Source organism: Bombina bombina, chromosome 11, assembly GCF_027579735.1.
Source record: "Bombina bombina isolate aBomBom1 chromosome 11, aBomBom1.pri, whole genome shotgun sequence".
In the NCBI taxonomy this organism is placed as follows: domain Eukaryota; kingdom Metazoa; phylum Chordata; class Amphibia; order Anura; family Bombinatoridae; genus Bombina; species Bombina bombina.
In genome coordinates, this window is record NC_069509.1 from 18,026,543 (window position 1) to 18,170,721 (window position 144,179).

General features: G+C 38.7%; 2 protein-coding genes across 4 annotated transcripts in view; one reads left to right on the forward strand and one right to left on the reverse strand.

Annotated features, from left to right (window-relative positions):
- Positions 1 to 9,239: 9,239 nt before the first annotated feature.
- LOC128642519 (guanylate-binding protein 3) lies at positions 9,240 to 82,965 on the reverse strand. Of its 2 annotated transcripts, XM_053695301.1 has the most exons (14): positions 82,763 to 82,829; positions 82,258 to 82,690; positions 76,084 to 76,309; positions 63,553 to 63,683; positions 63,361 to 63,470; positions 49,251 to 49,453; positions 42,860 to 43,102; positions 37,608 to 37,882; positions 36,330 to 36,539; positions 20,392 to 20,473; positions 17,708 to 18,034; positions 14,774 to 14,891; positions 12,751 to 12,824; positions 9,240 to 11,053 (listed from the first exon to the last, which is right to left on the reverse strand). In XM_053695301.1, exons 3-14 carry the CDS (start codon positions 76,274 to 76,276, stop codon positions 10,782 to 10,784), a joined length of 2,238 nt encoding a protein of 745 aa, XP_053551276.1. In that variant the 5' UTR covers positions 76,277 to 76,309; positions 82,258 to 82,690; positions 82,763 to 82,829; the 3' UTR covers positions 9,240 to 10,781. The 2 variants fall into 2 exon arrangements, with proteins under 2 accessions (XP_053551276.1, XP_053551275.1); XM_053695300.1 differs by having other exon boundaries at positions 82,258 to 82,965.
- Positions 82,966 to 122,364: 39,399 nt separating this feature from the next.
- Positions 122,365 to 144,179, forward strand: part of LOC128641783 (IgA FC receptor) — an 84,803-nt gene continuing 62,988 nt past the window's right edge. For both annotated transcript variants that reach the window (XM_053694316.1, XM_053694315.1), the window contains exon 1: positions 122,365 to 122,520. In XM_053694316.1, coding sequence (XP_053550291.1) covers positions 122,498 to 122,520 — 23 coding nt within the window. In that variant the 5' untranslated portion in view covers positions 122,365 to 122,497. The remainder of the gene's footprint in view (positions 122,521 to 144,179) is intronic.

Below are 144,179 nucleotides of genomic sequence, written 5' to 3' on the forward strand. Positions count from 1 at the left end.
TATTTTGTTGGATGAAGAGTAAATGCAGTGAGAGCTGTGAGAATGTGTTAAACCTGAGCGTCTTTATTCAGCTCTGACACCATCGGACACATTGTCCGATACAATTGATAGTTTTATATTTTTAAAAACCCATTCCTTTTAAAAACAAAATTCAGAAGTCTGAGGAGGCCACATCACACAACCCATAAAGATCTATAATGACCTACATTTGTTTCTTCATCATATCCAAAATGTTTAAAGCTCCCTCATTTGTAATGTGTAATGTATTGGAAATCTAATGCATCATTTAATTCAGTGACTACCTCTCGCCCTCTGTCTGATCTCACAGAACCAGAAGTCTTCAGAGAATATGAGCAACTCAACATCAGACCCTAGAGAGTGGCCAAAAAAGGACCCTTGATGATCAATATCATAAAGCCAGCATCTTTTTTATGGTTAATCAAATTCAGCTCCAGCTTCACTAACCTCTCCAACTCCATCATCCTCACTAACTCTCTGCAACTTTACTAGTTCCTTTCATATTCTATGCAGCATATTTACTAAAGAATGAAGAGAGGTGTTTGAGCTTTAGTGAATCAGTTTCACATAATAACAAAGGAACTGGTGACGTTGGAGAGGCTGAATAATTGTTCCAAGTGCCATTTGGTGGTAGAATTACAATATGTAAAATTGTACTTTCTCTGATGTTTTAAAGAGAGTTTAATTTTACCAGATTCTTCTTCAGAAGATTCTAATTTACAGAATGTATTGGCGTTTGAAAAAGAGGATCTGCAAATATATAACTCTCGCTCAGTTTTGAAAATTTACTTTTGAAAATAATTTCTGTATAACAAGTTAATACAAATAAAAAAAAATCTAAAAATATTGTGCTCATTTCATTATTTTATATAATTTAATTTGTAAAAAACCTCTACAGTTTTACATTAAATTAACACATAATATTCCTTGTATTTAACGCTAAACAGATGTTTATTTAGGCTGAAACACTATAAGGATGAGATCAGGCACACAGAGTAAGACAAGAAGTCCAAAGAACTAGTGCTATGTGAGAAAAAATCCTGTAGCCCTTAGTGAATATTGTTTCTACCAGAGCAGGGTGGAAATGTGTGAATGAGGCTCACAATGCACCTGATATAAAGTGCTCATATGAGATGATATAAAATGATCAGCACTGTAAGAGCTCTCCCAAGGCACATTTTACTTTACTTCTCCAGTATGGTATGCCCTGCATTTCTGTATGTGAAGGAGAGACAAGCACAGTACAATATAGCACTGCATTGCATGACAGTTCTGCTACATGTACACTTTGTGCTTTGCATTTTATTTCACTTTAGATGTCAGATTGAGTTTTATTACATTTAAACTTTGCGTTTTTTAATTTTAATTTTAAAGCATATAGATTCTGTATATAGCAGTGCATTTAGGATTGTGATTTTACAAATTCTGGTTATGCTTTGACAGCTTCTGTGTAACTTTAATAAATTATTCTCATACTTTGTATATTAATCTGTATATTTTACAAATTACTTTGCACTTTGTATATCTTCTTTTTAAAATAAAACTGAAAACTTCAGTTTCCCAGGGATCGTCATTACTTTCTACGGGCCCAATAATCAAAGATTCTCTAGATTGGTCAGGAATTATAGCGCAGTCTTAACAGAGACTGAACTCACTGAATTATTTAAGAAAAAGGGAAAAACTTAAAAATCCCAGAGAAATGAGAGAAGCATTTTATAGAAAGAAATTAGGCTCTCTGGGATACAGAATTTCACAGGACAGAATGAAGTTAACAGGAGAACACCTGGGACTGATATAAAGTATCGCTTTGTAGAAAATACAAATTAAACTGAAATGTTTTCACTTCATTTTAACTTGATTTTACCTCTAGTTTAAATTACCTTTACTAACTTTTTTTATCAGTTTAAAGGGACACTGAACCCAAATTTGTTCATTTGTAATTCAGAAAGAGCATGCAATTTTAAGCAACTTTCTAATTTACTCCTATTATCAATTTTCCTTCGTTCTCTTGCTATCATTATTTAAAAAAGAAGGCATCTAAGCTTTTATTTGTTTCAGTACTCTGGACAGCACTTTTTTATTGGTGGATGAATTTATCCACCAATCAGCAAGGACAACCCAGGCTGTTCACCAAAAATGGGCCGGCATCTAAACTTACATTCTTGCATTTCAAATAAAGATACCAAGAGAATGAAGAAAATTTGATAATAGGAGTAAATTAGAAATTTGCTTAAAATGTCATGCTCAATCTGAATCACAAAATTACATTTTTGGGTACAGTGTCCCTTTAAGTGTATTTTGAATTTTGAGCAAGCGTCACCTGCATATAGCTAGTAACATAATTCAGTGAGACCAGCTTGTGTAAAATGCTTACAGCATTTAATGAGAATTGTGAGAGAGCTTCAGATATACTCTAGAATTTCCACTGTTCAGCTCAGAGAACTCTGTCCCTTCCACTATCTGAAGCAGTGTTTTATTTTACACTAGAGCAAACAAGAAGTGCAATGAAATTTGTAAAACATACACAGTACAAAGTATGATCCTAGTTTGTTACAGTTACACAGACACTTTAAAACATAATCAAATTATGTAAAATTACTGCTGTATCTAAATATATTAAAATGCAAAATAGAAAAAGCAAAGCTTAAAGGGAAACTTGTTCTCCCCTTTAAATTGTTCCCAATGATCCATTTCACCTGTTGAAGTGAATGAAATTTTTTACAAGTAGTTCCTTTACCCCTATTTTGGCATTTGAAATAGCTGAATTAACCTGTGGAATCCCATCCTACACTGAAAGTTTCTATACTGGAGTCTAGGCTGACAAGTCTAAATAAACACAGCCAGCAGAAGAAATGTCACTTCTAGTGAGGTGCAGGATAGTTAAGTATTAAAATGTTAATTTTCCAACGTTCTCTCTAAGGGCTCGATTTATCAAGCTACGGCGGACAGGGGCATAAATAGCCCCCCTGTCTGCTGCAGCTCGACTCTGGCGGATAGAATTCTGTTGGCGCAATTCAGCATTGCACAAAAGCGCTATTTTGCTCTCTTGTGCAACGCCGCCCCCTGGCTGCGCATAACCAATCACGCATGGGCAGGAGCTGTCAATCTCCCCGGACGGATGAGACCGGGGAGATTAAAATTCTCCTCTAAAGAGGTGGAGAAGAGTTAGGGAAGCAGTGGTCTGATGACCGCTGCTTCATAAATACGGACTGCAGGTTCTCTTGTGAGAAGGAAGGAGAAGGCAGGCGAAGCCTTTGATAAATCGACCCCTAATTATTAGAGGGACAATTATTAGAGTCAAATTTCTTTCATGATTCAGATAGAGCAGCAATTTTAAACAACTTTCCAATTTACGCTGATTAAAAAGATTTGCGCAGTCTTTTTATATTTAAAGGGACACTAAACACAAATGTTTTCATTAAAGGGACACTAAACACAAATGTTTTCATTAATGATTCAGAGCATGTAGTTTTAAGCAACTTTCTAATTTATTTCTATTACCAATTTTCTTCGTTCTCTTGCTATCTTTATTTAAAAAGCAGGAATGTAAAGCTTAAGAGCCGGCCCATTTTTTGTTCAGAACCTGGGTTATTCTTGCTTATTGGTTTGCTAAATGTAGCCACCAATAAGCAAGCGCTATCCAGGCTGCTGAACCTAAAATGGGCCAGCTATTAAAGGAATAGTCAAATCAAAATTAAACTTTCATGATTGAGGTAGAGCACGGAGGTTTAAGCAACTTTCTAATTTACTCCTATTATCAATTTTTATTTGTTCTCTTGGTATCTTTATTTGAAAAAGCAAGAATGTAAGCATAGGAGCCAGCCCATTTTTGGTTCAGCACCTAAATAGCACTTGCTGATTGGTGTCTACATGTAGCCGCCAATCAGCAAGCGCTACCGAGGTGCTGAACCAAAATTGGACCGGATCCTAACCTTACATTCAAATAAAAATACAAAGAGAATAAAGAATAATTGATATTAGGAGGAGTAAATTAGACATTTGCTTAATTTTGACTTGACTATTCTTTTAAGCTTTAGATTTCAGCTTTTTAAATAAAGCAATTTACTCCTAATTTAAATTTTTCTTTGTTCCTTTGCTATCTTTATTTAAAAAGCAGAAATTTAAAGCATAAAGATAGCAAGGGAACAAAGAAATATTGTTAATAGGATACGTTGCTTACAATTGCTACTCTATCTGAATCATGAAAAAAATAAATTGGGTTTAGTATCCCTTTAACCTTTTTGAGTCACCAGCTCCTACTGAGCATGTGCAAGAATTTACAGAATATACTTATATCTAACCCTCATCTCAACCCCCACTATCCCTCATCTCAACCCCCACTATCCCTCATCTCAACCCCCCTCTAACCCTCACCACAACCCCACTCTAAACCTCACTTCACCCACCTTTTAATCCTCACCTCAACCCCCCATCTAACCCTCAACTCAAACTACCACTTACCATCATCTCAAACCCTCTCTAACCCTTATATAAACCCCCCTTCAACCCGTCCCTCACCTCTAACTCTCACCTAAACCCCCTCTAACCCTCAACTCCCCTCTAACCCTCACCTCAACATCCCTCTTACCATCATCTCAAACCCCCTCTAACCCTCTTCAACCCTCACCTCTAACTCTCACCTGAACCCCTCTAACACTCAATCTCCCTCTAACCCTCACAACACCCTCTCTCTAACCCTCACCTCAACCTTCACCTCTAACCCTCACCTCAACTTATCCTGAACCTCCCTTTAACCCTCACCACAACCCCCCTCTAACCCTCACCTCAACCTCCCTTTTACCATCATCTCAACCCCCCATCTCAACTCCCCTTCAACCCTCACCACATTCTCCCTCTAACCCTCATCTCAACCCCCCTTCAACCTTCACCTCTAACCCTCACCACACCCTCTGTCTAACCCTCATCTAAACCCCCCTTCAAGCTTCACCTCTAAACCTCACCCCATCCCCTCTAACCCTGAACCTTCTTCTCACCCTATCTCTAACCCTCACCTCAACCACCCTCTAACTCTCACCTCAACCTCTCTTTTACCATCATCTCCACCCCCTCTTACCCTCATCTCAGCCCCCCTCTAACCCTCACCTCAACCTCTGTTTTACCATCGTCTCAACCCCCCTCTAACCCTCATCTCAGCCCCCTTCAACCCTTACCTTCCCTCTAACCCTCACCTCATCCTCCCTCACCTCAACCCCCTCTAACCCTAAACCTTCATCTAACCCTCACCACACCCTCCCACTAACCCCCACCTCAACCCCCCTTCAACCCTCACCTCAACTTTCTATTAACTCTCACCTCAAACCCCTTCTAACCCTCACCTCCCTCTAACCCTCACCTAAACCCCCTCTAACCCTCAACCTCCATCTAACTCTCACCTCAACCCCCCACCTCACCCTCCATCTAACTAACATCTCAACCCCCTTATAACTCTCTCCTCAACCCTCACTCTAACCCTAACCTCAACCCCCCCTCTAACACTCACCTCACCTTCCCTTCACCTCACCCTTCCTCTAACCCTCACCTCATCCTCCCTCTAACACTCATCCTCCCTCTAACCCTCACCTTAACACCCCTCTAATCCTCTCCTCACCCTCCCTCTAACACTCACCTCAACCCTCTGTAAGCCTCACCTTAACCCCCCACTCTGACCCTCACCTCCCTCTCCCTCTAACCTTCTCACATTTTTATATAAATAGATATGCATAATCAGAATCAGTTGCAAATCTCACAGCTGATACCAGAGGTCAGTTACTAATCTGATCCTTTTTTACTTTTCTTTATTCAGTACAATCACACTATACACACTTGTTATTTTCTCTAAGTAGATTAGATTGCTTATTGCTCATTTATTATGCAAGCTCATAGGCAGGAGCAATACAGTAACGTTTGACAGACTAGATAATAAGCTCATAGGCATGAACAATACGGTACAGAGTAGACAATAAGCTCATGGGACAAGCTAGTGAGCTCACAAAGACCTCCACTTTATTTTGTATCAGTATGATTTTTATTTAGTTTTTATTTGAGTTTGTTTTAAAATGCTATTTTATTTTCCCATATTGTTTTTTTTTTTTACAATAGAAAATATATTGTGCGTATTATGTGTAATAGAATTTTACTAATAGAAATATATGTGCCAGTCAGAAGTGATCTATATCTGTATATAAGGTGTTTATTTGTGAGTAGTTTTACATCTGACCATTAGATGGCGTTGCTATATAAAATATAAAATGAGCAAACTTGATGCGCAACTCGCAAGAAAGCAACCAGTACAGGGCGAGAAATGCATGGAAGCTGCTTGCTGTTCCTCAAACAGTAAGCAACCCAAAAAATTGTAAAAAGCCCTGGATTCTCAGGGACAGTCTAATCATACTGCTCACATAATCACGATCCAGTGCCACTCAGTGTTCTCCCCTGGGATTATTTAATGGCAAACCCCCCAGCTGTTCTTATTGACCACCCAGCTGTTCTTATTGACCACCCAGCTGTTCTTACTGACCACCCAGCTGTTCTTACTGGCCACCCAGCTGTTCTTATTGACCACCCAGCTGTTCTTACTGACCACCCAGCTGTTCTTATTGCCCACCCAGCTGTTCTTCCTGGCCACCCAGCTGTTCTTACTGACCACCCAGCTGTTCTTACTGATCACCACCCAGCTGTTCTTATTGCCCACCCAGCTGCTCTTATTGCCCACCCAGCTGTTCTTACTGATCACCACCCAGCTGTTCTTACTGATCACCCAGCTGTTCTTATTGACCACCCAGCTGTTCTTATTGACCACCCAGCTGTTCTTACTGACCACCCAGCTGTTCTTACTGGCCACCCAGCTGTTCTTACTGACCACCCAGCTGTTCTCACTGATCACCACCCAGCTGTTCTTACTGGCCACCCAGCTGTTCTTATGTCCACCCAGCTGTTCTTACTGATCACCACCCAGCTGTTCTTACTGATCACCACCCAGCTGTTCTTATTGACCACCCAGCTGTTCTTATTGACCACCCAGCTGTTCTTACTGACCACCCAGCTGTTCTTGCCCACCCAGCTGTACTTATTGACCACCCAGCTGTTATTACTGACCACCCAGCTGTTATTACTGACCACCCAGCTAAAATATATGGCAATATTAAGCTAAAATTAGCCAGTATCGGGCCAGATGACAAGTGGATCATTATTTAATGCTTTTTTGTTTTGCAAAACAGTTAACCAGAGCTCTGAGGTTACGCTAAGCCAACGGGCATTAACTTCAATTGCACTCAAGTGATTGCATTTACTTTCAACTTGTAATATGAGCGAAAAACCTGATGAGCACAAACAGACATAATAAACCCCTTTTTACTAGCACACACTAATAATCTAGCGTAATACTTTTTTAATGTTTGATGCACAAATGAAAATTAAATCAGTTTATGCTACATTAAGCAATTTCATGTGCTTTCCATAGTTTAAGTAATATTTATAAATAACAGAAAATGTTACAATATTACAAAGTATTACAAAGTCAGCATAATGCCACCACAGCCACCCACTCCAACATGAATTGTGCAGTGTGATGTAGCTCCTGAACAGGTCTTTAGCTATGCGCTTAACTTCTTTGCAGGGGTTAAACACATATTTAACTAGGGACATATTTTCCCATATTGTTTTTTTTTTACAATAGAAAATATATTGTGCGTATTATGTGTAATAGAATTTTACTTATAGAAATATATGTGCCAGTCAGAAGTGATCTATATCTGTATATAAGGTGTTTATTTGTGAGTAGTTTTACATCTGACCATTAGATGGCGTTGTTATATAAAATATAAAATGAGCGAACTTGATGCGCAACTCGCAAGAAAGCGACCAGTACAGGGCGAGAAATGCATGGAAGCTGCTTGCTGTTCCTCAAACAGCAAGCAACCCAAAAAATTGTAAAAAGCCCTGGATTCTCAGGGACAGTCTAATCATACTGCTCACATAATCACGATCCAGTGCCACTCAGTGTTCTCCCCTGGGATTATTTAATGGCAAACCCCCCAGCTGTTCTTATTGACCACCCAGCTGTTCTTATTGACCACCCAGCTGTTCTTACTGACCACCCAGCTGTTCTTACTGGCCACCCAGCTGTTCTTACTGACCACCCAGCTGTTCTTATTGACCACCCAGCTGTTCTTACTGACCACCCAGCTGTTCTTACTGACCACCCAGCTGTTCTTCCTGGCCACCCAGCTGTTCTTCCTGGCCACCCAGCTGTTCTTACTGACCACCACCCAGCTGTTCTTATTGCCCACCCAGCTGTTCTTATTGCCCACCCAGCTGTTCTTACTGATCACCACCCAGCTGTTCTTACTGATCACCCAGCTGTTCTTATTGACCACCCAGCTGTTCTTACTGACCACCCAGCTGTTCTTACTGACCACCCAGCTGTTCTTACTGGCCACCCAGCTGTTCTTACTGATCACCACCCAGCTGTTCTTACTGATCACCACCCAGCTGTTCTTATTGCCCACCCAGCTGTACTTATTGCCCACCCAGCTGTTATTACTGACCACCCAGCTGTTATTACTGACCACCCAGCTGTTATTACTGACCACCCAGCTGTTCTTATTGCCCACCCAGCTGTACTTATTGACCACCCAGCTGTTATTACTGACCACCCAGCTGTTATAACTGACCACCCAGCTAAAATATATGGCAATATTAAGCTAAAATTAGCCAGTATCGGGCCAGGTGACAAGTGGAACATTATTTAATGCTTTTTTGTTTTGCAAAACAGTTAACCAGAGCTCTGAGGTTACGCTAAGCCAACGGGCATTAACTTCAATTGCACTCAAGTGATTGCATTTACTTTCAACTTGTAATATGAGCGAAAAACCTGATGAGCACAAACAGACATGATAAACCCCTTTTTACTAGCACACACTAATAATCTAGCGTAATACTTTATTAATGTTTGATGCACAAATGAAAATTAAATCAGTTTATGCTACATTAAGCAATTTCATGTGCTCTCCATAGTTTAAGTAACATTTATAAATAACAGAAAATGTTACAATATTACAAAGTATTACAAAGTCAGCATAATGCCACCACAGCCACCCACTCCAACATGAATTGTGCAGTGTGATGTAGCTCCTGAACAGGTCTTTAGCTATGCGCTTAACTTCTTTGCAGGGGTTAAACACATATTTAACTAGGGACATAAGTGCAAAAATAACATAATGTAATTGATCAAAGTATTTTATTATTGCATTACATTGTGCCTTTAATTTGCCAAATATTTATTGCTTCATTTGATTACAATTTGCACTATAATTTACACATACGCACATACACTCACACATACACACGCACAAAAACACTTACATACACTCACAAAAACACACATACACACACACATACAAAAACACACATACACACAAAAACACACATACACTCATGCATACACACTTCACAAAAACACACATACACACACAAAAACACACATACACACACACATACAAAAACACACATACACTCATGCATACACACGCAGAAAAACAATTACATACACACACAAAATCCACATACACACACAAAAACACACATACACATACAAAAACACACATACACACACAAAAACACACATACACACACAAAAACACACATACATACACACACACATACAAAAACACATATACACACACAAACTCACATACACACACACATACAAAAACACACATACACACACACATACAAAAACACACATACACACAAAAACACACATACACACACAAAAACACACATACACTCATGCATACACACGCAGAAAAACAATTACATACACACACAAAACCCACATACACACACAAAAACACACATACACATACAAAAACACACATACACTCATGCATACACACGCACGAAAACAATTACATACACACACAAAAACACATACACTCACACATACACTCACAAAAACACTTACATACACAAACAAAAACACACATACACATACAAAAACACACATACACATACAAAAACACACATACACACAAGCACACACACACACAAACACACATACACTTATGCATACACACGCACAAAAACAATTACATACACACACATGCACACACACACAAAAACATCCACACACACATACACACACATACAAAAACACACACACACACACAAAAACACACATACACACACAAAAACACACACATACACACACAAAAACACACACAAAAACACACACACACAAAAACACACACATACACACACAAAAACACACACACAAAAACACATACACACACAAAAACACACATACACAAAAACACACACATACAAACACATACAAAAACACACACACAAAAACACATACACACACAAATGCACGCACATACACAAATGCACGCACATACATCCATACACTCACACAAATATACACACAAACGTACACACACAAATGTTAACATATATAATTGTGATATTTTTATTTAAATAACTATATTCCATGTACAATAAAAGTCTAGTTATTTAGTTTACTAATTACAATTACTTAATCAGTGAGGGATTATATATAAGTGTGTTGGCACAATTTGATGACATTTAATATATATTTTTATTGTTAAATGTGATATAAAAAAGCATTTTTTAAGCACAATAATGTGACACTACAATAGAGATACATTTAATGAAATAATAACACTTTGTTTATGCGTCTTCGTTACACTTGCTCCTTGCCGACATATTGGTGGCGCATTCAGTAATTATGTGCCCTATTACTACTTAAATGCCATGTATCTAAGAAACTCTTTTCTTTCCAGTATTTTCTGTTTTGAGGGTTCTGCACCTTTATAAAGAAAATCAACATATTCCAGGACATCTGCAAAAAAATTCAGAATTTCTGTGTGTTTTCCTCGTACTGCAACGTGATCAGACATCGTGTAGTTCTCTAAAGCATATACTTTTTCCATTCCCATCTGCTTAAACTTTTTATCCAGAACTTGTGGATTTCCGCTTAATTTCTTAGTTAGTATGATGAAGGGCAAAATACCTGAGGAGAAAACAGAAGACAGAATAACTGAAGGTATATGCGGGTATGCACACGAGTGCACGTCTGGTTAATAAACTATCACTATGGCTGCCCTATCTTTGTAACAGGGGTGTATGTGTATATGTATTTATTTATTTATTTATATATATATATATATATATATATATATATACCCTGCCATCTAAATGTCGCAGCTGAAATCGAAACTCATCAGACCAGGCAACGTTTTTCCAATCTTTTATTGTCAAATTTTGGTGAGCCTGTGCGAATTGTAGACTCAGTTTCTGCTGCTGTAGCCCATCTGTTTCAAGGTTCGACGTGTTGTGCATTCAGTGATGGTATCCTGCATACCTTGGTTATAACGAGTGGTTATTTGAGATACTGTTGCCTTTCTATCACCTTAAATCAGTCTGCCCATTCTCCTCTGACCTCTGACATCAACAAGGCATTTTCGTCCACACAACTGCTACTCACTGGATATTTTCTCTTTTTTTGGACCATTCTCTGTAAACCCTAGAGATGGTTGTGCGTGAAAATCCCAGTAGATCCCCTTTCTTCACCATTCTGATGCTCGGTTTGAACTTCATCAAGTCATCTTGCTGAGGTGCTGATATGTGATTGGCTGATTAGCAATTTGTGTTACCAAGCAATTGAACATGTGTACCTAATAAAGTGGCCGGTGAGTGTGTACGTGTATGTATGTATGTATGTATATATATATATATATATATATATATATATATATATATATATATACCGTATATAGATTTGGTGCTACCTTAGGGACTAATAAATCTGCTGACTCAGGACTCTGTAATGTGCTCAGCTTTGTTTGTATGGGGTGGAACTTATAGCATGTGATTGGCTCTATCACCCACCAACAGTAAGAACATAAAAAAACAGATGGTAGCCTAGATATAGGGTTTACAGGAACACATGAGGCGCACCACCTATGAGGAGGGTGCTGAGTTAGGGGATGGATACAGATTTAAAAAAATATATCAAGTGTATTGTTATTTTAAAGGCAAATTGCTCATTTATTTCTAACAACAAAAACTACATCTCTATTGGTGAGCAGGGACAGCTCCTCAAACATAAAATCATTGTTTTATTAAACAAAATTATAAACTAGATTTTTTTTTAATAAATGTTTTGTAGAGGATCCATTTATAAAGCCCATCTGGGAGTGTTTTTGTAACAATGTATAGCTTTGCTTATTTTTAAATAACATTGTGCTGATTTTCAGACTCCTAACCAAGCTTCAATGTTTTAGATGTATACGGATGTCTACAGACTCCAGCTTGATTCTGTTTGTGTAAAGAGTCTTTTCATATGCAGGGAAGGGGGAGGGATGTCTGCTCTTTTTGCTATACAGCCACTTTCATTGGGTGCTCCAGCTAATCTTTTCAACAGAGCTAAACTAAGGTTTTAGACTTGATTTTTAGATCAGTATCTGTGCATATTCTTCTTTATAGTAGTGTCTATTACACGCTGTTATATGAAATTGGGTGTACACTGTCCCTTTAAGCTTAGAAACATCCATAAAAGCAAACAAAATATAAACTACTAATTTTAAAATATTTATTCTAGATACAAAGAGGAATTAAAAGCATTTGATAACAATTTGTTATTACTAAAGGAAGATACAAATTACAATTATTACTTAATAAGCTGCTACTACACATCACTGTACTAACCTGTAAGCTTCTGAGCATTTTTTAGGAATTCTTTGATCTTCTCAGATTCCTCTGTATTGAGATCTTGTTCTGAGCTAGACAAGGAGACAACCAAAAGGAATATTTACTAATTATATGTATAAATATATGTACACAAAAGGAATATTTACTAATTAGATGTATAAATATATATGTAAATAAAAGGAATATTTACTAATTAGATGTATAAATATATATGTAAATAAAAGGAATATTTACTAATTATATGTATAAATATATGTAAAGATAAGGAATATTTACTAATTATATGTATAAATATATGTAAAGAAAAGGAATATTTACTAATTAGATGTATAAATATATATGTAAACAAAAGGAATATTTACTAATTAGATGTATAAATATATATGTAAATAAAAGGAATATTTACTAATTATATGTATAAATATATGTAAAGATAAGGAATATTTACTAATTATATGTATAAATATATGTAAAGAAAAGGAATATTTACTAATTAGATGTATAAATATATGTAAAGAAAATGAATATTTACTAATTAGATGTATAAATATATATGTAAATAAAAGGAATATTTACTAATTATATGTATAAATATATGTAAAGATAAGGAATATTTACTAATTAGATGTATAAATATATGTAAAGAAAAGGAATATTTACTAATTAGATGTATAAATATATATGTAAACAAAAGGAATATTTACTAATTATATGTATAAATATATGTAAAGATAAGGAATATTTACTAATTATATGTATAAATATATGTAAAGAAAAGGAATATTTACTAATTAGATGTATAAATATATGTAAAGAAAAGGAATATTTACTCATTAGATGTATAAATATATGTAAAGAAAAGGAATATTTACTCATTAGATGTATAAATATATGTAAAGATAAGGAATATTTACTAATTATATGTATAAATATATGTAAAGAAAATGAAAATTTACTAATTAGATGTATAAATATATGTAAAGAAAAGGAATATTTAATAATTAGATGTATAAATATATTTAAACAAAAGGAATATGTACTAATTAGATGTATAAATATATGTAAAGAAAAGGAATATTTACTAATTAGATGTATAAATATATATAAAGAAAAGGAATATTTACTCATTAGATGTATAAATATATGTAAAGAAAAGGACTATTTACTAATTAGATGTATAAATATATATAAAGATAAGGAATATTTACTCATTCGGTGTATAAATATATGTAAACAAAAGGAATATTTACTCATTAGATGTATAAACATATGTAAACAAAAGGAATATTTACTCATTAGATGTATAAATATATGTAAACAAAAGGAATATTTACTAAATAGATGTATAAATATATGTAAAGAAAAGGAATATTTACTAAATAGATGTATAAATATATGTAAAGAAAAGGAATATTTACTAATTATATGTATAAATATATGTAAACAAAAGGAATATTTACTCATTAGATGTATATGTAAAGAAAATGAATATTTACTAATTAGATGTATAAATATATGTAAACAAAAGGAATATTTACTCATTAGATGTATAAATATATGTAAACAAAAGGAATATTTACTCATTAGATGTATAAATATATGTAAAGATAAGGAATATTTACTCTTTAGATGTATAAATATTTGTAAACAAAAGGAATATTTACTAATTAGATGTATAAATATATGTAAATAAATTGAATATTTACTCATTAGATGTATAAATATATGTAAAGATAAGGAATATTTACTAATTAGATGTATAAATATATGTAAAGAAAAGGAATATGTACTAATTAGATGTATAAATATATGTAAAGATAAGGAATATTTACTAATTAGATGTCTAAATATATGTAAAGATAAGGAATATTTACTCATTAGATGTCTAAATATATGTAAACAAAAGGAATATTTACTCTTTAGAGGTATAAATATATGTAAAGATAAGGAATATTTACTCATTAGATGTATAAATATATGTAAACAAAAGGAATATGAAATCCCCCTGACACTAAGGTACCTGTACACAAAGACTGGCACCATCAGATCAGGCAGTGTCTCCTCGTTAGTTAGTTGTTTAAGTCTTTCATCAGGATTCCTGTCCCATATCACATACTGATTTAATGGCACACAGTTACCTGTAACATGAAAGGAAAAAATACTGATAAAAAATAAATGATTATCTATCTATGTACATCTATCCATCTATCTATTTATATCTATCTATCAATTATCTATCTACTATCTATATTTATCTATCCACCTATCTATCACTTATCTTTTTCTTATCTATCTATCTATCTATCACTTTATCCATATATATATATATATATATATATATATATATATATATATATATATATATATATATCATCTATCTATAAGCTATCTACATCTGATCTATCCATCTATCTATATCTATCTATCTATCTATCTATATCTATCCATTTATATCTATCTATCTATCTATCAATCACTTATCTATATAATTCTAAAAATGAGTTGGGTTTGCTTGTTTGGTTGGCATATTATACACAGTTTAAATAGTCACATTATTAAATCTTAATTAAATGTATTATTTTATAGTTGCTGCAACCAAAACACCCTCCCCTCGTTCCATATCCTCCCACCCTCCCTACATTGATATGGACTTTAAAACCTGTTTTAAATTACAATCGCAAAAGAAATCCCCAGGAAAAATGTGTACAAGACCAGAATTATTCTAACATTTCAGTTTATGTTGTGCTGACTCCTAAATCCCTCTAGCGCTGGTCTTTATCCAATCCCTATCTAAACACAGACAAATGACTAAATACACATGAAGTACAGAGCACGTCGCCACTCATAAAAAAAACATAGTGAACATAGATTCCGTTTATTTAATGTATTTTGTTTAAAGAAGTCATTTTCTTTTCCCGTATATCCTATATTATAAAAGGCCAAGTGTGTTTGTCCGAAGCTGTCATGCGCAGTAGAGACAGTACAAGGAGAAACACACCTGGCCTTACCTAACATAATGTTTCTGTTCGCGGCGGTGGGGCGCAAGTGGGAGTGGCCGGGGGGAGCATGAGTGTGGCCGGGTGTGAGCATGAAAGGGGTGTGGTCGGGCACGGTCAACACAAGAGAGAGGGGAGAGAAATAGAAAGAGAGGGAGAGAGACAAAAAGATATAGGAAAGAGCTTAAGAGAGGGGGGAGAACAGAAGAGAGGTGGGAGAGAGAGCAAAATAGAGGAGAAAGAGCAAAATAGAGGAAAGAGAGAGAAAAAGAGAAGGGAGAGAGAGAGCAAAAGAGAGAGGGAGAGAGAAAATAAGAGGGGGAAAGAGAGAGAGCAAAAGAGAGAGAGCAATAGAGAGGGGGGAGAGAGAGCAAAAGAAGAGAGGGGAAGAGAGAGGGGGAGAGAGAGCAAAAGAGAGGGGGGAGAAAGAGCAATAGAGAGGGGAAGAGAGAGAGCAAAAGAAAGGGATAGAGAGAGAGCAAAAGAGAGGGGAAAGAGCAAAACATAGGGTGGAGAGAGAGCAAAAGAGAGGGGGGAGAGAGAGCAAAAGAGAGGGAAGAGAGAGAAAAAGCGAAGGGGGAGAAAGAGCAAAAGAGAGGGGGTGAGAGAGCAATAGAGAGGGGAAGAGAGAGAGCAATAGAGAGGGGGAGAGAGAGAAAAAGAGAGGGGGAGAGAGAGCAATAGAAAGGGGAGAGAGAGCAAAAGAGAGGGATGGTGAGAGAGAGAAAAAGAGAGGGGAGAGAGACAGAGTAAAAGAGAGGGGGAGAGAGAGCAAAATAGAGGGGGAAGAGAGAGAGCAAAAGAGAGGGATGGGGAGAGAGAGAGCAAAAAAAAGGGATAGAGACAGAGCAAAAGAGAAGGGGGAGAGAGGGCAAAAGAGAGGGGGAGAGAGAGTGCAAAAGAGAGGGGGAGAGAGAGAGCACAATAGAGAGGAGAAGAGAGAAAGCAAAATAAAGGGATTGAGAGAGAGCAAAAGAGAGGGGAAAGAGCAAAAGAGAGGGGGGAGTGAGAGCAAAACAGAGGGGGAAAGAGAGCAAAAGAGGGAAGAGAGAGAAAAAGAGAGGGGGGAGAGAGAACAAAAGAGAGGGGGAGAAAACAAAAGAGAGGGGGAGAGAGTGCAAAAGAGAGGGGGAGAGAGAGAAAAAGAGAGGGGGAGAGAGCAATAGAGAGGGGAGAGAGAGAGCAAAAGAGAGGGTTGGAAAGAGAGAGCAAAAGAGAGGGGAGAGAGACAGAGCAAAATAGAGGGGGGAGAGAGAGAGAGCAAAATAGAGAGATGAAGAGAGAGAGCAAAAAAGGGGAGAGAGAGCAAAAGAGAGGCAGGAGAGAGAGCGCAAAAGAGAGGGGGAGAGAGAGCGCAAAAGAAAGAGGGAGAGAGAGAGCGCAAAACAGAGGGGGAGAGAGAACGCGCAAAAGAGGGTGGGGGAGAACGCAAAAGAGAGGGGTAGAGAGAGAGCATAATACAGAGGGGGAGAGAGAGCGCAAAAGAGAGGGGGGGAGAAAGCAAAAGAGAGGGGGAGAGAGGGAGCAAAAGAGAGGGGGAGAGAGAGAGCGCAAAAGAGAGGTGGAGCGAGAGAGAGAGCAAAAGAGAGGGGGAGAGAGAGCAAAAGAGAGGGGGGGGAGAGAGAGGGCAAAAGAGAGGGGGGGAGAGAGAGAGCGCAAAAGAGGGGGGAGAGAGAGAGAGAGCAAAAGAGAGGTGGAGCGAGAGAGAGCGCAAAAGAGAGGGGGAGAGAGCACAAAAGAGAGGGGGAGAGAGCACAAAAGAGAGGGGGAGAGAGAGAGCAAGTAGTGGGACCGCTATACTGCAAACAATGGCCCATGTAAAATCAATAATTTGCCATTTTATGAAATCTGCTATTGAGTTTCATTTTTTGATTGTTTAATACGTCTGTAAGTCAACCAAGAACATATTTTCTTTATTAGTGAATTCATATTGTGACTTTTACGGTAAAAAAACTCACACAGCTGTGCGTAAACTTCCCAGGACTCTGATGAGTTCATTCTCACAAAGCCACGGTTGTCTACTATGGTGATATATTTTGTCAGGTTGTATCCTCTTCGATCTATGGTTTTTCCTCCATCAGTTTTGGCTTCACCAGCGAGGTTCCCGTAAGGTTCATTTTTTATAACAAAGGAGCAGGAATTGACAAAAGATGACTTCCCATGTCCGGCAAACCCAAAGAGCTGTATGAGGACGCGGTGATAACCTTTACTTTCTAGTCTGTAACTACAAATGTACTTCGCTAGTCCGTTAAAGTCAGAACGATCACGCGGTCTCTTTGGTTTCTCTGAAAGACAATAATGGATATGAACAATATTACAGACTTATATGTCCGGAAAGCTGGGCCCTGCTATTGTCTGGTAGCTAAAGAGCTCCCGGAGATCATACATTATTCAAAATTGCGATTGTTTTAAAGGGACGCACAATAAATCTTTAGCGTTGTTGCATCTTTAAAGGGACATGAAACCCAATTTTTTTCTTTCATGATTCAGATAGAGAATACAATTTTAAACAACTTTCTAATTTACTTCTATTATCTAATTTGTTTCATTCTCTTGGTATCATTTCTTGAAGGAGCAGCAATGCACTAATGGTTTCTAACTGAACACATGGGTGAGCCAATCACAGTCGGTGTATATATGCAGCCACTAATCAGCAGCTAGAACCTAGGTTCTCTGCTGCTCCTGAGCTTGCCTAGATAAACCTTTCAGCAAAGGATAACAAGGTGGCACTTTAACATGTATTTATTTATTTATGTTTTATTAGATGTTCCTGTACTGAGAAAAAAATATGCTTTTGTTTTTATTTATTAAAGGAATGTCCCTCTCGGCTAACAAATCATTGTTGTTCTGTTTAATCCACCAGCTGCACTTCCTGTTAAAGGGACATTCCAGTCAAAGTATAAATGTACATAGATTTATTGCATCTTTGAATAGAAACATATCTGGAATATAAATGTATTGGCAAAATGCTTCTATTAAGAGTTATCGCTTTTTAGTGTTAACATTTTTCTCTGCACGTGCATGTGAAGCATAGCTTGATATTTTCACTGCACCCACATTTTAAATAATGCAGCTGCTCGGATCATCACTGGGGCTTGTATTATGTCAGCAATTAACAAATTGAGTCATTACCAGATGGTACAAGCACCTTAGGCTCTCTGAACAAGTGTTGTGTATAAAATGCTGGTGCACGGTGCATACTTAAATACACTTCTGAAACAGCTATAGCTTTTATTAGAAGCCTTTTTGCTAATGCATGTGTATTACAAAATTGCTTCTGTTCAATACAGAAATGCACCCATGTGGTTTCCAATTTTTGTTGGAATATCCCTTTAACTTAAAAAAAAAAGAACATTACCTTAAAGGGACAGTAAATGTGAATTTTTTAGATACTTTTTTTTCTGTATTATGGCTTTAAATGCTTCCTGGATGTTTCATTTATATGCAGAGCTACCTTATGATATTTTCCCTCTAGCAGGGTTCTATTTACATGAGTGTGTCGGCTGGATGTCTGCAGCTTGGCGCGAGCGAGCACTCTTGTAAATGAATGGAGCGATTGAGAATCATTTCATTGGCTGAACTGCCCCGGCACAGAATAAAAAAATGCTGCGGGCACAGGGATAGTCAGAGAGTCTGCTATGAGGCACATTCTAAGGTGAGTTTTTTCTATTAAATTGAAGATCTGCATAATTAATAAATAAACATAACGGACGCATTTAAAGCCAGACACTGTAAAAAAAAAAAAAAGAGAGAATTATAAAATAATGTTTACTGTCCCTTTAAGATTTTCTTACACAAAACAGATTTTTACCTAGGGCTGTATTATTTGCATGGTGATAGATTTAGAGGTTTTTGCTGTCCATTTAATGGCTGTTTCTGCTAAAGGACCAGTCAACACAGTAGATTTGCATAATCAACAAATGCAAGATAACAAGACAATGCAACAGCACTTAGTCTGAACTTCAAATAAATAGCAGATTTTTTTTCTGACAATTTTAAAAGTTATGTCTATTTCCACTCCCTTGTACCATGTGATAGCAATCAGCCAATCACAAATGCATATACGTACCATGTGACTGGCATCAGCCATTTACAAATGCATACACGTACCATGTGACAGCCATCAGCCAATCACAAATGCATATACACTTATTCTGTGAATTCTTGCACATGCTCAGTAGGAGCTGGTGGCTAAAAAGTTTAAATATAAAAAGACTGCACATTTTTTTAATGGAAGTAAATTGGAGCGTTGTTTAAAGTTGCTGCTCTATCTGAATAATGAAAGTTTAATATTGACTTGAGTGTCCCTTTAACGTCAGCCATCCCTTCACTTTTATCTGTTCCTATGTAAGCAACATTAGTCTGTGTGTAAACAGGAAGTCATCATATGTGGGATTTAAATCATAAATACAAAAGCACAAAATGTAACAAGCTGTAACCTTTGCTCTATTAAATAAAGAGAATTTGTCAAATCAGTAGCATATTTAGGTTTTGTGCTGCCCAGGCAACTGAGTAATAGTTTTACCTTATTTACTGTATATTTATGTCACATGAGCGCACGCACCAGTATACGTCTTGTGTATTCAATTTAACCAGCATTTACATTAATAACACAAGTGACAAATGTTAGACATTAACTAACCTGATTTTGCTTTATCACATTGAATAATCATCATTTCCACATCCTCCAATGACTTCACAAACTGCTGTAGAACCTCTTCAGCCTACAGCAGATGCACAGAGCAAATAAATGAGAAGTTATTTAACAAGATTACGATAGGTGTCCTTCTGCCGACTGTTTTTATCATGTGAGTATGTTTAAAGGCCGTTAGTGATACAATTAAATGCTTGTATTGGTTGCAGCATCTTGTTTTATCACTAGCGACTAGGGATGGGCGAAAGCGCCTAGATCAAAATTAAAATTTTAGAAAGAATATTCCTTTGTATATTCATTTTACAAAACTTCAGACCGTGTTAACTTCTACTCACCATAGACTTTAATGGAGTGCGCTGAAGGGAAAAAAACACTCTACCCTGACTGCCTTTAACCAAGTGCGCTATATCCGACATGAATTATAAATATTTTATATTCCAATGTTCTTCAAATAAAAGAAAATCTTGTATTTATTTGTAGATATGCATTTTATATATATATATTTATATATATATATATATATATATATATATATATATATATATATATATATATATATATAAAATAAGTTCAAAGGGAATTGCACTCTCACCGTGTATATAATGTACCAGGGTGTCAGGAGCATAGATATAGAGTAGGGTTGGGTGTGTGGGTGGTGGGTTTTAATGTTGGGGGGGTATTGTATTTTTTTTTTACAGGTAAAAGAGCTGATTACTTTGGGGCAATGCCCCGCAAAAGCCCTTTTAAGGGCTATTTGTAATTTAGTATAGGGTAGGGAATTTTTTTTTATTTTGGGGGGCTTTTTTATTTTATTAGGGGGCTTAGATTAGGTGTAATTAGTTTAAAATTCTTGTACTTATTTTTTTATTTTCTGTAATTTAGTGTTTGTTTCTTTTTGTACCTTAGTTAATTTTATTTAATTGTATTTAATTGTAGGTAATTGTAGGTAATTTATTTAATTTATTTAATTGTAGTATAGTGTTAGGTATAATTGTAACTTAGGTTAAGATTTATTTTACAGGTAATTTTGTCTTTATTTTAGCTAGGTAGTTATTAAATAGTTAATAACTATTTAATAACTATTGTACCTAGTTAAAATAAATAGAAAGTTGCCTGTAAAATAAAAATAAATCCTAAAATAGCTACAATGTAATTATTAGTTATATTGTAGCTATCTTATGGTTTATTTTATAGGTAAGTATTTAGTTTTAAATAGGAATAATTTATTTAATTGTAGTTATTTTATTAAGATTTATTTAAATAATATTTAAGTTAGGGGGTTGTTAGGGTTAGGCTTAGATTTAGGGGTTAATACATTTAATATAGTGTCGGCGACGTTGTGGGCGGCAGATTAGGGGTTAATAAATGTAGGTAGTTGGCGGCGATGTTAGGGATGGCAGATTAGGGGTTAATATAATTTAACTAGTGTTTGTGAGGCGGGAGAGCTGCAGTTTAGGGGTTAATACATTTATTAAAGTGGCGGCGATGTCCGGTCGGCAGATTAGGGGTTAAATAATTTTATTATAGTGTTTGCGATGTGGGGGGGCCTCGGTTTAGGGGTTAATAGGTAGTTTATGGCTGTTAGTGTACTTTTTAGCACATCAGTTAAGAGTTTTATGTTACGGTGTTAGCCCATAAAACTCTTAACTACTGACTTTTAAATGCGGTAGGAGTCTTGACAGGAGAGGGTGTACCGCTCACTTTCTCCAAGACTCATAATACCGGCATTAGGCAAATCCCATAGAAAAGATAGGATACGCAATTGACGTAAGCGGATTTGCGGTATGCTCGAGTTGCGGAAAAAAGTGAGCAGTACACCTGTACCTGCCAGACTCGTAATACCAGCGGGCTTTAAAAAGCAGCTTTGGAACCTCTCAACGCTGCTTTTTAAGGCTAACGCAGAACTCGTAATCTAGCCGAATGTGTTTAAATAGCATATAACCCCGCCCCCAGGAAGTGACACAATTATCAGTATCCATAGGAACCATCATAATCATGAATGAATATGGAAAAGCAATTAGACCAATATCAAGATATAGTAAGTGGAACTGTGCAATGCAGTTATGTTACTATTATTATTTCAAGCATATTTATTTGTTCACTATATGGTAAGAGTCTAACTATACACCTACTGTTTTAGAGATAGAAGGATCAGGTTTAGTGTATAACATTACATACGGCCGACTACTGATTCATTTCAACCTGTAACAAACACTTACTATATCTTGATATCGGTCTAATTGCTTTTCCATATTCATTCATTGTGCCCTAATATAACACTATAATAGCACTTCATATGAATATCAATGCAATTTCACTTTTGATGAATGTATATACAATACACTGCTTTTTATGTATATCTCATGATTATGATGGTTCCTATGGATACTGCTAATTGTGTCACTTCCTGGGGGCGGGGTTATATGCTATTTAAACACATTGTTTGATTCACTGTTTGGTCTGATGAAGGGGACGGTTGGCTCCCCGAAACGTCACTGCACAAAATACATTTTTGTTTGCTACAGGTCCAGAGAGTGCAGTCCTATAACTTAGAAGTGTATATATATATATAATGTTTTTGTTTTATAAAATATATATATATGTATATATATATATAGGCATAGGTATATACAGATATATATATATATATATATATATATATATATATATATATATATATATATATATATCAATTTAAAAATACTTAGAACAGTTTCCTCAATGTAAAGAACACTGGAATGTAAAATATGTAGATACACAGTAAAAAATTTTATTAAATAATAATATTGGCTACAAATGATTTTTCTTGTTATTGTCAGGTATACAACTGTAAAGGGCTCAAATGTGTTTTTATATTTATATATATATATATATATATATATATATATATATATATATATATATATATATTAACACAGATCTTTGCAAATCACTGATTTTATATGGGTTTATATGCAGTAGAGGACAATATAGTTTTAGTTTTCAAAACTATTTTCTTCCAAACACCAAGGTGACTTTAACAGTAGCATACAGTTTGTTCACAGGTAAGGCAAAAGGAACAGGGTTATTGTCTGCAGAAGCTTCCAAAACAACAAGTCTCTGCCTCTGTCTGCAGCAACACAAATGCCCTTTACAGAACTGTATCAGCAAACCTTTAACTATATAATATTTTAACCACACAACACATCAGGCCTCCTGGCTGTAATCTACTGTACTTAGCTAGTGAAGTGTAATTTATTAAACTTGCACTAGACCTATCCCTTTCCTTGCTAACTCATGTCACTAACTGTATTTCTAATATTTTATCTTGGATGTCCTCTCACTACCCTAAGCTAACTCTCACTAAAACTTTTTTCCTTTATTTCCCCTCTTTTTCCAAAATCATGAACCCGTAACTTTCTATAACAGTCAATAATAACATTGATACCCAAACCCTTTATATCCAGTACCTTAGGGTTACACGCTCATGTCATTCATTCACTTCTCACATCCAGTCTTTGACCAATTCCTGCCATTTCCACATTAAAAATGTGCCACTTCCTCAACAAGATACAAAGATTTAATGTACTCTCTCATCATTTACCACCTTGACAATTGCAACTCCATCATCTCTAGTGTCCCTGGCTGCCATCTATCTACTTACAAACCATAATGAATGTCACTGTTTGGTTGATCTTCTTAACATATCACTCCTCATCTTCTTCACCTCTCTGACAATCCTTTCACTGGCTTCCTCTGGCCTCCAGAATAAAACACAAAATCCTTACCCTAACATTCAAGGCCCTCAATAACACTACTCCCCCCTATATCTCTGACCTTATCTCGAGATACTCTCCCTCCCAACCCCTACACTCTGCTCATCATCTCCTTTTCTCATCTCTTGTTACCTCCTCACATTCTCATCTACAGGACTTCTCCAGAATGGCATCTACCTTGTTAAAGTCTTTGCCTTGCTCCACAAGAATTTCCTCTATTTTTAAAAGATTCAAGTGCTCCTTAAAGACTCTATTGTTCAGGGATGTATATATACAGTCATGGCCAAAAATATTGGCATCCCTGCATTTCTGTCAGATAATGCACCACTTCGTCAAGAAAATTGTTGCAATTACAAATGTTTAGGCATTCTCATGTTTATTTATTTTGTTTGTATTGGTATGATGCAAAAAAGTGAGAAAAAAAAAGCCAAACCTGACATATTCCACGCAAAACTCCAAAAATGGACTGGACAAAATTATTGGCACCTTCTCAAAATTGTAAGAAATAATTGCATCAATTGTGTGATGCTCCTGCAATTTGTAACTAAACTCACCTGTATCAATTAACAGGTGCTGACAATATAGAAATCACACCGGCAACCAGTTAAAATAGTGAAAAATGGATTCAACCTTTCGGTTGTGTGTCTCTTTGTGCCACACTGAGCAGGGAGAAGAGAAAGAGCAGCAAAGAATTGTCTGAGGATTTGAGAACACAAATTATGGAAAAGCATGGACAATCTCAAGGTTACAAGTCCATCTCTATAGATCTTTTTTTGATAAAAAAAAATCAAACCGATGGTCACTCAGGACCCACGAGAAACAAATAAAAGATTAAATGCAAGATAAGATCACAATTCTCTGTTATTGCATTTTACTATTTTACCTAAAAAGGAAGACAAATAATCACATAAAACAAAAAGAAAAAGGGAAAACAATCAAACCACTTCCCCCCAATCTCCCCTCCCCCATCACCCCTCCACGATCTATCAGGCATTGCCGAGCCATGTGCTGGGTAAATGTAGTTGAACATATGCAGTTTTCATTAATGGTTTAACTAAGGTAATTTGAGCAGAGACTGGGAGAAATAAAATAAACACTTTCCAGTGCTTAAAAAATAGTTCTAGTCGGGCATCAGTCGGATTTTGTAGATTATATTGTTCTAGCAGACATTGAGAAACCAAGGCATTCTTAAGTTCTTTCAAGTTAGGTGCTGATTGGGACTTCCATGATCTCAAAATTAGATTTCGGCCAAGGAATATAATTGTATTAATTAACTTTAAATTTCAAAAAGATCCTTGAAATTTAACTAAAAAAATATTTCCATCAGCTGAATATAATAATCTAACTGTAGAGTTGCATTCATCCAATACATTACTTTAGCCCAGAACTGTCTGATTTTTGGGCAGGCCCAGAAGCAATGTAAGAGATCTGCAGTGGGAGCACAGCATCTAGAGCATAAAATACTTGTCTTATACCAACTAGATAATCTCGCCGGGGTCAAGTATGTCATTGAAGTTATTTTAATCTGCGATTTTCTCCACGCCTTCAGAACCCAGCTTTTCTCTGTTAATTTAAAGGTATCCATTATTACCTGTCTATCTATATCTGGGAAGAATTTAATCCATTTAGAAACTATATATTCTACTAGCTCTGCAGAGGGCCGTTGATTGAGGAGTGAATAAAGAGGAGAAATGGAATATAGACCCATTTGATAAACATTAATCCTGGTCTGTAAGTCTCGAAGTGACCAATACACACCATACCTTTGTTTTAATTCAAAGGCGAAATGTCTTATCTGTAAATAGGCGTAAAAATATGTATCTGGGAGCCCAATTTGGTTACGTAGCTCAGCAAAAGTTAAAGGGGCTAAATCTGAGTCTAGCATTTGTATAAAGGCTGTGACACACTGCAAGCGCATGCGGTGCGAGGCAAAGCAGCTGCTTCGCTTCGCGTCGCATCACTTCTGAAGTTCAGGTATTTCATCTCTGATCGCTCAGCTACGCGACCTGATGCAGCAGATTGCTCAGAGATGAAAAGGCAGGACACACTGAGCGCGCACAGCCGCATCTACACACTGCGCACCGCTCCGCTTGCAGTGTGTCACAGCCTTAATGTAATTCAGGCCTTTAAAAGACCATTGTCTGAAAATCCAATCTGTTAAACCTGGCATAAAGATTGGATTACCTGTAATAGATAAAAATTTAGAGACATAGGGAGAACATCCCGTTTCAACGCAAAGCTTTTGCCAAGCTGTAGGGATCGGGATGTTCTGTATTAAATAGAATCATTTCAGAAAAAGTATCATTTTTATTAACATGACCCGGGCTGTTAAGGAAATGGGAAGATTTACCCAATCCTCCATCTTTTTCTTACATTCCACTCATCTGGGTTAGGACTTAATGCCAAGATAGGTAATCTGCAAGGTTTCAATAAATGGATGCTTGATACTGTGATCCTTTTTTTTTTTATATTTTTTATTTGGATTTTCAAGTTTAGTAAACAACAAAACAACAATGTACTTTGCAAATGTCTTACAACTTACACAGCAATAATAAAAAAAGTACATAGTCGTAGAAACAAACAAATTGAATATGGGGCCTATTTAACAAAGGTCTTGCGGACCTGATCCGACAATGCAGATCAGGTCCGCAAAACCTCGCTAAATGCAGAGAGCAATATGCTCTCCATATTCAGCATTGCACCAGCAGCTCACAAGAGCTGCTGGTGCAACGCTGCCCCCTGCAGACTCACGGCCAATGGGGCGCCAGCAGGGGGGTGTCAATCAACCCAATTGTACTCAATCAGGTTGATTTCTGGCGATGTCTGTCCGCCTGCTCAGAGCAGGCGGAAAGCGTTATGGAACAGAGGTCTTTGTGACCGCTGCTTCATAACTGCTGTTTCTGGCGAGTCTGAAGTCTGAGTCAACATATGTTCAAGATACTGAGCATGTAGCAATGATTTACATTAATCTAGGTGAATGCCTGGAAAATGAATGCCACTTGGAAGGGAGCATATTGACATAGAAGATATAAAGTCTGTGAGCTCCATTAACACCTTGCGGGAGGAACGGGTCAGCTCTACCAAATCTTCAAACTTCTGTGCATTCTGCTTTAGGGTTACAATAGAGACGCAAGACGCAAGAACTTATATTGACTGCACTGTCAAGAGGTTGATTGCCATTTTCAGAGCGGACTGGATTTCTATCTGCGCTAAAGCACCCATCGATCCGATCTCTCAGCCGCAAAAAATGATGAGGATGGAAGTTCCGGGTCTTTATTTTTTGGGGGGATTAAAGAAATATTTGCGGCTGCAAAATATATTGAGCATTTATTGTTTTTAATAAAATTAAAATTAAATAGTTTCTTAAGGGATGGAGCGATTTGCGATTGCAGGATCCTATAGAATTCAATAGGAAGGCAATCTGACCCAGCAGCCTTATTGCTCTTGGCTATTTTTTTTTTTTTTTTGAGAAACATTTTTTATTGAGGTTGGTAAATATGGTAACAGCAAGTGACCAGTTTACATAAGATAAGTACATAGTCTCATCAGTCATTGAGAAGTGACAACAGTAGATATTGATTTTTCGTGTGGCATTCAATGTTATCTAACGAGAGAGCTATAAGTAAAACACAAACATATAAACTGTATGAAAATATTTAGAACCTCTTTTTCTGTGAACCAAATTCTAATTAGCATTATAGATCATAATATGTTGTAGATGCCAATATTTGAAGAGCCTGGTAGTGGTAAATGTGACATATACGGGGTTCAGAAGTTTGTTAGTCAATCACCTTTAGTGAGTGGGAAGCAAAGGATTAATTAGATGGCGAGCGCATCTACAGGTATGAATGGGTAGTAATATGGTTTGGGTGGGAGTTGGACGCTATATGTCGTAAGGTGTTAAGGAGGTTTTCCTTAATTAGAAGTTAAGTGGATAAATAGGAGGCTGCAACTTGAGGCAATATGGAACTTTTGTGTTAATATCAACATTGTCACATAGGTCAAGCTATAGTAGGTTAGATGTTAATTAGGAAATGGCTTCCATGAGACTATACTTTAGGTAGTATTGAACTATAGTAGCTGATAACTTAGCTTAAGGTTATCTTCTTATTGAAACATAACAGCCTAAACATCTACATTTTGTGTCACATTTAACGAACATTATAAACCATGAGCTGGTAAACAAATGACATTATATAGAGAAACCATATTTGATGTGAAAGACTCAGGAAAGCTTTAACAATGACATTTTTACTCTGTGACATTAGGCTGCTGTAAGAGTCCCAGCTGTTAAATGAAGTCCTCTAAGGATTACCGTAGTGGGACGTGCATGATACCAAATCAGATTAATAGAGTAGTAGTATGTATGTAGAGAGCCCCATAAACACCTAACACAGGTATCAGTCAGCACAGATGTCTAATATATCCATTATGAGAGAGTGCCACATCAATGGTATAGTTGATAACCATAAGCATAATAAACATTGCCCCTGCCGTAGCAGAATCTGTGAACAACACTAACTATGATGAAGGGCCCTACCGCACAGCCAGGTCATAAGAACTACATTTGCATGCTGAAATGAGATGCAGTGTGTGCAGTATCTACTAGGTGCTCCTAGTTATGGATTTCTAACGATTTATATGTACTTATTATGGGGACCTTAATTGCTAAAATTTGAAGAGAGCTGTAGGGGGAATAGGTTAAATCATTTGGTGTCACTATATGCAGTGTGATTGGTTCCTATGTGCAAGTTCAACTCTGTTAGTTATCTATATTATCTATTGTGTGTTATAGGAATATAAGAAACAGCATAACCATACGAAAGAAGGCCTGACTAGGAGTTCCAATATGATAAGTTGAGTGAACATGCATATGCCTATTACAAATAATAGCATGGTAAGAAAATATGTCCTATGGTCTTGGCTATCTTAAAGGGACACTGAACCCAAATTTTTTCTTTCATGATTCAGATAGCATGCAAATTTAAGCAACTTTCTAATTTACTCCTATTATCATTTTTTCTTCGTTCTCTTGCTTTCTTTATTTGAAAAAGAAGGCATCTAAGCTATTTTTTTGGTTCAGGACCATGGAAAGCACTTGTTTATTGGTGGGTGAATTTATCCACCAATCAGCAAGAACAACGCAGTCAGGCCCATTTATCAAGCTCCGTACGGAGCTTGAAGGGCCGTGTTTCTGAGAAACAGAACTTATGAAGCAGCGGTCTAAAGACCGTAGCTCCATAACCCTGTATACGATCGGGTTGATTGACACCTCCCTGCTGGCGGCCGATGGGCCGCGAGTCAGCAGGGGGTGGCGTTTCATCAGCAGCTCTTGTGAGCTGCTGGTGCAATGTTAAATGCGGAGAGCGTATTGCTCTCCGCATTTAGCGAGGTCTTGCAGACCTGATCCGCAGTGTCGGATCAGGTCCGCAAGACCTTTGATAAATTGGGGCCAGTGTGTTCACCAAAAATGGGCCTGCATCTAAACTTACATTCTTGCATTTCAAATAAAGATACCAAGAGAATGAAGATAATTTGATAATAGGAGTAAATTAGAAAGTTGCTTAAAATTGCATGCTCTATCTGAATCACAAAAGAAAAAATTTGGGTTCAGTGTCCCTTTAATTGCTGCTAAAATCTCATCTTCTGAAATAGGAATGTTAATCTCTACTTCGTGCTCCTCATGTCTATATAACTATCTGAAATATATATATAGAACACTCTGCTAATGTCCACATCATTAGTGAATCTTTCAGTACCACTTCTAATGGCCGCTATACTCTTCCTATTGATTGATTTCGTCATCCTGTCCAAAAATTTGCATAGTTTTTTTACTAATAAATACATCGCGGGCAGTCTTGGCATTTATATAGTTAAGCCAACTAAAATTGGAGTGGTCCCCCAAATATGCTCTGTAGGCATTTTGACTTGGCTAGACATCTGAATCTCTTGTTTAAGTTTTTTTTAAGATGGCACATATATGCCTTAATCTTCCCTCTTAATACAGCTTTAGCTGATTCCCAAAACACATCAGGTCTGTCTTTATGTGAGATATTATAACTGACAAATTCTCTCCATTGCATATTCAACCAATTTTGAAAGTTGATATTGTTCAACAGGTATTTTGGGGAAAAAATGGTCTGATTGGAGGACAGGTGTAATAGGAATGCATTGAGCGTTAACGTAATAATAGCATGATCCGAAATTACTATATCTCCAATATCCGCTCTCCATTCCAAACCAATCAAGGGCTCTGCAATCAAAAACAGGTCAATCCTGGACAGAGATTGATGTCCTTTTGACATACATGTATATGATCTTAAATCTGGGTTCTGCGAGCGCCAAATATCTAATAGCCTCAGCTGTGAACAAAATTTCTGCAGGATACGCACTTTCCTATCCTGTGTAATCAGAGGGGTTTTGTTAGCTCTGTCTAGTATGGGTTCCGCAACTGGATTAAAATCTCTTGCCACTATGAGATTTTGCCCTATATACATATGCAAATGTAATGTCATATTATTCCAAAAATCTTTGCAAACCTTATTAGGGCCATAAATATTACAAAGAACAAATCGTGTTCTATTATGGAGCATCTCTATAATTTGAAAACGACCTTCCAGATCTATAACGGAAGATTCCATTTTATATTCTAAGGTTTTTTTAAAAAGAATTGCCACTCCTCTCTTACGGGAGTTGTAAGGGGCAGCAATGACTTCACCCACCCAGTTAGTCTGAAGCTTAGGGATTTCAGATGATTTAAAATGGATCTCCTGTAAGAAGGCAATCTCTGGTTTTGATTTGGCGAGATGTTTGATTATTGATTTCCTTTTTATTGGGGAAGTTATGCCCCCTACATTCCAGGAAACTATTTTGTTGATGCCATTAGCCTTAGTTAGAAGTGAACGTATGAGATCAGATCTAAGGAGAGAATAGAGAGGAAGGGGAGGAGGTGGAACACACAACGTAAAAGAAGGGGGGACAACGAGCAACAGGAAGGAGGAAGAGGAAAAAAAAAAGGACCTCCTCAAGTCTACATATAGTATCTTAATCCACAATTCTGAGCACATTTTTGAAAGATAATAAATTGAATAATGTTCATACGTATATACATGATACATCTTGAACCACAAATCTGCAGATACATTTGAGACCCATCACTAAGTTGTATAGCCGTCATAGTATGCTCTAGAGAATTAATACCACCCATTGCTAGATCATGTGATAGCCTAGATAAGGGGGAGAGAGAAGAAGAAGAAAAAAGGAAGGCGAGCCCCCTTATATCTACGTATGATACATCCAAATCCATGAATCTAAACACACATTTAGAAATAATACATTGACTATTCTGCATAAATGAATGTGTAATACACCTTAAACTATAATTCTACAGATACGATTGGAACTCAACAATACATTTTATATTCTTTAAAATTTGACCTAAGGAGCTAATACCAAACATTGATATTTTGTGAGGTAGCATTAGAGGAAGAAAAGAAAATATAAACACAGGCACACCTGGGAAAAAACTAAATATAAAACTGAGTCCCAGTCCTGTGTACAAAATCTAAATACCAAAAAATACATTAAAACAAACTCCATTCTTTGAACTAAACAATCAATAGCTCACGGTGTATAGAACATAATTATGGTATTCCCATCTCTTTGCACAGAGAAATAGCTTCATTGGTATTATTTCATGTGTATGAAATTCCTGCCTTAGCTACTAAGAGTTTAGCTGGGTAGACCAGTCTGACGCTACACTCTGCTTTCATAAATTTAGAGAAAAAGGGAGACATTTCTCTTCTTTTAGTAAGGGTCTCGGAAGAAAAGTCTTGGAAAATCTAAATCTTGTGAGTATCAATATGAAGGGCAATACGTTTCCTATGGTATTTCAGGTATAACAGTTTGTCTTGGTAATTAAAGTGCCAGTAAACCTAAAAAATAATGTTATATAATTCTGCATATAGTGCAGAATTATATAACATTATATTAGTGCTAGTTTTTTATTACATAATATATCCGGTATTCTTTATAAAAAGAAAAGGGTTTTCCAGACCCGCCCTCTGTGCTCTACTGAGTGGGTCTGGTTTTCCCTCAGAGTGCATCGGGCCAGCTGTCTAGTCACAGCCCGGCCCAACCACGCCATTACATTCAATGCAGCTCGCTCCTGAAAACCCTCTTCTTTTTATAAAGAATACAGGATATATTATGTAATAAAAAACTAGCACTAATATAATGTTATATAATTCTGCACTATATGCAGAATTATATAACATTATTTTTTAGGTTTACTGGCACTTTAACAAATTTAAAAATAATGGGTCTTGGTTTAGAATCACTGTTATTCTCTCTGAGCTGCCCAATTCTATGGGCCCTTTCTATCAAAAAAGGAGTGGGGGGTGGGATCAAGAGTGACTGAGGTAGAGTGACAGAGGCAAAGATCAACTGATCTTGAAACTCTACAGATTCAGGGAGGCCAATAACCCTCAAATTATTTCGCCTTGACTGATCTTCGAGGTCTTCAATCCGAGATTGCAATAAAGAAATGGCCTTGCCTTGAGTTTAGTTTGTCCTTTAAGTCAGACACCCTTGTCTCCACCTCCTCCATTCTAGTCGTGAATTGTCTAATTTCACATGTCAGATTAGATATCTCTGATTTAATTTCTTGTTTGATTATATCTAAATGAGGTGCAATCATTTTGGCAACTTCAGAGGCCAATTCTGACATGTCATTAAAGCAGATGTTGGATGCCCCTCGTTCTTGAGAAGTATCAAGGGCTGCCTCTGAGTTTTTAGTATTACCTTTCTTGTTCTTATATTTAGGGGGCATAATGGGAGAGGAACCTTCTGGTGGGAGATAAACCTGTCCATTCACTTCTGTGAATACCTGTGAGTTATGGTGTCTAAGCTGATATAAAAAAAAAGAGAAAATACCAGCAGAATCAGCCGAAGCTGAAGTTGTCGCCGCTAGGTGACTAGGGACTTGTGAATTGTGTGTGTGGAACAAAGCAAACAGTGTGAAAAAAAACATGCAAAAACCTTAAATATGGGCTGAATACAACCAAAATACAATACAGTACAATACACTTTTATATGTGTAGGCAAAACTGGGCCTTGCTTATACCCAGTATATCAAGTGCACTAAGTGGGTGCCTAATTAGGAGGTTGTAACCACCTAATACGTAGATATCTTTATTGACAAACACAGTGAAGAAAGCAAAAGTATGCAATATTCTTAATGTGGTGTGGTTGACAATTAGGGTTCCTCCTAGCAGAACCTTGATAAGGGAAGTTTAAATTTAATAGCTAGCCCTAGACTGACAACTATAGGTCTTAAAGCAGTATTTTAATACTTTCAGTACACAGTTCACTAGGGGCAGAAATCTGAACAGAATAACCAAAGTATATCTAAATCTTAACAAATGAATTAGTAGTCACTTATATCCTTTTAAATTCTACCAATAAAGCATTTATATTGATTATATGCCCTCTTCCTTCTCCATACAAAAGACAAAAAGAGTTTAGGGATTAAGACCAGGGCTTATTGTTAACAGTACAATTGTTAAATGGTGTGCAGACTCAACAAATGTATACACCGAACAAGTCCAGGTTTTTAAAGTGACCCTGCCTGTATAGCGGGCTATGTCCATATAAGCATGTATGTTTTACAAAACACTTTACAGTTTCTCAGGACACTGAGACCCAATAACATCAGGATACATAGGGCTATGCTCCATATATATAGTACTTTCCCCAGGGTGAATTGCCCGCCATATGGCCAACAGTCGTCCCAGAGATACAGTGCCCAACTCCAGGTACTGAGGCCGAGAGAATATTCAGCTACCGCTTGGATGCTGTGTTTCTCCTGTAGTCGGCAGGCAGCCAAAATGATATCAACACAGTCAATGATTAATTAAACCTCGCATGAGGTAAACTTACGGCACAGTTTGGTCTGGACTGCGGGATTGTCAGGAATCGCTGGTTAGATCTTATGTCCAGCAGCCGGGAGATAGATCTGTCAAAGACAAAGCGCTGCCGCCACAGCTAACAGCCATCCAGGCCACGCTGCAAACATCAAGAGGTGTGTTTGCATGGCGTAATATGATTGGCTCAGACCTCCGATGCCGGGCACATGCCTTCTTTTTGGAAAACAAGGATTTAGCGTTGTATCCGTCTCCATCCTGCAGGGAGAAGCTGATCACTCAAGCGAAGAGGGCTTAGCTTTACGGAGGGCTGTGGGATTTGCCCATCCCTCCGTTTGCGAGCTGTTGGTCCGACCCGGATTCTTGTTTATCACAATCCCCGGGTCCTGTGTAGATATAGAGAGAGCAAATACCATGGAGTCAGTCCACCGGTTGGATGTGTATCTTATAAATCCATGTAAGGGCCACGCTGTCTGCCGGCTTATTCTTCTTCTGTAGTAGCCGCACAGTCATACGGTCAAGCGCAATTTCAGACTTGCTTACCAGGCTTAGAGTAGCTGCACTTTCAATAGTAGGTATGGTTAACACGGTTTTTTAAGCCTTTAAACACAACAAATGTTCACCCCATGAGCGAGGGAACTGAAAGGAGTGCTTTAGCAAAAAAGCAATGTTATGCCTTGTTAAAACTTCCACTTCCGGGATCCAAAGCCTGCACCGGACCTAACTAGTTAGATTGGGTCAAGGTGTGCTTCAGTAGGCTGGAGAATAACTTTGTTCCCAAAATAGAGAAGCATAGCAGACGGCAGCTATCTGCAAGTTACCTATTCACTCCGTCCCCAGCCGGAAGTTTGAGAGCATCTCTATAGTTCTTAATGTTCCTGTGTCCACTGTGAGCAACATTGTCAAGAAGTTTTCAGCCCATGGCACTGTAGCTAATCTCCATGGAAAATGGACGAAAGAGAAAAATGAATCAAAGATTGCAACAAAGGATTGTTCGAATGGTGGATAAAGAACCTCGATCAACTTCCAGACAAATTCAAGCTGATCTTCAGGCACATGGTACAAATGTGTCAGCTCGCACTATACATCGCCATCTGAATGAAAAGGGACACTATGGTATGAGACCCAGAAGGACCCCACTGCCGATACAGAAACATAAAAAAGCCAGATTGGAATTTGCCAAAACTTACCTGAGGAAGCCAAAATCCTTTTGGGAGAATGTGCTGTGGACAGATGAAACAAAATTACAGCTTTTTGGTAAAGCCCATCATTCTAATGTTTTCAGAAAAAGAAACAAGACTTTTAAAGAAAAGAATACAGTCCCTACAGTCAAACATGTTGGAGGTTCACTGATGTTTTGGGGTTGCTGTGCATGGCATTATGAAATCTGAAGACTATCAAAGAATTATGTGGTGCAATGTAGGGCCCAGTGTCCAAAAATTGGCTCTCCGTCAGAGGTCTTACAGAAGGACAATGACCCAAAGCACACATCAAAAAGCACATAGAAATAGTGTAAGACAAAGCACTGGAGAGTACTGAACTGGCCAGCAATGATTCCAGATCTCAATCCCATAGAGCACCTGTGGAGAGATCTCAAAACAGCAGTTGGGAAAAGGAACCCTTCCAATCCGAGAGACCTGGAGCAGTTGGCGAAAGAAGAGTTGTCCAAAATTCCAGTAGAGAGGTGTAAGAAACTCATTGATGGTTACAGGAAGCGATTGATTTCCGTTATTTTTTCCAAGGGGTGTGCTATCAACTATTAAATTGAGGGTGGTAATAATTTTGTCCAGTCCATTTTTGGAGTTTTGCCTGGAATGTGTCAGATTTGGCTTTTTTTGTCTTCACTTTTCTGTGTCATACCAATAAAAACAAAATCAATAAACATGAGAATGCCTAAACATTTGTAGCTGCAACAATTTTCTGGGCAAAGTGGTGCATTATCTGACATAAATGCAGGAGTGCCAATATTTTTGGCCATGACTGTATACAGTATATATACAGTATACAATATACAGTAGCCTTTTCTTTCCACAGTTCCTCATCTCTTCTGTCATCCCCTTCAACCCCCTTAGCATGTAAGCCAACAAGCCCAGATATTCTGTAGGCCACTTTCATATAATGTGATTTACAAGACTGCAACTCTTGTTAGGGCCTTCTACACATTTGCTCCTAATAAAGTCTTTATTATACGTATGGTTATAGTGATGCTGAATCTAGCATTACATTATAATAATTCCCTATCTCATACCTTTACACCTTTCTGAGGTTTCATGTTGTATTTCTTTATTAGATCCTCTTTGTCTTGGACAAATTTTTTATGTCCTCCAGCAACATGGTACTTTTTTTCTTCTATCGCTTTTGTCAGTTCTTCAGACAAACATCTGATAAGATCTTTACATTTCTTATGGGAAGAAGCTTCACGGTCCTTCCAAATCTCATCTCCATGGTTTTTAATTGTCTAAAAAAAGATATAAAACGTTTTCTCCTGGATGTTATTTATTAGCAGTCGCTATTATTATAGCTGAAATGTATAACTATATAATACAGAGGAGCATTGCTGAAGAACACCGATCAGATCATTTAAGCCTTTTAAAACGATTATTAATAAAAGCTTTTTTATTTTGATCTCATTCTTTAGATGAGGTTGATAAAAGAGACACACGTAGCTCAATGTCTGATACATCACCCCACTTCATAACATACAAAAAGGAATATTTCATTTGAAATCTGTAAAATGTTTATATTTGATAACATAAGTATCCAGAATATTAACTCTCTGGGGCCCATCTATCAAGCTCCTAAGCTTGAGGCCCCGTGTTTCTGGAGAGTCTTCAGACTCGCCAGAAGCACAAGTTATGGAGCAGCGGTCTAAAGACCGCTGCTCCATAACCCTGTCCGCCTGCTCTGATGAGGCGGACAGGAATCGCCGGAATTCAACCTGATTGAGTACGATCAGGTTGATTGACACCCCCTGCTGGCGGCCCATTGGCCGCGAGTCTGCAGGGGGCAGCGTTGCACCAGCATCTCACAAGAGCTGCTGGTGCAATGCTGAATACGGAGAGCGTATTGCTCTCCGCATTTAGCGATGTCTGTCCGACCTGATCCGCACTGTCAGATCAGGTCCGACAGACATTTAATAAATAGGCCTCTTTGACTGTATGTAAAGAATATTGTGGTTCAGTTATAAATCGTCTAATTAGCTGTGGAAAATAACACTTGAGCTGTGATCCACTTCCTCATTTTACAGGGATCATTAAAGGGACAAGAACCTGAAAATGAAATGTTCACAGATCGGATAGAGAATACATTTTTATATTCACTTTAATGCTATTGTCTATTTCTCTTGGTACCCTTTATTGAAATGTGTCTCCTTTCCATGAGAGCATACCGAGGTATGCTCAAGGGCGTGCATGTATCTGGAGCACTATATGTCAACAGCGCGCTCATGTTACGTGAACACTTCTGAGCCTATATAAATATGCTCTATATAAATCATGAAAGTTTCATTTGAATCTCTAGCAGGTACCTTAAGAAGCTCATCAGTCCCACTGGTCTCCTTGGAGGTGAACGGATTCTCTTTATAAAGCCGGAGAGCCTTTTCTTTGGAGATTTCATGCAAATGCTGAAATTCCTTTTTACTGTCCACAAACTTTGATTTCATCTCCTCTAGATACACATTAATAGCTGATTGCAAAGTAGATTTATTGTGTTCTATGAAGATGTTATTCATTTCATTTTCCAAAACAGAAACATTGTGACTGGTTACAACTCTGATATAAGAGTCCACCAGATGTCCAAGAACTGTAAATAAGAGTAAAACAGAACAATACTAAGAGAACATTTATTAGTTCTTAGAAGGCTTCATTGCTAGATTAAAGGGACGTTAAACACTTGTCATTAGGGTTTTGTGTTTTTTTATTCATAATGTTTTTTTTCAGTTTTTAAAATGCAAATCCCTTTTTTTTTATTATAGGTGTTCTATTTTTTTTTATTTTTTTTTACATTTATGTGACTTTCTGACCGCTCTGTGCAGATATGGGTGAAAGTGATGTTGCCAAAACCGGAAGTCTGCTTATTGCTGTGAGCGTGCACACATATAGACATCGCGCTCACAGCATAACTAAAAAACTACTGCTGCTATAAAGTTTGCAGCTATTACCTTCACTGCTAAAGCATATCTTTTGAACCGGCCTCAGGGATCCTCCAACACGCTGTTACAGCTCAGCTCAGCGACTGCTGTCTCATAAATATATTCTGTTATCTTCAACACTAAGCTGTGTCACCTTTCTACCCCTCCCCTTCCTATCCAAGCTCCCGGAGTCCAGCTCAAGCCATACATTTTTTTCTTTCCTATGTCTTTCAGAGTTTGTTTAGATCGGACCCTATTTTCAAAGGGTTGAAGATAACAGAATATATTTATGAGACAGCAGTCGCTGAGCTGAGCTGTAACAGCGTGTTGGGGGATCCCTGAGGCCGGTTCAAAAGATATGCTTTAGCAGTGAAGGTAATAGCTGCAAACTTTATAGCAGCAGTAGTTTTTTAGTTATGCTGTGAGCACAATGTCTATATGTGTGCACGCTCACAGCAATAAGCAGACTTCCGGTTTTTGGAAAAAAAAAATGGAACACCTATAATAAAAACAAAAAGGATTTGCATTTTAAAAAATTAAAAAACATTATGAATAAAAAAAACACAAAACCCTGGCTAACAATCACTGACAAGCCGGTCGTCTCACAGAGCTGTCAGCATTCAGTGAAATCGGCTGCCTGTAAAACAACTAAATCTATGAAGCTCGTTCACAAAGTTAATGAGAACTAGCTTCATAGAAGCGGCAAAGATGTTAATTTCTTTGTATGTGCATCGAGTCTGTATGTTAAAACCATACAACGTGCGTTACAACATGGCGGCTAGCACCGCATTCAGTAGGCGGTGGTTTAGTGGTAACATTCACAATAAAAGATAATTGAGCAGAGGCTAGATAAAAATAACGTTTAAAACTAAAAAAAAATGATTAAAAAAAAAAATAATTACATGAAAACAAAAGGTGTTTAGGGTCCCTTTCAGCTCATAAACTAAGGATGTTTTTTCACATGGAATACATAACAATGCCTTATGTCATAATGATAAAATATCACTGTGTACATCTGGGTGTCTAGAGGGGTAGGCGGGGGGAACCCCCCTGGAATTTTTCTTTATAGCGTCACTATTTTAACACCAAGGATGACACTTAATGCATGAGACTGCAGGATATGGGTTACTAACACGTGAGTATGTGTGAGCAGCGAAGAAATGGGCTTGAAATAGGAGAAGAAGGGATTTAAACCAATTCTGGTCAAAACAATCAGTGAAAAGGGTGGTAGAAAAAAGGTTTCCTGTCGGGATGAATCCTGGTGTTAAACCGTCCCCTTGTCAGGCGCCACAAGAGTATTTGAAAAACTTGTCAGATATGGGTTATCATGGGGTTTTCAAACTGTTTGGAAAGGGCTTACATTTGTAGCAGGAGAGAAGAAAATCTAATGGAGTAGAATGGGCCCCTAAGTGGCTATGATGGCAATTACTGTGGAGGTACAGCAGACAACTGTGCCCCATATACTGGTACTATAAGTCATATACATAAGAGGGTGAACACAGATGTACCCAGATGATGTTCATTATTTAGACTTCTAAAGAACAGAGCCAGGGCCGGATGGGTCTACCAGGAGATTTCCCGGTGGGCAGCAGCAGCTGGGGCTGGAAAGCTACAATTTAAAGGGGTGATAAATGGATGCAATTGGGTTGTATTGTGTCTATATCACTACAATCTGGCACTTTTATTTAATACAATGTAATATAATTTAATTCTGAAAAACATATTGGGGAATGAGTATCCAAGTAATCCCCTTTAGTAAAAATGGGGCATGTGCATTCTACTGACTCAACAGAAAATAGGGCTGGTAGTCTTCATATTTTCCAGGGCTGCTTTTTTCCCCCAGTCCGGCACTGAACAAAGCTCTGGGATATTGCGATACAGACTCTACATGGGTATTTGTGTACACACATGCATTGATACACACAAACAGACACACACATGCATTGACCCACACACACAGACACACACATGCATTGACCCACACACACACAGACACACACATGCTTTGATACACACAGACACACACATGCATTGACACACAGACACACACATGCATTGATACACACAAACAGACACACATATGCATTGACACACACACACAGACACACACATGCATTGACATACACACACATGCATTGACACACACACATATACACATGCATTGACACACATAAACAGACACACACATGCATTGACAAACAAACAGACACACATGCATTGACACACACAAATAGACACACACATGCATTGACACACACAAATAGACACACAAATGCACTGATATACACACACATGCATTGACATACACATATGCATTAGCACACCTACACACACACATGCATAGACACACACACATGCATTGACACACAAAAACAGACACACACATGCTTTGACACACACACACACACACATATAGGTACACACATGAATTGATACACACACATGCATTGACACAAACTAACAGACACACACATGCACTAATACACATAAACATAAACAGGCACACACATGCATTGACACACACAGACAGACACACACATGCATTGACACACACACAGATACACACATGCATTGACACACACACATGCATTGACACACACAGACACACATGCATTGGCACAAACACAGACACACACATGCATTGATACACTCATGCATTGACACACAGACACGCACATGCATTGATACACACAAACATGCATTGACACACAAACAGACACAGACATGCATTGACACACACAGACACACACATGCATTGACACATACAGACACACACATGCATTGACACACTCACAGAAACAGACACACACATGCATTAACACACACACACAGACACGCTCAGGACCTGATGATAAAAAACTTGCCTGCATGGAGAGAAATCACACAAAATCTTTGGAATTTATTTTTAGACCTTACATTGCAATATATGAGCCAACACATAAAGAACACTACATAGCAAAATAAACATGCACATGCACGCACATGCACACACATACAAAACACATGCACATAAAGACGCACACATACACACACAAGCACACACTGACACAGACATACACACACACATGCACACACTAACACACATACACAAAACACATGCACACACTAACACACATATACACACACTGACACAGACATGCACACACATATGCAAAACACAAGCACACACTAACACACATATACAAAACACATGCACACACTAATACAGACATACAGACACATATACAAAACACAAGCACACACTAATACAGACATAGAGACATACAGACATATTCAAAACACATGCACACACTGACACACAATTACATACACTGACACAGACATGCACACATTTACAAAACACATGCACACACAGATGACACACATACACACATGCACACACTGACACACAATTACATACACTGACACAGACATGCACACATTTACAAAACACATGCACACACAGATGACACACATACACACATGCACACACTGACACAGACATATAGGCCTCTAGTTATCATGGTCTGTCGGCCGCCAGCAGGGAGGTGTCAATCAACCCGATGGTACTCGATCGGGTTGATTTCCGGCGATGTCTGTCCGCCTGCTCAGAGCAGGCGGACAGGTTATGGAGCAGCGGTCTTTGTGACCGCTGCTTTATAACTGCTGTTTAGGCTCGCCAGAAACACGGGGCATCAAGCTCCATTCGGAGCTTGATACATATGCCCCATACACACATGCACACACTGACACACATAGACAAAACGCTTGCAAACACTGATGCACACACTGACACAGACATACACACACATGCACATACTACACACACACACATACAAAACACTTGCAGACACTAACCCACATGCACACACTGACACAGACATACATACACATGTAAACACTACACACACATACAAACACTTGCAGACAATGACACACACATGCACACACTAACACACACATACAAAACACACGTGCATTTGCAAACATGTACAAACACACACAACACAACATGTGTGATCTCTATAATATTTGTGGTACAGCTTGAGAAATTTGTAACAATGCATAAAACTACCTATGCTTTAGTCATAAAACTGAAGTCACACAATATGGTCACACTGTGCCCTGCCACCAACTTCCACAGATCCATTGTCGAGAGAGTCCCCAACCTTAAATTCCCAAGTTTGGATTCCCCATCTGTATTCTCTTCATAATAGAAGGGGGCACTGTGGTTAATGTACACTGTCTCTAGAACTGAATAAACAGCACCTAACGTCTGTGGGCTGCTGGAACTTATAGAAGCCAATCTGCCATTAAAATCATAAGTACAAACCCAGATCTTACATGACAAAATGTGTTCCAAATGAATACTTAGGATAACTGCTAATGTGACCAAATATCCTCAGAAACCAAGGGTATAAGTTCCCAACCACACACGTACATGTGACACTGTTTGTGTAGGTAACATCAGTATACAGCAGATATTCCATGGCTGTGTCCAGTCTAGTGATGCTCTTTGAGTTCATCAAAAACAGTGTAAAACAGCAAACTCACAGTTCTGGTGCACGGAATCACAGACCGACCAAGTCTTCATCAATACTTTAAATCAACATAGATTCCAGGTTATTTTATTTTATTTATTTAATATAACAAACTATCTAATGACTCACGGACTCCTGTTAAGACATGACCTCCGCTCAGCGTTTTAGCCTCTGAGTTCTCGAATATGAATTGACAGAAGGATCTCGTCTTCGCTACAAACCCCGGCTGAAGCTTTTTCTGTAAACCTTGCTCCATTGCATCCGATTCTTTCTTAAAGGGATTCTCAAAAAGGAAACATTTTCTTTTAGGGAATCGCTTCCTGAGTGTCTCTCTTTTATTGTTCTTCTGTTCTGTCTTCATGCTTTTTACAGCTACATAGAAAGGAACAAGACAGATAAGTAACACACTGAGATATTAACTTATCTATCTGGGTACCTGTCTTTTTAATGATCAATATACAGCTTTACTCTTAGATCTGGGATAGACAATAGCAATCAAGGGCAACTAAATGACTATAACAAATATTTCTTGCTGCTTTGATAAAGCATATATGCCAAATATACAGATTTTCCTGGGACAGTCCCAGTTTTCGACCTTCTGTTCCACGGTAGAACTGTCCCACGAGTGTGACCCACATTGTAAAAATCTGCCTGGGGTGTGGGCTTAGAATGATATGACTGCTGGAATCAGATGACATGAGGTTTTTGTTGTTCTTATGTATATATTTGTTTGTATCTGAGACTCAGGTATGTTATATAAGAACAGCAGATTAAAAAACTAATATATCTAATTTGCTGTACTGACGTGAATCTCCTGCGGTTCACAGAGTAGTCTGAATAATAAAATATTTTAGGCACTAATTAATGCTCCTGTTCTAGAGTTAATTGCATTAGAAGTAAACTTTTTATCGAGTTGAAAGTAAAAAGTCATCACACTTACCGGACGTGCGCAAAAAGCCTAACTTACAATGTTGTGTGTGCCATAACATATTACCCCATAGAAGTCAATAGAGAAAAAAAAGTGGAAAAAACTAACACCCAACTTGCACGCAAACCAGATTGTATATTCTCAGGTGTGCCAACCTGACATGTAAATAGGAATATTTCACATTCCAATATTCTGCACATAGCAGAAAATGTTCTATTTATTCATAAATACACATATATATATATATATATATATATTGTATTTTGGTACAATATATATATATATATATATATATATATATAGAGATGATTATATATAGCATAGGTATATATATATATATATATATATATATATATATATATATATATAAGAATATCAATTTAGAAATACTTAAAACATATTCTGCTATGTGCAGAACATTAGAATGTGAAATATTTACAGTAAATACATTTTATTATTATTTTTCTTATACTTTATTTATGAAGCGCCAACATATTCCGCAGCACTGTCCATGGGTACAATTCTTTTAAATTAAACAATGATATAAAACTTGTAAGAGACAATATTCTCAAAAGTTCTAGGTGCCCTCCTATCTGTAATCAGAGAGCAGGGTATTGCAATGTTTCCTTATTTGGACAATATCTTGGGACTAGCTCAATATTTTCATTTAACAGAATCTCACACGAAACAACTTCTGTTATTTCTTCAAAGACATTGTTGGAAGATCAATTTACCAAAGAGTATCTTGATTCCTCAGACAAAGGTCACCGTTTTAGGTTTCCAGATTCAGTGTTCATGACTCTATCCCTAACAGAAAAGAGATTATTGAGATTGGTTTGAACTTGTCTAAACCTTCAGTCTCTATAATTCCCTTCAGTGGCTATGTGCATGGAAGTTTTAGGTCTCATGATTGCAGGACCTTTTGCTTCTTTTCATATGAGACCTCTACAGCTTTGCATGTTGCACCAGTGGTGCAGGGATTATACTCAGATATCACAGTTGATAAACTTAAATCCCAACACATTGCTAAAGGGGCCTCCTTTGTTCATCCTACCTGGACTGTGAACACAACAGATGCAAGTCTCACAGGTTGGGGAGCTGTCTGGGGGTCTCTGACAGCACAAGGAGTATGAAATTCTCAAGAGGCGAGGTTATCAATCAATATTAGAACTCTTTGCTATTTTCAGAGCTCTTCTGGCTTGGCCTCTATTAAAGAGAGAATCGTATATTCGGTTTCAAACAGACAATGTCACAACAGTGGCATATCTCAATCATAAAGGGGGGACTTGCAGTCCCCTAGCAATGAAATAAGTATCTCTAATACTTTCTTGAGCAGAATCCAACTCTTGTCTAATCACTGAGATTCATATACCAGGTGTAGACAATTGGGAAGCGGATATTCTCAGCCGTCAAACTCTACACCCGGGGGAGTGGTTTCTTCATCCAGATGTGTTCTATCAGATTGTGCAGGTGTGGGGTATTCCATACATAGATCTGATGGCCTCTCTTCTAAACAAGAAACCTCTCCAGGTCCAGGGATCCTCAGGTGTAATTGATGGATTCTAGCGGTTCCATGGTTTTACCAACCTGCTTACATTTTTCCACCACTGGTTCTACTTCCAAGAGTGATCTCAAAAGATCATAATGGCACAATCTTTTGTGTTTCTGATAGCACCAGCATGGCCTCACAGGTTCTGGTATGCAGACTTTGTCTGAATGTCCAGTTGCCAACCTTGGTCACTTCCTCTAAGACCAGACCTTCTGTCTCAAAGGCCCATTTTTCCGTCTGAATCTCAAATCTCTAAATTTGAAGGCATGTAAATAGAAATCTTAGTCCTCTTAGTTTCTCTGACTAAGTTTAACACTATGATACAGACTTGTAAGCCATTTCAAGGAAAATAAATCACAAGGTTTGGAAAACCTATATTTCATGGTGTTCCACTCATTAATATTTTTGGCATTCTTTTAGAATTCCTAGAATTCTTCAGTTTCTTCAGGATGGTTTGGATAAAGGTTTGTCTGCCAATACTTTGAAAGGACAAATCTCTGCTCTTTCTGTTTTATTTCACAGAAAGATTGCTAATCTTCCTGATGTTCACTGTTTTGTACATGCTTTGACTCATATCAAACCTGTTGTTAAATCTATCTCTTCTCCTTGGAGTCTAAATTTGGTATTAAAGACATTGCAGGCTCCTCCTTTTGAGCCTACGCATTCTTTGGACATTAAACTACTTTCTTGGAAAGTGTTATTTATCTTGGCTATCTCTTCTGCTAGAAGAGTTTCTGAATTGTCTGCTCTCTCTTGCGAGTCTCCGTATCTGATTTTACATCAAGATAAAGCTGTCTTGCAGACTTTGTTTAAATGTTTGCCTAAAGTTGTGAATTCTGACAACATTAATAGGGAAATTATTGTTCCCTTCCCTGTGTCCTAACCCTAAGAATACTCTTGAAAGATCTTTACATTCTTTGGATGTGGTAAGAGCTTTGAAATATTATATTGATGCTACTAAATATTTCATAAAGACTTCTAGTCTATGGGGCATATTTATCAAGCTCCGCACGAGTTGGGTTGATGCCCCATGTTTCTGGTGAGCCTTCAGGCTCTCCGGAAACAGAAGTTATGAAGCAGTGGTCTAAAGACTGCTGCTCCATAACCTGTCCTCCTACTCTGAGGCGGCGGACAGAAATCCCCAGAAATCAACCCGCTCAAATACGATCGGGTTGATTGACACCCCCTGCTAGCGGCCGCATGGCTTTGAATCTGCAGGGGGCAGCATTGCATTCACAAGAACTGCTGGTGCAATGATAAATACCGAGAGCATATGCTGTCAACATTTATCAATGTGAAGCGGACATGATCCGCTATATCGGAACGTGTACGGTTGCACAATCATAAAAATGCCTCTATTTGTTATTTTTTCTGGTTCCGGAAAAGGTCAGAAAGCCTCTGCCATTTCTTTGGCATCTTGATTGGAACTTCTGATTCATAAAGCTTATTTGGAGGCGGAAAAGCTCCGCCTCAGAGAACAACAGCTCATTCTACAAGATCAGTTGCCACATCTTGTGCTTTCAATAATGAAGCTTCAGTTTATCAAAACTGCAAAGCAGCCACTTGGGGGTATATTTATTAATGTGTGAGCGGACATGATACAAAGTAGCGTATCATGTCCGCTGCACATCGCCGCACATCGATAAATGCCGATAGCATACGCTGTCGGCATTTATCATTGCACCAGCAGTTCTAGTGAACTGCTGGTGCAATGCCGCCCCCTGCAGATTTGCGGGCAATCGGCCGGTAGCAGGAGATGTCAATGAACCCAATCGGGTTGATTTCTGTGCGCAGCCTCAGAGCAGGCGGACAAGTTATGGAGCAGCGGTCTTTAGGCCACTGCTTCATAACCTCTTTTTCCGGCGAGCCTTCAAACACGTGGCATCAAGCTCCATACGGAGCTAGATAAATATGCCCCTTGGTCTTCTTTGCATACCCTTACTAAATTTTACCATTTTGATGTTTTTGCTTTTTCAGAAGCAGCTTTTGGTAGAAAGGCTCTTCAGGAAGCTGTTTCAGTTTGATTCTAGTGCCTATGATTTAATTTTTTTTAATTTTTAAGAAAACAATATTTTTTTGGATTTAATTTCTCAGCGGAAATAGCTATTTTTATTTTATATCTCCCTCTATAGTTACTCGTGGACTTCCACATCTTGTATATTATATCCCATCAGTAACTAGCTTGTGGACTCTCGCCACCTATATGATAGAAAACATAATTTATTAATTTATAAGGTAAGTTCTTACATTTCCTGACAAGGTCCAGTCCATTACACATATACTGATATATACAGGAATATCTATTTAAAAATACTTAGAACATATTCCCCTATGTGAATAACACTGGAATGTGAAATATTTACAGTCATATGAATATTGCATTAAATATGATTTTACATGTTTTTATCTAATTGACTGCAAAGGGTTCCAATGCACTTATATATACACATATAAACACACATATATATATATACATACACATATAAACACACATATATATTCACATATAAACACATATACAATATATATACACATATAAATGCATATATATACACACATATAAATGCATATATATACACATATAAACACATATATATACACACATATAAACACACATATATATATACACATATAAACATATATATATATATATATATATATATATATATATACACACATATAAACATATATATATATATATATATACACACATATAAACACACATATATATATATACACATATAAACACATATACAATATATATACACATATAAATATATATATATATATATATATATATATATATATACACACATATAAAGAGATATATATATATATATATATATATATATATATATATATATATATATATATATATATACACATATAAACACATATATATATATACACATATAAACATATATATTTATACACACATATAAACACACATATATATATATACACATATAAACACATATATATATCCACATATAAATACATATATATACACATATAAACACATATATACACATATAAATACATATGTATACAGATATAAACACATATATATATATATATATATACACATATAAATACATATGTATACACATAAACACATATATATACACATATAAATACATATGAATACACATATAAACACACACATATATATATATATATATATATATACATAAATATATATACACATATAAACACATATATACACATATAAATACATATGTATACACATATAAACACACATATATATATATACACATATAAATACATATGTATACACATAAACACATATATATACACATATAAATACATATGAATACACATATAAACACACACATATATATATATATATACACATATAAACACATATATACACATATAAATACATATGTATACACATATAAACACATATACTGTATATACACATATAAATACATATGAATACACATATAAACACACATATATATATATATATATAGATATATATATATACACAGAAAAAATACATATATATACACATATAAACATATATATAAATATATATATATATATATATATATATATATAAAAGTGCATATTTAGACAAGTGTATGTATGCATCTCTGTTTGAAAGCCCTGTGCATGTCTTTTTTATTGACAACTGAGACCTCATATCTATAAGCCCTTATAACTTTTTTATGCAATTTTTTATTATATGGTTTTATTATGAGTGTAACTTTATGTTAAAAGTATTTTTGATGTGTTTTGTGCCACTTTTTTTGTATCACGTAACAGTTAACCAGGGCTCTGAAGCAACGCTATCCCAATGCACGTTAAGTTCAATTGGGCTCAAGCAAACGATTTTATTTTCAACTTGTAATACACGCGCTTCTTCTTAAGTACAATGAACCAAAATAAACCCCTTACTGCTCATGCGTAATAGTTGGCGCACCACTGTTGTCGCACCACAATCTCGCCCAAAGTGTACAGATTTTGTTAATACTCTAATTAGTTAATTGAAACAAAAAGGTTGTTATGACACATACGTGTGATACTCTTCAGAGATTCTTCCAAGTAGTCATCTTCAGAAACAGACCGGCCGTTCATTTCCACCTTGAGAAAGAAGTCACGCACCGCCCAGACAAAGAGAGGAACTAATTCCCCATCTCCCAGGTCCTTTACGCCATCAGGTTCATCAGTTTGGTTGGATGCTCTGTCTACAATATACTCACATAACTCAGCTGTACAGCTGGGACAGGACTTAAGGAATTAAACTTATCAGTCGTTATAATGAACAACGCATTTCACCTCTCGCATTACTCTCTATAATTTATTTATAATTATTATGCTATTATTATTATTACTATTGAGTGCTGATTGGCTCACAGGTCACTAAGACCATTTACATGTATGACCCCAAACAGGACACGTCATTATTATTTAATTTGTTACAGTATTAGTGAAGGAGAATAAAAAAACTAAAAAAACAAAGCTGTGTTATAACTATATATATCTCATTTGATCAATGTGCAATCTTTAGTTGTAATTTGCAGACTCAAACTGATACACACTACAGTAATTACACTGACAAATGTACAAACACACACACATACTGAGGTACGTGTAAAGATAACTACACAAACACTGATACACACTACAGTAATTACACTGACATATGTACAAACACACACATACTGAGGCACGTGTACATATAACTACACACAAACACTGATACACACTACAGTAATTACACTGACATATGTACAAACACACACACATACTGAGGCACGTGTACAGATAACTACACACAAACACTGATACACACTACAGTAATTACACTGACATATGTACAAACACACACATACTGAGGCACGTGTACATATAACTACACACAATAACACTGATACACAATACAGTAATTACACTGACATATGTACAAACACACATACTGAGGCACGTGTACAGATAACTACACACAAACACTGATACACACTAGAGTAATTACACTGACATATGTACAAACACACACACATACTGAGGTACGTGTAAAGATAACTACACAAACACTGATGATACACACTAGAGTAATTACACTGACATATGTACAAACACACACACATACTGAGGCACATGTACATATAACTACACACAAACACTAATACACACTACAGTAATTACACTGACATATGTACAAACACACACACATACTGAGGCACGTGTACATATAACTACACACAAACACTGATACACACTACAGTAATTACACTGACATATGTACAAACACACACACATACTGAGGCACGTGTACAGATAACTACACACAATAACACTGATACACACTACAGTAATTACACTGACATATGTACAAACACACACATACTGAGGCACGTGTACAGATAACTACACACAATAACACCGATACACACTACAGTAATTACACTGACATATGTACAAACACACATACTGAGGCACGTGTACATATAACTACACACAATAACACTAATACACACTACAGTAATTACATTGACATATGTACAAACACACATACTGAGGCACGTGTACAGATAACTACACTCAATAACACTGATACACACTACAGTAATTACATTGACATATGTACAAACACACATACTGAGGCACGTGTACATATAACTACACTCAATAACACTGATACACACTACAGTAATTACATTGACATATGTACAAACACACATACTGAGGCACGTGTACAGATAACTACACACAATAACACTGATACACACTACAGTAATTACACTGACATATGTACAAACACACACACACATACTGAGGCACGTGTACAGATAACTACACACAATAACACTGATACACACTACAGTAATTACACTGACATATGTACAAACACACACACATACTGAGGCACGTGTACAGATAACTACACACAAACACTGATACACACTACAGTAATTACACTGACATATGTACAAACACACATACTGAGGCACGTTTACAGATAACTACACACAAACACTGATACACACTACAGTAATTACACTGACATATGTACAAACACACACATACTGAGGCACGTGTACAGATAACTACACACAAACACTGATACACACTACAGTAATTACACTGACATATGTACAAACACACACATACTGAGGCACGTGTACATATAACTACACACAATAACACCGATACACACTACAGTAATTACACTGACATATGTACAAACACACACACATACTGAGGCACATGTACAGATAACTACACACAAACACTGATACACACTACAGTAATTACACTGACATATGTACAAACACACACACATACTGAGGCACGTGTACAGATAACTACACACAAACACTGATACACACTACAGTAATTACACTGACATATGTACAAACACACACACATACTGAGGCACGTGTACAGATAACTACACACAAACACTGATACACACTACAGTAATTACACTGATATATGTACAAACACACACAGAAACTGAGGCACGTGTACAGATAACTACACACAAACACTGATACACACTACAGTAATTACACTGACATTTGTACAAATACACAAATACTGAGGCACGTGTACATATAACTACACACAAACACTGATACACACTACAGTAATTACACTGACATATGTACAAACACACACACATACTGAGGCACGTGTACAGATAACTACACACAAACACTGATACACACTACAGTAATTACACTGACATATGTACAAACACACACACATACTGATGCACGTGTACAGATAACTACACACAAACACTGATACACACTACAGTAATTACACTGACATATGTACAAACACACAGACATACTGAGGCACGTGTACAGATAACTACACACAAACACTAATACACACTACAGTAATTACACTGATATATGTACAAACACACACAGAAACTGAGGCACGTGTACAGATAACTACACACAAACACTGATACACACTACAGTAATTACACTGACATTTGTACAAATACACAAATACTGAGGCACGTGTACAGATAACTACACACAATAACACTGATACACACTACAGTAATTACACTGACATTTGTACAAATACACAAATACTGAGGCACGTGTACAAATAACTACACACAATAACACTGATACACACTACAGTAATTACACTGACATATGTACAAACACACACACATACTGAGGCACGTGTACAGATAACTACACACAAACACTGATACACACTACAGTAATTACACTGACATATGTACAAACACACACACATACTGAGGCACGTGTACAGATAACTACACACAAACACTGATACACACTACAGTAATTACACTGACATATGTACAAACACACACACATACTGAGGCACGTGTACATATAACTACACACAAACACTGATACACACTACAGTAATTACACTGACATATGTACAAACACACACACATACTGAGGCACGTGTACAGATAACTACACACAAACACTGATACACACTACAGTAATTACACTGACATATGTACAAACACACACACATACTGAGGCACGTGTACAGATAACTACACACAAACACTGATACACACTACAGTAATTACATTGACATATGTACAAACACACACACATACTGAGGCACGTGTACAGATAACTACACACAATAACACCGATACACACTACAGTAATTACACTGACATATGTACAAACACACATACTGAGGCACGTGTACAGATAACTACACACAAACACTGATACACACTACAGTAATTACACTGACATATGTACAAACACACACATACTGAGGCACGTGTACAGATAACTACACACAAACACTGATACACACTACAGTAATTACATTGACATATGTACAAACACACACACATACTGAGGCACGTGTACAGATAACTACACACAATAACACTGAAACACACTACAGTAATTACACTGACATATGTACAAACACACACACATACTGAGGCACGTGTACATATAACTACACACAATAACACCGATACACACTACAGTAATTACACTGACATATGTACAAACACACATACTGAGGCACGTGTACAGATAACTACACACAAACACTGATACACACTACAGTAATTACACTGACATATGTACAAACACACATACATAATGAGGCACGTGTACAGATAACTACACACAAACACTGATACACACTACAGTAATTACACTGACATATGTACAACCACTCACACACACATACTGAGGCACGTGTACAGATAACTACACACAAACACTGATACACACTACAGTAATTACACTGACATATGTACAAACACACACACATACTGAGGCACGTGTACAGATAACTACACACAAACACTGATACACACTACAGTAATTACACTGACATATGTACAAACACACACACATACTGATGCACGTGTACAGATAACTACACACAAACACTGATACACACTACAGTAATTACACTGACATATGTACAAACACACAGACATACTGAGGCACGTGTACAGATAACTACACACAAACACTGATACACACTACAGTAATTACACTGACATATGTACAAACACACACACATACTGAGGCACGTGTACAGATAACTACACACAAACACTAATACACACTACAGTAATTACACTGTATATGTACAAACACACACAGAAACTGAGGCACGTGTACAGATAACTACACACAAACACTGATACACACTACAGTAATTACACTGACATATGTACAAATACACAAATACTGAGGCACGTGTACAGATAACTACACACAATAACACTGATACACACTACAGTAATTACACTGACATTTGTACAAATACACAAATACTGAGGCACGTGTACAGATAACTACACACAAACACTGATACACACTACAGTAATTACACTGACATATGTACAAACACACACACATACTGAGGCACGTGTACAGATAACTACACACAAACACTGATACACACTACAGTAATTACACTGACATATGTACAAACACACACACATACTGAGGCACGTGTACAGATAACTACACACAAACACTGATACACACTACAGTAATTACACTGACATATGTACAAACACACACACATACTGAGGCACGTGTACAGATAACTACACACAAACACTGATACACACTACAGTAATTACACTGACATATGTACAAACACACACACATACTGAGGCACGTGTACAGATAACTACACACAATAACACTGATACACACTACAGTAATTACACTGACATAGGTACAAACACACACACACATACTGATGCACGTGTACAGATAACTACACACAAACACTGATACACACTACATTAATTACACTGACATATGTACAAATACACACATACTGAGGCACGTGTACATATAACTACACACAAACACTGATACACACTACAGTAATTACATTGACATATGTACAAACACACACACATACTGAGGCACGTGTACAGATAACTACACACAAACACTGATACACACTACAGTAATTACACTGACATATGTACAAACACACACACATACTGAGGCACGTGTACAGATAACTACACACAAACACTGATACACACTACAGTAATTACACTGACATATGTACAAACACACACACATACTGATGCAGGTGTACAGATAACTACACACAAACACTGATACACACTACAGTAATTACACTGACATATGTACAAACACACAGACATACTGAGGCACGTGTACAGATAACTACACACAAACACTAATACACACTACAGTAATTACACTGATATATGTACAAACACACGCAGAAACTGAGGCAAGTGTACAGATAACTACACACAAACACTGATACACACTACAGTAATTACACTGACATTTGTACAAATACACAAATACTGAGGCACGTGTACAGATAACTACACACAATAACACTGATACACACTACAGTAATTACACTGACATTTGTACAAATACACAAATACTGAGGCACGTGTACAGATAACTACACACAATAACACTGATACACACTACAGTAATTACACTGACATATGTACAAACACACACACATACTGAGGCACGTGTACAGATAACTACACACAATCACTGAAACACACTACAGTAATTACACTGACATATGTACAAACACACACACATACTGAGGCACGTGTACATATAACTACACACAATAACACCGATACACACTACAGTAATTACACTGACATATGTACAAACACACATACTGAGGCACGTGTACAGATAACTACACACAAACACTGATACACACTACAGTAATTACACTGACATATGTACAAACACACATACATACTGAGGCACGTGTACAGATAACTACACACAAACACTGATACACACTACAGTAATTACACTGACATATGTACAACCACTCACACACACATACTGAGGCACGTGTACAGATAACTACACACAATAACACTGAAACACACTACAGTAATTACACTGACATATGTACAAACACACACACATACTGAGGCACGTGTACATATAACTACACACAATAACACCGATACACACTACAGTAATTACACTGACATATGTACAAACACACATACTGAGGCACCTGTACAGATAACTACACACAAACACTGATACACACTACAGTAATTACACTGACATATGTACAAACACACACACATACTGAGGCACGTGTACAGATAACTACACACAAACACTGATACACACTACAGTAATTACACTGACATATGTACAAACACACACACATACTGATGCACGTGTACAGATAACTACACACAAACACTGATACACACTACAGTAATTACACTGACATATGTACAAACACACAGACATACTGAGGCACGTGTACAGATAACTACACACAAACACTAATACACACTACAGTAATTACACTGATATATGTACAAACACACACAGAAACTGAGGCACGTGTACAGATAACTACACACAAACACTGATACACACTACAGTAATTACACTGACATTTGTACAAACACACAAATACTGAGGCACGTGTACAGATAACTACACACAATAACACTGATACACACTACAGTAATTACACTGACATTTGTACAAATACACAAATACTGAGGCACGTGTACAGATAACTACACACAAACACTGATACACACTACAGTAATTACACTGACATATGTACAAACACACACACATACTGAGGCACGTGTACAGATAACTACACACAAACACTGATACACACTACAGTAATTACACTGACATATGTACAAACACACACACATACTGAGGCACGTGTACAGATAACTACACACAAACACTGATACACACTACAGTAATTACACTGACATATGTACAAACACACACACATACTGAGGCACGTGTACAGATAACTACACACAATAACACTGATACACACTACAGTAATTACACTGACATATGTACAAACACACACACATACTGAGGCACGTGTACAGATAACTACACACAAACACTGATACACACTACAGTAATTACACTGACATATGTACAAACACACACACATACTGAGGCACGTGTACAGATAACTACACACAAACACTGATACACACTACAGTAATTACACTGACATATGTACAAACACACACACATACTGAGGCACGTGTACATATAACTACACACACACAGTGATACACACTACAGTAATTACACTGACATATGTACAAACACACACACATACTGAGGCACGTGTACAGATAACTACACACAAACACTGATACACACTACAGTAATTACACTGACATATGTACAAACACACACACATACTAAGGCACGTGTACAGATAACTACACACAAACACTGATACACACTACAGTAATTACATTGACATATGTACAAACACACACACATACTGAGGCACGTGTACAGATAACTACACACAATAACACCGATACACACTACAGTAATTACACTGACATATGTACAAACACACATACTGAGGCACGTGTACAGATAACTACACACAAACACTGATACACACTACAGTAATTACATTGACATATGTACAAACACACATACATACTGAGGCACGTGTACAGATAACTACACACAAACACTGATACACACTACAGTAATTACACTGACATATGTACAAACACACATACTGAGGCACATGTACAGATAACTACACACAAACACTGATACACACTACAGTAATTACACTGACATATGTACAAACACACATACTGAGGCACGTGTACAGATAACTACACACAAACACTGATACACACTACAGTAATTACACTGACATATGTACAAACACACACACATACTGAGGCACGTGTACAGATAACTACACACAATAACACTGATACACACTACAGTAATTACACTGACATATGTACAAACACACATACTGAGGCACGTGTACAGATAACTACACACAAACACTGATACATTAAACAGTAATTACACTGACATATGTACAAACACACATACTGAGGCACGTGTACATATAACTACACACAATAACACTGATACACACTACAGTAATTACACTGACATATGTACAAACACACATACATACTGAGGCACGTGTACAGATAACTACACACAAACACTGATATACACTAAAGTAATTACACTGACATAAGTACAAACACACACACATACTGAGGCACGTGTACAGATAACTACACACAAACACTGATACACACTACAGTAATTACACTGACATATGTACAAACACACACACATACTGAGGCACGTGTACATATGACTACACACAATAACACTGATACACACTACAGTAATTACACTGACATATACAAACACACACACATACTGAGGCACGTGTACAGATAACTACACACAAACACTGATACACACTACAGTAATTACACTGACATAAGTACAAACACACACACATACTGAGGCACTTGTACAGATAACTACACACAAACACTGATACACACTAAAGTAATTACACTGACATATGTACAAACACACACACATACTGAGGCACGTGTACAGATAACTACACACAAACACTGATACACACTAAAGTAATTACACTGACATATGTACAAAAACACATACTGAGGCACGTGTACAGATAACTACACACAAACACTGATACACACTAAAGTAATTACACTGACATCTGTACAAACACACACTCATACTGAGGCACGTGTACAGATAACTACACACAAAGACTGATACACACTACAGTAATTACACTGACATATGTACAAACACACATACATACTGAGGCACGTGTACAGATAACTACACACAAACACTGATACACACTACAGTAATTACACTGACATATGTACAAACACACACACATACTGAGGCACGTGTACAGATAACTACACACAAACACTGATACACACTACAGTAATTACACTGACATATGTACAAACACACACACATACTGAGGCACGTGTACATATAACTACACACAAACACTGATACACACTACAGTAATTAGACTGACATATGTACAAACACACACACATACTGAGGCACGTGTACAGATAACTACACACAAACACTGATATACACTAAAGTAATTACACTGACATAAGTACAAACACACACATACTGAGGCACGTGTACAGATAACTACACACAAACACTGATACACACTAAAGTAATTACACTGACATATGTACAAATACACAAATACTGAGGCACGTGTACAGATAACTACACACAAACACTGATACACACTACAGTAATTACACTGACATATGTACAACCACTCACACACACATACTGAGGCACGTGTACAGATAACTACACACAAACACTGATACACACTACAGTAATTACACTGACATATGTACAAACACACACTCATACTGAGGCACGTGTACAGATAACTACACACAAACACTGATACACACTACAGTAATTACACTGACATATGTACAAACACACACACATACTGAGGCACGTGTACAGATAACTACACACAAACACTGATACACACTACAGTAATTACACTGACATATGTACAAACACACACACATACTAAGGCACGTGTACAGATAACTACACACAAACACTGATACACACTACAGTAATTACATTGACATATGTACAAACACACACACATACTGAGGCACGTGTACAGATAACTACACACAATAACACCGATACACACTACAGTAATTACACTGACATATGTACAAACACACATACTGAGGCACGTGTACAGATAACTACACACAAACACTGATACACACTACAGTAATTACATTGACATATGTACAAACACACATACATACTGAGGCACGTGTACAGATAACTACACACAAACACTGATACACACTACAGTAATTACACTGACATATGTACAAACACACATACTGAGGCACATGTACAGATAACTACACACAAACACTGATACACACTACAGTAATTACACTGACATATGTACAAACACACATACTGAGGCACGTGTACAGATAACTACACACAAACACTGATACACACTACAGTAATTACACTGACATATGTACAAACACACACACATACTGAGGCACGTGTACAGATAACTACACACAATAACACTGATACACACTACAGTAATTACACTGACATATGTACAAACACACATACTGAGGCACGTGTACAGATAACTACACACAAACACTGATACATTAAACAGTAATTACACTGACATATGTACAAACACACATACTGAGGCACGTGTACATATAACTACACACAATAACACTGATACACACTACAGTAATTACACTGACATATGTACAAACACACATACATACTGAGGCACGTGTACAGATAACTACACACAAACACTGATATACACTAAAGTAATTACACTGACATAAGTACAAACACACACACATACTGAGGCACGTGTACAGATAACTACACACAAACACTGATACACACTACAGTAATTACACTGACATATGTACAAACACACACACATACTGAGGCACGTGTACATATAACTACACACAATAACACTGATACACACTACAGTAATTACACTGACATATACAAACACACACACATACTGAGGCACGTGTACAGATAACTACACACAAACACTGATACACACTACAGTAATTACACTGACATAAGTACAAACACACACACATACTGAGGCACTTGTACAGATAACTACACACAAACACTGATACACACTAAAGTAATTACACTGACATATGTACAAACACACACACATACTGAGGCACGTGTACAGATAACTACACACAAACACTGATACACACTAAAGTAATTACACTGACATATGTACAAAAACACATACTGAGGCACGTGTACAGATAACTACACACAAACACTGATACACACTAAAGTAATTACACTGACATCTGTACAAACACACACTCATACTGAGGCACGTGTACAGATAACTACACACAAAGACTGATACACACTACAGTAATTACACTGACATATGTACAAACACACATACATACTGAGGCACGTGTACAGATAACTACACACAAACACTGATACACACTACAGTAATTACACTGACATATGTACAAACACACACACATACTGAGGCACGTGTACAGATAACTACACACAAACACTGATACACACTACAGTAATTACACTGACATATGTACAAACACACACACATACTGAGGCACGTGTACATATAACTACACACAAACACTGATACACACTACAGTAATTAGACTGACATATGTACAAACACACACACATACTGAGGCACGTGTACAGATAACTACACACAAACACTGATATACACTAAAGTAATTACACTGACATAAGTACAAACACACACATACTGAGGCACGTGTACAGATAACTACACACAAACACTGATACACACTAAAGTAATTACACTGACATATGTACAAATACACAAATACTGAGGCACGTGTACAGATAACTACACACAAACACTGATACACACTACAGTAATTACACTGACATATGTACAACCACTCACACACACATACTGAGGCACGTGTACAGATAACTACACACAAACACTGATACACACTACAGTAATTACACTGACATATGTACAAACACACACTCATACTGAGGCACGTGTACAGATAACTACACACAAACACTGATACACACTACAGTAATTACACTGACATATGTACAAACACACACACATACTGAGGCACGTGTACAGATAACTACACACAAACACTGATATACACTAAAGTAATTACACTGACATAAGTACAAACACACACACACACATACTGAGGCACGTGTACAGATAACTACACACAAACACTGATACACACTACAGTAATTACACTGACATATGTACAAACACACACACATACTGAGGCACGTGTACAGATAACTACACAAACACTAATACACACTACAGTAATTACACTGACATATGTACAAACACACATACATACTGAGGCACGTGTACAGATAACTACACACAAACACTGATACACACTACAGTAATTACACTGACATATGTACAACCACTCACACACACATACTGAGGCACGTGTACAGATAACTACACACAAACACTGATACACACTACAGTAATTACACTGACATATGTACAAATACACAAATACTGAGGCACGTGTACAGATAACTACACACAAACACTGATATACACTAAAGTAATTACACTGACATATGTACAAATACACAAATACTGAGGCACGTGTACAGATAACTACACACAAACACTGATACACACTACAGTAATTACACTGACATATGTACAAACACACACACACATACTGAGGCACGTGTACAGATAACTAAACACAATAACACTGAAACACACTACAGTAATTACACTGACAATATGTTCAAATACACAAATACTGAGGCACGTGTACAGATAACCTACACACAAACACTGATACACACTACAGTATGCCTGTAAAATAAAAAATAAACCCTAAGCTAGCTACAATGTAACTATTAGTTATATTGTAGCTAGTTTATGGTTTATTTTATAGGTAAGTATTTAGTTTTAAATAGGAATTATTTAGTTAATTGTAGTAATTTTATTTAGATTTATTTTAATTATATTTAAGTTAGGGCGTGTTAGGGTTAGGGTTAGACTTAGGTTTAGGGGTTAATAAAACACGTATACACACTACAGTAATTACACTGACATATGTACAAACACACACACACATACTGAGGCACGTGTACAGATAACTACACACAAACACTGATACACACTACAGTAATTACACTGACATATGTACAAACACACACACATACTGAGGCACGTGTACAGATAACTACGCACAAACACTGATACACACTACAGTTATTACACTGACATATGTACAAACACACACACATACTGAGGCACGTGTACAGATAACTACACACAAACACTAATACACACTACAGTAATTACACTGACATAGGTACAAACACACACACACATACTGATGCACGTGTACAGATAACTACACACAAACACTGATACACACTACAGTAATTACACTGACATATGTACAAATACACACATACTGAGGCACGTGTACAGATAACTACACACAAACACTGATACACACTACAGTAATTACATTGACATATGTACAAACACACACACATACTGAGGCACGTGTACAGATAACTACACACAAACACTGATACACACTACAGTAATTACACTGACATATGTACAAACACACACACATACTGAGGCACGTGTACAGATAACTACACACAAACACTGATACACACTACAGTAATTACACTGACATATGTACAAACACACACACATACTGAGGCACGTGTACAGATAACTACACACAAACACTGATACACACTACAGTAATTACACTGACATATGTACAACCACTCACACACACATACTGAGGCACGTGTACAGATAACTACACACAAACACTAATACACACTACAGTAATTACACTGACATATGTACAAACACACACACATACTGAGGCACGTGTACAGATAACTACACACAAACACTGATACATTCAACAGTAATTACACTGACATACTGTATGTACAAACACACACACATACTGAGGCACGTGTACAGATAATTACACACACACTGATACACACTACAGTAATTACACTGACATATGTACAAACACACATACATACTGAGGCACGTGCACAGATAGCTACACACAAACACTGATACACACTACAGTAAATACACTGACACTTAAGTAACTCATATTCACAAACACTATGTAAAGGATACTACAGCTTGTCCATTGCATCCTGGTCTATGGTCCCCGTGCTGTTATAGACTAACACGCTGCTCAGTAGAACAGACAGGGAGAACAGCTGTTCATCATTACGTTTGTCCCCCTATGAAGACATTTGTGTGATTGTTACTTAAGACAAAACTGGAAGAAAATTAACAATATAGCCATATGTTGGTCTAATGTACCTTTCCCACATCTGCAAGGCCTTCTGTGTCCAACAAAACCAGCATATGATCTTTTCTCGTAGGGTGAGGGACACACCACATCCATATACCCTTTGTCTTTGCTTCTACTGTGTGACCCAAAGCAAAGCCACCTAAAATTAAACACCTTATTTACAAACATTATAATTATATTCATTTTATGGTAATGCCAAACCATGCCTAGAACAGTATTTGCTAAGGAAATGTGATTTTATTACAAGACCAGAGACTCATATTTTGCATACTTTCTTTACTACTCAGAATGCTGCACTTTAAAGAAATAACAAAACATAATCAATTACAATGATATTAAAACAGAACAGATAATAAAGAATAACAATAAGTAGCTAAGGTGTGAGCTAGCTTATAACTACAGGAAAAAAGTTACCAAGCAGAATAAGAGTAGTGCCCATAAACTGACCAATATGCAGTCAATCCTCCTCTTTCTTTTGCTTCTCAGCATTGAGATACGTAGTGCAAATAATTTCTCTCTAATTTATACAGTTTTGTGTTTGACCCTCTCTCCATCTTGTGTGTCGTTGCGCGCTTTCACCCGCTGCCATTTTATGGGCCGTCTTCTGCTTCTTTCCCTTCCACTCGCTCTGACGCAGTAGTGTAGCCCAGATAGACATCGCAAGAATCCAGTTGCTGTTTAGTAATTTTGTTGCCGTTGCAGGTCTATTTCATTTCAGTAATTTTAAAAAACACTTTTATAATTTAGGGATTATTTAACCTATATTTCCATCTTGTGGTTTATTATTTTAAACCATTTTTTCTCCTCAATCTTTCATAAAAAAAATTCTGTCAGAGAAATTTTTGGTATTTTAGTTTAGTTTAATAATAATAAGTACTATAAGATTGTTTGGTTTTCTCTCATATATTTTACCTTCATTGTGTAATAAATATATATATTTTTTGTAAATATGACTAAATCAACAGAATGTACAGCACCTTTGACTGCTCAAACGGTGCAGTCTATGATTGATTCTACCATGAACAATCTTTTTAATAAAATGTCCTCATTAATTGGTATTAAAGAAACTAAAAAATCTTTAAATAGGAAAAATCCTTCTATTTCTGTTAAAGCGAGTAAAAAATTAGTGTCAAAGTCTCGGCAACTACTTTTGACACATCTTTTCCTCACAGCAAAGGAACTAAAACCGCTGTTAAAAGAATCCTGCATCCCAAGTGTAACCAAATGGGAGAGTCTAAAGTATTGTTAAAATCTAAATCTAAAGTTCTTGCTAAGTCTGTTGCTCAATCTTCCTCAGAGTCCAACAGTTCTGAGGAAAATGATTATACTGATATTAATTTAGATTCTTTTGATAATGACTCTGATGAATCTGATTATTCCACTTCTGCTAAAAAGCATAAAAAAATGTCTAAAAAAATCTAAAGATTTAGATGAGGAATTATTGAATTAACTGATTGCCTTGGTAACCCCAGGTTTAATCCAGATGAATTACATCATCCCCGCTCTGCAGAATGGTACCCATCTATTGACATTGCCAAATGCATTGATTTCCAACTCAGAAAACCGCTTAAAAAGCAAACGCATAACAAAATGAGAGCCTAGTGTCCCTGTCCATTACTTCCCAAAAATGCTTCTATTACTTCTGAAGTAGACCCCAAAATGTAAACATTTATTGGTGCCCCAGGCTATAAGTTAAAGAAAGGCATTGACAGATCGTGGAAGATCTGCCAGGATAAATTACTGGATTCACTGGGGTCCATCACAAAACTTTTTGAGATGTCAGAACAAGCTGTGGCAGAGAATGCCCTTTTGGACCCCTACATTGTCCGAGAATGGGTTCAAAGACTTCTCTGCTTTGTAGGAAACACTAACACAGCTATGTCTTTGGGGAGAAGACGTAATATTTTAAGAAAAATAGATAAAAAAAATCAGATTTCTCCTCTAACGACCTTGCTTCTGATAATAATGGTCTACTTTTTGGTGATTCTTATCTCAAGGAATTGAATCAATATGTCAATACCTTTTCCAATTTAAACACTTAAAGAAGATTTTTTACCCTAACCAGAATTTCTCTGACACAGCCGGGAGAGGCAGAGGCCGCTTTCCCGGCTGTCACCCATACTTATCTAGGTCTCAATATTTCCAATCCCATCAAAACCAATATCATTCCCAATATCAATCCCAATTCCAAAGAAGTTGTCAAGAACCTTCAACCTCTTCCTTTTGTCCATCATGAGCCCGACCATGGAATCAAAGAAGTTTCAGAGGCAGAGCAAGATCAAGACAAGCTCCAGGAAAATATGTTATTTCCTTCCCATGTTCTTTCTTCCCCAGACAGAATTGGTGGCAGAATCGCTTTGTTTGCTCAAAATTGGGCTTCAATTACTGCAGATCCTTGGGTTCTTCAGGTAGTAACATGCATTCACATAGAATTAATTTTCCTTCCAGTTAAATTAAAGTTTCCTCATCCCATTCAATTTTCCCAAGAAGACAAAATTCTGGTCCAAAATGAAATTTCAAACTTTTTTTCCAAACAAGCAATTCTCCCCGTACTTCAGCCTCACAAAATTTATTTAAGCAACCTATTTCTAGTAAAAAAAGAAAAACAATCAGTTCAGACCAGTTATAAATCTAAAATACCTAAATGCTTCAGTTGCATACCACCATTTCAAAATGGAAGGTATTCATCTGTTGAGAGAATTTTTAAAAGAAAACGATTGCTTAGTTTGTCTAGATCTCACAGATGCTTATTTAACTGTGCCCATTGCCCAAGAACATTGGAAGTTTTTGATGTTTTTTTACGTTTTTGATGTTCCGTTGGGAGGATCAATTTAGGAATTTCACCTGCCTCCCCTTTGGTCTGTCCTCTGCCCCTTGGATTTTCACCAAATTACTCAAACCTGTGGTGGCTTGGTAAAGACTTCGGGGTGTTCGTCTTATAATTTATTTGGATGACATTCTTATCATGGACCAGAATTTTCTCTCCCTTCAGAATCATTTTTTTTCCACAACAACCTTATTGGAGTCCTTAGGTTTTATTGTGAACAAGCAGAAATCTGTACTTTCTCCAACCAAATCTCAAATTTTCTTGGGTTTTCAAGTAGATAATGCTCTTTATACCTTGAGTCTTCCTTCAGACAAAGTGAAGAATATCAAGAAGGAAATTTCAGGTTCCTATCAGGACTATAGCCAGAATAGTAGGTTTACTATCATCCTCCATTCAGGCTATATTCCCTGCCCCTCTACATTATCGCGAGCTTCAGAGATTAAAGATTCTTCATTTGAGGAAAGGTTTTTCTTATTCTCATCTGAATTCTTTATCTCCAGAAGCCAAAGAAGAACTTTCTTGGTGGCTTTCCCATTTAGAAACTTGAAATAGGAGAGCCATTTTCGGCAAGACTCCACATTTTATTATAGAATCCGACGCTTGTCGTTCAGGCTGGGGAGATCGTTACAGTTCCTACATTACTGGTGGCAAATGGACTCTGGAAGAGAAACGTTTTCATATCAATTGTTTAGAATTATTGGCTGGCTCATTTGCAGTCAAAAGTTTTGCCAAATGTTCCTCTCCAGTTTCCATTCTTCTACATATGGACAATATTTCTGTGGTGCAGTATCACAATCATTTGGGAGGCACCAAATCCAGGGATCTGTCCAATATCACCAAAGAGTTTATTTATCTTTGTTTGGACAGGAATATCTTGGACAAGGCAGAATATATTCTAGGACAATCAAATTCAGCAGCTGATTGGGGCTCTCGACACTTGACAGATGTCAGTGACTGGAAATTAGACCGGAGCCTTTTTCTCTCTCTTCAATCTCTAAGGGGTCCCTTTTGTCTGGATCTTTTCGCATCCAGGACCAATTTTCAGATTCATCCTTATTTCAGCTGGCGTCCAGATCCGGATGCAGCAGCCATAAATGCCTTTCTCCATCCATGACCACTTCAGGCAGTCTACGCGTTCCCTCCTTTTTCAATGGCAATTTTAACTCTTCGCAGGGATCTTCTTTCCTTAACGATAGTGACCCCTTTTTGTCTGACTCAGTCGTGGTATCAGTCCCTATTGGAGATGTCCATCAATATTCTAATTCTGTTTCCTCTTCTTCCTCATCTTCTCACAGATACAGAAGGCAATTGTCACAATTTAGTTAACCAAGGCTCTCTCTATCTAGTGGCATGAACGATTTCAGGGGACCCTGGACTTTCCGAGGTCTTTTGGATGGAGCTAAATCGCTCATGCAAGAGTATTGGGCCCCAGGTACTCATAAATGTTACTTTGCCACTTGGTCTAAATGGACTAGCTGGTGCTTGCGGAGAGACTTGGATCCCTTTTCTTCAGATTTGACAGATATTATTAACTACCTGTCACATCTTTTTGATTCAGGTCTAACTTATAGATCCATTAACGTTCATCGTTCTGCCATTTCTGCTAGACATAATCTGATTAATAACCTTTCTGTAGGTAAACATCCTTTTGTTTGTAGGGTGCTCAAGGCTATTAGATTAAAACGACCCCCAGTCCCTAAACATGAATTTTTCTGGGATGTGAATTTAATTTTTTCCCTTTTCAAATCAACAGATTCTGAATGCCTCAGATTGGTCTTCAGATTCTATTTTTAAACAGTTTTATTTCAGACACATTCAACATGCCTCGATTAATTTATTTTCTTTTTTTTTGTGTAAAATAATTTTTATTGAGGTTATAAATGCACAATACAGCTTATGCATTTCAAAATGATTTTACATTACAGATACATAGCGTTGCATGCAGAAACATAGAAACTTTATGAAAATAGAATGGAATGTACCCCTTCTCTTAGCACCTCATTTTTTACATAGGTCACCTTTTGTTTTCTTCCTTGCTTATTTATTTGACTGCACTATAGGAAACATTAAAGGTGTGACCATCAAAGTAACAATTCAGTCTTCCAAGGCTTCTCGCCAACTCAAAATGTTGGACTCTAGTAGGGGGGAGGCAAATCTCCCCTCTGCTTATAGATATTAACTAAGTGAGACTGTCTGTTTGCCTCTGCTCCTGGCTCAATGGGGGGGGGGGGGGGTTTGAGGGGTGTATAAGGGAAATCATCTGGGTTGAGAATCAATAGGAGAAGATCGGGGGAGAGGGAGTCTCACCTGTAAGCTGCTACCCTAGTCTAATAGGTCAGTCAGATTATGTTATTCTGCTGGTCCAAAGGGATTCCCAAGGTTCCCATATGAGACAGTAATCATTCAGTTGTCTTCTTTCTCTGAAGACATAGTTTTCCATGTTTTTAATATAGTTTACACAGTCTACTACTCCCTGCAATCTGGGGGGTTGGTCTTTTTTCCAGTTCCTTGCAATAAGCAATTTAGTTGAGGTGAGGATATATATGAGTAAGCACTGCTTGGTTTTGGGAAGTCTGTCTATTCCTAAGTGTAATATTGCAAGGGCTGGATTTAGCGCTTCCAGTAGGCCTAAGTTTTTGCAGGTCTTTTCAACCTTGAACCATTAGCTTTCCAGTTTTGGGCACGTCCACCAAACATGGAGGGGGGTTCCCAGTTCTCCGCATTCCCTCCAACACATAGGGGAGTGTTCAGGGAAGATTTTCTGCAATTTTGCTGGCACCAGGTGCCATCTTGTGATGATTTTGAAATACAATTCGTAGAAGGTAACACAGTGAGTTGTTTTTTTTGTGAGACTAATCGCGCCATTCCAGTCCTGGTGTGTATGTCAGTTGTAGGTCCCTCTCCCAAGCCTCCATGTGTACCCTTTTAGAGGGGATCAGTTCCTCAATTAAGCATTTATAGTGCATGGAGAGGGGTTTATATATTTGGAGGTTTGTTTCCCATCTTGTTTCCCAGGGGGTAGGGTCTCACAATCTATCCTCTAAGAAGCCCCAGGACTTCATTAAAGATCTCAGTCTCAGTAAATCAAATTGAAATCTGGGGGTCAGCATCGGTAGAGTCAGCATATCTGAGTGAGGTCTTAATTGATTGTTACGGTAAAAGTCCTTCAGGGAGACAATGTCTGTCTGGGCCCATGTGTTGAGGTGAGTGTCAGGTAGTCCCTGTAGCAATCCCCTTATAGAGTGTATGGGTGAGGGGCAATAAGCTTATTGTGTCGCAATTCGAACCAGGTTCCCTGACATCCCTTGATTATACCGTTGGCAATGTGGATTTTAGATTGCCAATGTGGGGGGAGCCAGAGCAGGTACTCTAAAGCGACATATGCTGGCAGCGAGGCCTGCTCCAGGTCTCTCCATCTAGTTGGAGGGAGGTCACTCCCCCATGCCGTTACATGGGATATCATTGCTGCCTCGTAGTATGCCTTTACGTTAGGAAGGCCTATACCTCCTCTCTCATTTGGGGTTTGAAGTATGTGTGCGGCTATGCAAGGTCTTTTGTTATGCCAGGCATAAGAGTTAAATAGTGCTTGAAATTTATGAATTAGGGTTGCTGGGATCGGAAAAATAGGGATGCAGCGAAATAAATAGGTAAGTTTGGGGAGAATCATCATCTTGAGGGCAGCTACCCTTCCCATCCAAGATATTTCTCTGTATCTCCTGGAATTAAGTTCAGAGTTAATTTCAGCCAGAAGGACCTCATAGTTCTCTTTGATAGTTATAGATTTTGTATGGGAGAGAAAGACACCTAGGTGGTGCACTCCTCTAGTAGACCATTTGAAAAAATATAGATGCTGAATAGCTCCTTGCTCATCCGGCAGAATTTTGACGGAGTATGCCTCCGTTTTACCTACATTGATCTTGTAATAGGAGATTTCACCAAATAGCTTCAGCAGCGACATCAGTTGGGGAAGGGAGTCCAGGGGCTCTGTGAGAAAGACAGTGAGGTCGTCTGCGAACAGCGCAAGTTTCTGCTCAGTATCGTTTAATTTATTTTCTTAATTGCTTTAAACTTGAAAAATAGGAGTCTCTGGTCTTGTAATAAAATTGTCTTCCTTCCAGTAGACCATGGACAAAGTTTCATTCTTCAAGAAAGTTCTTCATTTCCAAGATGTTTTCCAACCAGATCTTCAGTTTTTTCTTCACATGTTTTGTGTTATGCTGTTTGGGATTGTTTGGACTTTTTATTGTTCTCTCAAATTCATCCATCGTGAGCATCAGACAAGAAAGAGAAGGGTTGGCTGTATATTGGTCAGTTTATGGGCACTACTCCTATTCTGATTGGTCACTTTTTTCCTGGAGTTATAAGCTAGCTCACACCGTAGCTACTTATTGTTATTCTTTATTATCTGTTCTGTTTTAATATCTTTGTAATTGATGATGCTTTGTTATTTCTTTAAAGTGCTGCATTCTGAGGAGTAAAAGAAAGTATGCAAAATACTCGTCTCTGTGTCTTTAATAAAATCTAGATTATACCTTCTCAAGCTAGGATAATTGGAATTTCATGACAATAATAGATTATCGGCTAGATTACGAGTTGTGCGTTATGAGTGAAAAAACAGCGTTATGGCTCTTTTTCACTACCGCTGCTATTACTAGTCTTGCAGGTATAGCTGTACCGCACACTTTTTTATTGCCGTCACGCAATGTAACTACCGCAGCTTTCAAAAAGTCCTTTTTCAATGGCGCCGGTATTAGGAGTTTGCCTATCCGGCCAAAAAGTGAGCGGTACAGCCTATACCGCCAAGATCCATAACGTAAACTGAAAGTTAGTAGTTATGGTTTTTATGTTACAAAGCCGTAACATAAAACTCATAACTAAAGTGCTAAAAAGTACACTAACACCATAAACTACCTATTAACCCCTAAACTGAGGCCCTTCTGCATAGCAAACACTAAAATAAAATTATTAACCCCTAATCTGCCGCTCCGGACGTCGCCGCCACTATAAAAAACATATTAACCCCTAAACCACCACAATTCCACATCGCAAACACTAGTTAAATATTATTAACCCCTAATCTGCCGCCCCCAACGTCACCGCCGCCACTATACTACAGTTATTAACCCCTACACCTAACTCTAAGTCTAACCCTAACCCTAACATAACCCTAACACCCACTAACTTTAATATAATTAAAATTAATCTAAATAAAAATTACAATTAATACCTAAATAATACCTATTTAAGACTAAATACTTACCTGTAAAATAAACCTAAGCTAGCTACAATATAACTAATAGTTACATTGTAGCTATCTTAGGTGTTATTTTTATTTTACAGGTAAGTTTGTATTTATTTTAACTAGGTAGATTAATTAGTAAATAGTTATTAACTATTTACTACTTACCTAGCTAAAATAAATACACATTTACCTGTAAAATAAAACCTAACCTGAGTTACACTAAGACCTAACATTACAATAAAATTAACTCAATTACATTAATTAAATACAATTATCTAAATTTAAAAAAAATAATCAATTCTAAATAACAAAAAAATAAACACTAAATTACAGAAAATAAAAAAGAAATGATCAAATATTTAAACTAATTACACCTAATCTAATAGCCCTATCAAAATAAAAAAGCCCCCCCCCAAAATAAAAGAAAACCCTAACCTAAACTAAACTGCCAATGTCCCTTAAAAGGGCCTTTTGCTGGGCATTGCCCCAAAGAAATCAGCTCTTTTACCTGTAAAAAAAAAAATACAAACAACCCCCCAACAGTAAAACCCACCACCCACACAACCAACCCCCCCAAATAAAATCCTATCTAAAAAACCTAAGCTCCCCATTGCCCTGTAAAGGGCATTTGGATGGGCATTGCCCTTAAAAGGTCATTTAGCTCTTTTACTGCCCAAATACCCTAATCTAAAAATAAAACCCACCCAATAAACCCTTAAAAAATCCTAATACTAACTCCCGAAGATCCACTTACAGTTTTTGAAGACCCGACATCCATCCTCATCCAAGCGGCAGAAGTCTTCATCAAAGCCGGCAGAAGTCTTCATCCAAGCAGGCCGAAGTCTTCATCCAAGCGGCAAGAAGTGGTCCTCCAGGAGGGCAGAAGTCTTCTTCCAGACGGCATCTTCTATCTTCATCCCTCCAACGTGGAGCGGCTCCATCTTCAAGACATCCGGTGCGGAGCATCCTCTTCTCCCGACGGCTACAGACGAATGAAGGTTCCTTTAAGGGACGTCATCCAAGATTGCGCCCCTTGAATGCCGATTGGCTGATAGAATTCTATCAGCCAATCGGAATTAAAGTTGAAAAAATCCTATTGGCTGATACAATCAGCCAATAGGATTGAGCTTCAATCCTTTTGACTGATCCAATCAGCCAATAGGATTGAGCTTGCATTCTATTGGCTGTTCCAATCAGCCAATAGAATGCGAGCTCAATCCCATTGGTTGATTGGATCAGTCAATAGGATTGAAGCTCAATCCTATTGACTGATTGCATCAGCCAATATGATGTTTTCAACTTTAATTCCGATTGGCTGAAAGAATTCTATCAGCTAATCGGAATTCAAGGGATGCCATCATGGATGACGTCCCTTAAAGGAACCTTCATTCGTCTGTAGCCGTCGGAAGAAGAGGATGCTCTGCGCTGGATGTCTTGAAGATGGAGCCGCTTCGGAAGGATGAAGATAGAAGATGCCGTCTGGAAGAAGACTTCTTCCCGCCTGGAGGACCACTTCTTGGATGAAGACTTCGGCCCGCTTGAAGACTTCTGCCGGCTTCGATGAGGACTTCTGCCGCTTGGATGAGGATGGATGGGTTTTATTTTTTGATTAGGGTCTTTGGGCAGTAAAAGAGCTAAATGCCGTTTTAAGGGCAATGCCCATCCAAATGCCTTTTTCAGGGCAATGGGGAGCTTAGGTTTTTTAGATAGGATTTTATTTGGGGGGGTTGGTTGTGTGGGTGGTGGGTTTTACTGTTGGGGGGGTTGTTTGTATTTTTTTTTACAGGTAAAAGAGCTGATTTCTTTGGGGCAATGCCACGCAAAAGGCCCTTTTAAGGGCCATTGGCAGTTTAGTTTAGGCTAGGGTTTTTTTTATTTTGGGGGGGCTTTTTTATTTTGATAGGGCTATTAGATTAGGTGTAATTAGTTTAAATATTTGATAATTTCTTTTTTATTTTCTGTAATTTAGTGTTTATTTTTTTTTGTAATTTAGAATTGATTAGTTTTTTGTAATTTAGATAATTGTATTTAATTAATGTAATTTATTTAATTTTATTGAAATGTTAGGTCTTAGTATAACTCAGGTTAGGTTTTATTTTACAGGTAAATGGGTAGCTAGTAAATAGTTAATAACTATTTACTAACTAATCTACCTAGTTAAAATAAATAAAAATTTACCTGTAAAATAAAAATAACACCTAAGATAGCTACAATGTAACTATTAGTTATATTGTAGCTATCTTAGGTTTATTTTACAGGTAAGTATTTAGTTTTAAATATGTATTATTAAGGTATTAATTGTAATTTTTATTTAGATTAATTTTAATTATATGAAAGTTAGTGGGTATTAGGATTAGGGTTACATTAGGGTTAGGGTTAGACTTAGGGTTAGGTTTAGGGGTTGATAACTGTAGTATAGTGGCGGCGGTGATGTTGGGGGCGGCAGATTAGGGGTTAATAAGTGTAATGTAGGTGGCGTCGATGTTAGGGGCAGCAGATTATGGGTTAATAAGTATAATGTAGGTGTCAGCGATGTCGGGGGCGGCAGATTAGGGGTAAATAAGTATAATGTAGGTGTCAGCGATGTCGGGGGCGGCAGATTAGGGGTAAATAAGTATAATGTAGGTGTCAGCGATGTCGGGGGCGGCAGATTAGGGGTAAATAAGTATAATATAGGTGTCAGTGATGTCGGGGGCGGCAGATTAGGGGTAAATAAGTATAATGTAGGTGTCAGCGATGTCGGGGGCGGCAGATTAGGGGTAAATAAGTATAATGTAGGTGTCAGCGATGTCGGGGGCGGCAGATTAGGGGTAAATTAGTATAATGTAGGTGGTGGCGATGTTGGGGGCGGCAGAGTAGGGGTGTTTAGACTCAGTCTTAGGGTGTTAGGTTTAAACATAACTTTTTCTTTCCCCATAGGAATCAATGGGGCTGCATTATGGAGCTTTACGCTCCATTATTGCAGGTGTTAGGCTTTTTTTTAGCCGGCTCTCCCCATTGATTTCTATGGGGAAATCGTGCACAAGCTCGTAAAACCAGCTTACCGCAGCTCACCCCAGCGCTGGTATTTGGGTGCGTTATGGAGCTGAAAGGAGCTCAACGCTGCAATATGGCCCACTGCAAAACCTGTAATACCAGCGCTGCTAAAGGTGAGCGGTGGAAATAACTTGCAAGTTAGCAGCGAGGCAGCCATAATGCAAAACTCGTAATCTGGCTGAATGTTATCTACTGGCTTCACAGGGACTTGTGTGTTCAAACACATTTATTTGTAACATCAATATATTATGGTTTGTAGGGTCCAGAGATGCATTTTGACCTAGACTAACTAGGTCTGTGCATAGGGCAGCAGTATTTAGGGATTGCTAACATTTTTGAGGAGTATTTCTATAGCAGAATATCTTCCCACTCCTATTCTCTCCAGGTGTTTCATTTATTAATTGAAATCACTGGTCCCTGGTTGTCTATGTAGTGTATGAAAGCAAAGATGTTCCAGCTGGTGCAAATCCAAAAACCTTTTATTTTGCAATGTGGGATACAAAAAGAAGCAACGTTTCAGGCCAACAATCAGCCCTTTTTCAAGCTTGACTATAAGTGAATATACAAACATTTAAATAGCCTAATGGCGCCAAAAATTGTGATTCAAACAGTGTGTATACTGCCATCTAGTGTAAAATTCCAAAGTAGCATATTTTTCAAACATGTTAAAATTCATCCATTATAAATGATTAAATAAATATAATACATATAAATATATCATCACCTAGTATATAATAAATATATAATCTATATATATGTCTATGTAGTGTGCATGTTCCCTCCCTGTATCTCCATCTTACAGTGGTGAGACTAATGGGAGAATTATCAATTAAATTGTTAGCGATGGGCAGCACAAAAACGCGCAACTACACCGCTAAGGTCCCTAAACTCTTACCTCAGTTTGCTTTCATTATAAGGAGCTAAGCTGGAACAAAGAAGACCAACAGAGACAGGTAATAGAAGTACATTTGTTGTTTTTTTAATTCTACACTCTGGGGCCGATTTAATAAAGTGCGAGCGCACATGATTTGAAGTAGAGTATCATGTCCGCTGCGCATCAATAATTGCCGACAGCATACGCTGTCGGCATTTATCATTGCACAAGCAGTTCTTGTGAACTGCTTGTGCAATGCCGCCCCCTGCAGATTTGCGGCCAATCAGCAGGGGTGTCAATCAACCCGATCGTATAGGATTGGGCGGATTGATGTCCGCAGCCTCAGAGCAGGCAGACAAGTTATGAAGCAGCGGTCTTTATACCGCTGCTTCATAACTGCTGTTTCAGGCGAGTCTGAAGGCTTGCGCGGAAACAGGGGCATCAAGCTCCATTCGGAGCTTGATAATTCGGCCCCTCTGAATCAATAAAGTTATATTTTGTCTTTCATGTACTGTTAAAGGATATCTTCAAGTTGCTCATTAGAAGTCCCAAAGACTTACCGCTTTTTACCCCAGCCAAAGTGTTCATCAGATAAGACTTGCCGGTGCGATATTGGCCTACAATGCTCACCACCACCAGCGGCTGTGAGATGTTCTCCAGAATCTTCTTAGCTTGTGGGTTTGTGCGCAGTTTACTACCACTGACGTTCTCAATCAGACAGACAGGGCTGGACATTGCTGGAACCGGCGCCATCTTCACCCTTAGTTTGTCACAGCAAAAAGGTATCTGTAATGGGAAAGGAGCTGAACAATTAAATAGACTTAAAAGAATTTAGGTTTTTTTTCCTATTCAATGTAAAAGATGGTATTAAACATTGGGAGACTGTTGTATCAGCCAATGAGCAGTCAGTCTTTAAAAGGGCCAGGAAATATTATTTTTTTTCTTTCATGATTGAGATAGAACAAACAATTTCAAACAACTTTCCAGTTTATTTCTAATATCAAATTGTCTTTGTTCTCTTGGTATTATTTGTTGAAGGAGCAGCAGTACACTACTGGGAGCTAGTTGAGCACACCAGGTGAGCCAACGACAAGAGGCATATATGTGCAGCCATCAAGTAGCAGCTAGCTTCCAGCTTCTGAGTCTAAGTATTATTTTCCACAAAGGATACCAAGAGAATGAAGTAAATTAGATAATAGAAGTAAATGTAAATGTTGTTTAAAATATTATGTTCTGTCTGAATCATAAAAGAACAATTTTTTGTTTAATTTCCCTTTAAGCACCAGTTGCAGGGTTGGCTCCAGAACGAATAAAATGGGGGGGCATTTTTTTTTCACGAAGGGGCACGCATTTACAAAGCATGTATGAGAGTCACGACATATTCTGTAGGAAATTGTAGCTTCTGGCTGGCTTATCCCCCACTATTAACATTTGGAGAATATGTGCTAAATCACTAGGTAAAAGATGAAGTCTAAATCCCATGCAGTGCACTAAAACAGAGACATTAAATCTGAGACCCCCAGTGCAATAGCTCCTTAAAAACAATTCACCTCTTAATCACCATTATCAAAACCCTTAAACTTATTCTCAAATCTCAGTCATTTCCCCTAAACAGCCATGCACCCCAAACCCCCCAATGCAATTAACCCAGTTGTTTTCAATAGCAGTGAGGATACTAGGTTTTCAGGTACTGGTAATTTTGTAGATTAGATTTAGCTATACCTGTTTCACAATAACTAACGGATATCAGGCTACTTAATACAACCTATGTACTGTGAACCTATAAGAATATGATTGTATCATATAAATATGTCTATAAATGGCTACCGGCTTCTATCAACGCCTCAAAGTGCACTGTGATCTTAGGCCCGGCCTAAGATCACAGTACACTTTTGAGGCGTTGATAAAAGCGGGTAGCCATTTATAAACATATTTATATGATACAATCATATTCTTATCATGGTCTATTGTTTAAGAAAATGAGTAACTCACGATAGTTCGGTAAAAATAATAGGGTTAAGACAAGTACAAAAAGTCTCTAATTAACTTCCAATTCCAAATAAGAGGCTAAGGCACAGAGCTCTTTGCAGATGCGCGATGCAACCTCACAGTTCAGCAGCTAACTCCGCCCCCAGCATGCAGCATTAAATAACAATTCATTATTTTATTTATTATTTTTAAAGCATATGATCATATCAATACTTTTTGAGGGGGCACAGCATTCCATTTGGGTGGGCACTGCCCCCCAATGCCCCCCCTTGGAGCCGACCCTGGCCAGTTGTACACAAACATTCGCTTCCTGTTAGATTAAGAATCAAAATAATCAACTCTATAGATTTACAGGGACTTGACCACACATAACAAATCAGAAAGCGCATACAATTTTATAATAGTTTCCGATTTACTGTTATTCTTTCTTAGAGGGTACCTAGGTAGGTAGCGTGCACGTGTCTGGTAGCAAACACTGCTGCTATCTAATGATCTTGCAAATGTTAAAATAATTTTAGCCATATAGTGCGTTGGACATGTACGTGCTCCTTAACAAAGAACACCAAGAGAACGAAGAAAACTTTTAGTTTAGAAATAAATTAGAAAGTTCTTTTTTTTTTAAAGTACGCTGTGTGAATTATGAAAGAAAACTCAGAAGAATTGTTTCTTTAATCTATCCTTTTCCCTGTAAAAAACAATATATATATATATATATATATATATAAATATATATATATATATATATATATATAAATGTATACACACAAAAAGAGAAGCGCTCTCAGAAACAAACAAAGGCTCAGTAGCTTGTTCTATGGCGACTTAGCACCTGGGAGCCGCCTCTTTTAGCCCAGTTGTGCTTCTCACAGAAGAGAACATTCCTTAGGTATATCAGTCTGATCCAGTCTAACATATATATATATATATATAAATGTATACACACAAAAAGAGAAGCGCTCTCAGAAACAAACAAAGGCTCAGTAGCTTGTTCTATGGCGACTTAGCACCTGGGAGCCGCCTCTTTTAGCCCAGTTGTGCTTCTCACAGAAGAGAACATTCCTTAGGTATATCAGTCTGATCCAGTCTAACACGGTCAGTCCAGTGCCGAAAATATAACTTATGAGTGGAGCGCATATTAGCACTTTCACTTGAGCGATATTATGGCTAGACGGAGGCTTTTTGCGAGCGTTGGGTTGTGCTTGTATTGTAAGTAGAAAGTAAAAAGTTTGCGCGTGAGCAGAAGCCCGATGTGTGCAAAAAATTTAGTGAGACTGCATTAACTTCTTTTCCCATTGACTTCAATGGAGCGTGAAAACGTAAAAAAAATAGCACCCATACTCACGTGCTAACCCGACATGACACGCTAAACCCAACATTACATTTTAATCTTTCACATTCCAGTGTTCTTAACATAAAAGTAAAGATTCTATTTATTATTCAATGCAGATATATATATATACAGCATATATGTGTATGTATATACTTATACTTGCATAACTATTCCTATAGATATATAGGTGTAGATACGTATTTTACATAAACAGTATCAGATATATATATATATATATATATATACAGCATATATGTGTATGTATATACTTATACTTGCATAACTATTCCTATAGATAAATAGGTGTAGATAAGTATTTTACATAAACAGTATCAGATATATATATATATATATATATACAGCATATATGTGTATAAATATACTTATACTTGCATAACTATTCCTATAGATATATAAGTGTAGATACGTATTTTACATAAACAGTATATATATATATATATATATATATATATATATATATATATATATATATATATTTAGTAATAAAAAAGTACATAAATACATATTTCTGTATATACCTGATGATTTTTGGTAAAATATATATCTATACATATATATATATATATATATGATTATATATATAGGTATAGATATATACAGATATATATATATATATATATATATATATATATATATATAAGAATATCTGTTTATAAATACTTTGCACATATTCCCCTATGTGAAGAGCATTGGAATGTGAAATATTTACAGTAAATACACAGTATAACACTTTATTAAATATGAATATTACATAAATATGATTTTACACGTTTTCAGCTACTTGGCTGCAAAGGGCTTCAATACACTCATATATATGTCTATATATATGTATATATATACTGTATGTTTGTATGTGTTTATATGTCTGTAAATACATGTATACACATATAAATACATAAATACATATGTACACACATATCTAAACATATATACAGTATATACACACATACATATACATCTTTAGACCTGTATCTGTATGTATCTCTATGTTAAAGCCCTTTGCAGCCTTTTTTTTCTAACACCTGAGACCTCTATCTCTGAGCCCCTATAACTTTTTTCATGCAATATTTTTATTTAGTGGTATAAATGTAACTGTACTTTTTTCTATAAAAGTGCAAAAGATTTAGGAAATGAATGGGAAATGCAGGATGATGCATTTGGTTTCAGTACACAGACATTTAGGGCTTGATTACGAGTTCTCACGCTAACTCTGCTCTACATTGGCTCTTTGCGCACTTCATGTAGAGCGTATTACAAGTTGAAAGTAAATCATTTTTGCTCACGTACTAGCCTGAAGTGTGCAAAGAGCTAAAGATACATTATCGCAAACGTGTTAACGTATTCCCCCATAGACTTCAATGTAGAGAGAAAATTGAAAAAAAAAACAAAAAAACAACCACACTCGCGTGCTAACCCATATCGGTATAAGCCCCCTACTCTATTAACCCCTAACCTGTACGTAGCCCACTTCATCCCGGAGGCACTCCATCGTCATCCCGGGGGCACTCCATCTTCATCCCGGGGGCACTCCATCTTCATCCCAGCGGTGCTCCATCTTTATCCCGGGGGCACTCCATCTTCATCCCAGCGGTGCTCCATCTTTATCCCGGTGGCGGTCTATCTTCATCCCAGTGGTGCTCCATCTTCATCCCAGTGGTGGTCCATATTCATCCCAGCAGTGCTCCATCTTCATCCCAGCGGTGCTACAGCTTCATCCTGCTGGCGCTCCATCTTCATCCTGGCGGTGGTCCATCTTCATCCTGGTGGTGGTCCATCTTCATCCTGGTGGCACTCCATTTTCATTCCGGTGGCACTCCATCTTCATCCTGGTGGTTCTCTATCTTCATCCTGGTGGTGCTCCATCTTCATCCTGGTGGCGGTCCATCTTCATCCTGGTGGTGGTCCATCTTCATCCTGGTGGTGGTCCATCTTCATCCTGGTGGTGGTCCATCTTCATCCTGGTGGCGCTCCATCTTCATTCCGGTGGCACTCCATCTTCATCCTGGTGGTTCTCCATCTTCATCCTGGTGGTGCTCCATCTTCATCCTGCTGGCGCTCCATCTTCATCCTGGTGGTGGTCCATCTTCATCCTGCTGGCGCTCCATCTTCATCCTGGTGGTGGTCCATCTTCATCCTGGTGGTGGTCCATCTTCATCCTGGTGGTGCTCCATCTTCATCCTGGTGGCGCTCCATCTTCATTCCGGTTGCAGTCTTCTTTATTCATCCATTTTCTTATCTTCATGCAGTCACCACCCGCATAGTGAATTTTGAATGCAAGGTACCTCCTTTATATAAGAGTACCCTTGCATTCCTATTGGCTGATTTTCAAATGGACAATGAAAGCTTGGTTATTATATTTTTGTATTTTGGGGTGATTTTTTTAAGTGGGGTTTTAGAATAGACATAACTGTTTTTTTATTTTTAGTAAAAAACAATTGTAATGTTAGGTTATTTTATTTTTCAGACAAGGTTAGAATGTTTTTGTAAAGTAAGGTCAGTTTTTTGGCAGTAACTTAGGGGGTGTTAGGTTAGGTGGGTTAGCTGGTTAGGTGGATTAGATGTTAGTGGGTGTTTTGTGATGTGGCGGTGTGGCAGTTTAGAGGTTAATATAGTAGTGGGATTGCTTGCAATGTGCGGGTGTGGCGTATTAGGAGTTAATAGAGTAGTTGGGTAGTTTACAATGTGGTGTGTGGTGGTTTAGGGGTTAACAGATTAGTTTAGTGCAACTGTTTCCTCCGGACAAAATCTTAAAAAGTTTGAGCGTTAATGGGACACTGTACACTAGATTGTTCTTTGCATAAATGTTTTGTAGATAATCCATTTATATAGCCCATCTGGGAGTGTTTCTGTAACAATATATGGTTTTTCTAATTTTAAAATAACATTGTGCTGATTTTCAGACTCCTAACCAAGCCCCAAAGTGTTAGATGTATACTGATGTCTACAGATTCCTGATGTTCCTGTTTGTTATCTGTCTTTTCATATGCAGAGAAGGGGGTCCCTTCTCTTTTTGGTTTCCAGCCCATTTTAATGGGTGCCCCAGCCTATCCTTGTCAACAATGCTAAACTGGGTGCGTCTAAAGAAGTTTTAAAAGGTTTTATACTGGATTTTTATATCAGTGTCTGTGCACATTCTTCTTTATAATAGTGTCTATTACATGCAGTTATATAAAACTGATGTATACTGTCCCTTTCAATGCAATTGCTTTTGAGTCATTGCATTTACTTTCAACTTGTAATGTTAATGTTTTTTCACCAAAATCTGTATCATTTTGTTTCATGTACACAATGTAGAGAAGGGTTTAGTTACAGTTTTCTCAAGAGACAAATACAGGGAATTTGGTTGAGATTATTTAACAGACTGAAGAGAGATAGAAGGCACACGGATACTTACGTGATTCTCTGTTCCTTGTCCTCTGTGCACTTTCTGTACAATATTCACTGGTTTCTTTAATTTAGTTTTAAAGCTTCACTTTATCCAAAAGTCCAATAACAAACAAAAATTGTCACCTCTGTCTAATATCTACAGGACCTTTACCCATCAGTCTGTCTGTCTAATACCTACAGCACTTTTAGCCATCAGTCTGTCTGTCTAATATCTACAGGACTTTTACCCATCAGTCTGTCTGTCTAATATCTACAGCACTTTTACCCATCAGTCTGTCTGTCTAATATCTACAGCACTTTTACCCATCAGTCTGTCTGTCTAATACCTACAGCACTTTTAGCCATCAGTCTGTCTGTCTAATATCTACAGGACTTTTACCCATCAGTCTGTCTGTCTAATATCTACAGGACTTTTACCCATCAGTCTGTCTGTCTAATATCTACAGCACTTTTACCCATCAGTCTGTCTAATATCTACAGGACTTTTACCCATCAGTCTGTCAGTCTAATACCTGCAGCTGACAATCTCTCACCCCTCACTCTCCAATACGCTATTTTGTAAATGTCTCTACTTTTTCTCTTACTTTTTCTTCACACTCTATCTGTCTCCGTCTCTCTAAACTGTAAACCCTTTTTTGTGTTAGACTCAAACTGAAAGTGAAAGAGAATTTATTTCCTTATACAACATGCACCAGTCTGCTGCTGACACGGATATCAGTTCTGTATATGTCTATATATCTACTATCTCTCTCTCTCTCTCTCTCTCTCTCTCTCGCTCTCTCTCTCTCTCTCTCTCTCTCTCTCTCTATCTATCTATCTATATATGCACATATTTACACGTGTATTTATGTATGTGTAATATATATATATATATATATATATATATATATATATATATACAGTATTATATACTGTAGTATATATATATATATATATATATATTTTATAGGCCTTGCCAGTCAAACATCTTGTCATATACTATTCTTTGAACCTTTATAAAACAATAAATAATAACATTTCTATGAATAATTTGTATTAGATAGTGTATATATGAGTGTAACTATTTTTATGTATTTATGTTGTGTTTAGTGCAGCTTTTTTTCCTTAGCCCTAAACTTTATGCTAGGTTTTCCCTTGCGCTAACCTGTTGCACGCAAAAATAGTTTGTGCTTGAGCGGTCATGATACTTTCAACTTGTAACACAGCAATAACTTTTTTATATCGCGGCTTGCGCTACAGTGAGTGCGCCACTTGTAATCTAGTTCTATATAGGTGACCTGACAGTGAATAGGGCTGGTTCTTCTTTTATGGCACAAAAACAGTTATTTCCTTCACCTCTTGATGGGAGTGTGAGATAGACACAGCTTGTGTTTATCTGGTTACTCAGCAGTGTTTGTAACTAGTCATGTGATTTCCAGCAATAGCAGCCAGTTAGTTTATTTCCTCTCTGACACAAAACGTCTGCTGCATTCCTATAGACAGCGTCACAGATAATCCAGTTTATTCTGTGAGCAATAAGACTAATTAGAGTTATAAACCTCAAGGGCATTTACTATTGGAATAGAGACAACTTTCTATTGTGACTATTAAAAACAATATTTAAAGGGACAGTAAAGTCAGAATTAAAGGGGCAGTTTACTCCATTTTTTTTATTGTTTAAAAAGATAGAGAATCCCTTTATTACCCATTCCCCAGTTTTGCATAACCAACACAGTTATCTTAATATACTTTTTATCCCTGTGATTGCCTTGAATCTAAGCCTCTGCAGACTGCCCCCTTATCTCAGTGCTTTTGACAGACTTGTATTTAGCCAATCAGTGCTATCTCATAATTAACTCCACTGGAGTCAGCACAATATAATCTATGTGACACACATGAACTAGCGCTGTCTAGCTGTGGAAAACTGTCACACCGCACTGAGATAGGAGACGGCCTTTAATGGCTTACACATTAGCATATAAGCCTACCTAGGTTTAGATTTCAACAAAGAATACCAAAAGAACAAAGCAGATATGATGATAAAGGTTAATTGAAAAGTTATTTAAAATGGCATGCTCTATCTGAATAATGAAAGTTTAATTTTGACTAAACTGTCCCTTTAAACGTTGTCGATTGAAATAGAATATGACTTTTTTTTTATTATTTTTTTTTTTATGGAATGGCTATTTATTGAATTAGTTATATTTCTGTTAGTATCATTTTTTTTTTTTTTTTTTTTTTTTTAATTTTCAAAAAAGCTTTATTAAGGTCAAATGAGATTACATATCATAAGGCAATTGTACATAGAATAAGTCATTATTATTACAAATTAAAAGGACTCAAACATTATCTATGCAGTAGTGTGTCTTAATTGAAAAGTACAAGCCCATAAAATATTTATAGCAAATCTGACTATGGCTATTCATCAGTAATCACAGTGCTCATTTACTAGACCCCAATTAAGAGATGTAGGCCTCTCTTGGGCCTGTTCATACGCTTAAGTAACGTCTGGGGATATTATTTAATATAAAGCAAAAAGAAGCATATAATACCTAGCACCTTATTTAAAAACATTGTGAAACTACCCTTTTCTGGTAAATGTCTATAGCGGTGCATTGGTCAGGACTGTATACACAATCAACACATAACTCACAGTGAAAAATAACTATTTTTGTGGTCATAAAATAAAATAGGATCCCCCAACAAAATAAAAAGAGGCACACCTTCGCAAGACCCATTTCTTAGAATTAAATCATTCACATTGTTGAGCCTGCGTGGCCATATAAGTACGCTTTCAGCAAACTGTGTATCAAACCTTAGGCTAAAAACACATATATATGATATGGCTCATAGAACTATCCTGTTAGGTATACCTCGTGTTAATAGTAGTATTTGATATTTATGTGCCCAGCAGAGGACCCGGCCGTAGACCCCTGAAGGGACATTGATATTGCTATACCCCTTTTTTTTTTTTTTTTTTTTTAACTATACTCTGAGGCAGCATCTACATCATTAATCCCTTTTCCAAATGTATTCTATGTCTCCCCAGGGGCCCCCCCTAAACCCCGCAGAAAACACAAATATTATAAAGGGCGTGTATATATTCACTATGCCTCCAGCATGTCATAAATGCATAAATAGTTCTAAGGCTCACCTATAGTCTGCTACCAAAGAAAAGGAGAAAAATAAAAAGAAAAAACAAACAAGAATAAATGCATATGACCATCTGAAGTAAAACTTAGGAAGGCGGCAACTTATACAGTCGCTATAACATGTGTATATCTAAACTAGGTTATAACATTTTTAAACTAACAGCTTAAATCAACATTTCTCGATACCAGTACATTTTCAGGCTGGTCTTAGCTTGTCCGAGTATTGCATTATGTACTGTCTGTTAGAGTCTTTTCTGCTGGAGCAACAAGGCATGCCCAGCCGCCATGGTAATGTTATTTCCGTTACGGGTGCAGTGTCCCCAATGTCAATTTCAAGCCAGAACTCCCCTTTATATCCCTGCATAAGGGGTGCTTCTAATTCAGATCTGTTTAGCCGCAGGACATCTTGGGTTAAAGTGTTGGGCACCTTAGTTTGGCTAGAGACTACTGCGCTGCCCACTCCAGCGCCGTAACTGTTTTTAAATGTGGAATCAGCACTAAGAGGTGCTTTGTAAATAGGGCTCCTCTGAAGCTTGTCATCCGCATAAGGCTGATTGATTTTCCGGGGAAGCTTTTTTCGGGATGGAGCCTGTAAAGGTAATCCTGAGCAAACCTTGGACTCTCTTTTGCTTTTAGGAGGGGAAACCGCGGGAGCGCTCTTAACCGTGGCTTCGTCCTCCACTTCTGTCACCTCTTCAGTAATCGCTCTGCTCTCTGATTTGGAGTATACCGTGCGTGACTTCATCAAAAAGTCCCAAGGAGCCCTTTGTATGAGTCCCAGAAAACGTTGTTCCAGTTTCTCCATGATATCATCGATACGGGTCAGAAAATTATTTTCCTTCATGGCGGCCATATTTGTTGCGCAGCAGTGAAATTCTTGGGGGCTAGAGGTTTTCTTACATAAGGGGGATCCCTGTTATTCCAAGAAACTGACAAGATGTGAGATGTTTATGGCTATTAAGATCAGTCCTGACAGTGACCCTCGGGGAACCGAGGGGGTAGCGCTACCTGTCCCGAGCCGCCGCTCCAGGTCTTTATTGTCCACTCCTGTGCTCCAACATCAAAAATACAGTGAATGGTCCGGTTCTTGTAATCCAAGCCACTACACCAGTAGAGCTGATCTTTTAGATTGTTATATCTCTGTAAAATATACCCTACACCGGTGGGTTGTTAGGTAATCGGCAGGAGCACCAGGAAGATGCGACCATCCACAGTCGCTGCTTGGACACGCCCCCCAGAATATGACATTTTAAACAACTTTACTTCCATTATGACATTTGCTCTGTTCTCTTGGTATCCTTTGTTGAAGAGTAAATATAGATGGGCTCATAGGAATGTGCATGTGTCTTTGTAAAATCAACGTTTGTGTTAATTCTAAGTATGTCCTCATGTTATTATAAGTTTGTTTAATGTTATATATGCACCTTACTCTTATTATAAGTTTGTTTAATGTATATACGCACCTTACTCTTATTATAAGTTTGTTTAATGTTATATACGCACCTTACTCTTATTATAAGTTTGTTTAATGTTATATACACACCTTACTCTTATTATAAGTTTGTTTAATGTTATATATGCACCTTACTCTTATTATAAGTTTGTTTAACCCCTTAATGACCTGACCATTTTTCAATTTTCTTACCCTTAATGACAATGGCTATTTTTACATTTCTGCAGTGTTTGTGTTTAGCTGTAATTTTCCTCTTACTCATTTACTGTACCCACACATATTATATACCGTTTTTCTCGCCATTAAATGGACTTTCTAAAGATAACATTATTTTCATCATATCTTATAATTTACTATAAAAAAAAATATAAAATATGAGGAAAAAATTGAAAAAAACACACTTTTTCTAACTTTGACCCCAAAAATTTGTTATACATCTACGACCACCAAAAAACAGCCATGCTAAATAGTTTCTAAATTTTGTCCTAAGTTTAGAAATACCCAATGTTTACATGATCTTTGCTTTTTTTGCAAGTTATAGGGCAATAAATACAAGTAGCACTTTGCTATTTCCAAACCACTTTTTTTCAAAATTAGCGCTAGTTACATTGGAACATTGATATCTGTCCGTAATCTCTGAATATCCCTTGACATGTATATATTTTTTTTTAGAAGACAACCCAAAGTATTGATTTATGCCCATTTTGGTATATTTCATGCCACCATTTCACTGCCAAATGCGAGCAAATAAAAAAAAATCGTTCACTTTTTCACAAATTTTGTCACAAACTTTAGGTTTCTCACTGAAATTATTTACAAACAGTTTGTGCAATTATGGCACAAATGGTTGTAAATGCTTCTCTGGGATCCTCTTTGTTCAGAAATACCAGACTTATATGGCTTTGGCATTGCTTTCTGGTAATTAGAAGGCCACTAAATGCCGCTGTGCACCACACGTGTATTATGCCCAGTAGTGAAGGGGTTAATTAGGGAGCTTGTAGAGACCTTGAAGGGTTAATTTTAGCTTTAGTGTAGTGTAGTAGACAACCCAAAGTATTGATCTAGGCCCATTTTGGTACATTTCATGCCACCATTTCACTGCCAAATGCGAGCAATTAAAAAAAAAGTTAAATTTTTCACAAACTTTAGGTTTCTCACTGAAATTATTTACAAACAGCTTGTGCAATTATGTCACAAATGGTTGTAAATGCTTCTCTGGGATCTCTTTTGTTCAGAAATAGCAGACATATATGGCTTTGGCGTTGCTTTTTGGCAATTAGGAGGCCACTAAATGCTGCTGCGCACCACACTTGTATTATGCCCAGCAGTTAAGGGGTTAATTAGGTAGCTTGTAGAGAGCTTGCAGGGTTAATTTTAGCTTTAGTGTAGAGATCAGCCTCCCACCTGACACATCCCACCCGCTGATCCCTCCCAAACAGCTCTCTTCCCTCCCCCACCCCACAATTGTCCCCGCCATCTTAAAGGGACATTATACACTCATTTTTTCTTTGCATAAATGTTTTGTAGATGATCTATTTATATAGCCCATAAAGTTTTTTTTTAAAATAAATGTATAGTTTTGTTTATTTTTAAATAACATTGCTCTGATTTTCAGACTCCTAACCAAGCCCCAAAGTTTTATGTGAATACTGTCAGCTACCTTCTCCAGCTTGCTCCTGTTTGTGTAAAGGGTCTTTTCATATGCAAAAGAAGGGGGAGGGGGGGAGGGTCTTATTTCCCACTTGCAGTGGGCTTTCCAGCTACCTTTTCAACAAAGCTAAACTGAGAGCTTCTAAGTACGTTTTTAAACAGTTTTATACTGGATTTTTATATTGGTATCTGTGTATCTTATTCTTTATAGTAGTGTCTATTACATGCAGTTATATGAAAATGAGTGTATACTGTCCCTTTAAGTACTGGCAGAAAGTCTGCCAGTACTAAAATAAAAGGTGTTTTTTATTTTTTTTTTATTTTTTTATTATTAATCTGTGATGGACCCCTGCCTTAGCCCCCAACCTCCCTGATCCCCCCCAAACAGCTCTCTAACCCTCCCAACCTACCTATTTGCCACCATCTTGGGTACTGGCTGTCTGCCAGTACCCAGTTTTCCCCAAAAAAGAAAGGTTTTTAGTTTTTAGTTTTTTTTTTTGTTAAACATAGCTTTTTCTGTAGTGTAGCTGCCCCCCCCAATAACCCCATCCCCCTACCCTAGCAGATCCTATTATTTAAAAAAAAAAAAAAAACGTTTTCTGCCCCCCTCTCTCTTCATTGGTGTCATTGGTGTCATTGGTGTCAGTGGTTGCTCTGCGCGCGCGCATATACACACACATGCACGCGCGCGCGCCCCCGCAGGCCCCCCTCCGCACGCTCCCAGCATCCGGCGTGCACAAAGCACTTGCAGGAACCGGATGCCGGGGAGCGATGGGCCGCCCACCCGCCTCCCCTGTAAGCTCCCACCCACCAACGAACGGCACCATCGCTACCGGTGCAGAGAGGGCCACAGAGTGGCTCTCTCTGCATTGGATGCTTTTCAAAGGGTATTGCAGGATGCCTCAATATCGAGGCATCACTGCAATACCCTGAGAGCTGCTGGAAGCGATTGCGATTGCTTCCAGCACTCTCTTAGACAAGTGACGTACCAGGTACATCCATTGTCACTAACTGTCAGGTTTTGCAGGACGTACCTGGTACGTCAGTTGTCATTAAGGGGTTAATGTTATATATGCACCTTACTCTTATTATAAGTTTGTTTAATGTTATATACGCACCTTACTCTTATTATAAGTTTGTTTAATGTTATATATGCACCTTACTCTTATTATAAGTTTGTTTAATGTTATATATGCACCTTACTCTTAGTATAAGTTTGTTTATTGTTATATATGCACCTTACTCTTATTATAAGTTTGTTTAATGTTATATATGCACCTTACTCTTATTATAAGTTTGTTTAATGTTATATATGCACCTTACTCTTATTATAAGTTTGTTTAATGTTATATATGCACCTTACTCTTATTATAAGTTTGTTTAATGTTATATATGCACCTTACTCTTAGTATAAGTTTGTTTATTGTTATATACGCACCTTACTCTTATTATAAGTTTGTTTAATGTTATATATGCACCTTACTCTTAGTATAAGTTTGTTTAATGTTATATACGCACCTTACTCTTATTATAAGTTTGTTTAATGTTATATATGCACCTTACTCTTATTATAAGTTTGTTTAATGTTATATATTCACCTTACTCTTAGTATAAGTTTGTTTAATGTTATATACGCACCTTACTCTTAGTATAAGTTTGTTTAATGTTATATATGCACCTTACTCTTAGTATAAGTTTGTTTAATGTTATATATGCACCTTACTCTTATTATAAGTTTGTTTAATGTTATATACGCACCTTACTCTTAGTATAAGTTTGTTTATTGTTATATATGCACCTTACTCTTATTATAAGTTTGTTTAATGTTATATACGCACCTTACTCTTAGTATAAGTTTGTTTAATGTTATATATGCACCTTACTCTTAGTATAAGTTTGTTTAATGTTATATATGCACCTTACTCTTAGTATAAGTTTGTTTAATGTTATATATGCACCTTACTCTTATTATAAGTTTGTTTAATGTTATATATGCACCTTACTCTTATTATAAGTTTGTTTATTGTTATGTATGCACCTTACTCTTATTATAAGTTTGTTTATTGTTATATATGCACCTTACTCTTATTATAAGTTTGTTTAATGTTATATATGCACCTTACTCTTATTATAAGTTTGTTTAATGTTATATGCGCACCTTACTCTTATTATAAGTTTGTTTAATGTTATATATTCACCTTACTCTTAGTATAAGTTTGTTTAATGTTATATACGCACCTTACTCTTAGTATAAGTTTGTTTATTGTTATATATGCACCTTACTCTTATAAGTTTGTTTAATTTTATATATGCACCTTACTCTTATTATAAGTTTGTTTATTGTTATGTATGCACCTTACTCTTATTATAAGTTTGTTTATTGTTATATATGCACCTTACTCTTAGTATAAGTTTGTTTAATGTTATATATGCACCTTACTCTTATTATAAGTTTGTTTATTGTTATATACGCACCTTACTCTTAGTATAAGTTTGCTTAAAGTTATATATGCACCTTACTCTTAGTATACGTTTGTTTAATGTTATATATGCACCTTACTCTTATTATAAGTTTGTTTATTGTTATATACGCACCTTACTCTTAGTATAAGTTTGCTTAAAGTTATATATGCACCTTACTCTTAGTATACGTTTGTTTAATGTTATATATGCACCTTACTCTTAGTATAAGTTTGTTTAATGTTATATATGCACCTTACTCTTATTATAAGTTTGTTTAATGTTATATATGCACCTTACTCTTATTATAAGTTTGTTTAATGTTATATATGCACCTTACTCTTATTATAAGTTTGTTTATTGTTATATATGCACCTTACTCTTATTATAAGTTTGTTTATTGTTATATCAGATTGAGCTCGCATTCTATTGGCTGATCGGAACAGCCAATAGAATGCGAGCTCAATCTGATTGGCTGATTGGATCAGCCAATCGGATTGAACTTGATTCTGATTGGCTGATTCCATCAGCCAATCAGAATATTCCTACCTTAATTCCGATTGGCTGATAGAATCCTATCAAACAATCGGAATTCGAGGGACGCCATCTTGGATGACGTCATTTAAAGGAACCGTCATTCGTCGTTCAGTCGTCGGCCAGGATGGATGTTCCGCGTCGGAGGTCTTCAGGATGCTGCCGCTCCGCTCCGGATGGATGCCGCTTGGATGAAGACTTCAATCGGATGGAAGACTTCTTCTGCCCCGCTTGGATGAAGACTTCTACCGGATGGAGGACCTCTTCTTGCCCCGCTTGGATGAAGACTTCAGCCGGATCATGGACCTCTTCAGCCCCCCGCTTGGGCTTGGATCAGGACATCGGAGGAGCTCTTCTGGACCGATCGGTGAACCCGGTGAGGTGAAGACAAGGTAGGAAGATCTTCAGGGGCTTAGTGTTAGGTTTATTTAAGGGGGGGTTGGGTTAGATTAGGGGTATGTGGGTGGTGGGTTGTAATGTTGGGGGGCTTGGGTATTGTATGTTTTTTTTTACAGGCAAAAGAGCTGAACTTCTTGGGGCATGCCCCGCAAAGGGCCCTGTTCAGGGCTGGTAAGGTAAAAGAGCTTTGAACTTTAGTAATTTAGAATAGGGTAGGGCATTTTTTTATTTTGGGGGGCTTTGTTATTTTATTAGGGGGCTTAGAGTAGGTGTAATTAGTTTAAAATTGTTGTAATATATTTCTAATGTTTGTAAATATTTTTTTATTTTTTGTAACTTAGTTCTTTTTTATTTTTTGTACTTTAGTTAGTTTATTTCATTGTATTTATTTGTAGGAATTGTATTTAATTAATGTATTGATAGTGTAGTGTTAGGTTAATTGTAAGTAATTGTAGGTAGTTTATTTAATTTATTTATTGATAGTGTAGTGTTAGGTTTAATTGTAACTTAGGTTAGGATTTATTTTACAGGTAATTTTGTAATTATTTTAACAATTTTAGCTATTAAATAGTTCTTAACTATTTAATAGCTATTGTACCTGGTTAAAATAAATACAAAGTTACCTGTAAAATAAATATTAATCCTAAAATAGCTATAATATAATTATAATTTATATTGTAGCTATATTAGGATTTATTTTACAGGTAAGTATTTAGCTTTAAATAGGAATAATTTATTTAATAAGAGTTAATTAATTTCGTTAGATTTAAATTATATTTAAGTTAGGGGGGTGTTAGTGTTAGGGTTAGACTTAGCTTTAGGGGTTAATACATTTATTAGAATAGCGGTGAGCTCCGGTCGGCAGATTAGGGGTTAATGTTTGAAGTTAGGTGTCGGCGATGTTAGGGAGGGCAGATTAGGGGTTAATACTATTTATTATAGGGTTAGTGAGGCGGATTAGGGGTTAATAACTTTATAATAATAGCGGTGCGGTCCGGTCGGCAGATTAGGGGTTAATAAGTGTAGGCAGGTGGAGGCGACGTTGAGGGGGGCAGATTAGGGGTTAATAAATATAATATAGGGGTCGGCGGTGTTAGGGGCAGCAGATTAGGGGTACATAGCTATAATGTAGGTGGCGGCTCTTTGCAGTCGGCAGATTAGGGGTTAATTATTGTAGGTAGCTGGCGGCGACGTTGAGGGGGGCAGGTTAGGGGTTAATAAATATAATATAGGGGTCGGCGGTGTTAGGGGCAGCAGATTAGGGGTACATAAGTATAACGTAGGTGGCGGTCGGCAGATTAGGGGTTAAAAAAATTTAATCGAGTGTCAGCGATGTGGGGGGACCTCGGTTTAGGGGTACATAGGTAGTTTATGGGTGTTAGTGTACTTTAGAGCACAGTAGTTAAGAGCTTTATAAACCGGCGTTAGCCCAGAAAGCTCTTAACTACTGACTTTTTTCTGCGGCTGGAGTTTTGTTGTTAGATTTCTAACGCTCACTGCAGCCACGACTCTAAATTCCGGAGTTAGAAAAATCCCATTGAAAAGATAGGATACGCAATTTACGTAAGGGGATCTGCGGTATGGAAAAGTCGCGGCTGAAAAGTGAGCGTTAGACCCTTTTTTGAGTGACTCCAAATACCGGCGGTAGCCTAAAACCAGCGTTAGGAGCCTCTAACGCTGGTTTTCACGGCTACCGCCCAACTCTAAATCTAGGCCATAGTCTTTACTATGCTCTGAATCTTAAAAGGGCAGTGTATTGTAAAATGTCTACTCTTTAACCCCTTTGTTACTTGGAATTTCGGAGAAAAACTTGCCCAAAATACCTTGTTGTTTTTTTATTAACCTATCAAACCTATATATATATATATATATATATATATATATATATATATATATATATATATAAGATCCAAACAGGACAGCACAATCTTACCAGTGGTAGAAATGCCACAGTGCACTGCTGTAAAATATCCAAGTCATCTAAAAATGCAGGCACTCACTGGACTTTGTAGCTAAAAGTATAAACTTTATTAATCCATAAATCGTTAACTTTTTCATAAACTTTGGGCTTCTCACTGAAATTATTTACACACAACTACTGCAGTCATAAGACAAATGGTTGTAAAAGGTTCTCTGGAGTCCCCAGAAATATAGACACATTTGGCTTTGCAATTATTTTTTAGCAATTAAAAGTCTGCTAATTGCAGCTGTGCACCACACTTCTGAATTTACCGGCAGTGAAGGGGTTAATTAGTTAGCTGGTAAAGGAAATAGGTACTGGCAGCCGTCTGCTAGTACACAGTTTATATAGATACATTTTTTTATTTTTGATCGATTTATTGTTTGAAATATCTTTCTGTAGGGTAGCTGTCCAACCCACCCCCTGCTAATGCAGGTTCCCCCCAACCAAATTTATATTTTTCTTCTTTAGTATAGCTCCCCTCTTTCTCCCATCCACAATCATTTTCCTTCAGTGTAGGGTCCGGCCCTTCCTCCTACCTTATAAAATGATTTATGTGTATCTTATTGTATAATGTAATCATGTGTATTTTAAGTATTGTCTTTATTTTAATAAGGTATTATTTTTCTCATTGCATTTTTTGTTAAGGAATAGAATGTATTCTTAGTGATATTAATATGTATGGAAGACAGTATCCACAACTTTACAGTTTTACATAACTGTATCTCTTTAACTTTGCTATGTTACAAATAATGCAGTTATAAAAAACTAACGTCTACTGTTATTTCATATCCCCCAAAAATATCTTATTCTTAAACAAAAAACAAAACAAAAAAAGTAAAAAGAAATATAAAACCTTTATTTAAATCACTTACTTAAAATACATAATATCCCATTAAACAAAAGGATACACATAAATGAAACATTGTATATACATACATCTACCCAGCTCCTATAGGTTTAATAGGAAGGTTTTTTATAGTGAATTTATAGTTGAATACTGTATGTATACTAATATAGTGTATAGTATGTACAGTGATAAAGTGTATGTACAGTGATTTAGTGTATGTACAGTGATATAGTGTATGTATAGTGATTTAGTGTATGTACAGTGATTTAGTGTATGTACAGTGATATAGTGTATGTACAGTGATATAGTGTATATATAGTGATTTAGTGTATGTACAGTGATATAGTGTATGTACAGTGATAGAGTGTATATACAGTGATATAGTGTATATATAGTGATATAGTGTATGTATAGTGATATAGTGTATGTACAGTGATATAGTGTATGCATAGTGATATAGTGTATGTATAGTAATATAGTGTATGTACAGTGATAGTGTATGTACAGTGATATAGTGTATGTATAGTGATATAGTGTATGTACAGTGATATAGTGTATGTACAGTGATATAGTGTATATATAGTGATATAGTGTATGTAAAGTGATATAGTGTATGTACAGTGATATAGTGTATGTACAGTGATATAGTGTATGTATAGTGATATAGTGTATGTACAGTGATATAGTGTATGTACAGTGATATAGTGTATGTATAGTGATATAGTGTATGTACAGTGATATAGTGTATGTATAGTGATATAGTGTATCTACAGTGATATAGTGTATGTACAGTGATATAGTGTATATATAGTGATTTAGTGTATGTACAGTGATATAGTGTATGTATAGTGATATAGTGTATATATAGTGATATAGTGCAGTGGTTCTCAACCTAAGTGACCTCAAGGCCCGGTAAGTTTTAGCCGGACCGGTCCAGGGCCCAGTAAGCATCGGGAGTGGGTTGCAGTAGGGTTGGAAGAAATATACAGGGAGTGCAGAATTATAAGGCAAGTTGTATTTTTGAGGATTAATTTTATTATTGAACAACAACCATGTTCTCAATGAACCCAAAAAACTCATTAATATCAAAGCTGAATAGTCTTGGAAGTAGTTTTTAGTTTGTTTTTAGTTATAGCTATTTTAGGGGGATATCTGTGTGTGCAGGTGACTATTACTGTGCATAATTATTAGGCAACTTAACAAAAAAGAAATATATACCCATTTCAATTATTTATTTTTACCAGTGAAACCAATATAACATCTCAACATTCAAAAATATACATTTCTGACATTCAAAAACAAAACAAAAACAAATCAGTGACCAATATAGCCACCTTTCTTTGCAAGGACACTCAAAAGCCTGCCATCCATGGATTCTGTCAGTGTTTTGATCTGTTCACCATCAACATTGCGTGCAGCAGCAACCACAGCCTCCCAGACACTGTTCAGAGAGGTGTACTGTTTTCCCTCCTTGTAAATCTCACATTTGATGATGGACCACAGGTTCTCAATGGGGTTCAGATCAGGTGAACAAGGAGGCCATGTCATTAGATTTTCTTCTTTTATACCATTTCTTGCCAGCCACGCTGTGGAGTACTTGGATGCGTGTGATGGAGCATTGTCCTGCATGAAAATCATGTTTTTCTTGAAGGATGCAGACTTCTTCCTGTACCACTGCTTGAAGAAGGTGTCTTCCAGAAACTGGCAGTAGGACTGGGAGTTGAGCTTGACTCCATCCTCAACCCGAAAAGGCCCCACAAGCTCATCTTTGATGATACAAGCCCAAACCAGTACTCCACCTCCACCTTGCTGGCGTCTGAGTCGGACTGGAGCTCTCTGCCCTTTACCAATCCAGCCACGGGCCCATCCATCTGGCCCATCAAGACTCACTCTCATTTCATCATAAAACCTTAGAAAAATCAGTCTTGAGATATTTCTTGGCCCAGTCTTGACATTTCAGCTTGTGTGTCTTGTTCAGTGGTGGTCGTCTTTCAGCCTTTCTTACCTTGGCCATGTCTCTGAGTATTGCACACCTTGTGCTTTTGGGCACTCCAGTGATGTTGAAGCTCTGAAATATGGCCAAACTGGTGGCAAGTGGCATCTTGGCAGCTGCACGCTTGACTTTTCTCAGTTCATGGGCAGTTATTTTGCGCCTTGGTTTCTCCACACGCTTCTTGCGACCCTGTTGACTATTTTATTTAGAGATAAGGGGTTGGGGGGAGTAGAGTTATAAAAATAGTGCCAGGTTTTACCCAAATTTACATATTTCACTTAATATTCAAATACTAGAATCATGGATTCTGCAAGGAGGCAAAACCTGGAGTGGATTGCTCACTGAGAGACCTAACAACAACTAGACAAACTAGTTGTAACTGAGAGTACAACAAAGTTATGAAGAGAGAGTAAATCCACTTATGTATATCCACACTTTTCCTCTACTGATATCATAAGGTTTCCCAAAAAATAATAAAATCGTTCCCAATCATTCACACATTATAGTTTATTAATTCAACTACCCTGTTGACTATTTTGAATGAAACGCTTGATTGTTCGATGATCACGCTTCAGAAGCTTTGCAATTTTAAGAGTGCTGCATCCCTCTGCAAGATATCTCACTATTTTTGACTTTTCTGAGCCTGTCAAGTCCTTCTTTTGACCCATTTTGCCAAAGGAAAGGAAGTTGCCTAATAATTATGCACACCTGATATAGGGTGTTGATGTCATTAGACCACACCCCTTCTCATTACAGAGATGCACATCACCTAATATGCTTAATTGGTAGTAGGCTTTCGAGCCTATACAGCTTGGAGTAAGACAACATGCATAAAGAGGATGATGTGGTCAAAATACTCATTTGCCTAATAATTCTGCACTCCCTGTATATATATATATATATATATACCCACACAGTCTCTTTCTCTCCTCCCCTCTCTCTCTCTCTCCCCCTCTCTCTCTCTCTCTCCTCCCCTCTCTCTTTCTCTCTCTCCTCCCCCCTCTCTTTCTCTCTCTCTGTCTCTATCTATCTCCTCCCTCTCTCTCTCTCTCTCTCTCCTCCCTCTCTTTCTCTCTCTCTCCTCCCTCTCTTTCTTTCTTTCTCTCTCTCCTCCCTCACCCACTGACACCAATGAATTATAAAATTAACCCACTATAAACCATTTATATATATTATATATGGATCCAACACCACTGAATTATCATATAATTATAATATATATATATATATATATATATATATATATATATATATATATATATATAAAATATAAAACGGTAGGTTAATTATATGATAATTCATTGGTGTCAGTGGGATCCATATATATTCATTATATATATATATATATATATATATATATATATAGTTTACAGTGGGTTAATACATGCCGCTACATGCTCACAGTGCGCAAACTGACATGCGCAGTGGCACTCTGACAGGCCCGTCCAAAATTTAGGAGATGTGTAAAGGCGGGCCTGTCAGAGCGAGTGTCTGGAGGCAATGTCGGGTCGCGGCCCACCAGCAGGGCCGTCGCGGCCCGGTAGTGGGCCGCGGCCCGGCTGTTGAGAAACACTGATATAGTGTATATACAGTGATATAGTGTATGTACAGTGATATAGTGTATGTACAGTGATATAGTGTATGTATAGTGATATAGTGTATGTATAGTGATATAGTGTTTGTATAGTAATATAGTGTATGTACAGTGATAAAGTGTATGTATAATGATATAGTGTATGTATAGAGTATGTACAGAGATATAGTGTATGCATAGTGATATAGTGTATGTACAGTGATATAGTGTAAATCTAGTGATATAGTGTATGTACAGTGATATAGTATATGCATAATGATATAGTGTATGTATAGTGATATAGTGTATGTATAATGATATAGTGTATATATAGTGATATAGTGTTTGTATAGTAATATAGTGTATGTACAGTGATATAGTGTATGTATAATGATATAGTGTAAGTGTAGAGTATGTACAGAGATATAGTGTATGTATAGTGATATAGTGTATGTACAGTGATATAGTATATGTATAGTGATATAGTGTATGTATAGTGATATAGTGTATGTACAGTGATATAGTGTATGTATAGAGTATGTTCAGAGATATAGTGTATGTATAGTGATATAGTGTATGTACAGTGATATAGTGTATGTACAGTGATATAGTGTATGTATAATGATATAGTGTATGTACAGTGATATAGTATATGTATAGTGATATAGTGTATGTAGTGATATAGTGTATGTACAGTGATATAGTGTATGTATAATGATATAGTGTATGTATAATGATATAGTGTATGTATAATGATATAGTGTATGTATAATGATATAGTGTATGTATAGAGTATGTACAGAGATATATTATTTATTATTATTATTCTTTATTTATAAAGCGCCAACAGATTCTGCAGCGCTGTCCATGGGTACAAAGATAAAAGTACAGTACAATATAAAAGACACCAGACAATGTTTAACAAACAAATACAGGGGGAATTGAGGGCCCTGTTCCCGTGGGAACTTACAATCTAGATGGTAGGGGAGAAACAGGAGGTGGGGACTGCAAAGGTGAGAATGATGTTAGTGTGGAGTTAGATGGGGCAGCAGTTAGCCAAGTAGAATTAATTTGTTACTGATTTGGAGATAGGCTTCCATGAACAGAAAGGTCTTTAGGGAGCGTTTAAAGGAGGACAGGTTAGGGGTTTTGCGCCTACAAACACCTTTTCGGCATTCAAAACATTATTGGATGTCAATAGATTTGTCAGAAAGTTGACCTTGAAAAGGTATTTCTCGGCGCAAAACCGTAGCTCTGATATAGATCTTGCAGAAGCTAATAACACTAATGAGCATGTTGCAACAGGGGAATATATTAACCAGTTGTTGAATTTTGAAGACAATATTTTGCTGCAAAATCTTAGTGAATTGGAGGGTGAACATGGTTTACAGGATAGAGATATTCCAGCCCCAATTAAGCATTCCTCCCGGTTTTATCCTACCCAGTTTAGGGGATCTGCATTGAATTTATTTCAGAAAAAAGTTGAGAGAGAGATATTGGCATTGGAAGATGGTGTGAAACAGAAAAAAAGAGGGAATATAATTTGACACAAAAAGAAAGAGCTGCATTATTCTCTCTTGAAAGTAATGATCAAATTGTTATCCGTAACTCGGATAAGGGTGGGAATGTGGTCGTTCTTAACAAGAGCGACTACATTCTAGAGAGTAATAGACAGCTGTGTGACTCAAATATGTATAGGAAGATCAGCTCTAATCCTACATTTTTATTTAGGACAAAATTGATGAGATTGTTGGAACAAACTGTTGCTATTGGACTCCTCACCAGAGAACAGGTTGAGATGTTGGTTCCAGAGAATCCACGGATTCCTATTTTCCACTATCTGCCAAAAATTCACAAGAGTATGACCCAACCTCCAGGACGTCCCATCATCTCGGGGATTGGGTCTCTCTTTGAACCCATTTTAGAATGGATAGATTCGATTTTGCAGCCCCTGGTGAGCAATCTAAAAAGCTATCTTAGAGATTCCACACATTTATTGCAGTTGTTGAAATTATTCAAATGGGAAAAGGATTACAAATGGGTAATGGTGGATGCCACTGCGCTGTATTCCAGCATCCCACATCACTTGGGCGTGCAAGCCATCAGGTATTTGTTAGATGGTCACACCAGGTTTACTGAAGAGACTAAGTTGGTCTTGTGCGAGATTATTGATTTCTTGCTCAGGCACAACTTTTTTATGTTTAACAAAGAATTCCACATACAGATTTGCGGAACGGCCATGGGGGCTAAATTTGCTCCCTTGTTCGCAAATCTGTATGTGGGATGTTGGGAGGACAGATATTTGTATTCTTATGATAACCCATTTAAGAGACAGATCATCTTTTATATGCGCTTTATAGATGATCTGATCTTTTGTGGTTAAGGAACCATTTGATCATAAAAGTTTTCTCACCTACATAGGTCATAATGAGTTTAATCTCAGTTTTGTAGGCGATACATATGGAACCTTAGCGAACTTTCTTGATTTGACTTTAGAGGGAGACGTGGATTTGGGAATGGTCATTAGTGATACATTTAGAAAAAGCACAGCAGGTAACACAATCCTGCATGCAAAATCGTGTCACCCTCCCCACTTAGGCCTAGATTTAGAGTTGGGCGGTAGCCGTGAAAACCAGCGTTAGAGGCTCCTAACGCTGGTTTTGGGCTACCGCCGGTATTTAGAGTCAGTCAGGAAAGGGTCTAACGCTCACTTTCCAGCCGCGACTTTTCCATACCACAGATCCCCTTACGTCATTTGCGTATCCTATCTTTTCAATGGGATCTTTCTAACGCCGGTGGCTGAAGTGAGCGTTAGAACTCTAACGACAAAACTCCAGCCGCAGAAAAAAGTCAGTAGTTAAGAGCTTTCTGGGCTAACGCCGGTTTATAAAGCTCTTAACTACTGTGCTCTAAAGTACACTAACACCCATAAACTACCTATGTACCCCTAAACCGAGATCCCCCCACATCGCCGCCACTCAATTAAATTTTTTTAACCTCTAATCTGCCGACCGCCACCTACGTAATACTTATGTACCCCTAATCTGCTGCCCCTAACACCGCCGACCCCTATATTATATTTATTAACCCCTAACCTGCCCCCCACAACGTCGCCGCCAGCTACCTACAATAATTAACCCCTAATCTGCCGACCGCAAAGCGCAGCCACCTACGTTATCCTTATGTACCCCTAATCTGCTGCCCCTAACACCGCCGACCCCTATATTATATTTATTAACCCCTAATCTGCCCCCCTCAACGTCGCCTCCACCTGCCTACACTTATTAACCCCTAATCTGCCGAGCGGACCGCACCGCTACTATAATAAAGTTATTAACCCCTAATCCGCCTCACTCCCGCCTCAATAACCCTATAATAAATAGTATTAACCCCTAATCTGCCCTCCCTAACATCGCCGACACCTAACTTCAATTATTAACCCCTAATCTGCCGACCGAATCTCGCCGCTACTGTAATAAATGGATTAACCCCTAAAGCTAAGACTAACCCTAGCACTAACACCCCCCTAAGTTAAATATAATTTAAATCTAACGAAATAAATTAACTCTTATTAAATAAATTATTCCTATTTAAAGCTAAATACTTACCTGTAAAATAAATCCTAATATAGCTACAATATAAATTATAATTATATTATAGCTATTTTAGGATTAATATTTATTTTACAGGTAACTTTGTATTTATTTTAACCAGGTACAATAGCTATTAAATAGTTAAGAACTATTTAATAGCTAAAATAGTTAAAATAATTACAAAATTAACTGTAAAATAAATCCTAACCTAAGTTACAATTAAACCTAACACTACATGATCAATAAATTAATTAAATAAAATACCTACAATTATCTACAATTAAACCTAACACTACACTATCAATAAATTAATTAAATACAATATCTACAAATAAATACAATGAAATAAACTAACTAAAGTACAAAAAATAAAAAAGAACTAAGTTACAAAAAATAAAAAAATGTTTACAAACATTAGAAAAATATTACAACAATTTTAAACTAATTACACCTACTCTAAGCCCCCTAATAAAATAACAAAGCCCCCCAAAATAAAAAAAATGCCCTACCCTATTCTAAATTAAAAAAGTTCAAAGCTCTTTTACCTTACCAGCCCTGAACAGGGCTCTTTGCGGGGCATGCCCCAAAGAATTCAGCTATTTTGCCTGTAAAAAAAACACATACAATACCCCCCCCCAACATTACAACCCACCACCCACATACCCCTAATCTAACCCAAACCCCCCTTAAATAAACCTAACACTAAGCCCCTGAAGATCTTCCTACCTTATCTTCACCATACCAGGTTCACCGATCCGTCCTCGGAAGTCTTGATCCAAGTCTTGGAAGTGTTGATCCAAGCCCAAGCGGGGGGCTGAAGAGTGACGTCCATCCTCGGGCTGAAGTCTGGATCCAAGCGGCGGCTGAAGAACTCCATCATCGGGCTGAAGTCGGAAGTCCATCATCGGGATGAAGTCTTCTATCAAGCCGCATCTTCAATCTTCTTTCTTCTGGAGCGGAGCGGAGCCATCTTCTTTCCAACCGACGCGGATCCAACCTCTTCAACCGACGCCTACTCGCCGAATGACGGTTCCTTTAAATGACGTCATCCAAGATGGCGTCCCTCGAATTCCGATTGGCTGATAGGATTCTATCAGCCAATCGGAATTAAGGTAGGAATATTCTGATTGGCTGATGGAATCAGCCAATCAGAATCAAGTTCAATCCGATTGGCTGATCCATGACATTTTTATTTTATCATCAACCATATAAAAAAATATTTTTCATTATGATATAAATTTTAAAAAATATATAGCAAAGGTGGTTTGATTCCCTGATGAGATGGGTGATGTAAAAAGTATGCCGCTCTAAGTAACTTTATGAAAGCATGTTTTTTTTTTATTGGGGGGGAGGGGGTGTCCCTGAATGGCAGTTTGGAAATGTGGTCACCCTAGTGTGTATCTCTGTATTACACAGTGCAGTATATATGTGTGTACCTGTATTACACAGTGCTGTATATATGTGTGTATCTGTATTACACAGTGCTGTATATATGTGTGTATCTGTATTACACTGTGCTGTATATATGTGTGTATCTGTATTGCACAGTACTGTATATATGTGTGTATCTCTGTATTACACAGTGCTGTATATATGTGTGTATCTCTGTATTACACAGTGCTGTATATATGTATGTATCTCTGTATTACACGGTGCTGTAAATATATGTGTGTATCTCTGTATTACACAGTGCTGTATATATGTGCGTATCTGTATTACACAGTGCTGTATATATGTGCGTATCTGTTTTACACAGTGCAGCATATATGTGTGTATCTCTGTATTACACAGTGCTGTATATATGTGTGTGTCTCTGTATTACACGGTGCTGTAAATATATGTGTGTATCTCTGTATTACACAGTGCTGTATATATGTGTGTATCTGTATTACACAGTGCTGTATATATGTGTGTATATCTGTATTACACAGTGCAGTATATATGTGTGTATCTCTGTATTACACAGTGCAGTATATATGTGTGTATCTCTGTATTACACAGTGCTGTATATATGTATGTATCTCTGTATTACACGGTGCTGTAAATATATGTGTGTATCTCTGTATTACACAGTGCTGTATATATGTGCGTATCTGTATTACACAGTGCTGTATATATGTGCGTATCTGTTTTACACAGTGCAGCATATATGTGTGTATCTCTGTATTACACAGTGCTGTATATATGTGTGTGTCTCTGTATTACACGGTGCTGTAAATATATGTGTGTATCTCTGTATTACACAGTGCTGTATATATGTGTGTATCTGTATTACACAGTGCTGTATATATGTGTGTATATCTGTATTACACAGTGCAGTATATATGTGTGTATCTCTGTATTACACAGTGCTGTATATATGTGTGTATCTGTATTACACAGTACTGTATATATGTGTGTATCTCTGTATTACACAGTGCTGTATATATATGTGTATCTCTGTATTACACAGTGCTGTATATATATGTGTATATCTGTATTACACAGTGCTGTATATATGTGTGTATATCTGTATTACACAGTGCTGTATATATGTGTGTATATCTGTATTACACAGTGCTGTATATATGTGTGTATCTCTGTATTACACAGTGCAGTATATATGTGTGTATCTCTGTATTACACAGTGCTGTATATATGTGTGTATCTCTGTATTACACAGTGCTGTATATATGTGTGTATCTCTGTATTACACAGTGCTGTATATATGTGTGTATCTCTGTATTACACAGTGCTGTATATATGTGTGTATCTCTGTATTTGGAGATTTTATCAGACCTTATCAGGGATTTAAGCACAGAAACCTTTTTCTGATTAGCACTCACACCACCCTTTGTTTGTTTATTTGTTTATCTCTGTATTACACAGTGCTGTATATATGTGTGTATCTCTGTATTACACAGTGCTGTATATATGTGTGTATCTCTGTATTACACAGTGCTGTATATATGTATGTATATCTGTATTACACAGTGCTGTATATATGTGTGTATCTCTGTATTACACAGTGCTGTATATGTGTGTATCTCTGTATTACACAGTGCTGTATATATGTGTGTATCTCTGTATTACACAGTGCTGTATATATGTGTGTATCTCTGTATTACACAGTGCTGTATATATGTGTATCTCTGTATTACACAGTGCTGTATATATGTGTGTATCTCTGTATTACACAGTGCTGTATATATGTGTGTATCTCTGTATTACACAGTGCTGTATATATGTGTATGTATCTCTGTATTGCACAGTACTGTATATATGTGTGTATCTCTGTATTACACAATGCTGTATATATGTGTGTATCTCTGTATTACACCGTGCAGTATATATGTGTGTATCTCTGTATTACACAGTGCTGTATATATGTGTGTATCTCTGTATTACACAGTGCTGTATATATGTGTGTATCTGTATTACACAGTACTGTATATATGTGTGTATCTCTGTATTACACAATGCTGTATATATGTGTGTTTCTCTGTATTACACCGTGCAGTATATATGTGTGTATCTCTGTATTACAAAGTGCTGTATATATGTGTGTATCTCTGTATTACACAGTGCTGTATATATGTGTGTATCTCTGTATTACACAATGCAGCATATATGTGTGTATCTGTATTACACAGTGCTGTATATATGTGTGTATCTGTATTACACAGTGCTGTATATATGTGTGTATCTGTATTACACTGTGCTGTATATATGTGTGTATCTCTGTATTACACAGTGCTGTATATATGTGTGTATCTGTATTGCACAGTACTGTATATATGTGTGTATCTCTGTATTACACAGTGCAGCATATATGTGTGTATCTCTGTATTACACCGTGCTGTATATATGTGTGTATCTCTGTATTACACCGTGCTGCATATATGTGTGTATCTCTGTATTACACAGTGCTGTATATATGTGTGTATCTCTGTATTACACAGTGCTGTATATATGTATGTATCTCTGTATTACACGGTGCTGTAAATATATGTGTGTATCTCTGTATTACACAGTGCTGTATATATGTGTGTATCTGTATTACACAGTGCTGTATATATGTGTGTATCTCTGTATTACACAGTGCTGTATATATGTGCGTATCTGTATTACACAGTGCTGTATATATGTGTGTATCTCTGTATTACACAGTGCTGTATATATGTGTGTATCTCTGTATTACACGGTGCTGTAAATATATGTGTGTATCTCTGTATTACACAGTGCTGTATATATGTGTGTATCTCTGTATTACACAGTGCTGTAAATATATGTGCGTATCTCTGTATTACACAGTGCTGTATATATGTGTGTATCTATGTATTACATAGTGCTGTATATATGTGTGTATCTCTGTATTACACAGTGCTGTATATATGTGTGTATCTCTGTATTACACAGTGCTGTATATATATGTGTATCTCTGTATTACACAGTGCTGTATATATATATGTATTTCTGTATTACACAGTGCTGTATATATGTGTGTATCTCTGTATTACACGGTGCTGTAAATATATGTGTGTATCTCTGTATTACACAGTGCTGTATATATGTGTGTATCTGTATTACACAGTGCTGTATATATGTGTGTATCTCTGTATTACACAGTGCTGTATATATGTGTATCTCTGTATTACACAGTGCTGTATATATGTGTGTATCTCTGTATTACACAGTGCTGTATATATGTGTGTATCTCTGTATTACACAGTGCTGTATATATGTGTGTATCTCTTTATTACACAGTGCTGTATATATGTATGTATATCTGTATTACACAGTGCTGTATATATGTGTGTATCTGTATTACACAGTGCTGTATATATGTGTGTATCTGTATTACACAGTGCTGTATATATGTGTATCTCTGTATTACACAGTGCCGTATATATATGTGTATCTCTGTATTACACAGTGCTGTATATATGTGTGTATCTCTGTATTACACAGTGCTGTATATATGTATGTATATCTGTATTACACAGTGCTGTATATATGTGTGTATCTGTATTGCACAGTACTGTATATATGTGTGTATCTCTGTATTACACCGTGCAGTATATATGTGTGTATCTGTATTACACAGTACTGTATATATGTGTGTATCTCTGTATTACACAATGCTGTATATATGTGTGTATCTCTGTATTACACCGTGCAGTATATATGTGTGTATCTCTGTATTACACAGTGCTGTATATATGTGTGTATCTCTGTATTACACAGTGCTATATATATGTGTGTATCTCTGTATTACACAATGCTGTATATATGTGTGTATCTCTGTATTACACCGTGCAGTATATATGTGTGTATCTCTGTATTACACAGTGCTGTATATATGTGTGTATCTCTGTATTACACAGTGCTGTATATATGTGTGTATCTCTGTATTACACAATGCTGTATATATGTGTGTATCTCTGTATTACACAATGCTGTATATATGTGTGTATCTGTATTACACAGTGCTGTATATATGTGTGTATCTGTATTACACAGTGCTGTATATATGTGTGTATCTCTGTATTACACAGTGCTGTATATATATGTGTATCTCTGTATTACACAGTGCCGTATATATATGTGTATCTCTGTATTACACAGTGCTGTATATATGTGTATATCTGTATTACACAGTGCTGTATATATGTGTGTATATCTGTATTACACAGTGCTGTATATATGTGTATCTCTGTATTACACAGTGCTGTATATATGTGTGTATCTGTATTGCACAGTACTGTATATATGTGTGTATCTCTGTATTACACAATGCTGTATATATGTGTTTATCTCTGTATTACACCGTGCAGTATATATGTGTGTATCTCTGTATTACACAGTGCTGTATATATGTGTGTATCTCTGTATTACACAGTGCTGTATATATGTGTGTATCTCTGTATTACACAGTGCTGTATATATGTGTGTATCTCTGTATTACACAGTGCTGTATATATGTGTGTATCTCTGTATTACACAGTGCTGTATATATGTGTGTATCTGTATTACACAGTACTGTATATATGTGTGTATCTCTGTATTACACAATGCTGTATATATGTGTGTATCTCTGTATTACACCGTGCAGTATATATGTGTGTATCTCTGTATTACACAGTGCAGTATATATGTGTGTATCTCTGTATTACACAGTGCTGTATATATGTATGTATCTCTGTATTACACAGTGCTGTATATATATGTGTATCTCTGTATTACACAGTGCTGTATATGTGTGTATCTCTGTATTTCACAGTGCTGTATATATGTGTGTATCTCTGTATTACACAGTGCTGTATATATGTGTGTATCTCTGTATTACACAGTGCTGTATATATGTGTGTATCTCTGTATTACACAGTGCTGTATATATGTGTGTATATCTGTATTACACAGTGCTGTATATATGTGTGTATCTCTGTATTACACAGTGCTGTATATATGTGTGTATCTCTGTATTACACAGTGCTGTATATATGTGTGTATCTCTGTATTACACAGTACTGTATATATGTGTGTATCTCTGTATTACACAGTGCTGTATATATGTGTGTATCTCTGTATTACACAGTGCTGTATATATGTGTGTATCTGTATTACACAGTGCTGTATATATGTGTGTATCTCTGTATTACACAGTGCTGTATATATGTGTGTATCTCGGTATTACACAGTGCTGTATATATGTGTGTATCTCTGTATTACACAGTGCTGTATATATGTGTGTATCTCTGTATTACACAGTGCTGTATATATGTGTGTATCTCTTTATTACACAGTGCTGTATATATGTATGTATATCTGTATTACACAGTGCTGTATATATGTGTGTATCTGTATTACACAGTGCTGTATATATGTGTATCTCTGTATTACACAGTGCCGTATATATGTGTGTATCTCTGTATTACACAGTGCTGTATATATGTGTGTATCTCTGTATTACACAGTGCTGTATATATGTATGTATATCTGCATTACACAGTGCTGTATATATGTGTGTATCTGTATTGCACAGTACTGTATATATGTATGTATCTCTGTATTACACAGTGCTGTATATATGTGTGTATCTCTGTATTACACAGTGCTGTATATATGTGTGTATCTCTGTATTACACAGTGCTGTATATATGTGTGTATCTCTGTATTACACAGTGCTGTATATATGTGTGTATCTCTGTATTACACAGTGCTGTATATATGTGTGTATCTCTGTATTACACAATGCTGTATATATGTGTTTATCTCTGTATTACACCGTGCAGTATATATGTGGGTATCTCTGTATTACACAGTGCTGTATATATGTGTGTATCTCTGTATTACACGGTGCTGTAAATATATGTGTGTATCTCTGTATTACACAGTGCTGTATATATGTGTGTATCTGTATTACACAGTGCTGTATATATGTGTGTATCTCTGTATTACACAGTGATGTATATATGTGTGTATCTCTGTATTACACAGTACTGTATATATGTGTGTATCTCTGTAATACACAGTACTGTATATATGTGTGTATCTCTGTATTACACAGTGCTGTATATATGTGTGTATTTCTGTATTACACCGTGCAGTATATATGTGTGTATCTCTGTATTACACCGTGCTGTATATATGTGTGTATCTCTGTATTACACAGTGCTGTATATATGTGTGTATCTCTGTATTACACAGTGCTGTATATATGTGTGTATCTCTGTATTACACAGTGCTGTATATATGTGTGTATCTCTTTATTACACAGTGCTGTATATATGTATGTATCTCTGTATTACACAGTGCTGTATATATGTGTGTATCTCTTTATTACACAGTGCTGTATATATGTATGTATATCTGTATTACACAGTGCTGTATATATGTGTATCTCTGTATTACACAGTGCCATATATTTATGTGTATCTCTGTATTACACAGTGCTGTATATATGTGTGTATCTCTGTATTACACAGTGCTGTATATATGTATGTATATCTGTATTACACAGTGCTGTATATATGTGTGTATCTGTATTGCACAGTACTGTATATATGTGTGTATCTCTGTATTACACAATGCTGTATATATGTGTTTATCTCTGTATTACACCGTGCAGTATATATGTGTGTATCTCTGTATTACACAGTGCTGTATATATGTGTGTATCTCTGTATTACACAGTGCTGTATATATGTGTGTATCTCTGTATTACACAGTGCTGTATATATGTGTGTATCTGTATTACACAGTACTGTATATATGTGTGTATCTCTGTATTACACAATGCTGTATATATGTGTGTATCTCTGTATTACACCGTGCAGTATATATGTGTGTATCTCTGTATTACACAGTGCTGTATATATGTGTGTATCTCTGTATTTCACAGTGCTGTATATATGTGTGTATCTCTGTATTACACAGTGCTGTATATATGTATGTATCTCTGTATTACACAGTGCTGTATATATGTATGTATCTCTGTATTACACAGTACTGTATATATGTGTGTGTATCTCTGTATTACACAGTACTGTATATATGTGTGTGTATCTCTGTATTACACAGTGCTGTATATATGTGTGTGTATCTCTGTATTACACAGTACTGTATATATGTGTGTATCTCTGTATTACACAGTGCTGTATATATGTGTGTATCTCTGTATTACACAGTGCTGTATATATGTGTGTATCTCTGTATTACACTGTGCTGTATATATGTGTGTATGTCTGTATTAAACAGTGCTGTATATATGTGTGTATCTCTGTATTAAACAGTGCTGTATATATGTGTGTATCTCTGTATTACACAATGCTGTATATATGTGTGTATCTCTGTATTACACAGTGCTGTATATATGTGTGTATCTCTGTTTTACACAGTGCTGTATATATGTGTGTATCTCTGTATTACACAGTGCTGTATATATGTATGTATATCTGTATTGCACAGTACTGTATATATGTGTGTATCTCTGTATTACACAGTGCTGTATATGTGTGTATCTCTGTATTACACAGTACTGTATATATGTGTGTATCTCTGTATTACACTGTGCTGTATATATGTGTGTATCTCTGTATTACACAGTGCTGTATATATGTGTGTATCTCTGTATTACACAGTACTGTATATATGTGTGTATCTGTATTGCACAGTACTGTATATATGTGTGTATCTCTGTATTACACAGTGCTGTATATATGTGTGTATCTCTGTATTACACAGTGCTGTATATATGTGCGTATCACTGTATTACATAGTGCTGTATATATGTGTGTATCTCTGTATTACACAGTGCTGTATATATGTATGCATCTCTGTATTACACAGTGCAGTATATATGTGTGTATCAGTGACGTGCAGTGAGGTCAGAGGCTGGTGAGGCACTAGATATGATACGCCGGAGAAACACATGTACAGAGGGCCGCAAGTACCCCCAACAGGGCAGGTTTAAATGATAGCTGAACCAGTGCACAGGTGACATAATCAGGTGATGGGTGAGAGCAAGTTAGTAACCACTGAGTTACTGATCAGCTGATTACTTCACCTTTGCACTGATTCAGCTATAATGAAATCCTGGCCTGTTGGGGGTACTTGAGGACCATTGTTGAGAAACACTGCACTAAAGCACCAGCTCATCGGAAATGTATTGATTACCTGGAGAATAAAGCATACTCTGCTCACTGACACCCACACACACTCTGCTCACATACACACTCACACAATTCTGTGGCACAGTGCCAGTTACTAAGCAATTAGAATGGTACACAATCTCTTCTCTACTCACTACTGTATTGCAAAAATAGAAATAATTTACCATACAAATTTTACACAAAGGACAAGTTATCAATACTGCCAACACAGCTGCTGCTGCAATATGGTGTTCAAGAAACGCACGTGCACATCCCACTTAGGTATGCTCTTCAACAAAGGACATCAAAGGTTACCAAAAGAATGAAGTACATAATAATAAAAGTAAAATAGAAAGTTTATTTATTTATTTTTTGTGTGCAATTTCTATCTGAATGATGGAAATGTAATTATGACTTTCATGTTCCTTTCAAAAACTAATTTGATTTGCTGACATGGGGCCAGTAACAGTTGATGCTAATTCTCAAAATATAAATAACTAGAAAAGTCTATTAAAATAGCATGTTCTACCTCAATCATGAAAGTTTAATTTTAAATGTCTCCCTTTGACTATGTGTTTAACCAGTTACTTTACAGTGGCATTATTTCTAAAAACATTTAACTGCAATAATTACATATATTTTTTAAATGACTCATTATCTCCTTTTTATTAATATAAACTTGTATAAAAGCAGCACATATTAAAAACACAATGCAACAGCTTTCAATTGATTTGTGAATTACAAGTTAACAGCAGTCTTTAAATAAATGGAGACACAGAGAAAAATAAAAATAGATACTGCATGCTCTGACTGAACAGACATAACATATATGGAGTTTGTACCAAATTAAATGAAATAACCATGAAAAGGGGAGACTTAGCAATATTCAATGTCAAAAGCTTTAGTTTAAATAATGTGGACACTGCACACTTAACTTCAAACTCTGGGTTTTAAATTATGGATTTAAATTTGAATTGACCCTTTGACTTCCCATCAGTATTGGGTTATGCTCACTTACTGTCCCCCCTGTTAATGTGCTGTATCTGAACACAATGTGTGAATCACAAGAGATGTAGAATACTACTTTACTCTTCTGCTTGGTGTCATCTGTTCTTAGGTTACCTCAGCTTCCAGTAGTGTCACATGACCCTGCTCACTGCATCCTCCTTCTGATTAATCTATATATCCTTCACTTGCTAGGAGGCATCAAGAGGGGTGCCTCCTATTGGTCCCAATTTTTGCTGCTAATATATTGACAGAACACAGGTGGCACTGCAGAACAGCTTTTCCTTTGACCCATGTACTGCAATGGAGAGAAGCGTTCCTGTACCTGCCTCTCCATAGCATTACATGGGGGGAAAATATTTTTTTTTGGACTTTTTTTGTTTGTTTTAACTAAAATTGAATTAAGCAATGGAAACATATGGCAGGGTAGGCACTGCCTCCCCTGCCTCTTATGAGTGCACGTCCCTGGTGTGTATCTCTGTATTACACAGTGCTGTATATATGTATGCATCTCTGTATTACACAGTGCAGTATATATGTGTGTATCTCTGTATTACATAGTGCTGTATATATATGTGTATCTCTGTATTACACAGTGCTGTATATATATGTGCATATCACTGTATTACACAGTGCTGTATATATGTGTGTATCTCTGTATTACACAGTGCTGTATATATGTATGCATCTCTGTATTACACAGTGCAGTATATATGTGTGTATCTCTGTATTACACAGTGCTGTATATATATGTGTATCTCTGTATTACACAGTGCTGTATATATGTGTGTATCTCTGTATTACACAGTGCTGTATATATGTATGCATCTCTGTATTACACAGTGCAGTATATATGTGTGTATCTCTGTATTACACAGTGCTGTATATATGTGTGTATCTCTGTATTAGACAGTGCTGTATATATGTATGTATCTGTATTACACAGTGCTGTATATATGTGTGTATCTCTGTATTACACAGTGCTGTATATATGTATGTATCTCTGTATTACACAGTGCAGTATATATGTGTGTATCTCTGTATTACACAGTGCTGTATATATGTATGCATCTCAGACAGTGGAGGGCAGCATAGCCCAGAACGACCATAATAATTAAGGCCCTTAGGAGTGTGCTGCTGTGAAGTGGCAACAATGTTGCAGTAGTGAGGGTGGGGTTTAGCTTACCCTTTAAGTAGTCAGCTCCCAGGCCCCAAACCCTCTTTTCCAGCTCGTCTTCACAGCGTCAGGATCATCTGTCAGGATTCCTGTGGAAGAAGATGTCGGAATTAGATGAGCTGATGATTGATGATTTTGATTCAGGAGAAGATGTGGTGCAGCCTTCCCCCCTCGCCCGGTGAGTCGTGCCCCTGGGTCTAGCCTGTATCCAGAAGTTTTAGTGGTCTCCCCTTCTCCCACTCCCCCATTGATCCCCCCCCAGTAATGGTGGAAGTAGGCCCCCAGGTAGCGGAGGGGGTTGCGGTAGGTGTGCAGGTGTCTGAGCCCAGCGTGAGTGGCGTCGGGGGTGAGGCCTTACCTGAACCGGTCACTCTTACCGGTGAGGCGGTTTCCATGGCGGTCGCGCTGCTCCAGTCTCTTGCGGTGGTGCTTTCCGGCGGGGGGTCGGCATCCCAGGGCGGTTCTCCGGCTTCTGCACGCTCGTCGTCGGCCACGCGGGTATCCATGTCCACGTCGGGGTCCGTCTCTTCCGGTTTGGCCGTTTCCGGTGACGTCACGTCCGGGAACGCCATTCCGGAGTTGAGAAGCAAGCGGGCAGCATCGTCGTCTCCGCCGGGGTACACAGGTAAGAGAGGGGTACCCGGGGGGGGGGGCGACGCCCGCGGGGGGTGCGCAGCGAGCCTCAATTACAATTGGCGGCCATGGAAAGAGGTAGAAGGTTGCATGAGGGATCTCATGAGCAGGCCGCAAGCTTGACCGGGGGTATGATGGCACTTGAGGGTGCACCGATCGGGGGCAATAGTGTTTCTGAGGGGCAAGTAGCAAGGGTACAATCGCCCGGAGGGGTGCAGATTAGGGAACCAGGCGTTCATGAGCAGGCCACAGGCCTGACGGGGAATACGCCTTCTGCGCAACAAGTCGCAGGGCCTCAGACTGCAATCAGGCAGGCTGGGGGCAAGCGTCGGCCCGCAAATACATCGCGGTCTAGTAGACGCCGCAGTACTGCATCACGCAGCAAGCGTGGCGCCCAGCAGGGTGCACGGGTGTCGCCCGCGGGTGTGGCCCTCAGCGGGGTCCCCCCAGGCGTAGTTACTAGGGCCTCTGTAAGAAAGGGACCAGTTATCACGCCCAGTTTATGTCAGGGCGCGCAAGCTGTGGCAGAGCAAAATAGACAAGTGCAGTTTGCTGACGCAGTTGTGAATGTTTGTGCGGATGATATGGTTGATGATGGTATTGCTGAGTGTGGCATTGAGCATAGGAGCCCCAGTCCCTTAGGGTTTCATGGTGATGTTGTAGGTGGGCCTTCGTCCCTTCCCTGGGTACTCCTCTCTCTCATTTTTCTCCGCAGATCATTATGGAACCCAGAACTGCATTGATGCCACTCCAGGCCACCCCCAGTGTTGTTGAGAGGGAGCCACAGTCCCAGGAACAGCCATCCACTTCTTCTGGTCCTGTGCCGGTGCAACGCCTCTTGGGAGCTGGTAAGCACACTATTACTTTTGATTGTAGGGGTTTGAGTTCATCCTCGGATGATTCAGGTTCAGAAAGTGATAGATCCCTTGGGTTGGAAGCGAAAGGGCAAAAGAGAATGTATAGGATGGTAAAGTGGCTAGTCGAAGAAAGAAAGGCTATGGGTCTACCCCTCCCCCCTGGTTCATCCCGCATGGAACCCCCTGTTCCTATGCTGACACCTCCTGCGTCAACAGGCTTAGTTAGCCCGGTAATGGGGAACAGGCGCAGGGCAGCTGTACATGGGGACACTGACACATGGCCCGCATTTAGTTTACACGAACATCTCAAATCTAAGATGGTTCGGCACATTCAGGTAGGGAGGTATGTGCATATGTTTGAGCTCTCCGCGGAAGCATACCGCCAAAAAGAGATGGCAGATGATGGCACGGGCCCGAAGAAATTTAAACGTCCCGATTCCTATGAGGAATGGCGCAAGTGCTTCCGGGTTTATGCGTCCTGTTATATTTCTAAATTCCCTGATCAAGCGTTGAACATCCTGAAATATCAGGATTCTATAGAAACCGTGTACGAGAGGTACAGAGAGAGAGCTTGGCGGGACTATGACGCAGCCTTTCGTAGGAAGATGGTTGGGAACCCTCTCCTTACTTTTGGTGATGTTGACTCACGTTTGTGGGCTCAATTGGGGCCTGAAAAGCAGGCAGCGCCTGTTCTAGCGGTTGGAGCGTCGGGAGGCGTTAAAGCCTCGCAGCGCTCTCGACGGCGGCCCACTGGGGTGTGCTGGCGCTTCCAGGACAAGCTGTGTACCAGGGGAGCGACATGCGCATTTCGGCACGCTTGCAAACACTGCGGCGGCGGCCACTCGGGGTCCGAGTGTACCAGACCCCAGGATGCGAGTCGTCCCCAAGAGAGACCAGCAGCTGGTTCGAAACCTTTCCCTGGGTGAAAGGGCGGCCACACCGCTGAAGGTGGCCGTAATTGAGAAATGGCTGCTTCTTTACCCGTTTAAAGAGGCCGCCTTGCTACTTAGAGACGGTCTGCGATCGGGATTTGTTATCCCGGTCGGATCGCATGTGGTAGGTTCCTCGATACGTAGGAACCTAAAATCCGTATATCAGTTTCCTGAGGTGCTGAGGGAGAAACTGAATAAGGAAATTGGGCTGGGTCGCATGGCGGGCCCGTTTGGGGAGATCCCACTCCCCGGGTTGGTTGTCTCACCTTTGGGGGTTGTCCCAAAGAAGGAGCCGGGTAAATTTCGGCTCATCCAACACCTATCCTTCCCAAAGGGTCGTTCTGTTAACGACGCCATACCTCCTGAGCTTAGCTCAGTTTTTTATCAGTCCTTTGATGAAGCTTTAGGGCTGGTCCGCCGTGCGGGGGCCGGAGCCCTGATGGCAAAGCTAGATGTGGAATCTGCTTTCCGGCTCCTGCCTATTCACCCCTCCTCTTTTAGGCTCATGGGGTGTTATTTTGAAGGGCAGTACTACGTGGACAAATGCTTGCCCATGGGGTGCTCAATTTCGTGTGCTTACTTCGAGGCTTTCAGCAGTTTCCTACACTGGGCCATCGCGGAGGTTGCCGGATTCGATGGCCTGGCACACTACTTGGATGATTTTCTGCTTGTCGGGCGGACGGGTTCATCTGAATGTGCTTTCTTGATGAAAGTCACTAGGGTCCTGATGGACAGAATGGGAGTTCCTTTGGCGGAGGACAAGTCCCAGGGTCCTTGCACGTGCCTTACTTTTCTGGGCATCGAAGTTAATTCTGTGGCGGGGCAGTGCCGTTTGCCCCAAGACAAAATACAGCGCATGTTGGAGTCAGTACGCGCCATGAGAACAGAGCTTTATCGCTCAGTGAAGGATCTTCAAATCCTATTGGGTTTGCTGAATTTTGCCGGGAGGATTATTCCTATGGGTAGGATATTCCTCCGCAGGCTGGAGCGGCAGTTGTGCGGGGAAAGATCGCAGACTCGGAGGTTCCGTGTGTCTTCTGAGATGTTAGAGGATCTTAAGGTCTGGGAAGAATTTCTTCTCCACTTTAACGGGATCTGCCTATGGCGGGAGGTTGTTCCTTCTAACGCGGCGATCCAGTTGTTCACTGATGCGGCTGGGTCCCACGGGTACGGGGCTTTCTTGGCCGGGCAATGGAGCGCCGGCCCGTGGCCCGTCGCGTGGGTAGAAAGAGGCTTGGTTAGGAACCTGTGCCTTCTTGAACTGTTTCCCATCCTTGTCGCTCTTGACATTTGGGGTGATCAGCTTCGGGACCGTGAGGTGATTTTCTGGACTGATAACATGAGCGTTGTTTATGCTGTCAACAGGCTCTCATCTATTTCCCCTCCGGTTGTGCGATATTTGAGGCTGTTGGTGCTGAGGTGTCTGCACCTGAATATCGTGTTCCGTGCTAAGCATGTCCCGGGCGTCCAGAATAGGATTGCGGATGCGCTCTCCCGTTTTCAATGGGAAGATTTAATGCGTTGGTGCCCGATGCGGACACTAACGGATTGCCTTGTCCCACTTACTTATGGCAGGTGGCGCTGGATGGGGCCCCTTGATCGTGATGGTTCATTCTTCTCTCGCTCCGTCTACCTGGACTACCTATGTGAAATACTGGACGGAGTGGATTGCCTTTTGTGATTCCAGGGGCCGTCCTTCCTGTGACGGTGACCAGTGGGGCTTACTTGAATGGATTACCGAACTTAAAGGTAATGGGGTTTCAAAGACTGCGGTTGGGTCACGCCTGGCGGCGGTGTCCTTCTTCTGCAAATTGTATGGGCTTGCAGACTCATCAAGAACCTTCCTGGTTAGGCAGGTACTTTGAGGCTGGGGGCGTATGGCGCCCAGGACTAGGGATTTTAGGGAACCAGTTACCATCGAGCGTCTGGTAACGTTGTGCCAGGTTTTGCCGGCGGTTTGTTCATCCGCCTACGTAGCTACCCTGTTTTCGGCCGCCTTTGGGCTGGATTTTCACGGGGCTCTTAGGGTAGGGGAAATTGTCCCGCCTTCTAGGAATAAGATGGGAGGTCTTTTACTGTCCCACGTCAGGGACGATGGGTCGTCTATTCTGGTTTTCATCCCCAGATCCAAAACAGACCAAGAGGGGAGAGGTGCTTGGTTATCTCTGCCGGCCCATGATGAGTCTGTCTGCTGCCCGGTCAGACTGATCAGAGCCTATATGGACGTGCATCCTGAGGGCTCCTCACAGTTCCTAGTCCACGGGGACGGTTCCCCGTTGACGAGGTTCCAGTTTAGGAAGGTATTGGCCTGGGCAGCATCAAGGGCAGGTCTTGACCCAAGGGTCATCGCTCCCCATTCTTTTAGAGTGGGCGCAGCTACCACTGCCGCTGGTTTAGGCTGGTCAGCTGACCATATTAGAGCTCTGGGGAGATGGAGGTCACAAAGGTATCTGTTATATGTTAGGCCTTTGACTGTTTAGATGTTGATTATGTTTTGCAAGTGCAATGGTTAACCTCTGTTTCTTTTCTTAGGACCAAGGAGCGGTCCACTGAGAGTATGGATTACGGGGCATTCATACATCCACTGGGCGGAGCTGCGGGCGATTGCGAGACCAGATGGGCGTCAACTGGGGTTTCCCTCATCCCGAGTCACTGTTAGGTGGTTAGGGCGCAGGGGGCTTACGTGGCAAGCTCTGCCTGAGTTACTGCAGGGGGCCTTGCATAGGTGGGAGAAACCCCATGTACTTATCATCCACGCCGGGGGGAATGATATGGGGCTCCTACCGTGCAAGCAGCTCAGTGCAGTTATTCAATCGGATCTGCGCACGTTTCAGGCTTGGATTCCCCAGGTCAGGATAGGATGGTCCAACATCATTCCCAGGATAGAATGGCGCCATATGCAGTCCCATCGCGCAGCTTTCCAGGTCCGCAAGAAAATCAACAGGGAGGTTAGGATTTTCTTAGGGCAGTCAGGAGGGTTTGTTGTGGAACATGGGAACATTTCAACGGCTGAGAGGTGCCTCTACAGAAGGGACGGGGTGCACCTCTCTGAGAGAGGCATTGACCTGTTCCTCTGTAATTTGAGGCGTGCTATATTGATACATCTATAGGTGTGGCGGCAAGAGGTGAGCCTGTTGGGCTATCTCTTGTGGCGGTTGGTCCGCGCCCCGGTTTGCCATCAGAGGTAGAGTGACGGCTGCCCAGGGGAGGGTGATCTCTGCAGGCGCGCGCCTGGGGTCCCTCCCATTCTAAGATGCCGAGAACTCCCTAAGCTTCTGTGGCAGCTGAGCTCCGCTTGTGTGGGCATTCAAGGGCGCGGTCCATTCTTCCTAGCAGGGGGTTCCTTACTCCTAACTAGATTGCTGCCACATGTTTTAGCTGGCCCCGTTGAGTCCAGCCGGTTCTCAGGTTCTACAATAAACGTGACCCACGGGTCTTTTCCCATACACCTGTGTCTGTGTGTTTATTCAAGTTATTACAGTTATATGTAAAGTTATTTAAGTGTTTTATAGTTGTACATAGTTATTTGGTTGAGTCAGTTTTATGGCTCCTGTTATTAAAGTTTTCCAGCAAGCCAGGAGGATAGGGCATTTAATTAATTAAGACAGTGGAGGGCAGCAGAGCCCAGAACGACCATAATAATTAAGGCCCTTAGGAGTGTGCTGCTGTGAAGTGGCAACAATGTTGCAGTAGTGAGGGTGGGGTTTAGCTTACCCTTTAAGTAGTCAGCTCCCAAGTCCCAAACTCTCTTTTCCAGCTCGTCTTCACAGCGTCAGGATCATCTGTCAGGATTCCTGTGGAAGAAGATGTCGGAATTAGATGAGCTGATGATTGATGATTTTGATTCAGGAGAAGATGTGGTGCAGCCTTCCCCCCCTCGCCCGGTGAGTCGTGCCCCTGGGTCTAGCCTGTATCCAGAAGTTTTAGTGGTCTCCCCTTCTCCCACGCCCACATTGATCCCCCCCCCCCCAGTAATGGTGGAAGTAGGCCCCCAGGTAGCGGAGGGGGTTGCGGTAGGTGCGCAGGTGTCTGGGCCCAGCGTGAGTGGCGTCGGGGGTGAGGCCTTACCTGAACCGGTCACTCTTATAGGTGAGGTGGTTTCCACGGTGGTCGCGCTGCTCCAGTCTCTTGCGGCCGTGCTTTCCGGCGGGGGGTCCCTCCCATTCTAAGATGCTGAGAACTCCCTAAGCTTCTGCGGCAGCTGAGCTCCGCTTGTGTGGGCATTCACGGGCGCGGTCCATTTTTCCTAGCAGGGGGTTCCTTACTCCTAACTAGATTGCCGCCACATGTTTTAGCTGGCCCCGTTGAGTCCTGCCGGTTCTCAGGTCTGCAATAAACGTGACCCACGGGTCTTTTCCCATACACCTGTGTCTGTGTATTTATTCCAGTTATTACAGTTATATGTAAAGTTATTTAAGTGTGTTATAGTTGTACATAGTTATTGGTTGAGTCAGTTTTATGGCTCCTGTTATTAAAGTTTTCCAGCAAGCCAGGAGGATAGGGCATTTAATTAATTATGTATTACACAGTGCAGTATATATGTGTGTATCTCTGTATTACACAGTGCTGTATATATGTGTGTATCTCTGTATTAGACAGTGCTGTATATATGTGTGTATCTCTGTATTAGACAGTGCTGTATATATGTGTATCTCTGTATTACACAGTGCTGTATATATGTGTGTATCTCTGTATTACATATTGCTGTATATATGAGTGTATCTCTGTATTACACAGTGTTTTACATATGTGTGTATCTCTGTATTACACAGTGCTGTATATATGTGTGTATCACTGTATTACACAGTGCAGCATATATGTGTGTATCACTGTATTACACAGTGCTGTATATATGTGTGTATCTCTGTATTACACCGTGCAGTATATATGTGTGTATCTCTGTATTACACAGTGCTGTATATATGTGTGTATCTCTGTATTACACAACGCTGTATATATGTGTGTATCTCTGTATTACACAGTACTGTATATATGTGTGTATCTCTGTATTACACCGTGCAGTATATATGAGTGTATCTCTGTATTACACAATGCTGTATATATGTGTGTATCTCTGTATTACACAGTACTGTATATATGTGTGTATCTCTGTATCACACAGTGCTGTATATATGTGTGTATCTCTGTATTACACAGTGCTGTATATATGTGTGTATCTCTGTATTACACAGTGCTGTATATATGTGTGTATCTCTGTATTACACAGTGTTGTATATATGTATGCATCTCTGTATTACACCGTGCTGTATATATGTGTGCATCTCTGTATTACACCGTGCAGTATATATGTGTGTATCTCTGTATTACACAGTGCTGTTTATATGTGTGTATCTCTGTATTACACAGTGCTGTATATATGTGTGTATCTCTGTATTACATATTGCTGTATATATGAGTGTATCTCTGTATTACACAGTGTTTTACATATGTGTGTATCTCTGTATTACACAGTGTTGTATATATGTATGCATCTCTGTATTACACAGTGCTGTATATATGTGTGCATCTCTGTATTACACAGTGCTGTATATATGTGTGTATCTCTGTATTACACAGTGTTGTATATATGTATGCATCTCTGTATTACACAGTGCTGTATATATGTGTGCATCTCTGTATTACACAGTGCTGTATATATATGTGTATCTCTGTATTACACAGTGTTGTATATATGTATGCATCTCTGTATTACACAGTGCTGTATATATGTGTGTATCACTGTATTACACAGTGCTGTATATATGTGTGCATCTCTGTATTACACAGTGCTGTATATATATGTGTATCTCTGTATTACACAGTGCTGTATATATGTGTGTATCTCGGTATTACACAGTGCTGTATATATGTGTGTATCTCTGTATTACACAGTGCTGTATATATGTGTGTATCTCTGTATTACACAGTACTGTATATATGAATGCATCTCTGTATTACACAGTGCTGTATATATGTATGTATCTCTGTATTACACAGTGCTGTATATATGTATGTATCTCTGTATTACACAGTGCTGTATATATGTGTATCTCTGTATTACACAGTGCTGTATATATGTATGTATCTCTGTATTACACAGTGCTGTATATATGTGTGTATCTCTGTATTACACAGTGCTATATATATGTGTGTATCTCGGTATTACACAGTGCTGTATATATGTGTGTATATCTGTAATACACAGTGCTATGCGTGTACAGTGCTGTACTCTGCCCCTAGTGTAGTAATATAACATTTCAGTGTTTGAATCAAACAGGAAGTGATTCAGCATCTGGTTTGTGCTAAAAAGACAATTAGTATAGAAGCTGAGCACAGGCGGTGAGTGTGACAGTGACATCTCAGTGCAGTGACATCCCCCAGTGTGAGTGACACCAGCGCTGAACTTACAGCAGAGATGAGCTGGAGTAGGTTTTGGGGGTGAGTATATTATCAGTAAATTAGTTTATGGTCAGAAGCTCAGGTCCTGCTATGTGTGACTGTGCTTGTGCATTACACTAGTGTGTCATACGTGTATATGATCAGAAGCTCAGGTCCTGCTGTGTGTGACTGTGCTTGTGTAGTAGACTAGTGTGTCATACGTGTATATGATCAGAAGCTCAGGTCCTGCTGTGTGTGACTGTGCTTGTGTATTAGACTAGTGTGTCATACGTGTATATGATCAGAAGCTCAGGTCCTGCTGTGTGTGACTGTGCTTGTGTACTAGACTAGTGTGTCATACGTGTATATGATCAGAAGCTCAGGTCCTGCTGTGTGTGACTATGCTTGTGTACTAGACTAGTGTGTCATACGTGTATATGATCAGAAGCTCAGGTCCTGCTGTGTGTGACTGCGCTTGTGTACTAGACTAGTGTGTCATACGCGTATATGATCAGAAGCTTAGACCCTGCTGTGTGTGACTGTGCTTGTGTACTAGACTAGTGTGTCATACGTGTATATGATCAGAAGCTCAGGTCCTGCTGTGTGTGACTGTGCTTGTGTACTAGACTAGTGTGTCATACGCGTATATGATCAGAAGCTCAGGTCCTGCTGTGTGTGACTATGCTTGTGTACTAGACTAGTGTGTTATACGTGTATATGATCAGAAGCTCAGGTCCTGCTGTGTGTGACTGTGCTTGTGTACTAGACTAGTGTGTTATACGTGTATATGATCAGAAGCTCAGGTCCTGCTGTGTGTGACTGTGCTTGTGTACTAGACTAGTTTGTCATACGCGTATATGATCAGAAGCTTAGGCCCTGCTGTGTGTGACTGTGCTTGTGTACTATACTAGTGTGTCATACGTGTATATGATCAGAAGCTCAGGTCCTGCTGTGTGTGACTGTGTATTGTGTACTAGACTAGTGTGTCATACGTGTATATGATCAGAAGCTCAGGTCCTGCTGTGTGTGACTGTGTATTGTGTACTACACTAGTGTGTCATACGTGTATATGATCAGAAGCTCAGGTCCTGCTGTGTGTGACTGTGTCTTGTGTATTAGACTAGTGTGTCATACGTGTATATGATCAGAAGCTCAGGTCCTGCTGTGTGTGACTGTGTCTTGTGTATTAGACTAGTGTGTCATACGTGTATATGATCAGAAGCTCAGGTCCTGCTGTGTGTGACTGTGCTTGTGTACTAGACTAGTGTGTCATACGTGTATATGATCAGAAGCTGAGGTCCTGCTGTGTGTGACTGTGTCTTGTGTAGTAGACTAGTGTGTCATACATGTATATGATCAGAAGCTCAGGTCCTGCTGTGTGTGACTGTGCTTGTGTATTAGACTAGTGTGTCATACGTGTATATGATCAGAAGCTCAGGTCCTGCTGTGTGTGACTGTGCTTGTGTACTAGACTAGTGTATCATACGTGTATATGATCAGAAGCTTAGGTCCTGCTGTGTGTAACTGTGCTTGTATACTAGACTAGTGTGTCATACGGGTATATGATCAGAAGCTCAGGTCCTGCTGTGTGTGACTGTGCTTGTGTATTAGACTAGTGTGTCATACGTGTATATGATCAGAAGCTCAGGTACTGCTGTGTGTGACTGTGCTTGTGTATTAGACTAGTGTGTCATACGTGTATATGATCAGAAGCTCAGGTCCTGCTGTGCGTGACTGTGCTTGTGTACTAGACTAGTGTGTCATACGTGTATATGATCAGAAGCTCAGGTCCTGCTGTGTGTGACTGTGCTTGTGTATTAGACTAGTGTGTCATACGTGTATATGATCAGAAGCTCAGGTCCTGCTGTGTGTGACTGTGCTTGTGTACTAGACTAGTGTATCATACGTATATATGATCAGTAACTCAGGTCCTGCTGTGTGTGACTGTGCTTGTGTATTAGACTAGTGTGTCATACGTGTATATGATCAGAAGCTCAGGTCCTGCTGTGTGTGACTGTGCTTGTGTATTAGACTAGTGTGTCATACGTGTATATGATCAGAAGCTCAGGTCCTGCTGTGTGTGACTGTACTTGTGTATTAGGCTAGTGTGTCATACGTGTATATGATCAGAAGCTCAGGTCCTGCTGTGTGTGACTGTGCTTGTGTATTAGACTAGCGTGTCATACGTGTATATGATCAGAAGCTCAGGTCCTGCTGTGTGTGACTGTGCTTGTGTAGTAGACTAGTGTGTCATACGTGTATATGATCAGAAGCTCAGGTCCTGCTGTGTGTGACTGTGTCTTGTGTACTAAACTAGTGTGTCATACGTGTATATGATCAGAAGCTCAGGTCCTGCTGTGTGTGACTGTGCTTGTGTACTAGACTAGTGTGTCATATGTGTATATGATCAGAAGCTCAGGTCCTGCTGTGTGTGACTGTGTTGTGTACTAGACTAGTGTGTCATACGTGTATATGATCAGAAGCTCAGGTCCTGCTGTGTGTGACTGTGCTTGTGTACTAGACTAGTGTGTCATACGTGTATATGATCATAAGCTCAGGTCCTGCTGTGTGTGACTGTGTTGTGTACTAGACTAGTGTGTCATACGTGTATATGATCAGAAGCTCAGGTCCTGCTGTGTGTGACTGTGCTTGTGTACTAGACTAGTGTGTCATACGTGTATATGATCAGAAGCTCAGGTCCTGCTGTGTGTGACTGTGCTTGTGTATTAGACTAGTGTGTCATACGTGTATATGATCAGAAGCTCAGGTCCTGCTGTGTGTGACTGTGCTTGTGTACTAGACTAGTGTGTCATACGTGTATATGATCAGAAGCTCAGGTCCTGCTTTGTGTGACTGTGCTTGTGTACTAGACTAGTGTGTCATACGTGTATATGATCAGATGCTCAGGTCCTGCTGTGTGTGACTGTGCTTGTGTATTAGACTAGTGTGTCATACGTGTATATGATCAGAAGCTCAGGCCCTGCTGTGTGTGACTGTGCTTGTGTACTAGACTAGTGTGTCATACGTGTATATGATCAGAAGCTCAGGTCCTGCTGTGTGTGACTGTGCTTGTGTATTAGACTAGTGTGTCATACGTGTATATGGTCAGAAATTCAGGTCCTGCTGTGTGTGACTGTGCTTGTGTACTAGACTAGTGTGTCATACGTGTATATATGATCAGAAGCTCAGGTCCTGCTGTGTGTGACTGTGCTTGTGTACTAGACTAGTGTGTCATACGTGTATATCATCAGTAGCTCAGGTCCTGCTGTGTGTGACTGTGATTGTGTACTAGACTAGTGTGTTATACGTGTATATGATCAGAAGCTCAGGTCCTGCTGTGTGTGACTGTGCATGTGTACTAGACTAGTGTGTCATACGTGTATATGGTCAGAAGCTCAGGTCCTGCTGTGTGTGACTGTGCTTGTGTATTAGACTAGTGTGTCATACGTGTATATGATCAGAAGCTCAGGTCCTGCTGTGTGTGACTGTGCTTGTGTACTAGACTAGTGTGTCATACGTGTATATGATCAGAAGCTCAGGTCCTGCTGTGTGTGACTGTGCTTGTGTATTAGACTAGTGTGTCATACGTGTATATGATCAGATGCTCAGGTCCTGCTGTGCGTGACTGTGCTTGTGTATTAGACTAGTGTGTCATACGTGTATATGATCAGATGCTCAGGTCCTGCTGTGCGTGACTGTGCTTGTGTATTAGACTAGTGTGTCATACGTGTATTTGATCAGAAGCTCAGGTCCTGCTGTGTGTGACTGTGCTTGTGTACTAGACTAGTGTGTCATACGTGTATATGATCAGAAGCTCAGGTCCTGCTGTGTGTGACTGTGCTTGTGTACTAGACTAGTGTGTCATACGTGTATATGATCAGAAGCTCAGGTCCTGCTGTGTGTGACTGTGCATGTGTACTAGACTAGTGTGTCATACGTGTATATGATCAGTAGCTCAGGTCCTGCTGTGTGTGAGTGTGTATTGTGTACTACACTAGTGTGTCATACGTGTATATGATCAGAAGTTCAGGTCCTGCTGTGAGTGACTGTGCTTGTGTACTAGACTAGTGTGTCATACGTGTATATGATCAGAAGGTCAGGTCCTGCTGTGTGTGACTGTGCTTATGTATTAGACTAGTGTGTCATACGTGTATATGATCAGAAGCTCAGGTCCTGCTGTGTGTGACTGTGCTTGTGTACTAGACTAGTGTGTCATACGTGTATATGATCAGAAGCTCAGGTCCTGCTGTGTGTGACTGTGCTTATGTATTAGACTAGTGTGTCATACGTGTATATGATCAGAAGCTCAGGTCCTGCTGTGTGTGACTGTGCTTATGTATTAGACTAGTGTGTCATACGTGTATATGATCAGAAGCTCAGGTCCTGCTGTGTGTGACTGTGCTTGTGTATTAGACTAGCGTGTCATACGTGTATATGATCAGAAGCTCAGGTCCTGCTGTGTGTGACTGTGCTTGTGTAGTAGACTAGTGTGTCATACGTGTATATGATCAGAAGCTCAGGTCCTGCTGTGTGTGACTGTGTCTTGTGTACTAAACTAGTGTGTCATACGTGTATATGATCAGAAGCTCAGGTCCTGCTGTGTGTGACTGTGCTTGTGTACTAGACTAGTGTGTCATATGTGTATATGATCAGAAGCTCAGGTCCTGCTGTGTGTGACTGTGTTGTGTACTAGACTAGTGTGTCATACGTGTATATGATCAGAAGCTCAGGTCCTGCTGTGTGTGACTGTGCTTGTGTACTAGACTAGTGTGTCATACGTGTATATGATCATAAGCTCAGGTCCTGCTGTGTGTGACTGTGTTGTGTACTAGACTAGTGTGTCATACGTGTATATGATCAGAAGCTCAGGTCCTGCTGTGTGTGACTGTGCTTGTGTATTAGACTAGTGTGTCATACGTGTATATGATCAGTAGCTCAGGTCCTGCTGTGTGTGACTGTGCTTGTGTATTAGACTAGTGTGTCATACGTGTATATGATCAGAAGCTCAGGTCCTGCTGTGTGTGACTGTGCTTGTGTATTAGACTAGTGTGTCATACGTGTATATGATCAGAAGCTCAGGTCCTGCTGTGTGTGACTCTGCTTGTGTACTAGACTAGTGTATCATACGTGTATATGATCAGTAGCTCAGGTCCTGCTGTGTGTGACTGTGCTTGTGTACTAGACTAGTGTGTCATATATGTATATGATCAGATGCTCAGGCCCTGCTGTGTGTGACTGTGCTTGTGTACTAGACTAGTGTCTCATACGTGTATATGATCAGATGCTGAGGTCCTGCTGTGTGTGACTGTGCTTGTGTATTAGACTAGTGTGTCATACGTGTATTTGATCAGAAGCTCAGGTCCTGCTGTGTGTGACTGTGCTTGTGTATTAGACTAGTGTGTCATACGTGTATATGATCAGATGCTCAGGTCCTGCTGTGTTTGACTGTGCTTGTGTATTAGACTAGTGTGTCATACGTGTATATGATCAGTAGCTCAGGTCCTGCTGTGTGTGACTGTGCTTGTGTACTAGACTAGTGTGTCATACGTGTATATGATAAGAAGCTCAGGTCCTGCTGTGTGTGACTGTGTCTTGTGTATTAGACTAATGTGTCATACGTGTATATGATCAGAAGCTCAGGCCCTGCTGTGTGTGACTGTGCTTGGGTACTAGACTAGTGTGTCATACGTGTATATGATCAGTAGCTCAGGTCCTGCTGTGTGTGACTGTGCTTGTGTACTAGACTAGTGTGTCATACGTATATATGATCAGAAGCTCAGGTCCTGCTGTGTGTGACTGTGCTTGTGTATTAGACTAGTGTGTCATACGTGTATATGATCAGAAGCTCAGGTCCTGCTGTGTGTGACTGTGCTTGTGTTAGCTAGAACTAGTGTTGTCATACATCGTATATGATCAGAAGCTTAGGTCCCTGCTGTGTGTGGACTGTGCTTGTGTACTTAGACTAGTGTGTCATACGTGTATATGATTCAGAAGCTCAGGCCTGCTGTGTGTGACTGTGTATGTGTACTAGACTAGTGTATCATACTGTATATGATCAGAAGCTCAGGTCCTGCTGTGTGTACTGTGCTGTGTTGTACTAAGCTAGTGTGTCATAGCTGGTATATGATCAGAAGCTCAGGTCCTGCTGTGTGTGACTGTGTCTTGTGTATTAGGACTAGTGTGTCATACGTGTATATGATCAGAAGCTCAAGGTCCTGCTGTGTGTGACTGTGCTTGTGTATTAGACTAGTGTGGTCATACGTGTATATGATCAGAAGCTCAGGTCTGCTGCTGTGTGACTGTGGCTTGTTGTACTAGACTAGTGTGATCATACGTGTATATGATCAGAAAGCTGAGGTCCTGCTGTGTGTAACTGTGCTTGGTGTACTAGACTAGTGTGTCATACGTGTATATGATCAGAAGCTCAGGTCCTGCTGTGTGTGACTGTGCTTGTGTACTAGACTAGTGTGTCATACGTGTATATGATCAGAAGCTCAGGTCCTGCTGTGTGTGACTGTGCTTGTGTACTTAGACTAGTGTGTCATACGTGTATATGATCAGAAGCTCAGGTCCTGCTGTGTGTGGACTGTGCTTGTGTACTAGACTAGTGTGTCATACGTGTATATGATCAGAAGCTCAGGTCCTGCTGTGTGTGACTGTGCTTGTGTATTAGACTAGTGTGTCATACGTGTATATGATCAGAAGCTCAGGTCCTGCTGTGTGTGACTGTGCTTGTGTACTAGACTAGTGTGTCATACGTGTATATGATCAGAAGCTCAGGTCCTGCTGTGTGTGACTGTGCTTGTGTAGTAGACTAGTGTGTCATACGTGTATATGATCAGAAGCTCAGGTCCTGCTGTGTGTGACTGTGCTTGTGTATTAGACTATTGTGTCATACGTGTATATGATCAGAAGCTCAGGTCCTGCTGTGTGTGACTGGTGCTTGTGTACTAGACTAGTGTGTCATACGTGTATATGATCAGAAGCTCAGGTCCTGCTGTGTGTGACTGTGCTTGTGTACTAGACTAGTGTGTCATACGTGTATATGATCAGAAGCTCAGGTCCTGCTGTGTGTGACTGTGCTTGTGTATTAGACTAGTGTGTCATACGTGTATATGATCAGAAGCTCAGGTCCTGCTGTGTGTGACTGTGCTTGTGTACTAGACTAGTGTGTCATACGTGTATATGATCAGAAGCTCAGGTCCTGCTGTGTGTGACTGTGCTTGTGTACTAGACTAGTGTGTCATACGTGTATATGATCAGAAGCTCAGGTCCTGCTGTGTGTGACTGTGCTTGTGTACTAGACTAGTGTGTCATACGTGTATATGATCAGAAGCTCAGGTCCTGCTGTGTGTGACTGTGCTTGTGTACTAGACTAGTGTGTCATACGTGTATATGCATCAGTAGCTCAGGTCCTGCTGTGTGTGACTGAGATTGTGTACTAGACTAGTGTGTTCATACGTGTATATGATCAGAAGCTCAGGTCCTGCTGTGTGTGACTGTGCATGTGTACTAGACTAGTGTGTCATACGTGTATATGAGTCAGAAGCTCAGGTCCTGCTGTGTGTGACTGTGCTTGTGTATTAGACTAGGTGTCATACGTGTATATGATCAGAAGCTCAGGTCCTGCTGTGTGTGACTGTGCTTGTGTACTAGACTAGTGTGTCATACGTGTATATGATCAGAAGCTCAGGTCCTGCTGTGTGTGACTGTGCTTGTGTATTAGACTAGTGTGTCATACGTGTATATGATCAGATGCTCAGGTCCTGCTGTGCGTGACTGTGCTTGTGTATTAGACTAGTGTGTCATACGTGTATATGATCAGATGCTCAGGTCCTGCTGTGCGTGACTGTGCTTGTGTATTAGACTAGTGTGTCATACGTGTATTTGATCAGAAGCTCAGGTCCTGCTGTGTGTGACTGTGCTTGTGTACTAGACTAGTGTGTCATACGTGTATATGATCAGAAGCTCAGGTCCTGCTGTGTGTGACTGTGCTTGTGTACTAGACTAGTGTGTCATACGTGTATATGATCAGAAGCTCAGGTCCTGCTGTGTGTGACTGTGCATGTGTACTAGACTAGTGTGTCATACGTGTATATGATCAGTAGCTAAGGTCCTGCTGTGTGTGAGCTGTGTCTTGTGTACTACACTAGTGTGTCATACGTGTATATGATCAGAAGCTCAGGTCCTGCTGTGAGTGACTGTGCTTGTGTACTAGACTAGTGTGTCATACGTGTATATGATCAGAAGGTCAGGTCCTGCTGTGTGTGACTGTGCTTGTGTATTAGACTAGTGTGTCATACGTGTATATGATCAGAAGCTCAGGTCCTGCTGTGTGTGACTGTGCTTGTGTACTAGACTAGTGTGTCATACGTGTATATGATCAGAAGCTCAGGTCCTGCTGTGTGTGACTGTGCTTATGTATTAGACTAGTGTGTCATAACGTGTATATGATCAGAAGCTCAGGTCCTGCTGTGTGTGACTGTGCTTATGTATTAGACTAGTGTGTCATACGTGTATATGATCAGAAGCTCAGGTCCTGCTGTGTGTGACTGTGCTTGTGTATTAGACTAGCGTGTCATACGTGTATATGATCAGAAGCTCAGGTCCTGCTGTGTGTGACTGTGCTTGTGTAGTAGACTAGTGTGTCATACGTGTATATGATCAGAAGCTCAGGTCCTGCTGTGTGTGACTGTGTCTTGTGTACTAAACTAGTGTGTCATACGTGTATATGATCAGAAGCTCAGGTCCTGCTGTGTGTGACTGTGCTTGTGTACTAGACTAGTGTGTCATATGTGTATATGATCAGAAGCTCAGGTCCTGCTGTGTGTGACTGTGTTGTGTACTAGACTAGTGTGTCATACGTGTATATGATCAGAAGCTCAGGTCCTGCTGTGTGTGACTGTGCTTGTGTACTAGACTAGTGTGTCATACGTGTATATGATCATAAGCTCAGGTCCTGCTGTGTGTGACTGTGTTGTGTACTAGACTAGTGTGTCATACGTGTATATGATCAGAAGCTCAGGTCCTGCTGTGTGTGACTGTGCTTGTGTATTAGACTAGTGTGTCATACGTGTATATGATCAGTAGCTCAGGTCCTGCTGTGTGTGACTGTGCTTGTGTATTAGACTAGTCTGTCATACGTGTATATGATCAGAAGCTCAGGTCCTGCTGTGTGTGACTGTGCTTGTGTATTAGACTAGTGTGTCATACGTGTATATGATCAGAAGCTCAGGTCCTGCTGTGTGTGACTCTGCTTGTGTACTAGACTAGTGTATCATACGTGTATATGATCAGTAGCTCAGGTCCTGCTGTGTGTGACTGTGCTTGTGTACTAGACTAGTGTGTCATATATGTATATGATCAGATGCTCAGGCCCTGCTGTGTGTGACTGTGCTTGTGTACTAGACTAGTGTCTCATACGTGTATATGATCAGATGCTGAGGTCCTGCTGTGTGTGACTGTGCTTGTGTATTAGACTAGTGTGTCATACGTGTATTTGATCAGAAGCTCAGGTCCTGCTGTGTGTGACTGTGCTTGTGTATTAGACTAGTGTGTCATACGTGTATATGATCAGATGCTCAGGTCCTGCTGTGTTTGACTGTGCTTGTGTATTAGACTAGTGTGTCATACGTGTATATGATCAGTAGCTCAGGTCCTGCTGTGTGTGACTGTGCTTGTGTACTAGACTAGTGTGTCATACGTGTATATGATAAGAAGCTCAGGTCCTGCTGTGTGTGACTGTGTCTTGTGTATTAGACTAATGTGTCATACGTGTATATGATCAGAAGCTCAGGCCCTGCTGTGTGTGACTGTGCTTGGGTACTAGACTAGTGTGTCATACGTGTATATGATCAGTAGCTCAGGTCCTGCTGTGTGTGACTGTGCTTGTGTACTAGACTAGTGTGTCATACGTATATATGATCAGAAGCTCAGGTCCTGCTGTGTGTGACTGTGCTTGTGTACTACATCACAGAGACGCGCTTCACTATACATCACAGAGAGGCGCTTTACTGTACATTACAGAGAGGCGCTTTACTATACATCACAGAGAGGCGCTTTACTATACATCACAGAGAGGCGCTTTACTATACATCACAGAGAGGCGCTTTACTATACATCACAGAGAGGCGCTTTACTATACATCACAGAGAGGCGCTTTACTATACATCACAGAGAGGCGCTTTACTATACATCACAAAGAGGCGCTTTACTATATATCACACAGAGGCGCTTTACTATATATCACACAGAGGCACTTTACTATACATCACACAGAGGCGCTTTACTATACATCACAGAGAGACGCTTTACTATACATCACAGAGAGGTACTTTACTATATATCACAGAGAGATGCTTTACTATACATCACAGAGAGGCGCTTTACTATACATCACAGAGAGGCGCTTTACTATACATAACAGAGAGGCGCTTTACTATACATCACAGAGAGATGCTTTACTATACATCACAGAGAGGCGCTTTACTATACATCACAGAGAGGCGCTTTACTATACATCACAGAGAGGCGCTATACTATATATCACAGAGAGGCGCTTTACTATACATCACAGAGAGGCGCTTTACTATACATCACAGAGAGGCGCTTTACTATACATCACAGAGAGATGCTTTACTATACATCACAGAGAGGCGCTTTACTATACATCACAGAGAGGCGCTTTACTATACATCACAGAGAGGCGCTATACTATATATCACAGAGAGGCGCTTTACTATACATCACAGAGAGGCGCTTTACTATACATCACAGAGAGGCACTTTACTATACATCACAGAGAGGCGCTTTACTATACATCACAGAGAGGCGCTTTACTATACATCACTGAGAGTCGCTTTACTATACATCACAGAGAGGCGCTTTACTATACATCACAGAGAGGCGCTTTACTATACATCACTGAGAGTCGCTTTACTATACATCACAGAATGACGCTATACTATACATCACAAAGAGGCGCTTTACTATATATCACACAGAGGCGCTTTACTATACATCACACAGAGGCGCTTTACTATACATCACAGAGAGGCGCTTTACTATACATCACAGAGAGGCGCTTTACTATACATCACAGAGAGGCGCTTTACTATACATCACAGAGAGGCGCTTTACTATACATCACAGAGAGGCGCTTTACTATACATCACAGAATGACGCTATACTATACATCACAAAGAGGCGCTTTACTATATATCACACAGAGGCGCTTTACTATACATCACACAGAGGCGCTTTACTATACATCACAGAGAGGCGCTTTATTATACATCACAGAGAGGCGTTTTACTATACATCACAGAGAGGCGCTTTACTATACATAACAGAGAGATGCTTTACTATACATCAGAGAGAGGCGCTTTACTATACATCACAGAATGACGCTATACTATACATCACAGAAAGACGCTTTACTATACATCACAAAGAGGCGCTTTACTATACATCACAGAGAGGCATTTTACTATACATCACAGAGAGGCGCTTTACTATACATAACAGAGAGGCGCTTTACTATACATAACAGAGAGGCGCTTTACTATACATCACAGAGAGGCGCTTTACTATACATCACAGAGTGGCGCTTTACTACACATCACAGAGAGGCGCTTTACTATACATCACAGAGTGGCGCTTTACTACATATCACAGAGAGGAGCTTTACTATACATCACAGAGAGGCATTTTACTATACATCACAGAGAGGCGCTTAACTATACATCACAGAGAGGCGCTTTACTATACATCACAGAGAGGCGCTTTACTATACATCACAGAGAGGCGCTTTACTATACATCACAGAGAGGCGCTTTACTATACATCACAGAGAGGCGCTTTACTATACATCACAAAGAGGCGCTTTACTATATATCACACAGAGGCGCTTTACTATATATCACACAGAGGCACTTTACTATACATCACACAGAGGCGCTTTACTATACATCACAGAGAGACGCTTTACTATACATCACAGAGAGGTACTTTACTATATATCACAGAGAGATGCTTTACTATACATCACAGAGAGGCGCTTTACTATACATCACAGAGAGGCGCTTTACTATACATAACAGAGAGGCGCTTTACTATACATCACAGAGAGATGCTTTACTATACATCACAGAGAGGCGCTTTACTATACATCACAGAGAGGCGCTTTACTATACATCACAGAGAGGCGCTATACTATATATCACAGAGAGGCGCTTTACTATACATCACAGAGAGGCGCTTTACTATACATCACAGAGAGGCGCTTTACTATACATCACAGAGAGATGCTTTACTATACATCACAGAGAGGCGCTTTACTATACATCACAGAGAGGCGCTTTACTATACATTCACAGAGAGGCGCTATACTATAAATCACAGAGAGGCGCTTTACTATACATCACAGAGAGGCGCTTTACTATACATCACAGAGAGGCACTTTACTATACATCACAGAGAGTCGCTTTACTATACATCACAGAGAGGCGCTTTACTATACATCACTGAGAGTCGCTTTACTATACATCACAGAGAGGCGCTTTACTATACATCACAGAGAGGCGCTTTACTATACATCACAGAGAGTCGCTTTACTATACATAACAGAATGACGCTATACTATAGGCGCTTACCTATACATACAGAGAGGCGCTTTTATATAAATCACAGAATGATGCATTACTTTTTAATACATCAAAGAGGCGCTTTACTATACATCACAAAGAGGCGCTTTACCACACAGAGGCGCTTTACTATACATCAACAGAGGCGCTTTACTATACATCACAGAGAGGCGCTTTATTATACATCACAGAGAGGCGTTTTACTATACATCACAGAGAGGCGCTTTACTATACATAACAGAGAGATGCTTTACTATACATCAGAGAGAGGCGCTTTACTATACATCACAGAGTGACGCTTTACTATACATCACAGAAAGACGCTTTACTATACATCACAAAGGGCGCTTTACTATACATCACAGAGAGGCATTTTACTATACATCACAGAGAGGCGCTTTACTATACATAACAGAGAGGCGCTTTACTATACATAACAGAGAGGCGCTTTACTATATCACAGAGAGGCGTTTACTATACATCACAGAGTGGCGCATACATCACAGAGAGGCGCTTTACTATACATCACAGAGAGGCGCTTTACTATACATCACAGAGAGGCGCTTTACTATACATCACAGAATGACGCTATACTATACATCACAAAGAGGCGCTTTACTATATATCACACAGAGGCGCTTTACTATACATCACACAGAGGCGCTTTACTATACATCACAGAGAGGCGCTTTATTATACATCACAGAGAGGCGTTTTACTATACATCACAGAGAGGCGCTTTACTATACATAACAGAGAGATGCTTTACTATACATCAGAGAGAGGCGCTTTACTATACATCACAGAATGACGCTATACTATACATCACAGAAAGACGCTTTACTATACATCACAAAGAGGCGCTTTACTATACATCACAGAGAGGCATTTTACTATACATCACAGAGAGGCGCTTTACTATACATAACAGAGAGGCGCTTTACTATACATAACAGAGAGGCGCTTTACTATACATCACAGAGAGGCGCTTTACTATACATCACAGAGTGGCGCTTTACTACACATCACAGAGAGGCGCTTTACTATACATCACAGAGTGGCGCTTTACTACATATCACAGAGAGGAGCTTTACTATACATCACAGAGAGGCATTTTACTATACATCACAGAGAGGCGCTTAACTATACATCACAGAGAGGCGCTTTACTATACATCATACAAGCTCAGGTCCTGCTGTGTGTGACTGTGCTTGTGTACTAGACTAGTGTATCATACGTGTATATGATCAGATGCTCAGGTCCTGCTGTGTGTGACTGTGCTTGTGTAGTAGACTAATGTGTCATACGTGTATATGATCAGAAGCTCAGGTCCTGCTGTGTGTGACTGTGCTTGTGTATTAGACTAGTGTGTCATACGTGTATATGATCAGAAGCTCAGGTCCTGCTGTGTGTGACTGTACTTGTGTATTAGGCTAGTGTGTCATACGTGTATATGATCAGAAGCTCAGGTCCTGCTGTGTGTGACTGTGCTTGTGTATTAGACTAGCGTGTCATACGTGTATATGATCAGAAGCTCAGGTCCTGCTGTGTGTGACTGTGCTTGTGTATTAGACTAGCGTGTCATACGTGTATATGATCAGAAGCTCAGGTCCTGCTGTGTGTGACTGTGCTTGTGTAGTAGACTAGTGTGTCATACGTGTATATGATCAGAAGCTCAGGTCCTGCTGTGTGTGACTGTGTCTTGTGTACTAAACTAGTGTGTCATACGTGTATATGATCAGAAGCTCAGGTCCTGCTGTGTGTGACTGTGCTTGTGTACTAGACTAGTGTGTCATACGTGTATATGATCAGAAACTCAGGTCCTGCTGTGTGTGACTGTGCTTGTGTACTAGACTATTGTGTCATACGTGTATATGATCAGAAGCTCAGGTCCTGCTGTGTGACTGTGCTTGTGTACTAGACTAGTGTGTCATACGTGTATATGATCAGATGCTCAGGTCCTGCTGTGTGTGACTGTGCTTGTGTATTAGACTAGTGTGTCATACGTGTATATGATCAGAAGCTCAGGCCCTGCTGTGTGTGACTGTGCTTGTGTACTAGACTAGTGTGTCATACGTGTATATGATCAGAAGCTCAGGTCCTGCTGTGTGTGACTGTGCTTGTGTATTAGACTAGTGTGTCATACGTGTATATGGTCAGAAATTCAGGTCCTGCTGTGTGTGACTGTGCTTGTGTACTAGACTAGTGTGTCATACGTGTATATGGTCAGAAGCTCAGGTCCTGCTGTGTGTGACTGTGCTTGTGTACTAGACTAGTGTGTCATACGTGTATATGATCAGAAGCTCAGGTCCTGCTGTGTGTGACTGTGCTTGTGTACTAGACTAGTGTGTCATACGTGTATATGATCAGATGCTCAGGTCCTGCTGTGTGTGACTGTGCTTGTGTACTAGACTAGTGTGTCATACGTGTATATGATCAGAAGCTCAGGTCCTGCTGTGTGTGACTGTGCTTGTGTACTAGACTAGTGTGTCATACGTGTATATGATCAGAAGCTCAGGTCCTGCTGTGTGTGACTGTGTATTGTGTACTAGACTAGTGTTTCATACGTGTATATGATCAGAAGCTCAGGTCCTACTGTGTGTGACTGTGCTTGTGTATTAGACTAGTGTGTCATACGTGTATATGATCAGAAGCTCAGGTCCTGCTGTGTGTGACTGTGCTTGTGTACTAGACTAGTGTGTCATACGTGTATTTGATCAGAAGCTCAGGTCCTGCTGTGTGTGACTGTGCTTGTGTACTAGACTAGTGTGTCATACGTGTATATGATCAGAAGCTCAGGTCCTGCTGTGTGTGACTGTGCTTGTGTACTAGACTAGTGTGTCATACGTGTATATGATCAGAAGCTCAGGTCCTGCTGTGTGTGACTGTGCATGTGTACTAGACTAGTGTGTCATACGTGTATATGATCAGTAGCTCAGGTCCTGCTGTGTGTGAGTGTGTATTGTGTACTACACTAGTGTGTCATACGTGTATATGATCAGAAGTTCAGGTCCTGCTGTGAGTGACTGTGCTTGTGTACTAGACTAGTGTGTCATACGTGTATATGATCAGAAGGTCAGGTCCTGCTGTGTGTGACTGTGCTTATGTATTAGACTAGTGTGTCATACGTGTATATGATCAGAAGCTCAGGTCCTGCTGTGTGTGACTGTGCTTGTGTACTAGACTAGTGTGTCATACGTGTATATGATCAGAAGCTCAGGTCCTGCTGTGTGTGACTGTGCTTATGTATTAGACTAGTGTGTCATACGTGTATATGATCAGAAGCTCAGGTCCTGCTGTGTGTGACTGTGCTTATGTATTAGACTAGTGTGTCATACGTGTATATGATCAGAAGCTCAGGTCCTGCTGTGTGTGACTGTGCTTGTGTATTAGACTAGTGTGTCATACGTGTATATGATCAGTAGCTCAGGTCCTGCTGTGTGTGACTGTGCTTGTGTATTAGACTAGTCTGTCATACGTGTATATGATCAGAAGCTCAGGTCCTGCTGTGTGTGACTGTGCTTGTGTATTAGACTAGTGTGTCATACGTGTATATGATCAGAAGCTCAGGTCCTGCTGTGTGTGACTCTGCTTGTGTACTAGACTAGTGTATCATACGTGTATATGATCAGTAGCTCAGGTCCTGCTGTGTGTGACTGTGCTTGTGTACTAGACTAGTGTGTCATATATGTATATGATCAGATGCTCAGGCCCTGCTGTGTGTGACTGTGCTTGTGTACTAGACTAGTGTCTCATACGTGTATATGATCAGATGCTGAGGTCCTGCTGTGTGTGACTGTGCTTGTGTATTAGACTAGTGTGTCATACGTGTATTTGATCAGAAGCTCAGGTCCTGCTGTGTGTGACTGTGCTTGTGTATTAGACTAGTGTGTCATACGTGTATATGATCAGATGCTCAGGTCCTGCTGTGTTTGACTGTGCTTGTGTATTAGACTAGTGTGTCATACGTGTATATGATCAGTAGCTCAGGTCCTGCTGTGTGTGACTGTGCTTGTGTACTAGACTAGTGTGTCATACGTGTATATGATAAGAAGCTCAGGTCCTGCTGTGTGTGACTGTGTCTTGTGTATTAGACTAATGTGTCATACGTGTATATGATCAGAAGCTCAGGCCCTGCTGTGTGTGACTGTGCTTGGGTACTAGACTAGTGTGTCATACGTGTATATGATCAGTAGCTCAGGTCCTGCTGTGTGTGACTGTGCTTGTGTACTAGACTAGTGTGTCATACGTGTATATGATCAGAAGCTCAGGTCCTGCTGTGTGTGACTGTGTCTTGTGTACTAGACTAGTGTGTGATACGTGTATATGATCAGAAGCTCAGGTCCTGCTGTGTGTGACTGTGCTTGTGTACTAGACTAGTGTGTCATACGTATATATGATCAGAAGCTCAGGTCCTGCTGTGTGTGACTGTGCTTGTGTACTACATCACAGAGACGCGCTTCACTATACATCACAGAGAGGCGCTTTACTGTACATTACAGAGAGGCGCTTTACTATACATCACAGAGAGGCGCTTTACTATACATCACAGAAAGGCGCTTTACTATACATCACAGAGAGGCGCTTTACTATACATCACAGAGAGGCGCTTTACTATACATCACAGAGAGGCGCTTTACTATACATCACAGAGAGGCGCTTTACTATACATCACAAAGAGGCGCTTTACTATATATCACACAGAGGCGCTTTACTATATATCACACAGAGGCGCTTTACTATACATCACACAGAGGCGCTTTACTATACATCACAGAGAGGCGCTTTACTATACATCACAGAGAGGCGCTTTACTATACATCACAGAGAGGCGTTTTACTATACATCACAGAGAGGCGCTTTACTGTACATCACAGAGAGGCGCTTTACTATACATCACAGAGAGGCGCTTTACTATACATCACAGAGAGGCGCTTTACTATACATCACAGAGGCGCTTTACTATACATCACAGAGAGGCGCTTTACTATACATCACAGAGAGGCGCTTTACTATACATCACAGAGAGGCGTTTTACTATACATCACAGAGAGGCGCTTTACTGTACATCACAGAGAGGCGCTTTACTATACATCACAGAGAGGCGCTTTACTATACATCACAGAGAGGCGCTTTACTATACATCACAGAGGCGCTTTACTATACATCACAGAGAGGCGCTTTACTATACATCACAGAGAGGCGCTTTACTATACATCACAGAGAGGCGTTTTACTATACATCACAGAGAGGCGCTTTACTGTACATCACAGAGAGGCGCTTTACTATACATCACAGAGAGGCGTTTTACTATACATCACAGAGAGGCGCTTTACTGTACATCACAGAGAGGCGCTTTACTATACATCACAGAGGCGCTTTACTATACATCACAGAGAGGCGCTTTACTATACATCACAGAGAGGCGCTTTACTATACATCACAGAGAGGCATTTTACTATACATCACAGAGAGGCGTTTTACTTTGCATCACAAAGAGAGGCGCTTTACTATACATCACAGAGAGGCGCTTTACTATACATCACAGAGAGGCGTTTTACTTTGCATCACAGAGTGGCGCTTTACTATACATCACAGAGAGGCGCTTTACTATACATAACAGAGAGGCGCTTTACTATACATCACAGAGAGGCGCTTTACTATACATCACAGAGAGGCGCTTTACTATACATCACAGAGAGGCGTTTTACTATACATCACAGAGAGGCGCTTTACTATACATCACAGAGAGGCGCTTTACTACACATCACAGAGAGGCGCTTTACTATACATCACAGAGAGGCGTTTTACTATACATCACAGAGAGGCGCTTTACTATACATCACAGAGAGGCACTTTACTATACATCACACAGAGGCGCTTTACTATACATCACAGAGAGACGCTTTACTATACATCACAGAGAGGTACTTTACTATATATCACAGAGAGATGCTTTACTATACATCACAGAGAGGCGCTTTACTATACATCACAGAGAGACGTTTTACTATACATCACAGAGAGGCGTTTTACTATACATCACAGAGAGATGCTTTACTATACATCACAGAGAGGCGCTTTACTATACATCACAGAGAGGCGCTTTACTATACATCACAGAGAGGCGCTATACTATATATCACAGAGAGGCGCTTTACTATACATCACAGAGAGGCACTTAACTATACATCACAGAGAGGCACTTTACTATACATCATAGAGAGGCGCTTTACTATACATCACTGAGAGTCGCTTTACTATACATCACAGAGAGGCGCTTTACTATACATCACAGAATGACGCTATACTATACATCACAAAGAGGCGCTTTACTATATATCACACAGAGGCGCTTTACTATACATCACACAGAGGCGCTTTACTATACATCACAGAGAGGCGCTTTATTATACATCACAGAGAGGCGTTTTACTATACATCACAGAGAGGCGCTTTACTATACATCACAGAGAGGCGTTTTACTATACATCACAGAAAGACGCTTTACTATACATCACAGAATGACGCTATACTATACATCACAGAAAGACGCTTTACTATACATCACAAAGAGGCGCTTTACTATACATCACAGAGAGGTGCTTTATTATACATCACAGAGAGGCATTTTACTATACATCACAGAGAGGCGCTTTACTATACATAACAGAGAGGCGCTTTACTATACATAACAGAGAGGCGCTTTACTATACATAACAGAGAGGCGCTTTACTATACATCACAGAGTGGCGCTTTACTATACATAACAGAGAGGCGCTTTACTATACATCACAGAGAGGCGCTTTACTATACATAACAGAGAGGCGCTTTACTATACATCACAGAGTGGCGCTTTACTACACATCACAGAGAGGCGCTTTACTACATATCACAGAGAGGAGCTTTACTATACATCACAAAGAGGCATTTTACTATACATCACAGAGAGGCATTTTACTATACATCACAGAGAGGCGTTTTACTATACATCACAGAAAGACGCTTTACTATACATCACAGAATGACGCTATACTATACATCACAGAAAGACGCTTTACTATACATCACAAAGAGGCGCTTTACTATACATCACAGAGAGGTGCTTTATTATACATCACAGAGAGGCATTTTACTATACATCACAGAGAGGCGCTTTACTATACATAACAGAGAGGCGCTTTACTATACATAACAGAGAGGCGCTTTACTATACATAACAGAGAGGCGCTTTACTATACATAACAGAGAGGCGCTTTACTATACATCACAGAGTGGCGCTTTACTATACATAACAGAGAGGCGCTTAACTATACATCACAGAGAGGCGCTTTACTATACATCACAGAGAGGTACTTTACTATACATCACAGAGAGGCGCTTTACTACACATCACAGAGAGGCGCTTTACTATACATCACAGAGAGGCGCTTTACTATACATCACAGAGAGGTGTTTTACTATACATCACAGAGAGGCGCTTTACTATACATCACAGAGAGGCGCTTTATTATTCATCACAGAGAGGCGTTTTACTATACATCACAGAGAGACGCTTTACTATACATCACAGAGAGGCACTTTACTATACATCGCAAAGAGGCGCTTTACTATACATCACAGAGAGGTACTTTACTATACATCACAGAGAGGCGCTTTACTTTACATCCCTGAGAGGCGCATAACTATACATCTTTGAGAGGCTTTCTACTATTCATCGCTGACAGGCATTTTACTATACATCGCAATGGGTAGCGATGCTTGCAAAATATTACATGCAGCATTGGCACCGACATTTACAATGTAAAGTTAAGGATTTAATTTTAAATATATAGTACCAAGCCTAATAAATATACCCTAAATACCCCTAAACCAACATAACCCACCATTGCAAACTAACCCTACACTACTTAACCCCCATACCCCAATAGTCCATTGCAATAAACTTCCTAACCTTTTAACCCCTATACTGCCAATAGCCCACCGCACTCTCTCCCCATACTACTTAAAGTGACTGTAATCCGTTTCCTAACTTGAGGCACTGTATATATATAACACACTTTATTTGAAAAAATATTTACCTTTTTGTGAAGGTTAACATACCGCCATTCCTCCACACGCATCTCATCCATCCTAATCTAAAAAGGTTCCTATCCTAAAAATAGGGCGATTGGTAAGGCATTGCCCTAAAGATAAAGAAGCAGCTCTTAAAAACCCTACACTAAAAAAATACCTATCCTAAAACAGATTGCCATGCAAAGGATATTTGGTAGGACATTGACCTAAAGTGAAACAGCTCTTTTAAGATAAAAAAAAAATCTAAACTAAAAAAACGTAAAAAGAAAATAAACCCTAATCTTAAAAATAAAAACCCACCTCAAAAAAATCCTAAAGCTAAACTCCAAGGTTTGTACTCACCATGTTGACTCCAGCGGTGCTCTTCTTCTTTCTTCATGGCGGCGATCCTCCGAGTAAGTCCGTTTCATCTTCATGGTGGCAGACCTGTTCTTCTATCTACAGTCTTCCATCTTCTTCCGTCTTCTTCTTCCATTCAATCCTTCATTTCTTTTTCCAGAGGTCCTTTTCATGCGATTATCCCCACATGCTGAAGCTTAAATGCAAGGTTCCTCCTTACATAGGGGTGCTCTTGCATTTCTATTGGTTAATTTTTTAATTCCAAATCCAATTAACCAATACAAAAAGCATTCATTCTATTGGTTAGACTAGGAACTAGTTAATGTCAGAAGCCAGTAGACAGTCCAGGCCAGCAGAGGTACTAGAGGGAAACGCAGAAGACGGGTTTGCAGGAGAAGCCTAAAGGTCAAGCCTGAGGCCATACCAGAAAAACATCAGTTTACAAAGAGAAGGTAAAAGTAAGTCAAATAAACAGGCCCAAGGGCAAAACCAGCTAGACAGACAACGAAAACACCACAGCATAAGAGTCAAACTTGGTGACACGGAGGCGTTATTGGTAGCCAGAGTTTAGGTAGCTGGTTATCAGAAGATATCACAAGGCAGGAAGCAGGTTAGGGAAGCAGGAGAAAAAAGAGAAGGCAACTAGGAATTAGGGGAACT

Excerpts from the sequence above, each read along its gene's own strand:
- LOC128642519 (XM_053695300.1), bottom strand. The coding sequence starts at position 76,276 with ATGGCGCCGGTTCCAGCAATGTCCAGCCCTGTCTGTCTGATTGAGAAC. Across the intron at positions 63,684-76,083 it reads TTTGGCTGGGGTAAAAAGCG|GTGGCTTTGCTTTGGGTCAC; the intron begins GTAAGTCTTTGG and ends GTTTAATTTTAG. Across the intron at positions 49,454-63,360 it reads GATGCAATGGACAAGCTGTA|CTGTACAGCTGAGTTATGTG; the intron begins GTATCCTTTACA and ends GTCCTGTCCCAG.